This window comes from Eschscholzia californica, unplaced genomic scaffold (assembly GCF_041429995.1).
Source record: "Eschscholzia californica isolate CP2 unplaced genomic scaffold, dmEscCali1.0.p SCAF_3, whole genome shotgun sequence".
Classification (NCBI taxonomy): domain Eukaryota; kingdom Viridiplantae; phylum Streptophyta; class Magnoliopsida; order Ranunculales; family Papaveraceae; genus Eschscholzia; species Eschscholzia californica.
Genome location: NW_028238420.1, coordinates 58,008,264 through 58,118,575, shown reverse-complemented (window position 1 = coordinate 58,118,575; position 110,312 = coordinate 58,008,264). Strand labels below are relative to the sequence as shown.

Here is a 110,312-nt window from a genome sequence, read left to right as displayed (position 1 = left end):
TCCGAAACCCGAAGAGGTTTAGCCTGACCGACCTGATGAAATCGTCGGGTCGGTACGGGTTTTATGCTATCCGGCATCCCGTCCGAGCCCGCTCGATAATCTTTACCCGACATAACCCGATTAATAATGTCGTCCATTTATAAGATAATACATATGCACATTATATGTATGCTTGCTTGTATGTATTTATGTATGCCTGTATAACATATGTATATATATATATATATATATATATATATATATATATATATTTTAAAGTATTGACGTGTATAATATAGATATATATAAACATATACTGTTGTCCAAGTGCAGAGTGCACACAACATTGTTAAGAGAAACTTAATTAAATTTTAGTTTCGACCGAGATATTTTGAAACTTTGGTGAAAACCCGATACTCGACCGCCCGATACCCGAGAAACCCGAAAAGTTTGACGGACTTGGACGAGTTTTGGACACTATGATTTTTTAAATAGCCCGCGCCGATTAAACCCTAAAGCCCGAATGGATAGAGAGTACCGATTCGATGAATGACATGAACCCGACCGGCCCGACCCGGACCTATTCCCACCCCTAGGGGGAGGGGGAATAAAATTTGCCCACACAAATAGTCTTCTTTCCCAATAAAAACACCCACCATTTAAAAAAAAAGATAGCTAAGGTAGATTTTTCATTCTGACTAAAGTTAAAGCAACAAAGAAGTCAACAAGATTTCAATTTAATTTAGGAAAATAAACTGAGCATCTGCTAAACTCTTAGTACCTCAAACTCCTAACTCTATTAACTTCTCTTTTGAACCTATGATAGACTCTCAAATATTACTTTCTCGGATCAAGATTAAGATGTATAAAGCTTTGAAAGATCTTCAGAAAAAACCTTCTTAATTACTTCTCTTTTGAGCTTAAGAGCTGCTGTCACCAGACCAGATTCAGGAGTCCATGCTTCTGAAAGCAATTTAATCTTAGCTGGAATCTCAAACTTCTCTAAACGCCCGTTCTTTGCAGCCTTCACGGAACAAAATCAGAGCAAGAGTTATAAACTTATTACTGACTTTCGAAACTAAGTGGACACAAAAAGAAAATTTTTGTCTCGAGTACTCAAACGTTACGTGCAGTGTCGATGATCACAATCTAAACACATATACGTATACAACGAAATACCATGAATATTTGATTAATGGGTTAGTCTTACGAAACACAATTCAAGCCTATTTAACTTTTTTTTTTCCGTGCTGGGCACTCAAAGTGTCTGTAACATAACTTTAGATTTTGCAGGTACATCTCGTGTTCACTTGTAGAAGAATCATGTTAGATCCATGTGTATTGGCATGCCCCATTATCGAAACTCTTTATGATGTCATGTCTTGCACTTGGTACTGGTGACGCATAATGATGACCCGTACTGTTATCAGCTACCAATACCTATACTGGTGTCTTTTCTACGTAGTGGGATCTAGATCTAGTGTTATTTATGAGAAGTTGTGACTTGTGAGTATACGATGGTGTATTTAGCAAACATAATCTTTCTCATCGTCATTGACGCCGAGAAAGTGATGGGCTGGCAGATTTTCAAGCCTTAATTTTAAGATCAAAATTAAGGCCATCGAAAGCTGATACAAGTTACTTTAACTCTCTTTTTACCATCAGGACATGACACTAAAGGCTTAATGAAAGATGGAGAACAAAAATGGAGTGAGTGTATATGCACACCTTCACAAGTGATCCATGCACTTCCTTCACAGTATCTTGTTTCTGACATAAATCAGCAAAACCCGTGAAAATGATTCCGTTCTTTACAGCCCATTCTTCGAGTGCATGTTGTGAAGCCACGACAAGAGCCACACAGTAACTATGAAATGGATCAGCATGCAACATGATATTTTCAACATATGGGCTCACGATGAGAGCCGACTCCACCTACAGGAAAATAGTGAGTTCTGGCCACAAAGGTACCATAACGAATGCAAGAGTACATGAATTTACCTTTCCAAGTGAGACATACTCTCCATGTTGAAGTTTCACTATGTCCTTTTTCCGGTCAATTATTTCAAGGCAGCCATCAGAGTGGAATCGCCCAATATCTCCGGTGTAAAACCATCGCATGCCTCTCTCGTCAACCTTTTGTTGTCAACATAATGCAAGTATTATTCATCTAATAGACCTTTTGAGCATCATCAATTTCGACTAAAATTTGTATTTAGAAATCTTGGGCAAGAATTACCTTGTATACTTCTTTTGTTTTCTCTTCATTTTTGAAATAGCCTAGGGTAACATTAGGACCACCAATAACTATCTCCCCTCGAGGCATTGGTGAGTCATTTGCTAAATACCCACCTTCAGGCCAATCAATTAACTGTATACAGAAGATTTAATATAAGTATGACTAAAGGTACAATATTGGAAGCACTAAAATTGACGAGTAGATAAGAATAAGAAGAAATTAGGGCGAAAAGATGGCGCTTACGAAGTTGAGGTGTAGAACGAGAAAAGTACTATTTTCATCACTACCTGTAATAGACTATCCTCACTATTTTTCTTACCTTAATATATGAGCAAGGAAGTGGAGCACCAACTCGACCAACAGATGTATCGTCGTACTCAGAAAACGTCCCCCCAGCACACGTCTCGGTTAGACCATACCCTTGTCCAATTGGAGCTCTGTAAACAAACCCAATTTTTATTTCAAAGAAAATCCAAGACTACGGGAAAGAAATCTTTTCCAAGAGAAGTAAAAGATTTCTATCCACCGTTGAGGGAAACAAAAAGGACCAAGAAAAACAACTTCAACTGACTCCTTTGGCAAGTACTATAAATTTATCCTTTTCAGCCTTGAAAAAGTAAAATGCCTCCGTCCTTCAGAGTTCGGACTACCGAATAGAGGAGTAATTGCTAGTGACTTGATTTTTGTTGTACTTAAATAAAATCATATAGCCTACTCAAATACATTAATTTCCTAGGTCAAATTCTAAAACATGCCAACATTCCGTGTTAGCACCGTGGTTAATGTATAATGGTGCCACAATCTATAACACTATATGTAATATAACCATTATCTATATGACGTGGGTACCCAGTATGCCCCTTAGTAAACTTGCCTGTTCCCTGTTTAGACCTTTACAGCTATGCTATCAAGAAAGTAGAAACAAGTTAGTCATTTATCAGGTTCCCTGTTCAGTTGTTCCATTCTTCTCCAGATCTTCTCAACTATTTTTCAACTAAAAACATATTAGATGTATGTGATATACTATATATATATATATAAGTTCATAATTAGATTATATATTGAGAGCTCCAGTACACTCAGAAAAAATCAGCTCGCTTGGGCCTCGGATACTGAGTAGGGACCGAGACCAAAGCAACTACTTAGTTTTAGACTCCTCTGCCCAAGCTCATGCTTCACCCCTGACAACCTTCACTCTGGTTAGTAAAGGTAAACGGAAATACAGAATAGAACTAATAAAACTAACCCAAGACATATGTTGATGAATCTTTGTGTATCACCAGATAGAGGAGCCCCTCCAGAAAGCAGGAAGCGAATGTTTCCACCCAGAATTGCTCGAACCTTTTTGAAAACAAGAATGTTCCACAGAATCCTCTCGAGTCCCCATGCCCCAAACCAATTTCCGTTCATAGCTAACAGTCTACGACTATACGCAATATCAAAAAGTTTCTTGGAGATACCACCTTTTGTATCTACCTGAAATGTCATAAGAAATCAGTAGTCATTGGAGTAATCTTAAACTTTTCTGTCTCATTTCGACAACCGAGCTGGCTGAGAGAGAAGAACCAAATATGCATTGCTAAACAGACCTTTTTCCTCACACCATCTCGAACACGATCAAGAATGGCAGGCACTGCAGTCATCAAAGTTGGTCCTAGCATAGAAGCATCCCCCTTTGTTCCCCTTTTTATCTTGTTTGATGTATCAGTAAGAGTCAAAGGTGATCCATATCCAATTGAACTACCAACAGCAACCATTACATTCTACACTACAATATCCAAATTAGTTGCAAGCCATAATAGTCTTAACTAAGTCTAAGATACTAAAAAATGGGCATCAAATTCTTTCACTTCGCAAGCTCGGGTGATTACACAATCAATTGTACCTCAGCAGCTAGTTCAAGAATATGAGCTAATGGTAGGTATGCCAAGTACACGTCTTTGCTTCCGAGGCCAGGAACAATAGTCATGACCGCAGAAATTGTAGCTAGCACGTTTCCATGGGTCATCATTACTCCCTATATGTAGTGAAAAAATAATTAGAACCACATCTGATATTGGATACTTATGCAACTTTATCATGTAAACAAAAAAGATTGTCAAAGGAAGACGAAACTATACTGGGTACCAATTTTCAATTTCCGCCACATAAATATACATAAATTTTAAACGAACACACATAATCGACCAAAAACCTTCGCCAATTTTTTTTATCAAATATAAGAAAAATTGTGGAACATCTAGAAAAAGGATCCATAACATAAAGCTGTACACCAACCTTTGGAAGTCCAGTACTCCCACTGGTATACATAATAACTGCAATATCAGCTGACACGGGCAAATCGGCATCAACAGGGTTTTCTCGGCCAATTTTCTCCACTTCAGTAAATGAAGTAATTGTCCAGTTAGTGCTTTGCAACGAGAATTCCGATGGGATCCCATACTCATCAATGTATATTACACGTTTTACTGTGTCAAGCTGTCCACTTATTTCTGCAAGTTTTTTCAGTTCTTTTTTTCCACATATGACAGTTGAAACTTCTGTCTGCAAACCAAGAAGGAAACATGAAAAAAGTTAGATTCACATCACAATTTAAACTCAAAAGTATTAGATGGGTATGAATTTCGATGACGTAATAACAAACTTTATGGTCATGAACCTCTCTCATGTCATTTCCTTAAAATAAAGTGACCCGGCTAACTGGCTATCCACTGTAAAGACAACCTATTGACATCATGTTGGAATTTGATAAATTTTGATGTAACAATAGTTAGCTCTACATCTGTATCCTTTGTGTAACCTGACTAACTTTTTTTTTTCTTTTAGAAGTTTGAACTTTTGAATGAATATACATAAAAGGGAGCTGTAACATAAGTATGTGAGTTCCCCGGAGTAACAAATAGAACAAATTCCACAACTTCTTATCCTCATTGCCCATTTAGCTTCCTCTGCTATCAAACACAACACTCCCACTTTTCAGGATCACTCTCTCTCTACAAATGATACAATAATCAGATCTATATACTGGGAGTGCCTTATAGGCTTATACAGCTCGTTGATACTTGCATGAATTGTGAATGTGCATGCGAAGCTTTAACTTTGTTCACAAAAATTTAGAAATTATTTAGAGAGAACAAGCGAAACATGAAACCTCATTTAAAGAGTGACAAAGTGCCTCCTCTCCCAGAGATGAATATATGGTGACAACTGTGATGTTTCGCCTGAAGCACCCCTGACCAGAATGTGACATAAAAGATGATAAGCATTTGTGAAATGGGATTAGCGAAAGATGAAGTAGCTCCAAAATATAAAATGAAATAAGTGCATCACGTAAAACATATTATTGTCTTTCTAAATTGAAATTCAGGAGTATACTGCAACTTGAGACAGCTAAAGAATAACCGCGAACCCATTTGGTGGCTGACAAGAAGAGTATTGATATTTATCAGAAGTTCTAATATGTGAAACACGAAAATAAGATAATAACCTGCAATGCAATAAACCATTCCGCTTGCGTATCAGCAAAGATTGCAGCACGTTCTTCCCTTTTATGACCTAGTTGTGCTAAACCAGACGAGAAATTGCAGATGGCTGCAAAAGTTTCTCCATAACTTAGCCACTCATAGCTCCCCAAATGAAGCTTCTCAAAAGATCTTCCACCCTCAGCTAGTTCTGTCTCCCTCGAAATTAACTTTCTAGTTCCAAGTAGATACCTATCGCTGTGCAATTTGCAAGCATGCTCAAAAAGATCCGCAAGTGTCAAAATACCTTCCCACGCTGTTTCCACAGGGGATTCAAAGCGGTAGTTCCGGATCGCATAGCCAGATTCACCACCAACATCAATAGGTAACCCCCTTCTTTTTTCTTTCTTTGCATTACGAAGAACAAGAGAAACCACGAAGGGAACAAGAACTCCTACAAGATACGGATTCATCTTCAGGAATTTGCTATAGTTTCTGATTATAGTCTTCTGCTTCAAATCTTCATGAAGAGGAAAAGAGCTAGTGTTAGTTCCACACATTACACATAGCTACTAAATAATCTCTATCAGAAAAAGTAAGAAAGTGACATTACTAATTTACTATAACACTGCGATGAGATCAATCAACATAACGCATAAGTAATGAACTGATTTAATTAAATATTCTGTCAATCAAGGAGAACTGAAATGTGTCTTCATATGATCCACCTTCGGACAATTCTTAGCTATGAATTATTGAGTAATAATTCAACTGCAACCTTCCAGCAAAAAAAATAACATACTCCAGTTTCAGATATTACCATCAAAGCAAATTATGTAGGGATCGTGGAAGTCGCTTAAGATCAGAGAAAGCACCAAGGCATGGACAAATGATGTAGTGGAGACACGGTGGGAAAAGAGTTTGCTAGTTTATTTAGCTCGACTAAACTAGTTATGGATGCATTAATCAACAATTTCGTTTCACTGCTTCTCATCAACCAAATTGCATTTACATTTACCGAAACCACGAAAAATGGAGAACTGAGAAACTCCAAAGAAGACTATAACTAAGAATTGTAGGACTTCTCTAAACCCAACTCAAGACAGAAATAGCTAATGCCATGTTTGGGATTGCTCGAAATAAGCTTAAGCTAATAAAAAAACTTAATGTGTTTTGGCAAAAAAGCTAAAATTTATTTAAGCTAGAAAAGCCTTCTCTCTGAAAATCAGAAATCACGGATTGTGGCTTCTGCATTTTGCTTTTTTCGAGAAAATCTTATTTATTTTTCTTTTCAACTACCACAGTACCACCAATGCGCCTCCATCGCCACCACCACACCTCCATCACCACCACCACCACCATTATTGCTCCACCACGACTACGACCAAGGGCCCCCTAATGTATGACTGATCTTTGGTGATAAATTTCGACCATCAAAAACATGAATATGATGTTAAATTTCCTCCTTCCACATTAAGAACTAGTAATGAAAATAATAACTCAAGTTACAACTACAAATGTGGACCAAGATATATCCATGCATCAACATTAGCATGTTTGTGGCAGAGAAAAAAATTCTGATTGACAATGAATTATGAACAAATCAGAACAGAAAGACTGAAACTAAAATATAACCTATAAAAAAAAAAGAGAGCAAAATTAAATCAATGAAAAAGATATCAATAAGTTATAGCAGAATCAATAAGAATTAACCTGAGAAGGAAATCCTTCGGTTGAAGAGAAATGTTGTATCTAGGATATGATTGATTGATTTTCAAATTGAGATTCAAACTTCTCCAGAAGCAAAACCCTAATTGTTTGTTGTTTGACTAGAGTGATGATTTATATCTTTTATTTTCTTTTTTTAATAGGAGGGAGAGAAGGAAGGCGGAGATATCAATCAACCACTCGGAACTACTTTCTTGCTGCTAGTACTGTTCCGTTTTGTTTTTTATGGGTGGGACTTGGGAGTTGAGAGTTCATTCAGTACTCCACGTTACACTTTGTTTATCCCTAAGTTTCATCTGATTTGAGGTCTGAATTGAATGAATGAAACGAATCCGATTTTAAAATACAGTATTCATTTTTGTCTGACTCACTATATATGATCGTCTGAATAACTAATATGGATTGGTTTTTAATCTGTTTCAGTATGATGACTTAGATCTAACAACCAGTCAATTTCTTTTGACAATATTAGTGTGGTGGTGAGGAAAAAAACTGTGGAAAGACCAATGATGATGTTGGAAAGTGGTTTTTTCGAATACGAACCCGATGATCAAATCTTTGTGACCAGTTGAAGGAAGAAATTCAAAGAATCTAATTGTATAAGATGACCTTCTATTCGTCTTCGAGCAAACCTGGTATGCTTATTTAGGTTTGGATGGTCGTGACAGAACCCATGGCCATATGTGATGATGCAGTGGTAAGACATCTGTAATTGATGATAGCACATGTATATGGTTGTTTGGATAATAGAATCTGATGAGTATATATATTCTAACACTTATAAATTTTCTGACAGATAACTGTTCGTGTATGAAAAGTGGATATTTGACTCGGTCTGACTTTCTATGTCACTGTTGTTCTCTTCAGGTCGCGCGGAGCTCGAGGAGACTGACTGACTGGTCTCCCAACTTTGTGTCTCCGACAAAGTAGGGCTTAGGCTGGGAAGCTGACTCAAATTCACCTTCCTTTTTAGCATCAAGGCAGCGGGACTTCAATGTGCCGAGTTGACTTATAAAAAATTTCTTCTACTTTTCGGAGTCCAAAATAAAGCTCTTAACAGAGTTGGTTCAGATTTAACTTTTTTGCTTGTCTTCGGGGCAGTACAGTGTTCAAGATGCCTGGGACGCTTGTGCTGACCTCCAATATTAGGGCCTAGGTGGCAAAGTTTTGTCGAGTCCACCTCCCTATGGCTTGGCGATGGGTTGCCTTTGCATTATTGGTTAACTTGTTGACTTGGTCAAAAGTGGGCAATTTTTGGCTCGACAACCGTAATTAGGGTTGGGAAAAAATACAACAGACTGGAAATCCGAAGCGGTACCTGCGGTCGAAGGGCTAATCGGTGCATGTTGCCCGCTACAAGCCCACTCGTACCGGACGGAGTAAGTGGGTGGAACGGGGTTGCAACCTCAATTCGCATGATCGCCCTGAGGCCGGACCTATTGTTACATAACTTAGCTGCCCGTGAGGCCGGACCGTATTGTTACATAACTTAGCTGCCCGTAACAGTTAACACCTGCCCAGCCCCTACAGCTTTTTAACCTAAACGGTGGAACGTTTTAATCTCATTCGTTCCATCTAGGGTGTCCAACTCCAACCAAGTCCCTTATAAACTCTCATTTTCTTTTGCCTCACCCTCTGCCTCCTCTTTGAGCACTGTCAATTGTAAAAAGAGAGAAAAATGAGTTTCACCCAGATTATTTTTGGAACACAGAGATACAATATGACCTAAAAAATAATAGGCAAATTATTTCAAACGTGAGTTACAAAATATAATTGTAATGAGGTCTTAATTATTTTGCAAATACAAATATAGTTTACAAACTTGTTGCAAATCGAATTTGCAAGATTTACAAAGTCCAGCTCGATCACAAACCAAATTTGCAAGCCCTGTTTGTGAAAAAATATTAAAATAAATATTTTTTTTTATATCTCTCAAGAAAAATATATTAAAAGTGAATATTATTAGAAAGATAATGAAAAATTCTTCCTAAATATGTAAGTTGTGAAGGTCAACATCAAATAAAAAATTGATATATCTACCTGAATGTAGACTGATAGTAAAAAGTCAATCGAATAACGATTTGACATAAGTTAAGAGGCCCAAATGCCTGATTATAGATTTCAGGCCCATTAGGTTCAACAGATTCAGAAAAAAAAAAATTCAACCTTAGTTCGTTTACAGTTTACATTCTCTACAAAATCCTAAACTAGTAACGACAACGAACTTGAACGGTGGTGTATTACTTCACAAACATCATTCTTCACATTCGGGCTGAACGGATGGAAAATAAAAATACAAAAAGGAAAAATCAATCACTGCTAAATAATCTTCTAGCTGTACCATATATAGTGAATCCTTGCGAAAACTATTGGCGTGAAATACAGAATACAGGGTTGGAACACATCCTTTATCATACCCCCTCTTCTAGTCTTTGTACGCAAGTTCCAACAGAGTGTGAATAGTTGTGAAACTACAACCACAAAAAATATCAACTTCATCTAATACTCATCCTTTATCAACAGTTCCAGGATAAAATGAATAAAAATATGGATTTCTGTATAATATGATAAACCACTTTTACAAATTGCACGCGTTAAACTTTCCTAAGAAGATGCACATGACTTCTCTTTTGGTCGGAAGGTAATGTAGTCAGAAGAAAAGGGTTTTTATTTGGAGAAGTACCCAAGTCACTAGTCAGATTGACGAATTACGTCATTGAATGATTGAATCAATGTTCTAAATGACCACAAGGATGTTCATGTATTTGCAAAATGCCACTCATCAGATCATCAATTTTATATAACGTTGTTTTGTGATTGGTTCGAGTACATTAGTGAAACTAATAAACATCTGAGTATATAAGAAAACAAAGATGGAGAAATATCAGTGCGTTTGAAAACAAACCTCATTGACGATCTCTTCACATTTTAGACTCAGTTGTTGCTCCACAGCTGCTTGAGATTCTCTTACTGAATTAATTCTCATATTTATATTATCCGCCTGAAACATCAGGAGTGAATTAGGCTTACAACCTTTAAATCCGAAAACAATTTTGGATTTGGTATTAAAATCAGCGAGAAATTTTGTGTACCTCTGCAACTATAGCTTCCACCTTCTTCTCAAATGCTACTAGATCGTGCTTCTTTGATTCCACTTCTAAATTGACATGATCCATTGCGGTTGTTACTTCCTTATGCTTCATATCTCTCTCTTTCTCATAAGCTTTAATTGACTCGTGTACTTGTTCCACTAAATGGACGAAGCATATTAATTTACTATGCAGTATTAAATATTGGAGAAAACAAATTATATCAACTTCAGCATAAATCACCTTTTCCTTGCCGTTCGACTAATTTTGCTTCGAGAGACATGTCTAATACTCCCTCATCGCTTAGCTTAGACTTCAGAACCTTAACATCTTTATCAACTGTTTTTGCGGAGTTAGCCTGAAGAAAAATCAGAGTTGTCAATTTCCTTAAAGCGATGCTTGTGTTTTGGGAACTTTGCATATCTCAAAAAAGCTCTTGCCATGAGAGAGAAATACATTTTCGAATTGAGAAGAAAATAAATTAAGTTTTGGAGTTTTCTGTTAATTTAAAATGAAGTCCCAAATTCTAAACCAATCCGTAGTATCAAACGTTGTGCCACTTAAGTAATGTGGTAAAGGTAAACAAAAAGGTATGAAGAAAACCTGTTCCTGTATTGATTGCATTTGGGCGAAGTGCTTGGACATTTTCTTCAGCGCCTGAAAAGAATCAAGTCAAACTATTAGTTCAATATGTTGCTTTAATCCGAACAATCTAAATTAGATTATGATCAGCGGTCTTTGCGTTATCATTTTAAGGCTTCTCCTTCAATCCAAAAAGATGGTGGAATCTAGACTTGGGTTGCCAAACAAGAAATTGCTAATACTTCGTAGGCGCAAGTGAAAAACTCTACCATAGGAGCCACGACCAAGTCAAGAATAAAAACACTAATTTTTTCAACTAGAATCATGTGCAGCAGATTTATGAGCATGTCAATCAAGCCTCTACCACTTATTTCAAGAATATGCATTTGTACTGCTTTTTCTTCATATAGAAGGGAATAAGGGACTCTATCATGTTTAAAATGGTGAACTTTCAGATTGACATTCCGTAGTTTTCATTCTATATCTAACTGCACTCCAGAGTCCAGACTTCGAGAGACTCATATGTAGACTTTACATACTTCAGAATTGCAGTTTACAACTTTCTGCAGTTTACAACTTTGTTTTAGAAAACTTTCTCTAACTGTTCTTATCTATGCCATTAAGAGTGTGCAGAATCTGGATTGTGGACATGCAACTAGAACTTTCTGCCGTTCAAGGCAGCAAAAGGTCAATGTAGTCTACACATTTCCAAGTAAGCCATATTTCTGGACCAGGGGGCGAGACCGTGAGAGAACCATTTTCTGAGCAAGACAATCATGAGTGGTCTTTACTTGGGAAATCTTAGTCATGCAATATAACCTCTCAGTTTTCCTATTCATCGAGCAAAAGAAATACCACACATTTTTCTTTTTTGAAAGTATATATCAAACATATGTTGAACATAGCTGTTCCAACTTTTAAATGTGCAGAAGGATTAGTTCAGACACTTTATATTAGTTACCAATGAAATGACTGATAACATATATTAAAAAATTGAAGTACTTCATTAGCTTGAATGAACGTGCACAGACTCCATGTAGTAAGGAAAACTAGTGATAGTTGTATTACCTTGGAATAAACCTCCAGAATGGCACTCTTCTCCTGAAATGCTTGCATTGCTGATCTGTCGGAATTCTTCACTTCATCCCTCACTAATTTTTTCTCCTCTAGAGTTCCCTTTAAAATACAAAGCAGGATGCATTAGTGGAGGGTTCAAAATGAGGCTAGATCGGTGAAATATATGTGGCACAATGTTTTAAAAAGAAGTTGAGGCACGTTGAAGCATACACCTTTCTGACTGAGAAATTGACGCCCCTTTACTACGTGTCCTTGAAGCTTAAGCCTCTTCCAAACAGGGTTTTTGCCATCAGAATGATAAGCTTTTTGGTATAGAAAAAATTTGCCTAAGACAATCCCCATGGTCAATTTAATATTTCTAACAAGGGCATGTTATGTGAAAAATCAGAATCGAGAAGAAATAGGGACAAGAAGAAGAGATTTTCTGCATAATTTGCTCTCCTCTTCTCGTTGTTCAATAACACTATTTCTAAATTACATCAAGCGTAGTTATAATAACTTACAAACATGCCTACTAACTTAATGCACTCACTAACATAATGTAACTAACTTAAACATGCATCCTAACAAATAACTTCATGCATCGGTGACCTTTTTACGTATTTTTCATCACAGTAGAAGCACAAGCCTTTCTTTCGACGTTCACGTGCTTCTTGACTGGTAATTCTTTCGAAGGTAGGTGAAATTGGAGATGTGGTAGCATAAACAGATCTGATGTGGAGGACAGGTGATGAACCAAGGATGCTTGTTGGTTTTGGTGGAGGTGGTGGCGACGAGATTCGAGATAAAGGAGTTGATTTTATATGTGCAGGGGAGAAGGTGATTTTAGGAAGAAGCTTATAAGAAAAGCAAGAACCTATTAATTGCAAAATTACAACAATATAAAACCTATCAATTGGAAGTAAAAACCACTATATTTAATAGTTCATGTCATACATTTACTATTTACTATAAAGACTTTACTACCAATCTGGAAGCTCTCATTACAACTTTGTAGTGTTAGTCTTAGTAGGCGTTCCTTATTTATTTAAGCTTTTGTTGAGTTGTCTTTGTAAATCCTATTCTTCGTTTCAATATAATTTGCTTTCGTAAAACAAAATGGTTGGAGCATTATCAAATTGGAGATTAATCACGATATATCAGATAAGTCTTGCAAGAAGGAAAAAATAATATGATGATACAATACCTGTAGCTTATCTGGCGACTGAACAATTTTAGACCGTAACTTTGCATTTTCTTGTGCACTCTGAACTAATTGAAACTCTGCACTAGAAATCTGTGATTAAAAGGTACATTTAGTAACTACAGAAACTAGAAGTTTAGAACAATGAAGTATGAAAGATATCACGAAGGATATATATTGCATTAATTTGGCCTTGTAAAAATTCGACCAAAATAACTTTTTGCCATACAAAACACCAAACTGTTGGTATATAGAAAAAAATGTGCTGTGAGAGAGCACATAAAAAATGTCTTGCTTTTTTATTTTACCACTTATAACATGGCAAAAAACCTAGCTGATTTGTTATATAGATTTAAAGTAGAGTTATTTTGGTGTTTGCGCTACAATATCATTACAATAAATTACTTTAGCAATATTTTCATTTCTAGTAGAAAGCATTTAGCATGTTAACTTTTGCAATCGGAATATAGGGAGGTACTTCTGATGTTAATATATAATAAGAAGGATTGAGGAGCACACCTTCTCATCAATTGCAATTGCCTTCTCCCTCAATGACATAAGGGAAGCTTTTAACGACATTTGGTGTTTGTTGAGACCATGAATAGTCTGTCGTAATTCCTTAATTTTACCATCTATTTCTTGAATAAAGGGCTGCTCCCTGTCTCTTGCTTCTTTTAGGTTAGATATTTCCATATTCAACTGTCACACCAACATAACTATCGTCAGTAAAAACATTTGAATCAGGTAAAGCTTTCCTGCTACACAAATATTTACACTAGTTATACCTCTGAAATCCTTGATTCTAACTCTGCACGCCTCCCTTCGTGGTCATTCACTTCATCAACATAAGGTTGTAGCAACTCTAATTTAGTATCCCTGATTATTAAGAAAGTGTATTAGGACAAATCCTGAAGTATAAGCATATAGAGATATTATTATATAAAGACAAAAAGACCCTTCAGATATAATCTCGGAAAATCTTCAAGATAATAGTAGTGTATCTACCACTTCTATTTGGTACCTCTAACCTTCTAATCTTAAAGAGTAACATCATGCTAAGTCAACAAGCTATATCTAACACGAAAGCAAACATATAGGCATAATAGCATGTTAGTATGTCAAGAGTGTCTCCAGTTTTTCATTTCTTTCTTTTAAACAAGTAGAATGTCTATATATAAATCACATTTTGATAGAGAATTGCTAACAGGGACGGAACCACATATGAAAGTATATACACCTAAGACAGTTTTTAAACAAATAGAGTCATACAACAAAAGGTCTCCGAATTTCATTAGTACCACATAAATTGTATACGAGTATGTGCCTCTGACACTTTTGCTGTCTTAACTTCATTCATTCAACATTTATCAACACAATTCACATTCATCAAAAGACTAACTTTGAAATTCAAAAAGTGCTTGTCATTTCTCAAAATGCCAAAAGTCCTTAGGATGTAGAGAATTTATGAAGCCCTTCCAAGTTATAGCATGTAACAAGCCCTACATTCATGGTTGAGAAACGAAGGTCAAAAAGACGAGGTACAAAATTCTGAAACATAATAAAGGACCAAATTTTGGCATGTCCTTTGAGACCTGACGTTTTAAGTGAAAATTATTTCAAATGCTCATAGCTCATGAATCCGGAATCAGACTCCAATTTAACATTAGAACATTAGAACATTCTCCAGACCTAATTTACAGAGAAAACAGTTCGTCGTATCCTAGTTTCGAAACTAATTATTTCATTGCACACCGATTGATAACTGACCTAAGTAACTCTAAAATTAAGAACAAGCAAGAAAACCTAATTTGATTAGAAATAGTTATGCCCACCTATGAAGGCAGAAATTGAGAATGGCACTAAAGAAAACCGGAGTCCGACTAGTATCAGGCTTTATAAGATCTTTCAGAGTAAAACCAATTGGACAACCGACACAAGCCACTACTTCCTTAATCTTTTTGCACAAATTCATAATCCTAACCGCATCAACATGAAGATCAGGGTTCTCAAGTAACCCTAAAGCAGTGAAATCAGCTTGATCGTGATCTTCCCTACAAAAAACAATGAAATGATCATCAGTAAACCCTAACTAAATCAAAAGACTTAGAAGAAACAAGAAAGAACAAAACAAGTAAAGAGGTAGGGTTAGGATGAGGTAAGTAATTAACTGGAGAGGATCGAGACATATTAAAATGTTGGTGTAAACAGCAAAGAGGAAATCAGAATTTGGATTGATGAGATCTTCTTCTCTGATGTTTGCGATTTCAGCTTCCTTGAGAATTGAAACGATATCTTTACTAGGTAGTACTGGGAAGGAGAAGGTCGACGTCATCTTCTTCTTCTTCTTACTTTTTTCTTCCACAGACTCCCGCGTAGAACAATCCCCCTTCTGTTTATTTGAATTCTTACACTAGAACTAATGTTGGTTTCTTGAGCTTATTACCCCTCCGGCCCTCAGTCACTACTCAGTACTCACTAATAAGTAATTGAGTTTAGCCCCCTTAGTGATGGGTAATGGAGCTCACCCCCACCCTTTTTTTTTTCGAGAATTCGACTAGGATCTACGTTAGTCGTTACAAGTCTCGCCATCGAGACTCGATCTCACGACCTCACGGACTTAAGAGAGGTGTACAACCACTGTACCAAAGGCTTGTGGACATGGAGCTTACCCCCCTTAGACTTACTATTATTGACAAAAATACAAGGCTGTGTTTGGTGTACATGAAATAATTGTGACTACCAAGAACAATTATTTTTCATTATGATTCCTAGTAGAGCTTCCACCTTACTTTATTGTTTGATTTGGTCGGAAATATGATTAGTAAAGATTGATTTTGTTTATATATTATCTAATTTATGATTTCGTTATCACAGGCTAAACATGTCCTTTATAATTTTGATAAAATTCTAAATTCAAGGGGTTAAGCTCAATTACTAATTACTGAAGAGGTAAACTCAATTACCAATTAGTTTTGAAGGGATCAAAAACTCATTAATGTTTGACCGAACAACACAATTGATGTCGTTAGATCGTTACAGACCAAAGATTGCGGATGGCGACCTTAATAAAAAAAACATTTCTTCTTCCTCCTTCATTTTTCTTCTTCTTCTTCTCTCTTTACTCTCTTTATAACTCCAGCGAAGGGAATCCCTCTCGTCGAAGGTTTGAGAACCAGACTTTCTTCTGGATTTGGATCGTCGACAAAGATCACCGATCGACAAAAAATTGTCGGAAGACGAAAAGAAAACGAGGTGGGTGATAAACAATCTCAAATTTGGAAATTGCCTTAAACCATACTTGACCAACTTCTTTTAACCAAGTTATAGGTGAAAAATACATTGTCTATAACAAGTTTGGACATTGTCTTTAACATTTGAACATTGTCTATAAAATTGTTGTCTAGATAAGACATTTGATTGTCCATATATTGTTCACCAAAATATATCATAAAAATACGCCTAATTGTTACTCATATTTGAAATAATATGTTCGATTATATTTTAAGTTATTTTAGTTATTTTGTTATCTTTTTGTTCCAAAAGTAACCTTAACCTTGGTGTGTTTCTATTACTGAGTTTCATCTTCACTTGTTCATAACTCCATCTCTAATTCTGAATTTTTGATACCTTTCTTTTGTAAATCTCCATAAGTTATGGTCAATGATTCCTAAAGATGTTTAGGAAAAAAGTACTCCTAAAAGTGTTCATCTTATTCATGTGACTGCCTAATCTTTTTTTGGTGTCGTCTTGACGTCACTTGGTTTGGTTATTTCAAAGTTTTTAGTGACTAATCTTGGGCTTTAATTGGTTGTATGAAACAAACGATTCCGATTTCGAATTTCCAACCGCTTTATGAAGACAAAGGATCAGTTCAAACTTTTTATATCTTCGTTTTCTATGGGTTCAATTTTTCTATTCAACTTTGATTAATTTAGATGTTTGCTCAAAATATTCGGCTTGATCTTGTTTGTTAGTGTAGAATCGGATTTTTTTTGTTTACTCAATTTTTCATGCTGATTTTATGTGCTCCTATTTATCTTGTTTATAGATATAGTTTTAGAAAGAGATGGAGATTGAAGTTTTAATTATTTTTCATTTGTAAGTTCACAAGATTTGCAAACTGAGTTTGCAACATTTACAAAATCCAGTTTGCAATGGATAACCAAATCTGCACCGAGCATCTTTTGCAAAAATTAGTAAAAGTGAATTTTGTTATAATGATGAGGAACATATTTTTTATTTTGGGCCCGTACGTGGAATTTGAGTCAAAGGTCCAAATTCCTGATTCAACATAATTCCAGGTTATCACATTAAAAAAAAACATAATTCCAGGTCCATTAGATTCATTTGCATTTTCTCTACCACATCCTAAACTTAGCAATAAAAAAAAAATATCACATACTAAACTAATAATGATATCAGACTTGTACGATGATGCATTAATTTACAAAAATCATTCTCCACATTGGGGATGAATGAATGAAAAATAAAAATAAATAAAGAACAATCAAACACTACTAAATTATCCTATCCTATAGGCTATAGCTGTACAATATATATTGAATCCTCCTGAAAACGATTGGCACGAACGTATGTACTTTTTAGCTCCTTCCGAAAGTCTGGGGTGTGGAACACAACCTTTATCATACCCCCTCTTCTAGTCTTCTTTTTTTTGTAGCAATCCCCTCTTCTAGTCTTTGTGTGCAAGTTCCAACAGAGTGTGAATAGTTGTGAAACTACAACCACAAAAAAAAAAAAAAAATCAACGTCGTATACAACACTACCAGGATAATAAACCAAAGGAGACAGGATGAAAATACGGATTTCTGTATAATGTGGTAGAAGACTTTTTAAAAATTACCCACGTTAAACTTTTCCAAAAACGTGTACTCCCTTCTCTTCTGGTCGGAAGGAAATATAGTCAGAAGAAAAGGGTTTCTATTTGGAAAAGTACCTAGGTCGCTGGTCAGATTGACGAAGTACGTCATGGAATCAATGTTCTAAATGATCACAAGGATGTTCTAGATTTGCAAAATGCCACTCATCAGATCATCAATCTTATATAACGTTGTTTTGTGACTGGTTCAAGTAAAATAGCGAAACTAATATAACAAATGACTATCGAACAAGAAAAATGGAGATGGAGAAATATCAGTAATGAGTTTCAAAACGAACCTCCTTCATGATCTCTTCAGATTTTAGACTCAGTTGTTGCTCTAAAGCTGCTTGAGATTCTCTTGCTGAATTAATTCTCATATTTATATTATCCGCCTGAAACATCAGGAGTTAATTAGCCTCACAACCTTTAAATCCAAACACAATTTTGGATTTAGTATTAAAATCAGCGAGAAATTGTGTACCTCTGCAACTATAGCTTCCACCTTCTTCTCAAATGCTACTAGATTGTGCTTCTTTGATTCCACTTCCAACTTGACATGATCCATTGCTGTATTTACTTCCTTACGCTTCATATCTCTCTCTTTGTCATAAGCTTTAATTGACTCGTGAACTTGTTCCACTAAATGGATAAAGCATATAATTTACTTTTAGTGCAGTATTAAATATCGGAGAAAACAAATTATATCAATTTCAGCATAAATCACCTTTTCCTTGCCGTTCGACTAATTTTGCTTCAAGAGACATGTCTAGTACTCCCTCATCGCTTAGCTTAGACTTCAGAACCTTAACATCTTTATCAACTGTTTTTGCGGAGTTAGCCTGAAGAAAAATCGGAGTTGTCAATATGTGTGTTTGGGAACTTTGCATATCTCAAAACATCTCTGGCCATGAAAAATAAATGAATTTTCGAATGGAGAAAGATTAAATTAAGTTTAGACTTTTTGATTAACTTAAAATGAAGTTCCATGTTCTAAACCAATCCTTCATATTAAACAGTGCCACTTAAGTGATGTAGTAAAGGTAAAAAAGCAAACCTGTTCCTGTATTGCTTGCATTTGGGCGAAGTGCTTGGACATTTTCTTCAGCGCCTGCGAAAGAATCAAGTCAACTATTTCTTCAATATAATGCTTTAATCTGAGCAATCTAAATTAGACTATGAATCAGCGTTTTTGCATTATCGATTTAAGCTTCTCTTTCAATCAAAAAAGATGGTGGAACCTAGACTCGAGTTGCCAAAGAAGAAATGGCTACTACTTCGTAGGCATCAGTGAAAAACTCTACCATAAGAACCACGACCATATCAAGAATAAAAACAAATTCTTTTTTCAACTAGAATCATGTGCACCAGATTTATGAGCATGACAATCAAGCCTCTACCACTCATGTATCAAGAATATGCATTTGTACTATTTTTCTTTATAAACAAGGTAATAAGGGACTGTATCATGTTTAAAATGGTGAACTTTGAGATTGACATTTCGTAGTTTTCAATCTAAATCTAACTAAATTCCAGACTCATATGTAGACTTTACATACTTCAGAACTGCTTTTTACAACTTTATGCTTATTGACCATAGAGAATTCCAAAGCTTCTCAAAAACATTGTTTTAGAAAACTTTCTCTAACTGTTTTCATCTATTCCAAGAGTGTGCAGAATCTGAATGTGGATCCATGCAACTAGAACTCTGGCGTTCAAGGCAGCACAAGGTCAATTTAGTCTACAAATTTCCAAATAAACCATATTTTTGGACCAGGGGGGTGAGAGTACCATTTTCTTAGCGAGACAATGATGCGTGATCTTTACTTAGGAAGTCTTAGTCATGCAATATAACCTCTCAGTTTCTGCTCATTGATGAGAGATGTTCCAACTTTTAAATTTGCAGAAGGATTAGTTCAGACACTTCATATTAGTTACCAATGAAATGACTTATTACATATTTTAATAAGTTGAAGTACTTCATTACCTTTGAATATATCTCCAGAATTGCAGTCTTCTCATGGAATGCTTGCGTTGCTGATCTGTCGGAGTTCTTCACTTCATCCCTCACTAATTTTTTCTCCTCTAGGGTCCCCTTTAAAATACGAAGCAGGGTGCATTAGTGGAGGATTTAAAATGAGGCTAGATCAGTTAAATACATGTTGCACAAAGTTTTAAAAGGAAGTTAAGGCACGTTGAAGCAAACACCTTTTCGACAAAGAAGGCGCCCACTTACCATGACAATGTGTGCCTTGAGGCGTAAGCCTCTTACAAACAGGGGTTTTCTCATTAGAGAAATAAACTTTTTGGATTAGAGAATAATTGACTAAGAGGATCCTCATGGTGAACTTAATCTTTCTAACAAGGGTCACAGTCACAAGCATTACCGCCATGCAGTTTTCTCTTTGGAAACTGCGAGTGAGATTGCCTTTTTCATTAAAACTCAAGCTTATACCTAGTCCAACGGTGGAATTCATAGTTTGGTCGTAAATTCAGAGATATGGACACACACTCGCTCGGGGAAAGGGCAAACGTTGCGGGTGCGGAATGGTACACTGTACAGTGGTACCCGACTTGCGTCCCAGCAGGATTCAAGCTTGGCAGATGGCTGATCATGACAGATACATTCAATGAAATTCTCCAAAAAAAAAAATCTGAAATCTAAAGGAATCAAAACTCCCACTGTAGACCGCTCTAACTTCTCTGAACTTACCACTTTCTTACTTAACCTATTTTAGCATTTGGGTCTCTTTTTCAGACTTGTTTTGAAATCTGAAATATGTGGGCTCTTTTTCAGCCCATTCAGACCACAACCTAATTCAGCCACATTTTCAGATTTTCTTAAATTAAAAAACAAACTTCTGTGTTTCAATTCAGATTTCAGATCTGAAAAAAACAAAAAACAAACAGCACCTTAGTCAACCATTTTGGGAGACTTCCAACCTGCTGATTTCTTCCAACCTTGGACCCTCAAGCCTTCAACAGGTAGACAACTCATCCTTATCTAGCCTCTGAAGTCTCATACGCGTCAATGGACGATCTATCCATGACCTCAACCTTAACCCTTTAACACTTATAAGCCCCAACCACTTTCAACTGTTAGCTCATTCCATTCTGCCCACACATACCCAACTATACCCATTTTCAAACCCCTTGAAGCATTTAGTCCAACCTTTTCAATCTCATATCTCATATTACTGTTCAGATACAATACTATAGTGTGGAGTCCGGGGTAAGAAGAATTATTCTGCCCCAACCTATGTTGTATTAACTATTAAGTGAGAGGCGAGGTGACAAGGCTGCGAACTCGCCACAGGTCGCCAATCAGATCAGCAGCCTCCCTTTTAATTTTCTTCCTACCCCAAATAATATAACATGTACTAGCTGTATGAATACCTATTCCTTGTATATTCTATCTATACAGCTTGGTTCATCACTTGCACTACCTAAAACTCCCCCCATTTAAGCAACGCAACAATACAGCATGCATCAAGAAGAAGAGTGGAAAGAAGAAAAAAAGCTTACTGCTGTCTGCTACAGTGACCAGTGAGTTACTACTAGAGAGAGAAACAAACTTCTGTTTGTTTCTTAAGCCTAGTTGATGTTGGGTTGGACTTGAATTTCAATTGGGCTCAATTTTTATACGTAAATTGTTGGTTTGGGAACCTCATTGATGTTAAATTGTGCTACGTAAGTCGGACTTGAGTTCTTCTTTAAAGGAAAAAATCATTTTGGGTACGCCCATCGTCTCAGATCACCTAGGACTTCCCCTAGTCGACCTGAGGCACTCACGTAGGCGAGGCATGGGGAAACAAGGGTAACTCGCAGCCAAGAGAGTCAAGCATACCAAGCCACACCCATGGATCTTTCCATCCAGTCCTCAGGTTCCGGCACATACACATCTCGGCTTACCATCTGGACATTGGGCATAGGAGCATCCATCTCGCATAAGCCTTGCTCACCCCGCGCCTTGCTCCTGTAGACGCACCTTTGACAACATAGGTCTCAACCCATCACCATCTGATATCTAAGGTTTCAGGAATACCATCCATTAGGGGCGGATGCAAGCGAGACTTAAACTGGTGGAAACCAATACCATCCCCACATATATGTGCTAGTGAGAAGGTGATTTTACGAAGAAGCTTATGAGAAAAGCAAGAACCTACTATTTACAAAATTCAACAATATAAAATCTACTAATTGGGAAGTAAGAAAACTAATATTTTTAATTTAAGAGTTGGCGTCATACATTTATTATAAAGACTTTACTACCAATCTGGAAGCTCTCATTACGACTTTGTAATGTTATTCTTAGTAGGCGTTTCTTGTTTATTTAGGCTTTTCGTGATTTGCCTTTGTAAATCCTATTCTTTGTTTCAATAAAATTTCCTTTTATCAAAAGAAGATGGTTGGAGCATTACCAAATGGGAGATTAATCACAATATATCAGCTAAGTCTTGCAAAAAGGGAAGAATAATATGATGACATCAAGAACAATACCTGTAGCTTATCTGGCGACTGAACAATCTTAGACCGTAACTTCACATTTTCTTGTGCACTCTGAACTAATTGAAACTCTGCACTAGAAATCTGCAATTAAAAGGTAAATACAATAAATACGGAAACTGGAAGTTTTGAACAAATTTGGGCCTACAAAATATTGGGCCTTTATTTTTTAGCATGCTCAACAACAAACTGTTGGTACATAGTTAAACAAATATTGAACCACAAGCACATAAGAAATATTATCTCATTTTTCAGCAAGTGTTCTTACAAAATCACTAAATTGTATCATTTAATGTGATTAAGGGCGGCTATAATTCCCGAGGGGTGGAGGTCCTCGTGGGACTCAACAGTGGACCTAGTTAGTGTTAAATTCACGATAATGTGATAATCAGAGAAATAAATTGAAATAGTGACAAGATAATTTAACGTTGTTCAGTCGAAGTTCTTCCCTTATAATTTGGACATACATCCACGGGAAAACCAATAATGGATATATTAATAGTCACCACAACCCTGGGTTTGATTCGCTATATTGGTCAAGACATAACAAAAAAAAAAAGTTTAAGACCCAACTCATATTTATAAAGTAAAATAGGCTTTCCTAGTTTTCTAATTAATCTAAGAAAGTAAAAAATATCTATCCGATTAATATTACATAACTACAAGACATATTCTAAATACATGAAACTCAATCTTTTGGATCTTCAAATATCTTGAAATATCTAAATTAAGACTTTTCAAATTGAAATTTGGATTTTTTTGTAATAAAAAGATTTCAACAAATGAAATTAGAAAATTTTTCAATGCTAATAGAAAGCATTTAACATGCAAACTTTTACAATCGGAACATTGGGAGGTATTTTTTATGCAAATATATAATAAGGATTAAGGACCACACCTTCTCATCAATTGCAATTGCCTTATCCCTCAATGATATAACGGAAGCTTTCAACGACATTTGGTGTTTGTTGAGACCATGAATCGTCTGCCGCAACTCCTTAATTTTACCATCTATTTCTTGAATAAAGGGTTGTTCCCTGTCTCTTGCTTCTTTTAGGTTAGATATTTCCATATTCAACTAGAACACCAACATAAGTATCTTTAATAAAACATTTAAACCAGGTAAAGTTTTCCGACAGAAACACTTACACTAGTTATACCTCTGAAATCCTTGAGTTTAACGCTGCACGCCTCACATCGTGGTCATTCAATTCAATAATAAATGGTTGTAGTAACGCAAGTTTATTTTCTCTGATTATTAAAAAAGTGTATTAGGACAAACCCTGAAGTATAAGCATATTTTTATATAAAAAAGAAAAGTAAAGACAAGAAGACCCTTAAGATATAATCTCGAAAAAGTTTCAAGACAATAGTAGTGCATCTACCACTTCTACTCTTGTACCTTTATCCTTTTAATCTTAGAGAGTTACATCTTAGCAACAAAGGTAACTTCTTTGAAGTTGCTTCATACATATTCTAACAAAATGATTAAACAGTTCACGTCAAAGCTAGTAAAAGGTGTTTTAATATGACTATTTTGCTAAGTCAACAAGCTATATCTAACACGAAAGCGAACATATAGGCATAATAGCATGTTAGTATATCAAGAGTGTCTATATTTTTTTCTTTTCTTTCTCTTAAACAAGAAGAGTGTCTCTAACATATCTCACATTTTGATAGAGGATTTGCTAACTAGGACAGAGCTACATATAAAAATTTATAAATAGTTTTTAAACTGTATAAGAGTATGTGCCTCTTACACTTATGCTCTGTCTTAAACTTCATGCATTCAACACTTACCATCTATATAACAAATCAGCTAGGTTTTTGGCCACGTCATAACTTCCAATTATGATTCTCATCCGTTAAGTACTCATCACGAGAATTTCACCACCGGATATCCTTCCACTAATTTAAACTTCTCAAAATCACCCCACACTCATGTAGTATCCAATTTTGAATTCAAATATTATTCTTTTCTCCTCTTTTTTTGTTCATTTTGTCTCCAATTTAACATTAGAAAGTTCACCAGACCTAATATACAGAGAAAACAGTTTGCCCGTATCCTAGTTTTGGAACTAATGATTTCATTGCAAACCAAATGTGAGCACTGACTGACCTAACTAACTTTAGAATTAAGAACAAGCAAGAAAACCCTAATTTGATAAGAAATAGTTATCCTCACCTATGAAGGCAGAAATTGAGAATGGCACTAAAAAAAACTGTAGTACGATTAGCATCAGGCCTTATAAGATCTTTCAGGGTAAAACCAATTGGACAACTGATAAGAGCAAAAACTTCCTTAATTTTTTTGCACAAATTCATTATCTTAACCGCATCAACATGAAGATCAGGGTTCTCGAGTAACCCTAAAGCAGTGAAATCAGCTTGATCATGATCTTCCCTACAAAAAAATAATGAAATGATCAGTAAACCCTAACTATATCAAAAGACTTAGAAGAAACAAGTAAAAAGCTAGGGTTTAGATGAGGCAAGTAATTAACTGGAGAAGATCGAGAAATATTAAAATGTTGGTGTAAATAGCAATGACGAAACCGGAATTGAGATTGACGAGATCTTCTTCTCTGACATTTGTGATTTGTGTTTCTTTAAGAATCGAAACGATTTCTTTACTATATAGTAATGGGAAGGAGAAGGTCGACGTCATCTTTTTCTTCTCCCGCGCAGAACAATCCGTTCTGTTATTTGTTTTTAGGGTATATACCGTGCCCTCTATCAACCAAATGTTACAAAATTTATTGTTAATTATATTTTTAGAGAGTAGTTATTATTTTCTTTTAAATTAGTTATAATTTTATTGAGAAAGAGAGAGAGATTTTAATTTCCTTTTTTATTTTATTGAAAGAGAGATTTTTATTAATTATTACTTTTTTGTTTCTTTTCTCTTAAATTAGTTATTATTTTATTGGGAGGCACTTAAATTAGTTATTTTAGTGTCTGTGTCCTAGCGCACGGAAACTTGTACCAATCAAATGTTACGAAATTTATTGTTATATTTTAGGTGGACAATATATGGACAACATATTTCTTCTTTGGACAAATATATTGGGTTGAAATATAACTAATTTTAAAGAGGACAATTTATTTCTTGTAAATTTCTTCCACATAATTCACAAATGCTTTCTCCACCCAACAACCATCTCCTTGATGGTATTTCTCTTGATGAATCAAGACTGCCCAACAACAGAAACCCTAATTATCTTATATATTTGTTCCTATAATTTGATGAATCAAAAATCTAATAAAACCTTAGTAAGAATAATAACTCATTCTTCATCCGTTCATCTTATTGTTTTGCTTCTTTTATAGTTTTCTGCTTAGTAAACCAGTGGAGGAACAAATCATGATATAATGTAGAGAGACAAACTACACTTCCACAAATTAATCTGTTTTTCTATCGTAAGCAAATATGTTTGATTTGATTTTCAAACCCCATATACCAAGTAAATAGGAAGAAGACATCCCAAAATATCTAAATTCTTATATCCCCACCAAGTTGTTTCACATAAACAGAGAGGAGAAGGAATAGGTAATCTAATAGACATGAATGATGTTCTACAAAGGGTTTTTGTTCCTCACTCTCATGGTGATGATGGCGGTAAACGCTAGGAAGTATAGAGAGAGAAAGAAATTTGGTTGTCCACTTAAATTAATATATTATATTTACACCCGCCAAAAGGTTTTGTCCACATAACAAATTTGGTGTCCACGTATTGACAACCATATTTTATTGAGAGATAGATTTTTATTAGTTATTATTTTTTTGTTTCTTTTCTCTTAAATTAGTTATTATTTTATTGAGAGAGAGAGAGAGATTTTAATTTCTTTTTTTAACCTTTGAATTTTATTTTGTTTCTTTTTTTTCTTAAATTAGTTATTTTATTTTTAAGAAGGAAAAGATTATTGTTTTTTAAATAGGTAACTGTATTTCTACGAAGGACTATATTTTAAATTTTGAGGACTTCTAGACAATATCCTTTATTAAAAAAGGATGTTTGTCCCAGTCATCGTTTTCCCTTCTGTTTTATATAATAGATTTTTTATCCTTGGGAACTCATTACATTTGGCATTGACACATCAAATATAATAAGTTCGATGATCGTCCCATCTTCAAACTCTAACAAGATCGGGCTTATAGCTCAACTAAACTATGACCTAAAGTCCAACTACATTATTTATACTCTAATAACCTCAATATTAAACTATAAGAACTCTAGAGTTTTCTGGAGTTTATGTCAACACATCAAAATCATTTTTTTTGAAAGACCTTGGAACCACTTGGGTTACCAACTGTTGACTCTCATTCCGTTATTTGAATTCTTACATTAGAATTAGGAAATATTGAATTAGTTATTCAGACATTAAACCCAGTTATTTAGCAGGATTATCCCCTAAAATGAAAATAAATATAGCGTTAACGTCGTTCTCAATTTTTCGTGAAATATCAGTTAAGTGGTTAACGTGCCAATCACGTACTTGACTTATAGCAAAAATATATTCAAATTTGAAACCCCTCTGTGAAGACGAAAGATCAGTTCGAACTTTTTATATCTTCGTTCTTTATGTGCTCGTTTTTTTCTATTTGATTTGATTACTTTAGATGTTGTTTGCCCAAATATTCGTGTTGATCTTGTTTGCTCATTTTGATCTTGTTTGTTGGTGTAGCATCAAATATTTTGCTTACTCCAATCGTCATGATCTTATATGCTCGTTTTTTTATCTTGTTTATACATAAATAGTTCTAAAAAGAGTAGGATTGAAGTCTTAACTATTTTTCACTTATAAGTTTACAAAATTTGCAACCGGCTTTGTAAGATTTACAAAATTCAGTTTGCAATCGAAAATCAAATTTGCACGATTTGCAAATTCAATGTGCAAAAATGAATAGATAGAACTGAGTATCTCTTGAAAAAAATTATTAAAAGTGAATTTCGTTATAATGACGATGAAGAATCCTATTTAAATATATAAATTTTCTTCAGGTCGACATCGAATGAAAAAGTTAGATAATATGAAGTTAAAAGAGAAAACTAAATACACTAATTAATAACACAAAATAATACTCTAGTCTTTATTTTTACTTTTGAGCTATCACATTTAGGTAGAGTTTGTTATTTGAATTTATTGAGGAAAGTTCCAAAATATGGACCTAATACACCATAAGTCTAATATAATAGGTCAAAAGTCCAAAAAATATACAACTTTTGATATCTACAAAACAAATCAATTTTGGATACACTATATTTGAAATTCACAAAACAAATTATTTTTGCATGACAACATTATCGAATTGCATTGACAAAACATAAATAACCCTATACAATTTACTAGGGTGAGCAAAAATAAAACCAGATCGTTGAGCCAAGTTAAGTCGAATCAGACCGATCAATTTTTAGACCGAATAGATTACTGTTCGACCTGAAAACCGAACAACTCAAACCGGTTTGGTTTGAATTTCTAGAAACCGACCAAGCAGAACCGACTTAACCGTAAAGGATTTATTCTAATAAGATATTATATACAAGGGTAATGAGGAAGAAATACTAAACTCCAGTACTAAGTTCCAAATTATCATCATCATCTTATGTTAATAATAATTTTAATTAAATTTAAAAGTGTTAAAGTGAAATGGAGTTTAGAAAACAAAAAAAAACTCATTCAAGAATAAGAAATTTAATCCTTGTGCAATAAAAAACATTACTTCACCATTTTTTCTAAAACTTTCTCTAAATTGTGCTCAGTTAAACCGATTAACCAAATTCAACCGAGCCAAACCATGTCGGCTGCCCAAATGATTAACTTGACTTCGGCCGATGATGTAATCAAGCTGCCACTTATTGCTTTAGTTTCGGCTCGAGCTAAAACCGAGAAAAATCGATCACTGCTCACCCCTACATCTTACTGTTTAACTTTCTGCAATTTAATTGTGTGCGTATAATGATACATTTGCGTATTTGCCAAAGAGAAAACAAATATTGAAAAAAATATTGACTTTTTACCTATTCAATATATAGGAAGTTTGGACCTTAAATTTAATATATTTTTTATTTTGGGTCTACCGTCTACAGACGTGGAATCTGAGTCAGGGGTCCAAAATCCTGATTCTAGTTAATTTCAGGTCCATCAAATTCAGATGATTCAGAAAATAAGAGAAAAAAACAACCTTAGTTATTTGCATTTGAGGTTCTCTACCAAGCCCTAAACTAGTAATGACATCAAACTTGTTCCGTGATGTGTTAATTTACGAATCTCATTATCCACATTCGAGCTAAACCGACAGAAAATAAATACAAAATACGAACAATCAGAAACTACTAAATTATCTTATCTTATAGCTGTACACGATATATATTGAATCCTCGCTTAGACAATTGGCATGAAAAACGGGTATTTTTAGCTCCTTCTGGAAAAGCTGGGTTGGAACACAACCTTTATCATACCCCCTCTTCTAGTCTTCTTTTTTTTGTAGCAATCCCCTCTTCGAGTCTTTGTATGCAAGTTCCAACAGAATGTGAACAGTTGCGAAACTACAACCACCAAAAAAATATTAACGTCGTCTACAACATTTCCAGGTTAATAAACCAAAGTCGACGAATAAAAATATGGATTTCAGTATTATATGGTAAATCACTTATTAGAAATTAACCATGTTTAACTTTTCCAAGAAAGTGTAGGACTTCTCTTTTGGTAGAAGGAAATGTAGTCAGAAGAAAAGGGTTTCTCTATTTGGAGAAGTACCTAGGTCAAAGGTCAGATTGTCGAGTTACGTCATTGAATCAATGTTCTAAATGATCACAAGGATGTTCATACATTTGCAAAATGCCACTCATCGTCGGATCATCGATCTTATATAACGTTGTTTTGCGACTGGTTCAAGTAAAATAGTTAAACTAATATAACACCTGATTATTGAACAAGAAAATGGAAGTGGAGAAATATCAGTTATGAGTTTGAAAACGAACCTCCTTCACGATCTCTTCACATTTTAAACGCAGTTGTTGCTCTAAAGCTGATTGAGATTCTCTTGCTGAATTAATTCTCATATTTAGATCGTGCTTATTTGATTTCACTGCCAACTTGAAATGATCCATTGCTGTATTTACTTCCTTACGATTCATATCTCTCTCTTTCTCATAAGCTTTAATTGACTCCTGTACTTGTTCCACTAAATGGACAAAGCATATAATTTACTTTTTGCAGTATTAAATATTGGAGAAAACAAATTATATCAATTTCAGCATATATCACCTTTTCCTTGCCATTCGACTAATTTTGCTTCGAGAGACATGTATAGTACACCCTCATCGCTTAGCTTGGACTTCAGAACCTTAACATCTTTATTAACTGTTTTTGCGGAGTTAGCCTGAAGAAAAATCAGATTTGTCAATTGCCTTAAAGCCATGCGTGTGTTTTGGGAACTTCGCATATCTCAAAAGATCGCTTGCCATGAAAGAGATATACATTTTCAATTGAGAAGGATTAAATTAAGTTTAGACTTTTCGATTAACTTAAAATGAAGTTCCAAGTTCTAAACCAATCCTTAATATCAAACAATGCCACGTAGGTGATGTAGTAAAGGTAAAGAAAAAGGTACAAAGTAAACCTGTTCCTGTATTGCTTGCATTTTGGCGAAGTGCTTGGACATGCTCTTCAGCGCCTGCAAAGAATCAACTTCAATATAATGCTTTAATCTGAACAATCTAAATTAGACTATGAATCAGCCTCTTTGCGTTATCATTTTAAGGCTTCTCTTTCAATCATGGTGGAACCTAGACTTGGGTTGCCAAACAAGAAATGGCTAATACTTCGTACGTATAAGTGCAAAACTCTACCATAGGAGCCACGTGAAGAACAAAAACAACTCTCTTTTTTCAACTACCAGCATGTGCAGCAGATTTATGAGCATGTTCGATCAAGCCTCTACCACTCATATCAAGAATATGCATTTCTACTGTTTTTTCTTCATATACAAAGTAATAAGGGACTGTATCATGTCTAAAATGGTGAACTTTCATATTGGCATTTCGTAGTTTTCATTCTAAATCTGCTTATTGACCATAGGGAATTCTAGAGCTTCTCGAAAACATTGTTCTAAAGAACTTTTTTTTTTTTCAATTCCTTAGAGTGTGCAGAATCTGGGTTGTGGGTCCATGCAACAAGAACTTTCTGCAGTTCAAGGCAGCCGCAGCACAAGGTCAACTTAGTCTACACATTTCCAAATAAACCATATATATGGACCAGGGGCTGATGATTGGTCTTTACTTAGGAAGTCTTGGTCATGCAATATAACCTCTGAGTCTTCCTGTTCATTGAGCAAAAGAATACCACACATTTTTCTTTTTCAGTTTTTTGAAAGTATATATCAAACATATGTTGAAGATAGCTGTTCCAACTTTTAAATTTGCAGAAAGATTAGTTCAGAGTTCAGACACTTTATATTAGTTACCAATGATATGACGGATAACATATTTTTAAAAATCGAAGTACTTCATTAGCTTGAATGAACGTGCACAGACTCCATATAGTAAGGAAAACTAGTGACAGTTGTAGTACCTTTGAATAAACCTCCAGAATGGCAGTCTTCTCCTGAAATGCTTGCATTGCTGATCTGTCGGAGTTCTTCATTTCATCCCTTACTAATTTTTTCTCCTCTAGAGTTCCCTTTAAAACACAAAGAAGGATGCGTTAGTGGAGTGTTCAAAATGAGGCTAGATCGGTTAAACAATTAAATACATGTTGTTGTACAATGTCTAAAAAGAAGTTGAGGCATGTTGAACCATACACCTTTCTGACTGAGAAATAGGTGTCCCTTTACCATGACAATGTGTGCCTTGAGGCTTAAGCCTCTTACAAACAAGGTGTTTGCCATAAGTAATAAACTTTTTCGGATTAGAAAACATTTGACTAAGATGATCCTCATGGTCAATTTATCTTTCTGACAAGGGTCACACTCACAAGCATAACCGGCATGCAGTTTTCTCTTTGGACACAGTCTCATAATTTGTAGTTTTATCCTCATGGTGAGATAGCCTTTCTCATCAAAAATTTGAGCTTATACTAAGTCCAGCCGCATAATTTATAGTTGCGTTGTAAATTCAGAGATATGGGCACAGTCTCTCTTGGGGAAAGGGCAAATATTGTGGGTGTAGAGTGGTACACTTTACAGTGGTGCTCGTTTCGCTTTCGGGCAGGATTCAAGCTCGGAAGATGGCTGGTCGCGACAGATACATTCAATGAAGTTCTCCCGAAAACTCTAAAATCTAAAGGAACAAAAAGATCCTACTCTAGTTGTGTTTACCCTCTCTAACTTCTCTGAACTTGCCACTTTCTTACTTAGGCAACCATTTTGCCAGACTTCCAACCTGCTGATTTCCTCCAACTTGGACCCTGAAGCCTTCAACCAGCGGACAGATAGACAACTCAAATGCTAGCTCATTCTATTCAGCCCACTCATAAGTCCCAACCACTTTCAAATGCTAGCTCATTCTATTCAGCCCACTCATATGCATTTAAACCCATTTTCAAACCCCTTAAAGCATTTAGTCCAACCTTTTCAATCTCAAATTATTGTTCAGACTTTTAACAACTGGTACTATCATTCGGAATCAAAATGTTTGTAAAAGAATGTAAAAGATAAAAATATCTTCTTTTTTATTTTAGTTGGCGTCATACCTTTATTATAAAAGACTTTACTACCAATCCAAGCTCTTATTACGACTCTATAATGTCATTCTTAGTAGGCATTTCTTGTTTATTTAGGTTTTTCTTGATTTGTCTTTGTAAATCCTATTCTTTGTTTCAATATACTATCCTTTCGTTAAAGAAAGAAGGTTGGAGCATTACCAAATTGGAGATTAATCACGATAGATCAGTTAAGTCTTGCAAGAAGGGACGAATAATTTGATGACATCAAGAACAATACCTGTAGCTTATCTGGCGACTGAACAATTTTAGACCGTAAGTTTGCATTTTCTTGTGCACTCCGAACTAATTGAGAGTCTGCACTGGAAATCTGCATTTAAAAGGTACATTCAGTACATAATCTAGAAGTTTAGAACAATTAAGTATGAAAGATCTTATGAAGGATATGTATTGTATTAGTTTGGGCCTACAAAAAATTGGGTCAATATAATTTTTTACCATACACAACACCAAATTGTTGGTATATAGGAAAACAAATGCTGAACCAGGAGCCACATAAAAAATCTTGTTTTTTTTCGTTCTCTTTGTAACGAAGTCGATTTTTTCAACGTGCATAAACCAACCTCTTAAGGAGAACCAAGTTTGTTTCTTACTATATCTGAAATGAGGGTTGATATGCAGAGAAATTCGAGACCAAGTTTGTCTTTTAGTATTTTGTGTGTCGAGTGATGCATTATTACATATTTAATTAATTTTTTGTTATCATTTTATGATATATATAAACTGAATAATGATCTCTGCCCAAGTAGTTCCAATGACAAAAAATTTGTAGTTAGCCATTTCCGCTACAAGATCATTACAATAAATTTACTGTTGAAAGTTCGAAAGTTTACGTACTAGTACTACTATAGCTAACAACTCTTTTCAAACACGAATTAAGAATTTTCAAATCAAAATTAGAAAATCTCCAATCTAAATTAAGACTTTTCAAATTAAAATTTGAATTTTTCTATAATAGAAGGATATCAACAAATAAAATTAGATTTTTTTTTTTTCAATACTAATAGAAAGCGTTGAGCATGTTAACTTTTGCAATCGGAATATTGGGAGATACTTCTGATATTAATATATAATAAGAAGGATTGAGGACCACACCTTTTCATCAATTGCAATTGCCTTCTCCCTCAATGACATAAGGGAAGCTTTCGACGACATTTGGTGTTTGTGGAGACCATGAATAGTCTGCCATAACTCCTTAACTTTACCATCTATTTCTTGAATAAAGGGCTGTTGATGCTCCCTCTCTCTTGCTTCTTTTAGGATTGATATTTCCATGTTCAACTAGAACACCAGCATAAGTATCTTTAATAAAACATTTGAACCAGGTAAAGCTTTCATGCGACACAAATATTTACACTTCTTATACCTCTGAAATCCTTGATTCTAACTCTGCACGCCTCCCTTCGCGGTCAATCACTTCAGCAACATATGGTTGTAGCGACTCTAATATAGTGTCCCTGATTATTAAGAAAGTGTATTAGGACAAACCCTGAAATATAAGCATATAGATACATTATTGTATAAAAAAAGTAAGTAAACCCTTGAGATATAAGCTCGGAAAAGTTTCAAGAAAGTAGTAGTGCATCTACCACTTCTACTCATATACCTTTAACCTTCTAATCTTAGAGAGATACATCATGCAACAAAGGAAATCCCTTCTTTGACGTTACGTCATACATTTTAACATGACTATTCTGCTAAGTCAACAAGCTATATCAAACAGAAAACGAACATATAGTCATAAAAGCATGTTAGTATATGAAAAGTGTCTCCATTTTTCTTTTCTTTATTTTAAACAAGAAGAGTGTATATATATCACATTTTATAGAGGATTGCTAACATGAACAAAGTTACATACAAAGGTATATACACCTAAGATAGTTTTTAATACAAATAGAAATTGTATACGAGTATGTGTCTCTTACACTTTCGCTGTCTTAAAACTTCAGTCGTTTAACACTTACCATCATAATTCACATCAATATAACAAATTAGCTAGGTATTTTGCCATGTCATAAATTGCAATTATAAATCTCATCCGTCAAGTACTCATTGATAAATTTTCATCATCGGATTTCCTTCCACTAATTTAAACTTCTCAAGATAACTCCCCACTTAAATGGTTAACCGAGTTCTTAAGATAACTACCCACAATTCTTTCCTTATCTCTCTATATTGGGTGTTTTCAGCGTTAAGGAGAATTGAGTCTCCAATTTCAGATTCAAATATTGGTCATGTTAATTTGATGAGAAATAGCAATTCTCACTTATGAAGGCAGAAATTGAGAATGCAGCTCAAGAAAACAGCAGTCCGATTAGTATCAGGCCTTATAAGATCTTTCAGGGTAAAAACAATTGGACAAGTGACACAAGCCACAAATTCCTTGATTTTATTGCACAAATTCATAATCCGAATTGCATCAACATGAAGATCAGGATTCTCGAGTAACCCTAAAGCAGTGAAATCAGCTTGATCGTGATCTTCCCTACAAAAAATAATGAAATGATTATCAGTAAACCCTAACTAAATCAAAAGACTTAGAATAAACAAGTAAAAATCTAGGGTTAGAATGATGTAAGTAATTAACTGGAGAGGATCGAGACATATTAAAATGTTGGTGTAAATAGCAATGATGAAAGCGGATTTTGGATTGATGAGATCTTCTTCTCTGATGATTGCGATTTCTGCTTCCTCGAGAATCGAAACGATATCATTACTAGGTAGTACTGGGAAGGAAAAGGTCGCCGTCATTTTCTTCTTCTTTCTTTTTTACTCCACCGGCTCCCGCGCAGAACAATCACCTTCTGTTATTTGAATAGATTCTTAATAGATCTCAATCTTCTCCACTTATGGGAGTTATATAGTAGGGGAGAGGGAGTTGAGATGGGAATTATACATGTGGGCCCGGGCCCGACCCCGACCCCGCCGAGAGGCACCCAAGTCCAACAAAGGCCGTGTAAGACTGCTAGTCTGTCAATGGATATCCGAATATTCGACATCCGATCGGCATCCGTATTCGAATTTTAAAAGAATATCCGAAGTTTTCGGATCTCGGATATGGATTCGGATATTCCTTATCGGATATTCCTTATCGGATATCTGCTTATCGGATCCGGAATGGATACACTAATATTTGATCCGATAAATATCCGTATCCGATAAGTAATATAAAAAAATAATCAAATTTAAATTTATTCATAGTAATATATAAAATGTAAGGTTGAAATATATTATTTAGATCTAATGGTTAAAAATATTAAGAAAAAATTTAAAATTTTGTTAAAGGTTCGGATATTATCCGATATCCATTAATATTATCGGATTCAGAATTGATTTATAATATCCGTCGGATAATTATCGGATATCGAGTAGCTTATCGAATTCGGATACGGATATACTTATATCTGATCCGATAAACTACCGTTTACAGGCCTAGCTATGTCTCAGGCACAACCCGCTCTCCCCGCTACGTTTTAGTGGGCGGACTCAGGTTAAAACCTCTATCCGAACACTTGCCCGCACCCGAGCTTGTTTTTAGCATCGGGTTTATACCCAATAAATGTACATTGAGTTTTCAGGTTTATTCTAACATTCAATGTTATCTAAACCCCAAGATTTTAGGGTTTAGACTGGGCATGCACATTAAATGAATGAATGCTCGACTGAGTGAAATACAACTGGGTTCTTAGATTTCTAAGAATAAATCCAATGTAGGGGTTCAGACTCCAATGTCGCGCTCTCAACAGGAGCTCCCAAACTCAAATTACGTACTTGTGTGATGCATGTGCGTGGAGTTTTGATTTCAAATTTTAACTATTTAATGGAGTTGGGAGTCCGGACTGAGGTGCACCCAACCCCCCAGCTCTCAGGTGGAGCGCCCAATGGATGGGTTGGGATTCCCAAATTTGAATTTAGGAGTAAGTCTGTCAATGGATATCCAAATATTCGACATCCGATCTGCATCCGTATTCGAATTTTAAAAAAATATATGAAATTTCAGATATCGGATATCTGCTTATCGGATATCAGATACGGATACACTAGTAATCGATCTGATAAATATCCGTATCCGATAAGTAATATAAAAAATAATAAAAAAATTTTAAATTTATTCATAATAATATATAAAATGTATGGTTAAGATTTATTATTTAGATCTAATGGTTAAAAATTTGAAATTTTGTTAAAGTTTCGGATATCGGATATTATTCGATATCCGTTAATATTATCGGATTCGGATATTGATTTATAATATCCGTCGGATAATGATCAGATACGGATATTCAGATAGCTTATCAGATTTGGATACGGATATGCCTATATCCGATCCGATAAGCTACCGTTTACATGCCTATTTAGGAGCCCCAACTCATACGCATTGGACTTGCTTTAACTGGGGTGTCTTCATACTTTTATCCTAAGTTCAAAAGGAACAACATGCGGCTAAAGATTTCAAAAGGAACATAGTTAGAGAGCTATCCCACATTGCCCATCTATAGGAGAAAATTATGTTGAGTTCTCTTATTAAGTAGTCAAAGGGAGAAACCAATGTAGTTCTTCTGGTCCTGCTTTAGCTATCACTTCGAAGTCGTAAATAAACTACCTAATTGGTTATTGTAGAGATTTGCTCGACCGGTCCGAGTTCAAGTGAAGGTTACTTGTGGATGTCCACACCCACCCGATTCTCACCCCTAGCTGAGGTCCAAAATAAAATGGAAAGACCATTGCAAAATACAACTATATTTTTCGTAAACAAAACTATTTATTGGACAACATTTTTCTATCAAAGGGTTATTTAGAAATTGAAGTTATTTAGCGATATTAGGACTTCACCCTTAAAATGAAAATATGTATGGGCGTATGGCATTGACCCCCATTCTCGATTTTTCCGCTAAATATCAGTTAAGTGGTTCACGTGCCAACCACATGTGTGTGACTTATGACGAAAATACCTTTTAACGAAGTGTTTAGGTTTATTTAGATATTAACCCCCCAATTATTTAGGAATTTTAAGGGTACACCTCCAAAATTAAAATATGTTAGGGATTGACTCTCATTCTCTCCAAAATGATAATATTTTTGGGATTGACTCTCATTATTGATGTTTTTCAAAAATCAGTAAAGTGAGTCGTATGCCAACCACATGCATAAGTTTTTATATTATCAGTAACAAGTCTAGAACTAACTAAGGACTAAACTTTGTAAATCGAACTATTATATATCCGAGACTAGTTCTAATCAACCAGACTCAGTACGTGGAAGGTCAGATACTAGGGTAAGCCTTTTTTTTATATATTTTCCATCGGTGCCATCTAATATATCTAGTCTGATGGGTCGAATTCGTCTCAGACTTCGGGTAGCCTATTTTTCTTGATGTTTCTTGCTTATTTGGATCGGGCTCTCGGACTAACTTTGAGTTCATGGACCAACCACTTTTTGTCGATTATGCAATTTGAGATCTTAGATTCTTATGCTGTCAGAGTAGGATGAATTTTTCATCATAAAAACCATCTTCGAAAACCTATAGAAATAAGAGGAATAAGAAACTGCACGTAAACTACTTAATTGATATTTGACAAAGAAATCGAGAATAAGAATTAACCCTAAATATTTTTGTTTTGAGGGTGTATTCCTAATATCAGTAAATAGTTGGGAGTAAATGTCTAAATAACCTAAATATTTAACGGAAAAATCGAAAATGAGAATTAACGTCATACATATTTTTATTTTGGGAGTGTAATCTTAATATAGCTTAATTACTGGGGTTAATGTCTAAATAACCCTTTATCAAATTGCTATACAACACTAGAGATTTGCATTATCCAACATATTTCCCTTCCCGAACGGCGTACTCTTTTTTTTTTTTTTGTTGAAAGAACGGCGTACTTTTCAACTGAATATCCGTATAGTTTCCTAGAGATTTTTGGATGTCCATCCTAGTAGAAAATCCAACGGTTTAAATAAGCTCTGAGGGATCTCTTCTCTCTCTTCATGAGAGAAGGATTCATTTTTTCCCCCATCAGGACTAAACCACGCCCATCATCATCACTGCCGTTACAACTCTGTCTCTCTATCAATTCCCCCCCACCCATTCAAATTAGGGTTTACTGATTTCATGATTCAGTTTTAAAAGGCATTTTAATTGCTTTCCTTAATTTCCTTTCTTTCTGTTAAATATCAGTTGGCAAGAGAAGTATTTTTCATGTACGTTTCTTCTCTCTCACTACTTTTGCGTTACTGATCTCTTGTTTTCTCTCTCATCGTCGTGTGTCTTGAGAGAGACAGAGAGAGATCCATGGAGGAGGGTCGTTTGTGTCAGTGGACTGTGTTCCGATCTCTTCTCGCTATTCTTCAATGGTGGGGATTCAATGTTACTGTTATCATCATGAACAAATGGATCTTTCAGGTCTGTCTATTCATCTTCTTTTTCTAACTATTCTGATTGATCTGTGTTCAACCCCGGTTCCCCTTTGATTTCCTCGTGTTCTGATTTAGGTCTTGTCTGAGTTTGGATCTTAATGCTTGTTTAATTTCTATTCATTGTTTTTATAATAGTGAAGGTAATTTATCTTCATTGAACAAGGTTATAGAGGAGTCAATTCAAAGAACTTGTGTCATATGTTGTAGATGTTATTATCTGCTTCTTGATTTGCTACTAGTAGGTTCTCACTCTTTCCGTAATCAGCTATCACATAATGTAAAGGTTAACCCTTGTCGATCTTGAAATTGATCGGGGATGGAGTATAAGTGAAGGAACTGCTTTTTGGCCAGGGTGCCAAATGTTTCTACTAATAATTCTGTGTTTCTCTGTCACTAAACGTTTGAGGCGGGATTGGCTCGGGATTAGACAGGGGCAGATTGCTAATCCCATAGATCTGAGCCAAATGACATAACCGAGTTTATACTAACTCTTAATATATACACATATTTACTTATCACAATGTGTAATTTGTGTACATTATAAATTTTGAGCATTGGGGACAGTTGATGAACAGACAAACTTTACTTTAATAGTTCAAATTAAACTCTGAAAGTTTGATACATGATGACTAACTTAGGGCTCGACATGGAATTTGCTTGGCCTACTTGTGATCCCGAATGGAACCACGAGTTACTTGGGTGTATCAGCTCAGGGCAACTACTTAGCTTTGTTATTCAACTACTGGATTTTCATTTGTAGTTTCTTTCTGAACCTCAGTTGAAATGTGAAGTCTATTCTTTGAGTTTGAAAGGGTAACAACAACAATAACAATACAATTGTTGTTTCATGGTACCCATTATTGACACAACTTCTGGGCAATTGTTGTGATTTGAAGTCATTTATCTTGTCTGAAGGTGTAACCTCATTCGACTTTTGACCATATTTGCTTCATATGTTACCAATATTTCATTTTTTTTCCAATGCCCGAATTTGTCTATCGTTTTAGATCTATTGAAGGAAACTACTATTTTATTTGTTTTTATGTAACTTAGGCTTATTCGACTGTATTTTGTGAGACAGAAACTGGATTTTAAATTCCCACTGTCAGTATCTTGTGTTCACTTCATATGCTCTGCCATTGGAGCCTACATGGTAATCAAGGTCTTGAAGCTTAAACCTCTGATAGCAGTAGAGTCTGAAGACTTATGGAGGAGGATATTTCCGATGTCATTTGTGTTCTGTACCAACATAGTATTGGGGAATGTCAGCTTAAGATACATTCCCGTGTCATTTATGCAAACAATAAAGTCTTTTACTCCTGCAACAACAGGTTAGACTCATATACATTCTTCGTGTGCTAAATTTAACCACCCATCACATCAGTACTGTTCAAGTTAGTGCACAATTAACGATTCAACTCGTTTTGTAACAGTTGTCTTGCAGTGGCTAATTTGGCAAAAATACTTCGATTGGCGGATTTGGTCATCTTTAATCCCCATTGTAGGAGGAATTGTCCTAACGTCCATTACTGAACTAAACTTCAATGTATTTGGGTTTTGCGCTGCCCTATTCGGTTGTCTGGCTACCTCTACAAAGACTATATTGGCGGAATCTCTGCTGCATGGATATAAATTTGACAGGTATCTATTTGCTCTTGATCTGTATTCTATTACAATTGATTCATTTATTGTCAGGCCATTAGTTTGAAATTGCTACTTTGAAATTTCGGAAGCACTTAGTTTCATGTTTAAGCTTTAAGTGTATTACTAGCCACTTTAAAAATGTTGATATTTCATGTGAAGTTTTATATCATGGTACTGACTCTCGAAAGCTAGACATATTTCCTTCGAAGGACCAAGTTCTCATTTTGGATGCAACTGACAAGATATGTCACCTACACTTCCCCTTCGTTAACATTTGCGCTGGATTTTGGAGAAAAGAATAAAAAAAGTTTAGTGTGCGGGTGATTATAATTCCAGTTCCACCCGAAGTTTAAAGGAGAAGAACAAAATAAAAGTTGATGGTGCCAATGAATAATCAAACTCTGGAATACATGAATAGAAAAATGGATGGTAATCAAACATTAAATAGATTTGTAAGGAGATAATCATGCTTTTGAAATACTCTCACTGAATGACCGTTCTTATCCATCTATAAGGGCACATTATGAATTGACTTGATAGTATTCTAGTGAAGGATATTTTTTTGGCTTTGGTAGATATCGTGTGAGATATCTACTATTTAGTCTTTCTCATTTTTGGATAACCATTGCTTTATGACTATGATGCTCATGTTGAATTGTGTTCGATACTGCAGCATAAATACGGTGTATTACATGGCACCATTTGCAACTATGATCTTGGCAGTACCAGCCTTGCTACTGGAAGGGGCTGGAGTCCTGGAGTGGTTTCAAACACATGATTCTATTTACTCAGCACTAATTATAATTATCAGCTCCGGTGTTTTGGCCTTCTGTCTCAATTTCTCTATCTTTTATGTTATCCATTCCACAACTGCCGTCACTTTTAATGTTGCTGGTAATCTCAAGGTAAGAAATTGAATAAGATTGATACGAGCTCCTTAGCACTTTAACCACAGTTGTAGCCGACTAGCCGTGTGACGTAGTGGCTGGTGTAGCTAGATAATTTGCCTATCATCAACTTCCACATCACGTGGTTTAGAGAAATGGTCCGCCCAACCTTACCCATTTCTAAATACTGCTAAGTCGCGTCAGTTAGTTGAAAAGTGTCTGTTTTTCTTTCAAATTTCAATCGACTTGTAATAGGGCTTATTTCGTTCACTAAGACCTGATATCAAGTATCAGGATCTTATGATTTTATTACCATGTGTATATGATTTCACAGTCCAGTAACTACTTGACCTTATTATCTTTATTATTTGTTATGTTGTTTCAATTTACAGGTTGCCGTTGCTGTCATGGTGTCATGGCTGGTGTTTAAAAACCCGATTCCAGCTATGAATGCAGTCGGGTGTGGGATAACGCTGATCGGATGTACATTTTACGGGTATGTAAGGCATAAACTGTCACAGGTGCCGCCACCACCAGGAACACCTAGGACACCACGGACGCCTCGAACACCTCGAAGCCGGATGGAGATGATCCCTCTTGTAAATGATAAGTTAGATGACAAAGTCTAATTATGTTTGTTATAAACTAATCTTTCACTAATCATCATGCTTCCTTACCACGAACCCATTTGAGCCAGTAGTCGCAGCTAAGGGGTTAGAAAAAAAAAACACTAGAAGAAAACTTTAACTACGTTCAAAACTCGACCATAATTTATTTTTGTTTTCAGATTTTTCTTTTCAGTTTTGATCCATAATTCTCGAAAAACAGATTTCTTAATTAAGTCGGGATTCACTTTTACTTAGTTTTATTTCTCTATCTTTTATTTGTATTTTCTTGCTCATCTATATCATATTTGCTAAAAGATTAGGTGCACCAACGAATGAGTGTTCATTTTTAGATCCTTGTTAGCCTCCTGAATTTTGAAGACAAGACACGACAAAGGTACAGAGACAATGCTTATTTTCTTATTTAGTAATATACAGTGAATCAGGGTGGTTCGGTGGCTAATAGGCATATCAGGGCCATATGTCAATGGGCCCATTAGACCTGACCTGGCTGCTAGGTGCACTTGAAAACCCAAGTCAGGGCTATGAAATTCAGCAGGTGGTGATCGTGTCTCACGTTTTTTGTTAAACTTGGGCCGATGTAGACTTGAATATGGGTGGTTAGTGTTCCTGTCACAGGTTTTCGGTACCCATGGGCTCACGTAGACTTGGACGTGGCCCGTGGGTGGGTAGTTTTCCCTACTCAGGTCTCATTACCCATAGGCTCACGCAGACTTGGACGTGGCCCATGGGTGGGTAGTTTTCCCTTCTCAGTTTTCTGTCACGCGACTTGAATGTTGGTCCCAAGTAATGGCAGTTCATTGAAGACCAAAGAGATCAATTGATTGATACATTTTTATACATAAAATCTGTTGATAAAATTAGGTTTTCTCTAAGAAGATAATTAGATCTTTCAACAAAAAAAAAAAAAGATAATTAGATAAAAGCAGCACTTTGATGTCATTGTTAGGATATTAATTGATTGATACATTTTACAGATGAACAGACAGGAGGAGAAAGAACATTAAATAAGACCCTAAATATTAAACAAGTTATTTTCTTTGAAACTCCCTCCACTGAAGTTATTCTTGTTGAAAATCAAGCCAAAAGCCAGAAATTCTTTTGCCATCTACTACTAATTAGGTATCCACCCATTCCTCTACTTTGCTTTCTCACCCCCAAAGTCAAACATTCTGCATTGTTGATACAATACTCCACAAAATCTTCATCACTTGTGATCCCACAGAAGCTTCAAAACCATCAAGATCAAACAATGTATATCATTAGTGTGTTTAGAGAGAGAGAGAGAGAGAGAGAGTAGTTATTCATTAAGACACAAACTCACCAGCTAATGAGAGGAGAGGAAGGCTTTTTCTGGGGCAAAACAAGAACAGACACATCAAGCTTCTTGACTTGGTTTAGGACTGTGGCTAACTTTGGTCCTTGTATTACTAATGCTTCTACTTCCACCTAAACCCAAACAAACCCTAAAGTAATTAAATCACCATAACCCAAACAAAAGAAAAAAAGTCAAGTAATAAAACAAGAATAAAAAAAATTTACCTCAGGTTTACAAGCTTTGCAAAGGGTGCCAAGAGAGTTAGCAAGGTAAGATGATGAAGATGAATGAGAAGAGATTAACCTCTCAGGAGGAAGATTGGTATCATCACTAGTAGGTTGAGGGATAATGTGAAGTAGTGTGAGTAGATCACCCTTGTTTGTCACATGTGTGAGTGCCCAAATCATAGCATGTTTGGCACGTGCTGACTGATCCACCACCACCATCACTCTCTTCCTACTCATAACCACCCCTCCACAACCATCACCATACACATTCTTAAAACCTTCCATCTGTTTCAAACTCTTCTCACCACCACCATTACTCATCTTCTTGTTCCATCTCTTTGATGTTGATGAATTCCAATCTTCCTTACCACTTAATTGCCTCATAATTGAACCTGATGGACTCCCCATCTCTCACTCTTTCTCTCTCTCTCTCTCTCTATAGATCTAATCCACTCTCTAACCACTTAAAAAAGACTTGATTTGATTCCTTAGAATTTTCCTTTGAGGTTCATATTAGTAGTAGTAGTAGTAGAATTGGTTCTTTCTTATAGTGAGTGTGAGAATATCAATAGGGAGTATATTTTGGGTGAACCAATATTTTGATGGTCTCAACAATACTCACCAATAAAATACTACCATTTGTGCATTTGAAGTGGACCCACATAATCATGTGGAGTTGGCAAAACCTGATTGGACATTCTTGGTCCCCGATTCTGTATTTGGGTGTAGCATGGAAGAAAGAGGAGAGAGAGAATGAAGTGGTGAGAGTAGGAGAGAGAATCAAATATTAATAAATTATTGTTCAGATCTGCTTTTATTGGGGTTTTAATGTTATTTAATTTTGTTTGTAAGTGAGTCTGTGAAAGGGCCAAAAAGGTCACGGGGTGATATTTTCTTTGGCAATATTATTAGGACAAGTAGTTAGGTCATGGACTCATGGTGTATGGTGTAGGAGAGGGCTTATTCATTTGCTAAACAAAAATCCCAAATGACTCCAATTTTGGGATGGACTGCCCGTCAAAAGATAATGTGGCCGGCCTGAATTAGTCTGGCCATGAGGAGAGAAAACTGACCAATTAGAATCATATACATCTCTTTTCCACAAACATCTCCTTTCAGCATGTGATCAACCGATCAAAAGTCAGAGACTATTTAGTATTTCTCTCTCCATGTGTTCAATAAATAATCACTTCAACCGGTACCATAGTTAGACACGGTGGGTTTAGATTAAGATAGTCAGAAACTAACCGTAACGACCGAGTCAAAGTTAGTTTATACTCAAGATTGAGGGGGGGGGGGGGGGGGTAGTGGAGCGGGACTTTCACAGACTTTCATAGACAAAATGTCCCGTAGACATTTCAAGACATTTCGGATGAGTTATTATAGACAACATGTGTTCATAGACATTTTCAAGACATTGAGAGTTTGTAGACAAAATGTCTTTATAGACATTTCAAGACATTTGATCCATAGACAAAATGTCCTGGGGACATTTTAAGATCTTGAGTCCATTGACAAAATGTGTAATGCATATTATATTTGTGCTAATCAAAAATATATTTTTCGACTTTTGTAGACATCTGTGAATATTTGTGGACATTGATGGACATTTGGTAGATATTTATTATTTTAATATTATTATTATTTTTTAATTACATGAAATAATATATTTATACTAACATTTCAAAAATATATTTTTCGACTTTCGTAGACATCTGTAAATATTGTGGACATTGATGGACATTTGGTAGACATTTACTATTTTAATATTATTATTATTGTTTAATCACATGAAATAATATGTTTATACTAACATTTCAAAAATATATTTTTCGAATTTCGTAGACATCTGTGAATATTTGTGGACATTGATGGACATTTGGTAGACATTTATTATTTTAATATTATTATTATTGTTTAATCACATGAAATAATATATTTATACTAACATTTCAAATATATATTTTTCGACTTTCGTAAACATCTGTGAATATTTGTGGACATTGATGGACATTTGGTAGACATTTACTATTTTAATATTATTATTGTTGTTTGATCACATGATGGACTTCAAATGTCTCTTGTTTTTTGAAAGACATTTTGGCTTCCAAATTTGTCCCAAATCCTTCACAAATTCATCAAACTATGAAGTCCACCAAAGTCTGGGACATATTTTGTCTACAATCGAATGCCTCGGACTTTCATAGACTCTCAAATGTCTGGATTTGAATGCCTCAGACTTTCGTGGACTCTCAAATGTCTGGATTTGAATGCCTCAGACTTTCGCGGACTCTCAAGAGTCCGCGAAAGTCTTGCTCCACTACCCCCCTGAGTCTAGAAACACAAAAAGTTAAAGTTGTGACCCAAACTTATAAGTGATCATCCTTTTTGGAGGTGGCTTTTACAAAATAATTAATTTTATTAGGACCAGTCGGAGACTCAGAGTGGGTACGAAGAGTGGGTAGGGAAGGGGTAAAAGGGGTTCATGTAATGAATGTGTGTTGAGTAAACAGGCACTGTACATTGTCCGTGCTGGTTTTGATGATGAAAGTTAGGAACTGTGATTTTTGATGATGAAAGTGAGGATGGGATTCAGGATTCTCTTTAACTTTCTCACTTTACCCTTATTTCTTTCTCTCTCTCTCTTTTTGTCATATTGATGGTGATTGATCAAGACAACCCTTGAATGATGAGTTATGATAACCCCACAAGCCATATGATCTTTACACGCAACATAAAACACCATACATATAAGACATTATTGATTCATCTATTTAGGTGATCTTAGATATTTCACTTTTGTTAACTACTTTCTTTTTTTCTTTCTTAAGTGGGATTTGGAGGAGTTAGTCCTTGTGAGAGTGGACAAATATATGAGACAAGATATGAGATCTCAAGAGTTTACAAGTATGTAAAATAATACTAGTAGATTAGAGTAATTTGAGAGCAGCAAAAGATATGTGGAGCCAGCATGTGTGAAAAAAGGCATACATTGTTTTGGCAACATATTTCCAGAGATCTAAAATCGATGATCTCCGCAAACCTCTAAAAAAAGATTGAACATGTAGGAGGGGTCTGAACTCATTCAGCTTTTATTTCCCTCACATGGAGCACTAAGACCGAGTTAGTTACGATCTTTAACACGCACTGCACTCTAGGTGGCTAAGAAGGAAAACACTTCCAGCAGCTAGGCCAACCATGAATGTGTAATGATGGTGGTTCTATATCAAACATCTGAGGTGAGTATCCATGTTTAGAAAAGGAAATATATTTTTTTTTGTGTTTGAATAGCAAAAAGGGATATATGATGTATTGTATTTGTATATCATTTGTGCCTACGAGGTACTTGACGAAATAAAACCGTCTCAATTTGAAGAGATAGAACGATCTCAATTTTAGAAGTGATATAATGAAATTCGTTGATTCTACGGGCATGAATTAGCCTTTGGTGTTAGTTACAAAAGATTTGTGTTTGTGATACAATACTGTTTTTGAGTGGAGTCAAGACAAAAAAGCATGCCTTATTTCCAATAAGGATTTATACAGGTGCCGTATCTTACCCGTAAAAGGAGAAAAGGACGGGTAGACGAATTGAGCGGGAGCTATTATTAGACGTACGACTCTCTGCCTCTGGGTCCAAACCTTGCAACAGCAGGACACAAACAAAAATAAGGGCATTCACGAGGCCCCCTAAGCCCCAAGTCCTAAGAGCAGCTCCAACGTGCATGGGGCTGGGGCTCCCAATTTGAATTTGGGAGCCCCAGCCCCAAGCCTCACCACTCCAACCCGGGAGCCCCAAGCTCCCGGGCTCCCAAATGGGAGCCCGGGCTGGGGGGCTCCCAGCCCCAAATATAGCCGTTGGGGGTCTCCCAACGGCTATTTTGGGGTGGATCCCCTAAAAAGGGGATCCACCCCACCTTATTTTATTTTTTTAAAATTTTTTTAATTTTTTTTTTAATATTCTTATTATTTTAAATACTACTTTTTTAAGTATTTTTCTCTAATTTTTATTTTTGTGTTTTTTTTTGTGTTTATCTTTTTGAAATTATCTCTCTCGAATAATATCACATTTTAATTCATAGTCGAAATCTAATAATTTATAGTCGAAATTTAAAACCAAAATTTCGCACACATACTTCGCACACGTATAATATATTGATTTGGGAGCCCCGGTTGGGAGCCCAACGTTGGAATTGAGGAAAGCCCCGGGGCTCCCAAAATTCAGGGGCTCCCAAAATTGGGAGCCCGAGCCCCACGTTGGAGTTGCTCTAACTATTTGTATCTTATTCATTTGATCTAATATCTGTTTTTTGATTATTTTTATCAAAGATTTATGCTGTTTAAGGCAATATTCTCTACATCTGAGTTGATTGCAATTGCTTACAATTTCACAAATTTTATTTTCGGTTTTTTCTTGAATTACATTCAATCCCTTAATTAGAGGGTTATTTCCCAAATAACCCTAACTTTACGATCAACTTCCTATCTAGCACCTTACTTTATAAAAAATACCCAGATGACTCACTTTTTCAATTACCGTTATAAGTCCGTTAACTAGTCATCACCTCTCTCTCCTCCTTCTCGTCATCTCTCTCTGCCACCTCATCTTCTCGCCACTTTATCGACTTCAGCGGCGAAGGTCGCCGATCGACCAATTATATGGCCGGCGACCTTCAAACATAATTTGTTTTCTTCTTCTTCTCTCTCTTACTTCTTCTTTCTCTCTCTTTCCCTCCCTTCTCTTTGTTCTCTCTCTAGACCTCCGACTAAGTGGAGTCTTCGCCGGAGGTCTAGTTCACCAGACCTCCAGCAAAGACTCCACTTCGCCGGAGGTCTAGAGAGAGAGAGAGGAGAGATGAAATATTTTTTTTTAGAGAGAGAGAGGAGATGATTAGTTAACGGACTTATAACGGTAACTGAAAGAGGGGGTCATCTGAGATATTTTTGATAAAAGTAAGTGGTTAGGCATGAAGCTGGTCATCAAATTGGGGGCTATTTGGAAAATAACCTTTCACTAAAAATTTTTCAAGAGCACCATTATCCTTTTCTCTTTCACAGAACTTGATCTGTTTTGCTGAGAGTTCGTATTAGCAATTAAATTAAGGTGTTCCACGATAAGTTATTTAAGTCTTTTGTGTGACATAACAGAAGTGTTTTTATATCCTACAAAACTATGATGTAACGCTCGGTGAAAATCATTAATAATGATCTGTTGAGATGAAAGAGTCAAGGACTCCACAAAAGTTTTGACATGTGAATCCAAAATGGTTTCATGTAGTCATTTTGCAAGAAAAACTAAATTATACCATTTCACGTGTTAACATATCATATATTATTCTTTCATTAAAAAAAGAAAACATTTCATATATTATTGAAGTAAATATATGAATGAAGAAAAGTAGAAATGAACTAGATAGCTAAAAAGATAAAATATCATAAAATTCATTGTGTCACAAAATGTGCGATTAGTTCCGACTCAAAGAGAAAGAGGTTATTAGTCTAAATATGTTTGGACTAATCTTAGATTTAGGCAAAAATTATTGGAAAAAAACTATAACTAACGGAAGGTCCAAAATTAACTTTTTCGGACCAAATATACCACTCCGCTTGCGAAGTCCCGTGAATATTTGCAAATTTCCGTAATGCATTATAATTTTTTTGTTACGAGTTGTCTTATTTGATGAGGACTTGTTTTTATGAGCACTCGTGAGGTATTATGAACGATTGTAATGCATTATGACAATATCATATTTTGTTCTTCAACTCGAATACATGATCATTTTTCTTTCTTAACTAATTTTTTGTTTCTTGTCATAATCCCTTATGAACAAGCACAAAACAATATTGTTTTTCATTATGTGATATGAACAAAAAATAATTCCGGACAAGTGCATCGAAACCATTCCTTATGTTTCTCACCCATTAGAGATAAAATTTTATGGTTAGGTCATCATTTATGACTTTTCCTATAGAGAGACTGATCGAATCGATCATATCTTCGTCGGGTTAAGTTTCATTTGTAGGATCTCTCTAATAGTATTTACATGTATCAAAAGTATTCTTCGTTTTTGTATGACGAATTCGCTTGTCATGATAGTTCTACACGAGACAATATTTGGATAGCTCTTTTGATGACAGGTTCACAAACTTTTGTGACTATCCATATCAAAATGATCATATTCATTTAAGGGAGTCATTTAGAATTTTTTTTTTTGATAACATGTTATGAATATCATACTACCTAAATAATTGTTCATAATATTTTATTTCTTCGTACACAATTTTTTCTCCGCATCACCTAAAATAGGCGGAACGGTATCTCCATCATTTTTGCTATTATGAACTTCCAACCTATTTTTTCCCGAGTCAGGATGTCCCACACATTTTCTAAGTCTGGGTGGATTTACAGCTCAAACTTAGTAATTATATAAACAAAAGGAAAATTTGATCAAAACTCCATATAAAGTTTTTGTTTTGGTTAAAAAAGATCAATCTATTTTTTTAGTCTTCAGCTCCTACTTTTTTATTTAACATGTAACAACTTTGCAACACTTTGTGATAGCTTTGCAACACCTTGCGATAATTTTACAATACCTTACAACATTTTTGTAAAAAATATTAGATTTTCGAAAAAATCTTGTGACAATTTTACAATACCTTACAACAATTTTGCAGAAAACATTAGATTTTCGAAAAAAATATAATTTTTAATCAAAAGAATATAAAGTGCCATTTTAACTTAAAAAAAAGTTTTAAACTATGTCTTCAACAAAATTAGTTTTTTTTTTTTTGGAAGTCGACTACGATCTACGTATGTCGTTACATTTGGCATTGATACATCAAAGATGTGATAACGCTCAATAACTGCCCAATCAAACAGAAACAAGACCGGGCCTATAGCCCAACAAGACAATGGCCTAAAGCCCAACTACATTATTTGCACCCTGATAATCCCAACCAAATCAAATAACCAAAAATTTCACCTTCTCTGGGATTTGTACCTGAGACCTCAAAGGGTTTCTGGAGTTTATGTCAACACCTTGGAACCACTTGGGCTACCAACTATTGACTTCAACAAAATTAGTTACGTTGATAGTACTATATAAAACTCTACTTTTACTCAAAAACCAATTGAACAAAAGTTACTAAATAAAACTAATTTAAATGGCGTCTTAAATTACTAACCAACACCCAAAAAGAAAAAGTCAAAAGTCGAAGAATTAAAATATTTTCGCACCCCAAAACAAAATTTTGTCTCATCTTTCTCTTTCTTCATTTACAAATTCCATTTCCTCGATCTCTCCTGTCTATCTATATCTATTTTCTCTCATCGTTTTGTTTTTTGTTAGATCTCATAAATCTCCCTCTTCCCCACCGAATTGAGAGGGGCGACAAGATCCTAATACGCTTCTTCAACCCCAGAGTCGACAACGTCATTTAAAGAAGTGTTTTTGCCTTTTGCACGACCTTTTACAACAACATGATGCTAGAGAAAACTCTCAAGATTTGTTGATCTTGGTCCACTGAAAAAGGAGAAACTTTAAAAGAATACAGACACCGATTCAGGGGGAAATGATGCAAGTCTCTTTTCTCGCCTGAACGACGACAACGTAGCCAGGGTTTCACTAACAGAAGGAGTTCGGGATCACCTCCTCATATTGGAAATAGATAAAGGAAAATCCAACACCTAAAGTAGGAATGGTCATAATAGTTGAGGACAAGCTAGTAAGCCACATAAGCTAGGAGATGACTACATGCCTCACACAGTCCCAGACATCAATCTTCCATGAGAAAGAAAAAAGAAGACGAGAAGCACCCAACAATGGACAAGAGAAACATGTATAAGAAGACCAGACCAGAGTACAACGAGTACACTCACTCCCTTAACTACCAAAAGAGAAGAGATTTCAGAGATTATGGTTAAGCAAAATGCATTTACATTTCTCCAAACAAAACTCCATTAGGTCAATAAGGGAACCCCAAGACAAACTAAGCATGCACCCGTAAACTATCGGTCACCTCACTGGAATTTTCATTGCAGTTGTACCATGAAGTATAATTATTGTTGGCTAGATATTTAAAAAGTAATTGCATCTTCGAAACATGTCTCCTCTCAATTAATCTATTCCTCAAGTACCCGTTTATAAACTGTCTTTATTCACAGACAATTCGATGGTTTTTTTTTCATTATATGAGTAAGTAGATCACTTGACTTGCACCTGCTTATGGACATTAGATGAACTAATTCTTTCTCATTATCTACTAGTCAACCTGTACAAAGATGCCTTATAACTCTGGTATTATTTAGCATTACATGAGCTCCTTAACTTTTCCATAACCTTGACTAACCAAACATAACCTTGACTAGCCATTTTGGCGAACTTAGAAAAGAAGTGCTTATTTAACAAAATTTTGGTGCGCCTATAGACTTGTCCCGAAGTAACGACGTTTCTTTCCTCCACCACCAAGCTGAGAACAGACCCTAGCTACCAGACTGTGAACTGCATTTGATGCACGCCACTATAAAACCTTTAATTTTTGAGAGGTTTTCAGAGTCTTCACTTCCTCCCTTCACCTAAACCCTCGCTGAATTTTCATTTTTCTATCCTGTAAGGATTCATAAACCCTAACTTTTATATCTTCAAAGTTATAAAATCATTAATCAATTAGGTTTTAATTCTATTGTTCTAGATTACTGTTATTCTGAAACTATCTTTGTTTGAAGGTTTCTAAAGGAGATTAAGGTTTGCTTAAATTTAATTCAATGGAAGGATCGGGCTTGTCTTGTGCTCGATGTGGCAAACCTGCTAATCTTCAGTATGTTTTATTTATTAGTTCATATTCTTTTTAATGGTACTTGAGATTCTATATCAAAGATTAGACATAGGAATATTTTGAAGTTGTATCTGATTTTTAAGCTTGTTTATACAGATTTCTGTAATGGGTATGCATGAATATCTTGTATTATCAATCCTATCCCGCCAACTTTTGCTAATGCTATCAATCTCAGTATACTAGTTTTAAGTTTATTAAATCTTATTCACCTATGTTTCCTTATAGATATGTACTCTTTTAGTTCTTAGGTTCATAGGAGAGAGATTTCTAGACATATTCTTGTACCTTCAGGACATACACTATCTCATATCTGATAAAGTCCATTAGGGTTGAGGACAGAGGACTTCAACATGTGATTGGCGGGAGTTTGAATAGCGTTACATGGTGAAAAGGGTGCTCGGGGAAAAACTTCCGCCAGGCGCCAGTCACTTGTGGAGGTCGTCTGTCCGTGGTCACTCAGATAGTTAAATTATTGAGTATTGAGGGTGGACAAAATCCCAATTGTATTCAATTTTGTACACATTATTATTATTATTATTATTATAGATGAGTTAATAGTTTCCAATCACATAGTATCCTTTTAGTGATTTGGGTGTTCTCCGTTTGTCTGCATATATTAATTCATTCTCCAATGAGAATTGTAATACCTTTATCTTTTGGTTCCATGTTTGACTTCACAAGTTCCGTAATCCAAATTTCTTGCATGCAGGTGCCCGAAATGTATGGAGTTGAAGCTTCCTCGTGAAGCTGCTGCATTTTGGTTCGTGAACATTTCCTTGTCTTGTTCGTTTTCTTGAATTTTTGATATTTTTACTAATATTATATAGTTTCTTTGATAGTTACTTGTTTCAGTTTTCTCTTCCTAGTATAGAGCTATGGTAGTGAAGTTAGTGAAATATATGATCCATCATTTGGTTCTTCTAAATTAGTTTATTGATCTGCAGCTCTCAGGATTGTTTCAAGGCGTCATGGAGCTCTCATAAGTCGGTGCACTTGAAGGCAAAGTTGTCCACAACTGGGACAGGTACTCCAGATGTGACAAATTCAGGCTCACTTAATGATGGTTGGCTTTATTGCTTAAAGAAAGGCCAGGCTCGGACACCAACACTTCCTCGTTTTGATTGGACAGGGTATTAAATATGTATTTTTGTCTCTTCATCACGAATATGTTACATATCTAATACAGTTGCACCGCAAGCTTGGTTTTAATGAGTCAGATATCTACACAATTTACCAGAGAAAATTTGGAAACCAGAATGAGTTATTGCCTTATTGATCACCAGCCCTAGAGCAATTTCTTTTAACGGACTTGGGCCCACATCAAAGTCCTAATTTCAATCTTCTCATAATTAAGCTTTCTTACCCCTCTACCTCATGCGGGTCAGTATGGTTCTATGTGAAGTACCTCATTGTTTCAATTGACAAGTTATTCTTTCCTTGAGATTTGAGAAAATGATAAAGACGTCCTCTTGAACTCTTTACTCTATGATACAATAACTTTTTCGCTAATTATGAAGAAAAGAAGTACAAAAAATTGCTGGAAAAAGAACTAGATAATAATTTACTTCTGTATATAATCGGTTTACATTTTTGCTTATGTAGCTTTGACGATACCTATTTTATATGCTCGTATGCAGGACATTAAGGCCATATCCCATATCAAACATGCGTACTATACCTGCACATATTGAGAAACCTGACTGGGCGATTGATGTGAGTCCATTTTTGTTGTTTGAGTGCTGAATTGTTGGCTTCTGTATTTCTGCAACTGTAATAGAACATTGGTGAAATGCTAGCTTCTATATGGGGTGATGTGCGGTCTATGCTTGTATCTGAACTTGCAGTCTGATGTTTAGACTTTTATATCTACATATTGTTGTTGAAATTATATATAGGATTACTTATTAGAAAGTGGCACGGTGTTTTCCATGGACCATTATTTGGGATTTGACTCCATTTCTTCAATTGGCAGGGAATACCAAAAATTGAGCCCTACAGCGATTTGCAGAATATTGTTGAGGTAAGCTCTGAATCACGAATCTTCAAACATGATGTCTCTACTAAATCAATTTGTAACTTTTGACTGGTTCTAAAGTATATCTTCTTATTGTTTGTTTGTCAATCTTCGAAGATCAAAACTCCAGAGCAGATAGAGAGGATGAGGGAAGTTTGCCGAGTAAGTTCCTAATGAATAAGATTGTTCTTATTTACAAGTTTTCCTTTTCTATAGTAGCATAAAGAATGTAGATGAAGCTCTTTCTGATATGGTGCACTGTCTCTATATTCAATGCTATCATCACGCCTTTAGACTCTTTTTGGGTTCGCTTAATGTTGTATAATTGTTGATTGTCGAGTCATTCACTTATCTGTATCATGTTCTTGTTTAGCCCCGCTGTCTCTTATACGTTAGTATGTTTTGTGTCTGTAATCTGGCTCTGCCGCAGTATTGAGTCCATTATGTGCATAATCTCAGTCCCTAAGCTATCATTCTACTATTGGACGGCCTGAAATAATCATGGGTCCATCAGTTATAGAGGTTACACTAAAGGTTTGAAGTTTTAACTATCAACTGATACATTTCAATGCTTCAATTGTAGGAGATGTGCAAAATAATCTCAAAGAGGTTGTAATGTGAAACATTTGAAGGGAAAAAGATCAAACGTAGACACTCTTAAATCTTAATAAGGAACACCCCTTTCCCTTGTGAACTTTTCTTTGCAATTTACACACTTCTATTAAAGGACCACCAACCACATCGAAGTGTAAAACACGAAAAGCTCCAGTTCTTTGCACTTGATAGCTCTTATTTGGGATTGCAGGGTATGATAGAGGACTAGGCCCTTTTCTCTTGATGACATACTCTTTTTATTTATCAAGCTTCCTTCAGCTGGATTTCATATTCAGCTGACAAGCTTAGCTGATGGTACAAGTTAATTTGATATGAATCTCGAATTGATCCTTCATCCTCGTGTGCAAGAAGCTAGTAGGCATTTTTTTGGCATATCTTGTTGAAGTTGTGTTACTGGATTCCAAACCTCCAGAAGCTGTTGAACATCTGGTATTTTTTGGAGGGAAAGACCAGTTAAAATCACATGACTGTCTTTTGAGATATTTTGACATATCTTGTTGCCAGTGTAAGAGAGGAAGACTGATACTAATGCAGTAAACATTCTCTTAGCTCATAGTATGCCACCATGATGTCGGTCATCCATTGATCAACACATTGTGCGTTTGCAACCAACACAACAATGCTATCCGTTGCGGATAGATACCTATTTTAAATGGAATAAGGTCTTCACTTTTCATTAACCTGTCCATTAGGAATTCACTAAGCTAGGGAAAATATTCCTTGACAAATCTCTCTAAGCTGTTCTTCTATAGCAAGGCAGTTCCCAAATCATTTTGTGTGCACTACAGGTGAACCACACTTGAGGTCGTCAAATGTAGTAGTATTTCGTGAAAAAAGTTGTCATATGTGAAATATTGTATTTGACATGATGATCAGTTGCCTACTTTCAAATAATGAATGATTTGAAGTGTATGTAAACATTATTCTTCAGATTGGAAGAGAGGTCCTTGATGCTGCTGCTCGTGTAATTCAACCAGGTGTAACGACGGATGAAATTGATAGAGTAGTTCATGAGGCAACAATTGCTGCTGGTATGCTGAAGTCGACTGATTTGTGAATTCTGATTTCCTTATGTATTTGCTATGAATTTATGTTTATATTAATCCCGCTATCCCCAAAGACGTTTCAACCATTACTAAGCTTACTTTTTGAATTTACACATTTCAGGAGCATATCCATCTCCACTAAATTATCACTTCTTCCCCAAGTCTTGCTGCACGTAGGAACTTCTTCCATGAATGTCGTCTTCAACTCTGTTTAATGTCAAGATAAGATTGTGATTAAAAGCTTTTTTCTTTTATCACAGGTCGGTCAACGAAGTTATTTGCCACGGAATTCCAGATGCCAGGTTATATTATCTAGCTGTGCAAACTTTGCTTTTCTAGAAGTTGCGTTGCTACTGTATGAATGCCAATTATTCTCTTCATTTGATTTATAAGATACCCTATATACTTTACCAAATTAATTTATATTTTGCAAAAGTAGTAGTTCTAGACTGGAACTGTGGACATACAAAATGCAGTTTTAGCATCTATTTCCAAATATCCAATCTTTTTCAGCATAGCCAGCACCCTTTAGAGTATACAATTTCCAGTAGATCTTAAACTAGAGGCCCTATCACTTTTGTGTGCAAGTGTACATAACTTTTTAATAGAAGATCTTGCATTGCAGTCACCGATGTCAGTGAAGTGATATCGAGCATCTTACATGGTAAAATAGTCTAAAAAGGCCTGTTCTGTTACATATAGGGTAATGGTGTTTGGTGACACTAAGTTATCCTAAACAGGTAATGAGACATGAGCTGTTTTGAAAAAGTTGTCAGCCAGTAATAGTGTGAGAGCTTGCTATCGGTTGGAGTGGAATCAGGATTGGGGGATGCCAATACTTGACTCTGATATCATTCTGTACAACCAGAAGCTGGATAATCGAGGGGGCATGGCACCTTCTTCTTTCGCTTTAAAGTACGGTTTACGAAAAAAAAACTGTCTAATAATGTAAACTAAAGTACTCAACTGAACACTGAAGCCTCTACACCATTTGGCGTAGAAAGAAATGTCAATGGTTAGCTTCAAAGTAAAAAACGTTGAAAGGCAATAGAATCCCTACAAAATCAACTAATTTGTTATCTGTATCATGTTAAAAATAACAAACAAATATTTTTGCAAGAGTTCTTTCCAGTACTGAACTGACAAACCTACAATCGGAGTATTAAGCTACAGGGTCTTATAAAGAAATGTTGTTTCTGATGCATGCATTATCTAGATATTGCAGTTACATTTTCCACTAACTTAAAAAGGTCTTCAACTTGAATTTGCCTCTTCAATTCGACAAACAAAGTTTCAAAGTCTTTATAATACGTAGTTTTGTAGCATAGGTATTTGTTCAATTTAAATGGACGCCTCTCAAAGGCTACGATGTCATTATCATAATTTGTGGTGTTAGTTAGGTGCATCCATCTCTATGTTATCGTGCTACATGCTCATCTACTTAGTTTTCTTATTTTTCTCAAAGACCTCCTTATTTATTGCAGGAAGTTAGAGGACGGCGACATAATAAATATAGATATCAGTGTTTACTATAAAGGTGTCCATGGTAAGTAGTGATTTTCTCTGCATTATCATGTGGGTTTTTCTTGAGATATCGAATTTTGATAATGGTTGAACATTTGGGCAGGTGATCTTAATGATACTTATTTTGTTGGAAATGTTGACGAAGCATCTCAACAGCTAGTCCGCAGTACTTATGAGTGCTTGGAGAAAGCTATTTCTATAGGTACTTGTTTGTCTTATTTTACTTTTAAGAACTGCACTTATTTTTGTAAATATATAGCAAGAAGTTGTGATGTTTTCTTCCCTTCTGCTATTGGTTGTGGTTGTTTAGCATGCATTTTTTTACTACTTCCTCGAGCTTTTTAGTTCTTTGTGGACGGTAGAAAATCACACAATTAGTAGATCGTCGATTGATGGGCCACCGACAACTTGGGCTTTAGACCTCGAGATGGACGAAGTTCCGGTTGGACCTGTAGACAGACAAAAACAAGTAAAACCGTGAAGTCTTGGGGACACCGGGATGGTGTCTTGCCAAGGGCACTCCGACGGTCAAGTCAGCAAACTATAAAAATAAGTATTTAAACGATTGAATGCCGAGGGTGTCACCGTGTTGTATCGTCGGAGGGTGGCTAGACTCGTAGAGTGGCCGGAGCTTCGACTCTACGGGATAGTTGGTCGGATTGATCTCCTGGAGCAGGTCGAGAGGTCGTCTCGATCGGAGATTCTGGATAAGGAAGAAGTGGGATGTAACTGGGACTTGAGAAGGACTTCGAGAGTGATGGAGCTTGAAGATGTAATATCGCCGTCTAGAGTGATCCCCTAGAAGATTATCCTTCAAGTCTTCTGGAATTCGAAGGTCGATTACCGTCGTCTAGAGCACTGAAGATACTAAAGATGAGAGAGAGAAGAGTGTTCAGTCGTTTTCTAGCTGGTATTCGATGCCTTTGGAGTCTGAGTCTCCTTCTATTTATAGGCGACTGATGGACTCGTGGAGTCTGTTAGATCCGAGATAATTGAGGTCGAGGGTGACCCCAAACCCTAAGGGAGACTCGTTTTTGGCTGTCGATCTGTCACCTGGAGTAACTCGATCGTACGATTACGCCGCCTCAACTTTAGGCTCTTCGTAGTCTGAGATCGCCTAACGGTACTTAAGGCGACGTGGGGTTTTAGAGGGACTTCGTCAAATGAATACGTGGCGAGGTCTCCGGAGTTGAGGTTGACTCGGTAACCGGCAGACTCGGTTGAGGGCGACCAAGGGGTGCTTGGAGTATTGTTGCTTTTAATAGGTTATTGTTCGTCTAGATGGACGTTCACAAGGGCTTAGAGCCGTTTGGACCTTTAGTTGGCCGAATTCCACGTTGGAGAGTGTCCAACTAGTAGGCAAGTGGGTCGGGCCCAAGTGATATTTGTTCGAAGTAGGCTCGGTATAGGCGACCTTTAGACGAAGTGGGCCCAATACGATTTTTGACCACTACATTCTTGAATCACTAACATCTGATCCGAGGCTCAAAACTTTCCAAACAAATTCCTGATCACATAATGTAGCTGCATATAAGAGATTAAAACATATGATCTCGCCCTTAGGTGTGAATCAGGAGCTTCTCCGTGGGCTTGTGAGTGGTTATTGCTCACTAGAATTAACGTGTCGCTTCACTAGCCAACAACCCTTGGTTGGAGTTGTAAGAGGTTTAGTCTTCCACCCTAGAGGTCAAGGGTTCGAGGTACGCTGACAATTCAAAAAAAAAACTCGTCGCTTCACTAACATATAAACTGAAGACTAAGGGGGGGGGGGGGGGGGGGGGGGGTAGTGGAGCGGGACTTTCACAGACTTTCATAGACAAAATGTCCCGTAGACATTTCAAGACATTTCAGATGAGTTATTATAGACAACATGTGTTCATAGACATTTTCAAGACATTGAGAGTTTGTAGACAAAATGTCTTTATAGACATTTCAAGACATTTGATCCATAGACAAAATGTCCAGGGGACATTTTAAGATCTTGAGTCCATTGACAAAATGTGTAATGCATATTATATTTGTGCTAATCAAAAATATATTTTTCGACTTTTGTAGACATCTGTGAATATTTGTGGACATTGATGGACATTTGGTAGACATTTATTATTTTAATATTATTATTATTATTTAATCACATGAAATAATATATTAATACTAACATTTCAAAAATATATTTTTCGACTTTCGTAAACATCTGAGAATATTTGTGGACATTGATGGACATTTGGTAGATATTTATTATTTTAATATTATTATTATTTTTTAATTACATGAAATAATATATTTATACTAACATTTCAAAAATATATTTTTCGACTTTCGTAGACATCTGTAAATATTGTGGACATTGATGGACATTTGGTAGACATTTACTATTTTAATATTATTATTATTGTTTAATCAAATGAAATAATATGTTTATACTAACATTTCAAAAATATATTTTTCGACTTTCGTAGACATCTGTGAATATTTGTGGACATTGATGGACATTTGGTAGACATTTATTATTTTAATATTATTATTATTGTTTAATCACATGAAATAATATATTTATACTAACATTTCAAAAATATATTTTTCGACTTTCGTAAACATCTGTGAATATTTGTGGACATTGATAGACATTTGGTAGACATTTATTATTTTAATATTATTATTGTTTTTTGATCACATGATGGACTTCAAATGTCTCTTGTTTTTTGAAAGACATTTTGGCTTCCAAATTTGTCCCAAATCCTTCACAAATTCATCAAACTATGAAGTCCACCAAAGTCTGGGACATATTTTGTCTACAATCGAATGCCTTAGATTTTCATAGACTCTCAAATGTCTGGATTTGAATGCCTCAGACTTTCGTGGACTCTCAAATGTCTGGATTTGAATGCCTCAGACTTTCGTGGACTCTCAAATGTCTGGATTTGAATGCCTCAGACTTTCGCGGACTCTCAAGAGTCCGCGAAAGTCTTGCTCCACTACCCCCCCCTAAAGAGGACTGATCAACAACCAATTGATAGCACGGCGCCCCTTCTTATGAGTTCACCTTAGTTACTCTTCTCTTCTCTAAAGGACAAAAAAGCCTAAACAAATATTTATGTCATGAAACTCCAACAATTTATGGAGTGGTATATTTGGCATTGTCATTTCAAGTTTTCATCAAATAGAGATATCTGTCGTATTATCATCTCAAAAACAGTACGGAGTATTATTTTCAATGATAAGCAGAGCTCAACGGAGATAGTAATTGAGAGTACCAATGCAACATTATACCATCATTGGAGTAAGAAACGGATTGGGCAAAACTTTTCACCTTTAATGACTTTGTTTCAACAGGGAGGCACTAATAGACACAATGTAATCTGTTTCCCATTTTGTTATTTCGGCAAGTTCCCCTTCCTTGGGGAATTTAACTCTTGCATATATTTTCTTTTTAATATTGATTCAACGCGTAGCTCATCTTCTTTTCTTATGGATAAGCAATGATGGTGTTGGAACTACGAAAAGTTGGACAATGTTATATATTCGTTTCTTTTTAGAACTTACCACTAGCAATCCAATTTCGTCCCCGATTTGTACAGTTAAGCCTGGAGTACGATTTCGTGAAGTTGGGGAGGTCATCAATCGACATGCTTCAATGGCAGGGCTCTCCGTGGTAATGTAGTTATCGATTTCGGTAAAGTAAATATACTATAATAACTTCCGTTTAAGAAATTAATGTTCCATACTGTTTTTACCTTCTATCTCGTAAACATAGGTCAAATCATACTGTGGTCATGGTATTGGTGAGCTGTTCCACTGTGCTCCTAACATTCCCCATTATGCAAGTATCCTTACTTTTACTAGTTCTTTTGGTGTTATTCACTCTAATCAGTAGTTCTTCTAAAAATTGTTAACTTCCACTTTTACTAGAATAACTTTGTGCTCAATTCAATACTGAACTTAAAGTTGGTACTTGGTAGTGTTATTCTTCTGTTATTATTTCGTGGCGACCTTAACGAAAGCAGGGAATAAAGCTGTTGGAGTGATGAAAGCAGGGCAGACTTTCACAATTGAACCAATGATTAATGCAGGTTATATTTTGAACCTTTGGAAGATTTAACACTCTCAATTAAATGTAATTGGGTCTAATTGATAAGAACAAACCTTTCTTCTTGTAGGAGTTTGGCGTGACCGGTTGTGGCCTGATGGATGGACAGCTGTTACTGCAGATGGAAAACGTAGTGCTCAGTTTGAACACACACTACTGGTAATCTGATATTAGTATAATTTTATATTGTTCCTTTTTAACACCTATATTAGTTGCATATTGTTAAACTAGTGAAGCAAAATGAAAAAGTCCTACAAACGAGTTCGCATTTGAAAGATAGAAGTAATCATTGTGCCTTGGTTACCATGTTCAATTGTCAATAGATCATAATTTGGTAGGTTACTCGTGATTTTACGCTGTGGTTTGCGAAACATAAAGAACTAGTTAGGGCTGAGGTTCCCGCTGCAATACCAAGTCTTTTCGCATATTAAAAAAAAATAACATTGAGACTTCACTATTTTAGTTCATGAACGAGGTTGGGTCCTTTTTAGCTGAATTCTTAACTCAGACAACCCTTGTAGTTGCCAGGCTGTGTCCTGTTTTTAAGTTTTTTTTATGGTCAGTTATCTCGTATTTCTCGTTCTTATATTGGCGTAAAAACTGAAGATAATCGAGACATTTTCTCTTCATTTTAACCAGCATAAGAGGGTCATAGTGTCATTACTCTACCCAGACATAGGAACCCCTTCTTATGGTATGCCAGGTCTCCTTCCTCTAGATGGTTGAAGGGGATTTTCCATTAATCCCACGAACTAAAATTGCCCATGGCCGTGGGGAATTATGTTATTCACAGAGCAAGACTGATAGTCTGATACACTTTCAGGTCATTCAAATTCTTGTACCATGGAGAGGGTTGTTCAGAGACGACCGTCTTACAGAATGGATTGCTTACCATGAACTACATAATTGATTACCTATAGATACTTAATGATTACATACTTGGGCAAATTGAAATGTCTGTTTTTTTTTTAAAACAACAGGATTACATGAGTATAATAGACAATCATACTCATACATCATACATAAATTGACTTCGATACATCGTGAAGATGAAATGTGCTCATAACTGCCATGAACCGTCCTAAACACACTCATACACCCTAAAGGCTCCTTAAAAACTATTATTTGTGTCTTAATAACACATCAATAAATGATAGACTCCCACCTCCCAGCTCCACCGATTCTCAATCCTGTGCCCTCCAGGTTTTCGTATTGGAAGCGCGACCATTAAGCAAGAAGTTTGCGAAATGTCTGTTATTACCGAATTGGTGCAGTTATTCAAATTATATTTTGGTGCTGATAGACGTTAAACAAAAGCAGTCATTACATCATCTATTAATCCATTTGCGCTTTGCATAACAATATTCTTTTACGTTATAGGTGACGGAGACAGGAGTAGAGGTTCTCACAGCAAGGTTACCGAGTTCACCCAAAATGTACCCTTGGTTGAACTAAAAACGTTAACTCTACCAATTCAGTGTATGCTCCGCAAGTACTTACTGATCGTTGATGTCTAAATCTGTCAATTGAAGTTGTGTTTGATAGTTATTCACTTCCATGATGAAATGGGTGTTTTAGAAAAATAATGTAGTTTCTATTGTTTGATTCCGATTTTGCTTTCTATAAAATGTGGCCTTTTAACTTGAGAATGTGAACTAAAATGTGTTGTTTCAATAGAATATGGTCTTAAAACAATTTCATTTTTGAAATTCAGACATGTTGTAGCTGAAGAGTTGTGCATTTGAAATGATGATACAGATGGGTTTTATGATTTTAACTCAATTAGATAAATGAACATTATTGAAGTGTGTCTTTCTTATAGTACCCATGAAGAATAGGGTGTGAAAATTTGTAAACTTTGTTTTCTGTTCAATCATTTTTGCTCTCTAATTAGGTTGGTTTTCACACAAAAAATGATGAAAGGATCATTATTCTTTCTCTCCTTTCCCTTTATTTAGATTTTTTTTGGTTATTTAAACATTGAACCCATTCTCGATTATTTTGTTAAATATCTTCGCGTGTTAACGACATACGTGACTGATGACAGAAATACCTTTCACGAAATATTTAGGTTTAGTTATTTAAACATCTCCAGTTATTTCGCAATTTCACGACTACAACTCAAAAATGAGAATATGCCTCGAATTGACTTTTGTTTCTGATTTTTTCGTCAAACATCACTAAAATATGTTTGGAGGTGCCATATCTACCGTTAACTCCCCCACTGTTTTTTATCGATAATTACGACAGAAGGACCTAAATAAGAACATCATCAAAATTATGGAAAATCCTAAATTTCCAGTAGAAGGGTTTGTAAATGATTCAAAAGTGCAAAACTAAGGATAAGAGTAGGGGGTTGCCTCCAAAAAAAATAAGTGATGGGTTAATTTTCTTTTAGCTTCCAGGATGTGATTAATTAACTCTTTTGATCCCCAACGTTTGAAAATTTTGTTAAATTTGAAATTTGTTTGTCTTTTTCCAGCCTGCAAGCCTTAACAATTATCGATATTGTCTCCGCTTTAGACATCTCACATCCAAACCCACATGTACGGGGATTTGTTTGGCAAAGGTTCTACGAGTTCACCCAAAAATCCTCCACAGTGATTAAGCTTAAGTGTTCACTTATAGTCCATACTACGGACATTGAGGGATTATTACAGGCTAACCCTTTAGATTTCGACCAACCAATAAAGAAAGGAATACAGGAAGAGAAACCTGCCTCTGCTTCATTTTTTGGCCGATTTTGGCTTTGCTTTGTCGGGTACACTATCATTTTGTTAAAGGAAAACAACTTCACTAATTTATTTAACCGATAATAACACTTGAAGAGTTCTAAACCACATTTTGGGGTGTAAACATAATTAAGACATGAATTAATGGAAGTGCTAACTTCGAATGAAAGAGAAAGAAAGACATAAAAAGGCAAAGACAACCCCAAATTTCCAAACAAGAAACCCAGCATTCTGGTCTAAATTTTTTTTCTAGTTTCAAGATTATTCCAAAATTCCAACAATGTTTTTCAACTTCTTGGGAAGTGAGTGTGAGGTTTTCACATCTTCTTTTGGCATAAACTAGGAACTCTTTGGAACCCTATTTTCCCCCCTAATTAAAAGCAACAAAATTTATAACAGATGTCAAAATTTTCAAAGTTGGTCTTATTAATTCACCCCAACAGTTTTTTCTTTTTTTTTTCAGTTCAGCTAATAAGTAACTGACATTAGAACTGTAACGCCTAGTCAACATATCTCAAGTAACAAATGCTACTTTCTACTCCCACCATGATTTTTTAGTACTAATTGTTCAATTAGGTTAATTAACTAGTTTTAAGAATGTCTAACTAGTTATCTCTTTTAACTATCCTCTAGGCTAGAATAACTTTGCCCTACATATTGATTGATATTATAACTTGGTATAGTTTCACAAACCATAGCTAATTATGTTTTAGTGAATATGATATATGTATATCAAACCCTAAAAATGACATAATTAACAAAGGAAATATAAACCATACTAAAATTAATGGAAATTAAACCAAACCCTAGAATTGTGGAAGTTACTCATGAAGAAGAGAATCTGTGATTGTTTCATGAATTTGAAGAGTTACTAACCTTGAGAAAAGTCTGTAAATCTATTGCTTCTGTTCATAACTTCATATATATATATATATATATATATATTAGGGTTTAAGATGGGGATCTATTTGTAGAAAGAACACATGATGATATTCATATAATAATCACAGTACTTCTCCACTTCAAAATCTTCATCACCTTCCTCAAACAGTTTTGAAGATCCATTAATTTTGTCTCTCTATACAAGAATCACTCAAAACAAGTCCTATTAGCTGAAAGATTAAAATCAAAACATTTCAAGAACAACTTCAGCCCCACTCATGATCCAAAAGGAGGCCTAGTAGCTGAACCACCACCCCATCCCAAACCCTCACCACCAGGTGGAAACTGATAATTTACTCCCAAATTATATGTAGAAGCTCCACCACCACCACCACCACCAGTAATATCCGATGACTGAGACGCGGTTGGGTTAACCTGTTGCACAGCAGGTGATTCCTCATCTTCCTCCTCCAACGGTAACCGGTCGAAAACTGCGTTTGCAAATGAAGCTGCCATCAACACTACAGGCCCTGCCGCCACTAGTGGTGGTACTACACTTCCTCCTACAACTTGCCCTTGTCCACCAGCCAAAAATATAGTTAATCCACCTGAACCTGGTGGTGCTGGAGGAGGAAGTACAGTGCCAGTAAGTTGAAGTATCTCAAACCTTCCATGTAATGTAACAACACTTCCGGCCGGTGTCGTTGGCTGTCGTAACGTTACATTTACGACCGTCCCTCCACCGCTTAGAACACAAACACCTCTACCCCTCCGTCTCGCATAATTTGATATACTTTCTATGATATCAGAACCAGAAGCAACTTCAAGAACATGAGAATGAAGAGAGTTAGGGCTATCCCTAGTGACAAATATGGGTGGTTTAGGTTTGTTTTTGGAACCAGCAGGTCGTCCTCTAGGTCGTCGACCGGAGTTAGGGGTTCCATCGCCAGAGCTTGTTGTTACAACTACAGCTAGGTCATGTTGCTTTTCTTCTTCTTGATCAGGTGAAGATGATTCTTTAGAAAATGGGTTTTGGGTTGTTTGATTTTGCTGTTGTTGTTGGTGGTGGTGGTGATGAGATTCAGCTGATGGTCTGAAGATGTGGTGGACATAGTGAGAACCTTGGTTTGATCCTGAACCTGCCATTAATTAACACATTGATGATCTCTCTCTCTCTCTCTCTCTCTCCCCACAACTTGACTTTGATCTAATTTCCTCTCTCCCTGACCTATTTCCTATGTCTCTCAAAATGGGTTCTTCTTCTTCTTCTTGATCAATGGTAGAAATTAATCCGACCTCAAGAACTACCTAATCTAACAAAATAGTCTAGCTCTTTCAATTCTGTGAAGGAATTAAGTTATGATGAAGACTTTTTTTTTGGTCAAAGACAAAATAGATAGTTACTTACATGTATATGACAGCAATAAGGGAAGCAGATTTTTAATAGAAGTACTGATTCTTCTGTGGAGGGAGAAGCACACTTTTTAAGATGGCTTCTTTTTGACAGTCCATTAAGGAGCCCTAGCTAGCTCTGAGAAAGAAATGACGGTTGAAGACGGCTTGCTCATACAGACAGAGATAGAGATAGAGAGTGATGAGAAAGAGAAAGAAAGAAAGAGAGACTGTCCAAAAGCTAATGAAGAAGTTATTATAGTGGAAGCTCTTGGCAAAAGGGACTCAAGTAAAAAAAAGAAAGAGAAACAACTTAATTTGTGATATATCTCACTCAGGTAAAACAAAGATAATAGTCAAACTCAAACTGTTTTGCATTTAGTGAAAATGAGTCATCAAATCACAAATTTTGTAAACGTAGAGGGAAAATTGGTGAGTGATTTGGGGAAAAAAGAAAACTATCCAGGTACGAAGTTTTGGTTGAAAACAAAATTTTTTTGAAACATTTTGTTTCCTCCAAACACTTCAACCTCTCAACTTCTTCTTCCTCAACCAAAATTCCGGCGACTCCCACGATTATTCCGGCGACATCCACCATTAATGCCGACCACCGCCAAATTCATTTCTTCTTCTCTCCTTTCTTCCCTCTTTCTTTTCTCTTCTCTCTCTCTTTTCTGTTCGTGTTTTATAAATCCCGACGAAGGGACTCTCACCTTCGTCCGAAACTCGTCTGGAGCTGATTCTTCCAGATCCAGACGAAGCAACCTCCGTCTATATCTGGAAGAACCAGACGACCTTCGTCTAGTTTTCAGATGAAGGATTCCGGCGAAGGGCCTCTCCCCTTCACCAGAACTTAGAGAAAGAAAGAGAGAAAAGCAAGGAGATAGATGGAGAGAGAGGAAAAGAGTTGTTGCCGACCATCGTCGATCAAGAGCCGACCGACAACTCTCTGCAGGCAACAAGGGAGGGTGTGTTTGAGTAATCTTTTTTTATTTTTCACCCTTTAAAATTTTGCAACCTGAATAATTTTCTTATTTTCTCCAAATCCCCCACCAAACAAAAATAAAGATAAGTAAGAAAACTACAAAGTTACTTAAAATAAAAATTCCAAATGGCAAATAAGTATGGGTTAGTGATCCTCTTTCAGGAAAGAGTAAGTTTAAATACTAACGATTAATCTTCATGGACTCGCTAAAGGTTGTTAATTGCCATCTAATAGTGTTATAACAACCGTGATGCTCAATACCTGGTCAGTATTCCGGCGGGGGTATGTGGTCAGACATAATTTAGAGATAGAAAGTAAAACACTTTCTTTCTCTAAGGTTGTGTTTGATAGCAATTTGGGGTAAGGAAAGAAAACAGAGAAAAAAATTTCTCGGAGTAATTTTTTCTCTAAGAATTTTTTTCTCCGTAAACACTTTCCAGATTTTCTATTGTTTGGTTCATTAAGGGAAAAATTTGTAGTTCTCAATTTTCTTAATTTTCCAATGTTTGGTTCGCTAGGGAAAAAAAATATTTTTCTTACTTTTTTTACTTTTATCTATGTTTGGTTTACCAAGAAAAATATTTTGTTAAACATCAAAATAAAACCATATTATCCATAAATGTATACTTTCAAAATGTTTAACAACTACCAAACCGAGTCAAACGAATACGCGAATAAGTGCATAAAATTATTAAAATGCAATCTCCTAAATCACTAATACTAATGCTAAGTTGAGTCATACTAAAGTATATCGATTTGCGAAAAGGTGCAGCTAATTGACCCTCGATTAACCGTTGGTTAACTTTCTCTTTAACCATGATGCTCTTCTCGATTGAGGAAAGTCAAGGAATATACGTGTAAGTTCGGGTTTATCTCCGAACATATACATAACATCTTCAATATCTTGTTCGCTTAAGTTTGGAATGGCCATCAACGCATCTTCCACACCACGAACTGAAGAAATTTGAACTGCTTCGGCAAGTTTGTTTGCAGCTTGCGCAAGTAAAATAGATGTTTCATCTGATTCTGACCGTCGTCTACGTTTTGGAGCTATAAATTGATCTCGATTAACGGAAGTTGGAGAGCATAGCCCTTCATCTTCATCCGGATTGATGGACGTCATATTAGCATTTTCACCTATAACAAAAATATGATTAGTGTGTTATTAAAATGATTAAAACTTTTAGAAGTTGATAATTTTCAATGATTGACTAACCAGGTAGTTCGTTAGAAATATCATCAGCCTCCACTTGTCTATTGCCAGTGGCTTGTTCTGTTCCAACGATGACTCCTAATTTTTCTTGATACGGAAAACTCTTTGTACGCAAATTTTTTGCATTAGGTTGTGCCTGACAATAAGCAATGTGAAGGACAAAATCAAAATTTATTTGTAAATTTTTTAAGACAGTATAAATAAAATAAATACCTCTACGTATTCTCTCCATGCATCGTCATCTGCCTCAATTCGAAAAGTTACATTGTTAAAGGCAAACCCACTAGCGTCGATTGCATGTTTCGCGGTAATATAATGATTTCTGAATGTCTTCACACGAGCTTTGATATTTTCAACAGTAATACGGATTCTCGTCTTCTTATATATTTCATCAATTTGCCAACCAAACACAAGGAAAATTTATATTTTAGAGAAAAAAATTCTACTTTCTCTGGGAAAGTCTCCTATCAAACAGACCCTAAATTTCCTTTGACCCCAAACATCTATTGGTGCCCGACTATAAAATGTTCCGGATCGACCCTTTTGAAATCCAAAGCAAAGCTTCGGCTTGGACCAATCTGAAAGATATCAAGCCAGTACCAGAGTATTTTTAATTATGTTTTTAGGGGTTTGGAACCAAGGTTCTTTCTCTCTCTAACTCTTCATCATAGATCAAGATTGGTATGGAATCAAAGTTCTTTCCATAATGGTTTTACTCTCTTTCTCTATCTAAAACAAAGTTCTTTCTCTCTCTAATTCCTCACCACAAATTGATTGGATTGTGTCCCACAATAACATGACGATGATGATACGAAAGAGAATAAGAGACGACCAAGATAAAGAAGATGAAAGAGAAAAAGAAGAGAAGAAAAAAAGATTAGTAGGGGGAGGATTGTATGACTACCATACTACTAATGCTCCATGGAATTTTACAACTCTACGAATTTGACAGTATGATTGCATGGATTACAACTGTAGGGGGGCCAGATCACTAAAATATTTACTTCGACTTTGGCGGAAATCATTTTCTCTCTCCATCTAAACTACATTCACAGAGAGTTTCACACGGAATTATCGTTTTTCGGCGGAAGGACCGGAATCTCCTTCACAATTGAAGGAGAGTTCCCTATTTTAGTATTATTATAGGTTTTCTTTTATTTTTTCTTCATCTTTTAGGGGAAGGTGAAAAGAGGCAGTTGTTATGATGATGGTTATTCGTTCTTCACGGGTTTCTTCTTCTTCAATTCCATCAAATCGAAGATGTCATACAAAAAGGAACATAGAGGGAAATCATAAAACAAAATCGATTTGACTTTTAAATGAAGATGAAAAGAAAAGAAAGACGGATTTATCTTCGCTCAAGAAGATAAATTTATAATTTCTTCTTATGTTTTAGTTCGATTATATTTTGTGGTATAAATCTTTTCATTCGTGATCTTGATGATCTTCTTATTTTATGACCTTCAGGGTCTTTTCTTTTAGTTTATGTCTTGCAACTTCTTTCTCTTCGTAAGGTAGTTTACATTTGAAGCTTTGTACTTCACTTATGTATGAAGAGATGAGTTAATCTCTCAAGTCAACCATGTAATGTCCTGGATTGAGTTATGAAGGGAATTTTGATTTAATCAAAATAAAAAATAAAAAAATAAAGTTCAAAATTATAAAATGTCATTTTCTTTTTTGTTGCAATAAAATATCATTCCTTAGAACCTATTATATTACATACTAATTTTATGCATGGGTTCCACATGGAGTATGGATGAAACATTAAAGAAATGTTTTGGTTTTCCAAAAAAAAAAAAAACAAAAAAAAAAAGAAATTTTTTGGGGTCAAAGGAGGGTAATATAGGGAATATGAAATTGGGGTGTATAAAACAATAGGTGGGGGTGCACGTGCAAATGCTTGAATTATGTCGAGGGAATAGGGAGGAGTGGGTCAACAAGTCAAAGTGGGCGTGGAATGGGGTGTGGGAGGGTGAGAAGTTTAGGAAATATGTCAGATGGGATTATGTCGGAAGAGGAAGGTCGGCATCGGTACTTGCTCTCCTCTTAACCTTACCTTCTTATCTTATTAATATACCACTTCACCACCTAACTCTCCATTTTGTTCACCGTTTAAGGTACATGGGTGAATCTAACGCGGTGAGAATCTGCCGGTTGCCGATCATTTTGATTTCACTCAAGGCGCACCAACTAAGGTCTCGATCAGATTTAGCTTAGTTTGGTTTGGCTCAAGTAGTCGTCGAGTTAATTTTTTTTGAAGTCGTGTTGATGTATATGTAAATTAAACTAAATCGAGTAAGTTTAATTCAGACAGAATAACATTTGGTTTAGTGGTTCAGTTCCGTTAGACCAATTTAACTCATATTTGCCTACCCCTAGATGTAAATAACTGAAATCTTCAATTATTCCGTTGGGATATAGACCAAAAAAAAAATCAAAAAAGGTTTAGGGTCCAATCTTGGTGAAACATGGAAATTTAGTCCTTTTACTCTATGGACAAAAAGACCTTATAAATTCTATAGGATTTACTTTTGTGTCCCCTAATCAGGTAAAGACGGAAATCTTATTGTTGCCAAAAAAACGCGATTTTGTAACGGAAAGAATCCGTAATTTATGGGTTATTAATAGGTATTTTCGTTTTTACCTACCCACTTTCTCTCTCTTCTTTTAACATTTTAGGTAAATCAGGGTTTTTACCTAAAACGAAACGGTGAAAAACCCTAAATCAACCACTGAATCGCCATCATCGAAAGCCAAAAAGCTTGCTGTTTCATCTTCCTTCTTAATCTTTAAACATTTCGGTTGAGATTTTCCGTTTCAGGTGAAAAGGTACTGATGAAATCCCTCGTCGTTTAGATCCGTCGTTTGTTTTTTGAACCATCGTTACTGTCAGGTGAAAACCATTATAAATCCGGTTTTGCATGTTAGATTTTCATCATAAAGAAGTTAGTTGCATCGTTATGGTAAGATTTAGGGTTCGATTATTAGGGTTTTTTTACGTTCTGATCCTAATTTTGATGTTGTAAGCTTAGTAATACAACTTAAAATTTGTGTTGAGTGTTATAAATTACCCATACTGTTATGTCATAATGAAGAATCGTTTTCATATCTGCCATTAAATTTTTGATTCTTTGATTTTTGGGGCTAGGGTTAGTTATCTGTTTTGACCAATTTAGGTGAGTTTTTTAGGGTTTTTGATTTGAAATCAAGTTGTTTGCTTTCATGATGTTACTAATTTTCATCTTATCATGTATAAATTTCATGAAATTTACTGTAAATTGATCTTCTAGGGTTCTATACTAATGATAACATTTTAATTTCGGATGCAGGATAATTCAATGGCACCGAAGACAAAAGTAACACCTAAAGCTACCAAGGATTCAACACCTCTCAGAAGAAGTCCATTAAAAAGGAAAGCAGCAGAGGAAGAGGTAGTTCCTGCAAAAAAATCCAAAAACAAAGAACTCTCAGCCAATTTAGAAGGTGAAGCTGTTAAAAAGACAAAAAATAAAACACTTTCTGTTAAAGAGGTATGATTTATGAGAAATTCTTAATAATTTCAATTACATTAAGTTAATTTATAGTAAAGTATAGATAATTTACATGAAATTTTTGGATTTACATGTAAATGTTTCAAATTTATGTAAAAGGTTGGAGCAAGCTCAACTACAAAGAAAGGGAAGGAAAAAGAGAACAATTGTCGTACTGTTGACATAGTGGGTGAAAAGAAGATAATATCACAGGGTAAGACTGTCAATCCTTTCAGATACAGCTTGAGTAAACCAATCGAATTGATTACAAGCCACCGTCAGTACATGACGGAAGAGATGAAGGAAGAGATTGGAAAAACACCTTTCTCAAAGCTTTTTGATTCCATGGCAGAGGGTTTCATCCTTAGGGAAAACTATAATACTCGTCCCATAAATGCAATTCTAGATATTCTGTGTCGATACAAAAAATCGACCAAGAAATTCGTTATTGGTGGGGTTGAGTTAGAGTTTAAACCAGAAGATGTATCCCTATTGCTTGGTATGCCAATGGAGGGTGCAGAATACGATGCTTTCCCAAAGTTTCATGAACAAGATCCCTTCAAGTGTTCCTTTCTAATGAAATATTTTGAAGAACCTATAAGAAAGTCAAGTAACAAGAACAAAGGGATTTCAAGTGCTTATGTTGCAATGGCACTACAAAGATGCATTAGAAACCAGGAACCAGCTATCGAATTTGTGAGTCTTCTAATCATGTTGTTAGCAGCCAACTTCCTCTTTGCAACTTTGGCTGGTTTCACTGTTCTTCCAAGCATTTATAAGAACATAATGTCGAGAAGGGCTATCAATAGGGTGTCGTGGCCAAGAGCCATACACTCTTACATGATGGAAACCATTGACAAACATGCTGAAGAACCAACAAAAGCATCTGGTTGTCTGTTACTTTTACCTGTAAGTATGCATTATTTACATGATATATGTTATAATTTATCCAGAAGATAACATACTTTATATATAATTATGTTTATAATAGTTTAATGATGTGGAATTTTTAATTTTTCTTTTATAGTTCTGGGTATGCATGCACACATCACTTTATCCTAAGAATACTTTGAATGCAAAAAAATATCCAAGGTTCTTGAGGTGGTCAGTTGATGATTTTAGTAATGGAATGGAGAGCGATATTGCCGGTCTTGAAGAAGATCAGGTATGATTTCTGTAACAATTTTTCATATTTATCATAAAGTATACATAATTTATAATAAACATTGATACATGATACTACCTGATTATGAATAAATCATGAAATAAATATTATTTATTTTAATTTTTGAATAAATTATGCTAAAATGCAGGTAATTGTTAGTGTTGAAGAAGAAAATAGTGAAGAAGAGCATGGTTTGCTCAATTTTACTGAAAAGGTTGATATTGAATTAACCTATGATCAGAAAATTGATATGCTAGAGATGATTGAATCTCTAAAAAGTTTGATCAACTCTAAAGATGTTGAAATAGAGATGTTGAAAAAAGAAAATGCTGAGTTGAAGGGTCAACTTAAAATGAAAGAAAAAGTAAATGTGGAGGAATTTGAAGATCAAGGTAATGATGAAAATGATGAAGATGTAGGAAAAGAAGATGGAATGGAAGGTGGGAATGAATGTAGTGAGAAAGAAGAAGATAGAGAAGTCGAGCAAACTGTTGTTGATGATGGTGGTAATCAACATGATAGTGATGATAACAATGATGGTGGCAATAACTTTGGTGAGACTTTCTAACTTTTGATTTTATAAGAAATTTGGTTATTACAATGCATAAAGTATGCATAATTGCAATATCTATTTATATATACAACTTAAATTATAGATACTTTAAACAACAATATGATTTGTTTAGATCACTTGTTACAATACAACACAAAAAATATGCATTATTTATCTTAACTGTTTTGTTTTTTATTGTACAGCATTTGATGAAAATGTACCATGCACAGCAATAGTCAAGTATCAAGCTGTGGAAGAAAGAGTTTATAGTAGCACACCAACATTTGACCTTGGTATTGATGATAATGAGCCAAGTGACTTTGCTGGTGTGGCAGAAATTGCAAAATCTTACAAAGGAAAAGATGTACAAATTGATGAAGATGATGATTTTGTAGAGCCTTCACCAAAGTCAGTAAAGAAGGCAAGGACAAAGTCAAAAGCATCAAAAGGTGTAGGATCGAAACAAGATGATGTTGTTAAAACACCTAAGCAAAATTCTCTTATCAAAAGAGTGAAGGAAGCCCCCAGGACAAGAAAGCATACTGAAAAGGCAGATCCAAAATTAATTGCAGGTAAGGTTACTAAGAAGCAAGCTACAATGTCGAAAAAGGAGGTGGTGAATGTCGAAACTGAAGAAGATACTAAAGGGAAGAAAGCAGCATCAGATGATAATGAGCCACTGTGCAACTGGAAGAAGAGCAAAGTATGGAAACAAGTTAAAGATGATGAAAAGGGGCTGTTGGAAGAGTTTAGCAAAGAAGGAAAAAACACGTAATCTGTTTAATATATATTTTATATGTTATATGTTGTTGAACAATGTTAATGTTGTTGGATCATAAGTACTGTGTTTGTAATTGACATTTTGTGAGCTTTATCAAATATTATATTAAGAGTTTTATTAATATTTCTATATTGACTAACAATAACACTAATGCAGAACACTTGTTTGGACAAATCAAATCATGAGTGAGATCAGAGGGAGACAGTTGGACCTACTAATGATGAATTGCGAGACAGATGCTCAGATCATAAATTGGTGGGCAAAACATTTATTTGATGAAGTAATGGTTGGAGCTGGACAAGTATTCATTCTTGGAGCAGAGTTATGGGTAAGTGTTCAGATAATTTATAATAACGTATTCATTATATTTATAAAGTATGAATAGTTTACAAGATAATGCTTGTTCTGTTATATTATGAAATGAATAATTTCGGTTAAATCATGGATAATTTATGAAACAACATCAGTACTCACTATTACATTACACATCTTGTTACAACTTTATGTATAAAGTTGTGTTCAGGCACAAACTTTTAGATTGTAGTCTGTAAATTATATAGGATTTACATGAAAATTATCGTATTGTTTAATGTTTTATTTAATATTTATATGATAAAATGCAAACTTGGTATGCAAATTTTGAATGGTTATTGTACAGACAATGATAAAATGCAAGGCAACCAAAGCAAACATAAACGCAGTATTCAAAGATCGGATTTTAAATGAGGCTGATAGAGGGCTGCTGTCGTTTTTAGTTGCACCCATGTGTCATGCAATGATTACAGATGTAAGTAGGGGTATCCATTGGACGTTGCTTGTTTTTGATTATTATGATCAAACTTGGACACACTACAACTCCTTGTACTTCGACATCAAAATGCGTAAAGTTTGCGAAGAAAATGCTAAGAAGTATGCGCAGGAGATACTTGATGTGCTTCATGAAATACAATATGTTAGCCCTGAATATAAAAAGAAATGTAAGGAGTTAAAATCGCCGTATGATCATCAACAAGGAGAGTAGTAAGTACCAACCTTGCTAGATTATTTTACATATTACTATTATACATATTGATTAACAGATATATATTCCATGGCTGGCAATTTTTAATTTATTTGTGTATGATGTACAGTGCGGATTGTGGACCATTTATTATGCTACATATGGAGATGTTGTTCATGAAAAATTACAAATGGGATGTACCTAAAGATTTTCTTAGTGATGATTGGACGGTTTTAGCACAACGAAAGAGGGCGCAAGTGACGTACGAGATTCTGAATGAAACGAAAGAACAGTGGAGAAAGAATTTATAATAGTTAAAATTTCAATTTTTTTGGAAGGTCTTGAAATTCTTGGTCAAATGTAATATCTAGTAGGATTTGAACGCAAAATCAATCTATTGACAGATTCTCTATCTGGTTTTTTTTGTAAGTTTTTGGATTGTGATTTAAATTACAGTAATTTATGTTAGTTATAATCCAGATTCAGAAACTTATATGGTGTTCTGATACAAATTCAGAAAGATTACCACGGAATAATTTATCATGTATACTAAATTATTATAATTTATGGGATAAATTCTAGTATCCATAAAAAATTCTAACAACTTTATCCTAAATTACTTATAATTTAAAGTAAATTGTGCACACATTTGAAAACAAAGTAAGTCATTTATCATAAACATTCAAATTTTCAAAATTGTTTCGCATTAATAAGAACCGGAGATACATTGTTTATGCTGTAAGTGAAGAAATAACATCAAATATTAACCCTACATGTGGAGCGATTGTGGTAGGAAGGTTGCTTACACCTACCACATATCCTCAATTTCCTTGGAATGTTTCCTGAGCTCTCAATACGTACTGTTCTTGGCCTACCCGGTCTACGACGAATCAACGGTGGGAGTGTTTTTGTGTCTTCATCAAATGAACGAGGCTCATCATAATTTGGAATTGGCATTATATGTTCCTGGTAAGTCTTAACATAAGACTCAGTTGTCCATATAGGATCATAAAAACAATCTTGTTGATCTTCATCCAAAGTTTTTATGCACAACATAGCGTGCTCACAAGGAACCATATCTACCTGCCACCTTCTACATGTACAAGTGAGATTTAGAAGATCAACACTATGTGATGGATCAGAATAAACCTCAAATATGAGTGGAGCAGCCTGTGCATAATTCCAAGTAGCTGCACTATCATGTTTAGATTTCAGAAGATCAGTGATGGTAGGACACAAGAACGTAGTCCATTTGTTGGACAATTCACGTGCTACATTCATCTTGTTCATTATATGTGTACGTATTGCATCCAACATTGCTGTAATTGGTAGTACACGGGCATATTTGATTTGATTATTGAAGGACTCCGATAGTTGAGAAGTTATTGCTGTGTACCTGTTTGAACAAAACAAAATAATATAGTTATATCATGATTTAAAAAACTCAAAAAGGTGTTTACATTACAGCTACTGTATCCAAAGTAGCAATGATGTTTGTAAAAGTATACTAAATGTATGAAACATTATGATTTCAACGTCATAAATTATGAAAGATTTATTACGAATCATAAGTGATTTTCACCAACATATTTTGTATAATTATACTGATCAAACCTTGGGCCGGGGAAGAATGCATCTGCCCATGATGAGGGGTCTAAGGATTGAAAAAATGCAGCAACTTTGGAACCACCCATTTGTATCATCTGGTTAATAGTATTATTATACTCAGACTCGGGAATAGCTCTGGCTGCCTTGAAAATCAATGTTTGAAAGAACTTAGATTTTCGAGCACCATTAGCGAGTCTTAAATTGAGGTTGTTCCTCAGATGCCAAACACAAAAAGAATGGTTTGCTGTTGGGAATATTTTCTTAACACCGTTGATAATACCGTTGTGACGGTCTGAAATAAAAGTATATGTCTTCTCCATATCCACAGCATTGCGTAAATGACCCAAAAACCATTCCCAATTAATGTCATTCTCTGCGTCAACAACAGCATAAGCAAAGGGAAACAGACCTGGAATTACGAAATATGTTAGATAAATTCATAATACTGTAATCAAATATTACAGTATTACAACTAAAGCATAATTAATGTATATTGTTTCTAAAAAGTTAGTTCTAAATTACGAAGGGAATTTCGAAATTATAAATAATGACATTAAAAGTATAATAACTGAAGACATAATATATAATAATTTGTAAAAGTATTGGTAACTAACCATTGTTTCCATCCTTAGCAACAGCAGATAGAATGCAACCGTTGAAACGAGTTTTGCAAAAGGTTCCATCAACGTATATAACAGGTCTACAATATTTGAATCCAGCCATACAAGCATGTGGTGCTATAAAAATTCTTTGAAATCGACGAGTAGCATCGTCGATTTCTAATTGCACTATGCTGTTTGGATTTGTCCGTGAAAAGGCATCAGCATACCATTTAAGTTTTGCATATGAATCTCCTTCCTGGCCAAATGCTTCGTTCATTGCAACTTTCTTCCCCTCATATGTGTAGTAATATGGAAGTTGAACGCCGTAGTCCTTCAAGAAATCATTCTTCAAACTTTTAGTGGAACGATCTGGACTTCTCGAAACATCATCAAGAATCAGTTTACCAACAAAAGAACTGTTGATTTTGGGTTTTTTGGCCTTCTTAATGAAATCAGCACAGTCATGTTTCATTTCCAAATCTTTCAAAATGAACATCGAATCGCAATTTAATGGTGCCAAACCATGTACTCTCCATTTGCAATCTTCCACAGGACACACAGCAGTAACACGCTTTGTATCATTTTTTAAGAATTTGAAATCATGTCCTGTGTTGATACTATATTGCCTAAGAGCATATCGAAACGATTTGGCACCACCGGGGAAGAGCTGTCCTACTTCTGTAAATATCTTATCCCAACCATCTGATTTCAATTTAATTTGCTTAAGTTGATGTGTTGATTGTGCCTGGGAATCCATCTGTGACAAGACAGAGTAAAAATTTTAAATACACATAAATTTTGCATAAAAATATACTGATGTATAATAAAGCATGCATACATTATAGTAAAGTATGCATAATTGATAATAAAGAATCGTTATGAATAAAAGGTTTGCGAATATTTTTTGTTTAAAAAACGAACTCTGATTTAAGTTAAAGTATACATAATTTGTATTTCAAACATGTAATTTCTTATACAAAAAACATATCATTGATTAATATTCTAGAAAATTATATATAATTTAGTAGGACATTATGAAATGTATATTACAAGTTCAAAATAATTGAGATTCTGTTGTTAGCATTATTTACAATAAATTATGATACTTTATGATAAAGTGTAGGAGCTTATAATTCTGTTATGATGAACCGTACGGAAAACACACGATTCAATTATCCAGTAGGATTGAAACCAGATCTGAACAAAAAGTAACAAATCTCATTGAGCTTAATCTACTTATATTTAGATGATTGAATCTTTCTGTATTAAAAAGTTAAGTTAGATTCAGTAATGAAGAGTTAATTCATCAAACCAGCTACCATTGAATAGATCCTTAGAGAGAGAAAGAAAATCCTAGATTCATATCCATAAGAAACAGAAACATTAAATAGAAGATTGTTTACCTGAGATTGGTTAGCTCTAATGAAGTTTGTTCAATATAATTGAATTAATGGAAGTTGAAGATTGTAAATCAACATATTCGTAATCTAAAAAAAGATAAAAAGAAAGTTGTAATCAGATGAATGTTATACCTGATTAAGAATGGTGATTATGATTCCTGCAACTCAAATGATTCTGTTTTAATGAAGGTAATACGTTAGAAACAGATGAAGGGAGAGAGTGAGAGAGATGATACGATTTCAGTTACAAAACTTCCTTATTATGATAAGATCACGATTGCTTAATATAAAACGTGATTGGAGAGAGAAACATTGAGATAAAAATGGAAAATATATTAACCGATTTTGTTTTTTAAACTGTAAAGATATTTGAATAAGGTTAGACTGGGTATTATGAAATTATAATTGTTCTAGGGATTAGTGATTACTCTCTAGATTGAACCAAAAGGATTAGATATCTATTTCTATTAATATTTTGGTTTTTAAACCCTTTATGGGATTAGAGGGGACTAAATCTCCTATTAGGGCCAGTTTTTTGGACTATAGACCCAAAAATTCATTATAATACAGGACATCTTCAACGAAAAGACCTAGTTTTGGCATGGGGTATAAGACTAACCAAATCTGACTCAATATTTTAGTTGTGAAAAATAAAAAAAATTCTTCCACTTCAACTAGTTTGTATTACACTTTGTAATAAGTTTGTTTCCTGCTTTTAGTCTGCTATATTTTATTGTTAATAATTTTCATTTGTTAGTTTTCTCTTTACTGAAATACCCCAACACAAAATTAAGTACAAAGAAGTTAGGTAACAGAGCAAGTAAATACGACATTTTTTATGTTGCAAAAGTAAATATGGCGTTGGTCGATAAACTTCAATGCAAAATCATTTATAGCTTTTTAATGTAGTATATAATATGAATCATGAATGACATTGAACTAGGAATAATATTTTTTTTGAACTACATAATAGTTTAAATAAAAATTACAATATCCTTACATGATGAGTTCATGACTTCACATTTGCATTTCAAACATTACAACTAATCAAAGCTGATTATGTTATCTTGTTTATCAATTTGAAACAAATAAAAAAAAAAGTAAAGTGATTAAATACTTACTAATGTCTTTATTCTCCATTATAAATATGTTTGAGAACCCACTTTTTAATATCCATTTATTTTGAAAGATAAAGTTGGTACATCTTTACACTAACCTTAATTATTTAACTAATTAAGTCATGATGTGAGGTTAATGAGTGTTCTACATGTGGAGTGTGGACCACTATCCCAACCAAGGGTTTTAGTATCGGGCCCGTAATTCTAAGGCCCAAAATATGTGGGATAATAGGGAGGAGGCCCAATCTTAAATATTAGGGTTATTTCCCTAATGGCCCCCTACTTTGTGACCAGCTTCCCGCGTGGCCCCCTACTTTACAAGAAATACCCATATGGCCCCCTAAAACCGTTAACTTTAACTTTCCGTCACTCTCTCTCCTCCATCTCTTTTTCTCTCTCTGCCATGTCACGCCACCTCATCTGTTAGGCCACCTATCACCATCTCCGGCAGAGGTCGCCGGCCGGCCAAATTTCCGGCCGGCGACCTTCAAACTAAAAAAAAAAAAAATTTTTTTTTTTTTTTTTCTCTCTCTTCCTCTCTCTCTCTAAAATTACTCCGGCGAAGGGAGACCTTCGCCGGAGTGGTCTGTTCTTCAATGAACAGACCGAGGTCTGTTCTTGAAGAACAGATCTCGGTCTGTTCATTGAAGAACAGACCGAGATCTGTTCTTCACGAACAGATCTCGGTCTGTTCGTGAAGAACAGACCGAGGTCTGTTCTTGAAGAACAGATCTCGGTCTGTTCATTGAAGAACAGACCGAGATCTGTTCTTCACGAACAGATCTCGGTCTGTTCGTGAAGAACAGACCCAGGTCTGTTCTTCACTGAACAGACCAGGTCTGTTCTTCAATGAACAGACCAGGTCTGTTCTTCAATGAACAGACCAGGTCTGTTCTTGAAGAACAGACCGAGATCTGTTCTTCAAGAACAGACCTTGGTCTGTTCATTGAAGAACAGACCACTCCGGCGAAGGTCTCCCTTCGCCGGAGTAATTTTAGAGAGAGAGAGGAAGAGAGAGAAAAAAAAAAAAAAAAATTTTTTTTTTTTAGTTTGAAGGTCGCCGGCCGGAAATTTGGCCGGCCGGCGACCTCTGCCGGAGATGGTGATGAGGTGGCCTAACAGATGAGGTGGCGTGACATGGCAGAGAGAGAAAAAGAGATGGAGGAGAGAGAGTGACGGAAAGTTAAAGTTAACGGTTTTAGGGGGCCATATGGGTATTTCTTGTAAAGTAGGGGGCCACGCGGGAAGCTGGTCACAAAGTAGGGGGCCATTAGGGAAATAACCCTATAAAAACCCACTTTGTAAAAGTACCACATTGCCCTCATTTACACAAATAAGAGACAATCCTATCCTCCCAAATTTTTCTTCCCAAATTTCCCGCCCAAAACTTTGGCATCCCATTAAGTCAGATTGGGGTTATTAATAACCCAAGACTCAAAACCCATTTACTCTTAGTAAGCTGAAAAAAGACATTTCATATTCTTATTCTCTCTCTCTACAAAAACCATCTTCTATCTCTCTCTACAAAAACCATCTTCTCTCTCTCTGCAAATCGTTTTTTAACTTAAATCTCCATCTTCTTTCTCGACCAATTTCGACTGAAATCCAGAGAAACTCAGGCTAAGATCTTCTATTTTTGGTTTCAGGTGAGAGGGGAAATATTAGGGTTTTGATTGTTGAAAGGTCTGTTGAAGATTATTAGGATTTTGTTTAGGAAAAACTATAGGTTTTGATGTTGTCTCTTAATGTTAAAGAGATTTTACATAAAGAAGGGGATTATATCATAACAGATTTCTCTGTGTTTGAAACATTTTTTTTATATTAAAATGGATTATTTATCTTATGAGGTTTTAGAGAGATAAACATTTGAGTTTTAGATCTAGTTATTTGAAGCTCCATTAATGAAGTTGTTTTTGGAGTTTCTTTATCTTATTTCTTTTTTTACATCACTTCCTTATGTGCGATTGACATATCTGGTTTATTTAAAACATATTTTCGTACACATTTTGATATTCTCTTTCTTGCTTCTCTCTTATTTGTTTCTGTTTTTTACGTTTTCATCCAAACCCAGAACATAAATCAATGTTGTGGAAAGATAACATTACGTGCTTGCAACATAAATTGTTATTTTCGAACACAAGTGGTTATGTTTTGAGCACACATGTAAATGCTCAATGTAACTATTAAACACTATCTTCATGTTTAACAGACAAATTGTCAGGTGTTTTAAGCATTTTAGAATATGTTGTTCGTTAAGGGGTTCTGTTTCACACATTTAGGGGTTTGTTGATGATTTTGGGAGTTTTACTTGGTAAAAAAAACTATTGTTCTTCGTTAAGCATTTTGGGAGTTTTTGAGACATTTACAGCTATGTTGAAGACATTGGGGATTCTGTTTCAAACATTTAGGGTTTTGTTGTTGATTTTTGGGTGTTTACTTGGTAAAAAAAACTTTTGTTCTTTGTTAAGCATTTTAGGAGTTTTGGAAAAAATTAAAGTTATGTTGAAGACATTTTGGGTCATGTTTCAAACATTTATGAGTTTGTTGATGATTTTTTGGTGTTTTACTTGGTAAAAAAGTTATTGTTCTTTGTTAAACATTTTTTATGGGTTTTTGGAGCCATTTACAATTATGTTGAAGATATTTCGGATTCTGTTTCAAACATTTAGGGTTTTGTTGGTGATTTTGGGGTGTTGTACTTGGTAAAAAAAACTTTTGTTCTCCGCTAAGCATTTTGGGGGTTTTGGAAAAAATTTAAAGTTATGTTGAAAACATTTTGGGTTTTGTTTCAAACATTTAGGGGTTTGTTGATGATTATTGGGTGTTTTACTTGGTAAAAAACTATTGTTCTCCTTTAAGCATTTTGGGGGTTTTGGAGTCATTTACAGTTATGCTGAAGACATTTCGGATTCTGTTTCAAACATTTAGGGTTTTGTCTGTTGATTTTGGGTAGTTGTACTTGGTAAAAAAAACTTTTGTTTACCGTTAAGCATTTTGGGGGTTTTGGGAAAAATTTAAAGTTATGTTGAAGACATTTTGGGTTTTGTTTCAAACATTTAGGGGTCTGTTGATGATTTTTGGGGGTTCTACTTGGTAAAAAAATTTATTGTTCTTCGTTAAGAATTTTGGGAGTTTTTGGAGACATTTACAATTATGTTGAAGACATTTGAGATTCTGTTTCAAACATTTAGGGTTTTGTTGTTGATTTTTTAGTGTTTTACTTGGTAAAAAAAACTTTTGTTCTTCGTTAAGCATTTTAGGGGTTTTGGGAAAAATTTAAAGTTATGTTGAAGACATTTTGGATTTTGTTTCAAACATTCAGGGGTTTGTTGATGATTTTTTGTTGTTTTACTTGGTAAAAAAACTATTGTTCTTCGTTAAGCATTCTTTGTTGTTCAAAATACCGATACTTCTTCAATAATGAGAACACCTTCTCTTTTGTTAGAAACATATTTATCAATTGTTTAATGTATATTTTTGCTCTTCATATTCGGGATTCATTCTGAATGAGTATGTCTTTGAAATTTTCCACTACTTTTAAACATTTTTAGAAATGCTGATAACATTCGCTTTAATGTCTCGAACATTTTCCTATATTCCTACTGAATATAATCATTTGTTCATTCCGCTTGCAGAATTTTCATCTATGGAACCGGATAGAGCACCTGCTACTTCTCAAAATAATGATAAGAAAAGCTAGTTTGTGAATCGTGTCGCGCCCAATTGTAGTTGTCATTCTTCCGTATGTCTCCAACATGAATTAGAATGTTTGCATATGTTGCTTATTTGTCTTAGATTTTCTTCTTTTTGTCTATGAATTTTATATATTGTTCCAAACATTCTAACTCATGTTGTTTAGTGAATGGATCCTTACATGGCTAACTCTTATTTTGTAAATTTCTTATTCATCCAAAAGAGTGTCAAACAATGTAAAAATGCACCTGAAGAATGTTCATAACATTATTGATTGTTTCTTCATATTTTGTTTAATTCCTGAGACAAACTGTTTATTGTCTCTGCATCTCATATATTTTGAAGAACAAATTTTTTGTTATCTTAATCATAAAATGCTATGAACATGTCCAACATTGTAGTTGACATTCTTCAAAATGTCCGGAACAAAATCGCAAATGTTTAAATCAGAACCCAACATGTTTTCAACATAACTTTAAATGTTTCAAAAAACCCCCAAAATGTTAAACGAATAACAAAAGTTTTTTTTTACCAAGTAAAACCCTAAACAATCATCAACGTTCCCCTGAATGTCTGAAACATAACCCAAAATGTCTTCAACATATTTAAAAATGTTTCCAAAAACCCCCCAAAATGCTAAACTAAGAACAAAGACTTATTTACTCAGTAAAACACCCAAAATTCATCAACAAACCCATGAATGTCTGGGACAAAGCCCAAAATAACTATAACAAAATCGTAAATATTTGAAACAGAACCCAAAATGTCTTTAACATAACTGTAAATGTTTTCAAAACCACCCGAAATGCTAAACGAAGAAAAAAGCTTTTTACCAAGTTTACACTTAAAAATCATCAACATTTCCCTGAATGTCTGAAACAGAACTCAAAATGTTGTCAACAAATCCATAAATGTTTGAAACAGAACCCAAAATGTTTAAAACAAAACCCCATATGTCTTCAACATAACTGTAAATGTCTCCAAAAACTCTCAAAATGCTTAACGAAGAACAAAAGATTTTTTACCAAGTAAAACACCCAAAAATTACCAACAATACCCAAAATGTTTGAAACAGAATCCTAAATGTCTTCAACATAAATGTAAATGTCTCCAAAATCTACCAAAATACTTAACGAATAACAATACCTTTTTCACCAAGTAAAACACCCAAAACTCATCAACAAACCCCTAAATGTTTGAAACAAAACCCCTTAACAAACAACATATTCTAAAATGCTTAAAACACCTGACAATTTGTCTGTTAAACATCAACATATGCTAAAACGTAATTTCTAAAGAGAGAAACCGAAAAGTAGATCTAAGTTTGTACTTTTTTGGTTTATTAGAACAAGAAACTGTGTAATGGGTTTTCACCTTGTTAAAGCTAAAAGATTATGTTGCTTAGAACTTTGAAATTATGTTGCTCCATTAATGAAGATCTTCTTATCTATTTTTCTCTTTTCAAACTTTGTTCTTCAAACCATAATCCTCTTCACCATTTATGTTCATATGTTAGATCCACTTTTCATCTAGTTAGGTTTTAGATAGATAATGATTTAAATTTTAGATGTAGTTATTTGAAGCTCAACTTTTCAAGAATTTTCAAGAATTTTTCTACTAACCTGTTTTTCGCGTCGCATTTCATTTAATGTTTTGAGCAAGTACGGTAGTGTTGAAACCATAAATGAGTTAAATAAACAACATAAATTGAAGTATTTATAACAAAATCTTTTGTGTCAGTTACAAAAGCTAAAATGTCTCCATACAAAAAATCATCATCGAGACCAAGCTAAAAATTTACAAATAAATCTGGATATTGGTTCAAAAGCTTTCACTCGTCCTGAACATATTTGACCTATGTGAGTTAAATTGGGACTTCATGATTCCGATACAAATTTTTTGTTCCCGTCGCGTGAATCATCAGTTGTTTTATCTACTTCCTTTCTAAATGAGACTGCAAGTGGTTAACAATCAGTAACAAAAAAGAATGTGGTTTCGATAACAAATAATAATATGCACAAAATAGCAAAAAAAATGCAATAAACATATGCATGCTTGTCCAGGCTAGTATCGGAAATGCTATAAAGTATAGTAGTTGGTCTCAGAACAATCATATATGGTTTCTCATATAAAAAAGTATTGAATGAACAGAGAATAGTAGCGCAATAAAATGTCAAAAACTTTTAGAACAAACTGGAATATGTCCAGAAATTATAAAAAAAAAATGCAAAATATATAGTATTTGTTATCTTTGAAGATAAGTTGCAAACATAAAAAAAGAAAGAGAAAGATAGTGTTTAATGGTTACGTTGAGCATTTACATGTGTGCTCAAAACATAACCACTTGTGCTCAAAACAAACGTATAAGTGCGTGAAACAAACACGTGAATGTTCCTAGAACGCAATTCTTCCAAAAAACGGAGGTTATGTTTGAAGAAAATAAAAAATGTCAATAAAATTGACGAAATAAATAAAGCATTTTTGAGTTTGCTCGCTGAACCAACATCGTTTCTATATCAAAATTAAGATGATTAAAACACTAATCAATTTCCGTAAGTGAAAAAAATCTGAGTTTTGGTGGTAACATTTATAAAAATTAATAAAACATTTTTAAGTTTGCTCGTTGTATTAGAATCATTCTAAAGACATATATTAAAATGCTTAACAAATCAGTAAATTTGTTTGTTAAATATCAAAATATGCTAAAAACGTAATTTCTAGAGAGAGAAACTAAAAAAGCAGATCTAAAGTTGTACTTTTGTTTTCTTTGAAAAATTTTATATCAAAGTTGGAAGAACATATCTAAAAACATATGTCAAAAATAGATCTAAAATGATTATATCAAAGTTCGAAGAATCTAGTTTGAAAAGAGATAAATAAGATGGATGATGAATAATACATTTGTTGCAACAAAAGATTAAAGAAGAAGATGAAGAAGATCATACCTTGGTTGTTGTTGCAGATGAGTTAAAGATTAAGGGAGAAGAAGATGATCAAAATATGATAAAGATGATAACGAAGTTGTTGATCATGATGATAGGTGTATTGAAGAAGATGTCCAAAACCTTTCCCAAACCGAACAACAACTCCGACTAAGATTTCGCCAAACCGGACAGCAGCTTCGGTGGGGAGAGGGAAGGTATTTGTGTTTTTAGAAAAGATGGAAGGATATAATGGAAGGAAAGAAATTTTTTTGAGAAAGAAAGAAATTCTCTGACTTAAAAGGGAAATAATGAGGGAAATTTGGGTTATATATATAAAGGGTAGATTAGGGATTATCTAAAGTAATGGGTTTCTAGAGATGGGAAAATGCACCTAGGGATCCGAAATTGGGTTTGATATTGGTTTATTTTCAAAAAAATGGGGTTTGTATGAATTATTAATCTATGGTGGGCCTAATTTGGTATTTGACCCAATTTTTTGGGCTTTTAAATAAAAAATTCTTTAGTATCTACCTTACTTTTGATTCTGTATATAATTGTTTTCTTTTACATTTAGACACGGAATATATGTTTCAAACTAGTATATCAAAATTATTTTGGGTTATTTCCCTAATGGCCCCCTACTTTGTGACCAGCTTCCCGCGTGGCCCCCTACTTTACGAAAAATACCCATATGGCCCCCTTCCGTTATAACACCGTTACTCTCTCTCTTCACAATCTTTTCTCTCTCCTCCACATGTTTTCTCTCTCTGCCACCTCGTTAAAACAAGCCACATCATCGTCTTCTCCGACGGGTCGCCGGCCGGCCAAATTCCGGCCGGCGACCTTCAAACTTTTTTTTTTTTTCTCTCTCTCTCTAAAAAAAAAAATTTTTTTTTTTTTTAGATTCTCTCCCTCTCTCTAAACTCCGGCGAAGGGGGTTTCCCTTCGCCGGAGTAGGTCGAAATCGACCTTGAACAGATCTGTTCAAGGTCGAAGTGACCTTGAACAGATCTGTTCAAGGTCGTCGTGACCTTGAACAGATCTGTTCAAGGTCGTCTGTTCAAGGTCGTCGTGACCTTGAACAGATCTGTTCAAGGTCGCGAAATGACCTTGAACAGATATGTTCAAGGTCACGAACTGACCTTGAACAGATCTGTTCAAGGTCGATTTCGACCTACTCCGGCGAAGGGAAACCCCCTTCGCCGGAGTTTAGAGAGAGGGAGAGGAGAGAATCTAAAAAAAAAAATTTTTTTTTTTTTTTTAGAGAGAGAGAGAAGAGAGAGAAAAAAAAAAAAGTTTGAAGGTCGCCGGCCGGAATTTGGCCGGCCGGCGACCCGTCGGAGAAGACGATGATGTGGCTTGTTTTAACGAGGTGGCAGAGAGAGAAAACATGTGGAGGAGAGAGAAAAGATTGTGAAGAGAGAGAGTAACGGTGTTATAACGGAAGGGGGCCATATGGGTATTTTTCGTAAAGTAGGGGGCCACGCGGGAAGCTGGTTACAAAGTAGGGGGCCATTAGGGAAATAACCCAATTATTTTTTGTTGTAAGGGTTAATGTTGTTGTAAGGGAGTGATACTCCCTCACGACCAATGTTAATGGGGCACTCCAACAAACACTCTAATAGCATCTCTAATGGGGCATTCTAACAAACAAACACTCTAAAAGTTGTTAAGTTTCAAATAAAGATTCTCTTTTCCTAAAGTGTCAATGCAGACACTCTAAATTTTCATGTCTCCAATGGAGATCTCTAAAATCTCTCTACTTAATACACATGTCACTCTTAAATTGAATAGGAAAAACTAGTTGAAAAGAAAAGGTTTTTATTGGTTTAAATTTTAAAGTGACACGTAGAGAGTCTCAAAGAGACACTTTCATTTTAGAGTTCTCTCTCTAGACACTCTATAATAAATATGTCCACCTCATAATAGAGTGCCTAACAAAGTGTCCCATTGGAGATGATTTTTTAACAAAAACTTCAAAAAGTCATATGCGGCACTCTAACAGTCGTAAGTGTTAGAGATTGAGTGTCCCATTGGAGATGCTCCAACAGTCTAGTTGTCAAGTGTCAATGAAGACTCTTTCCTAACAGCATCCCCAACGGGACACTCTAACAAACACTTTAAAAGTCCTAGTTGTCAAGGGCCAATAGAAATTCTCTTTCCTAAATGTCAATATAGAGACACTCTAATTTTTGTTGCTCTCCAATGGTAATCTCTAAAGTGTCTATACTTAATACACATGTCCTTCAATTCAATAGATAAAAAGTAGTTGAAAAGTAAGATTTTCTATTGGTTGAAACTTAAAAGTAACACTTAGAGAGTCTCAAGTAGACACTCTCATTTTAGAGTTTCTCTCTCTAGACACTCTATAATAAATGTGTCCACCTCATATTAAAGTGTCTAATAAAGTGTTCCATTGGAGTTGATTTTTTAACAAAAACTCCAAAAAGTCTATGGCACGCTAAGTGTTAGAGATTGAGTGTCCCATTGGAGATGCTCTAAGTGTCAATATAGAGACACTCTAAACAATTTTTTTGTCTCTAATGGAGATCTCTAAAATACCTCTACTTAAATCACATGTCACTCTTCAATTAGATAAGATAAAAAGCAGTTAAAAAGCAAAGATTTCTAATAGTTAGAATTTTAAAATGACACTTAGAGAGTCTCAAAGAGACACTCTAATTTTAGAGTGTCTCTCTTGTGAGTCCTATTAATAAATGTTCCACATCATTATAGAGTGCCCACTAGAGTGTCCCGTTAGAGAATTTATTTTTTAACAAAATCTTTATAAATCCTAAGTGACACTCTAAGTTTTAGAGTTTGAGTGTCCCATTGGAGATGCTTTAAGGATTATAATTTGTAGGTTAATAAGGTGTTTTGACAACTACACGTTAAAGTAAAACTAGACGCAATTTGGAGGGACCCAAAAGAAAGGCCAGTGTTTTGGGGAAAGAAGCAAAGTTTCTGAGGCAATAAGTTTTCGGTGGAAACAAATTTTTTTTGTTTCTTCCAAACACTACCCACTTCTTATGTCTTCTTCCACCATCTTCCTTCTTACCAACATCAACTCCGGCGACCATTATTTCCGGCGACAACAACTCCGGTCATCCTTCTCCCTCTCTTTCTCTTCATCCCTCTCTTTTATCTTCTCTCTCTTTTTTTTTCTCAAAATTCCGACGAAGGGGACTCCCCTTCGTCGGAACCCTCGTATGTAAAACCAGGCGAAGCTCGCCTGGATCTGGGCTCCAGATCCATGCGAGACTCGTTTGGAGTTGGAGTCCAGATGCAAAGAAGTAAGAGATAAGGGAGAGAGAAGAAAGAGAAGAAAGAGAGGAGAGAGAGAAGAGAGAGGAGAGAGAGAGGAGAGAGAGAGAGGAGAGAGAGAGGAGAGAGAGGAGAGAGAGAGGAGAGAGAGACCGTCGGCCGACCGCCAGAGAGAAAGTTGGCCGGAGAAGAGAGAGTTGAGAGATAAGGTGCGTCTGGATCGTGTTTTTTTGGTTTTCCACCGTCTTTCCCGAATTTTTTTTGCTTTCCCCAAAGCGGTGGCCAAAAGAAACTCTACTTCCAGAAAGGGTCCTTAATGCACTCAAGCCAGATTACGCACTTGACCTACGGAGAACTAGTCGTTGCCTCGTAGGCTACGGGCATAGCCAGTGAATTCATAAAGAACCACAAAGCACAACATTAACTATCTATTCAGAAAAGAAAGGTTGGAAATAGTACAAACTGAACTGTAAATTACTTAGTATATTATTCAAAATTCAATGACTACCATCTTCTTGCATTGTTCGTACTTCAGTTATAGTACTTATTTGCATTGAGTTCCAATCTCTCATTTGGATCAGAAATTAATTTACACTCACTAAACAAAACTCATCTCAGACTTGCTTGCAGAAAGTGCAGGAATTTCACTTCAGTAAATAAGCTACAAAATCTAAGTACCCATTGATCGAAAATAGAACTAGAAAAATGGTATTTAGTGATTCGCAACGGGAGAACTAGATATTCTAGGGTTGGGTACGGATTCCATTCCAGTAACGTCGACCCCTTCTGGTGTGATTCGTTGCGTAAGTGATCGATAATATAAACCTGCAAGTAAAACAAAATTTGTGTTAACAAAGTATCGTCAAATTACATAAAGTGAAAGATATCCATAGCAGAGTGATATCTGTAAATGCACGAGCAACGAATCCTGGCTAAAAACCACATAACTTTGTTTATTTAGCAATTTCGATTGCTCAACAAGGAAATTTTTCATGCCGCCTAAACTACCCATTAATGTGAAGTCCCCGCATGGATAAGCAATAATACTTTGTTATCACTCACTGTAAGAAGATCATAAGACATCATTAACTCATTTCAGTTCCTGCAAAATCACTGGGTATGACTAGACTGTACAAGGTGTTCATCAGTTGGGCAACCTCAGTGGGCGCTATGCAGCCGCTGGAATAACATAAGAGTAGGTAGGTCTTGGCTAATTACGTGAGGATTAAGGTCGTACTTCTATAACATGAACTCTACTGAGATTGTTTACGCTTGGGTTGATACCTCGAGGTACTGAGGCCGTCTGACAGCTAATTTTGCTTCAATTGTTTGGCGGCATATTCATTGAAGAGGTGATAGTGGATACATATCCTTCGACTACCATATAAAGGAGTAGCGAAATAGATAGGAAGTGAAACCGTAACTACTTGAGTATTTATGTTCTTAGGTAGTCCGTACATCCTTATACTGCTATCATCCATGTTCAAAATGCTTCCTCTCTTCCAATAACTTCTTGTGCTAGATTTGAACTGGATTCAGCAAGTTTCATGGTTCCATCATCCATGTACGTAGATTTTAAAATTTCTGTACTCAATATCATTACTTTCTCATCTTTAAGTGAGTTTTAAGTGATAATTCTTGGAATTGTTTATTAACTTACCTATTCATCTCGAGCATTTTGATTTTTGACATACAACTTATCACGATTCTGAGAGCGTTTTAGTGTCTGACTGCGTAGAAAAGAGCAAGTGGGTAAATGTGTAGAGAGTAAAAGTTGCATGTCTTTCGACGGGTTTTCTAGTTACCCACATAGCAAAAAATATCAGGGAAGTAGAGTGGGTCGGTAAAACTCGATAGTTGTAATTAGCATGTTTATGTGCGTGTGGAAGCCATTCGAGATGGAATGGTTGCTCAAGTTTAGTATTTACCATGTAGGATTTATAACTCCTAGTGCATGCTGAAGCTAAGTTTTGCATCCGGAAACTGAGCCCAAGGTTCTACTTTCGCTCGGTAGGTTGCTTGACCCAACCTAGTGCGGCCCCTAAGTTTCACTTCACAATTTATGACCTAGTTGACTATGAACTTAGTTTAGAAATTAGCTCATGTCTTATCCAATCAAATTGTCTTCCAACACATTTCTTGTACTTGACTAACACTTTGGGTTTCTAATCCTCGTTTCGTGGAGGATAAAGATCGTGTTCAAGAATCCAAATCATTACAACTAATAGAACCTTTCCAAGCAATAAAACTTATAAACTCAAACACAAAATTTTACGATAACTAAAAAGACTACAAGTAATGAGCTATGAGTTATGTCTATCACAAGTATAACAATTAACAAACGAAAGTCAAATTTACGATTAGAGTGGAATGAACATTATAAATCACAATTGAACTTAAACTAACCAAAAGCAGTATACCAAAGGACATGTGCAAGACCAATGGAGTTAGACTAATACAAATACATTCGTCGAACATATTGGATGTGCCCCAAAATCCAGTAACCCACAGAGTAACAAGTTTGCCCTAAAATTAGAGAGTTGTATTTAGAATTATGTATAAGATTGTCTATAAAGATAAAAGAAAACCCAACTTACATTTTTTTTTTATCTAAATAAGTTATTCCTCTGGTTTCTTGATTTTGTTTCCCTTCCCATATATCAATCCATTATCCTGTTAACAATTGGGGGTTTTACCCAAATAACTTCAATTGTTAAAAACTAGAATCATAATTTAGAGAGGGATCAGGTTAAAATTGTTAAAGTAAAAGTGAAATTACTTGTGGATCAGGGATGGGCTTTCTTTTTTCAATATAACGATGAGGATCTGAAACAGCAGCAAGAGCAGCTCTTTCCTGAAATCAAATAAATCCCCAGAAATTAAATTACAGTGAGACCCAAGAAATAGAAAACCTCCTAAATGAGAAGAATTGAGATAGTAGTGGGAAATGAGTGAAAAGTGGTGAGAATTAAGAATTGGAAGGGAGACCTACTTGTTGTTCTCTTTTGAGATCTTGAGAAGGTTTAACCCAAAGGTAATAAGCTAAAGTTCCAGCAACAACCCAAGAAGCAAGATTTGATCCTCCTCTTAGACCTCCCATTGAGTTCCCAATGAAAGATCGAACATTCCCCATTGTTCTTCTCAAACCGCTCCCCATCTTCCTCTCTCTCTCTCTCTTGTCTGGAACAAAGAAAAGTGGCCGGTTGTGTGAACAGAGTGACCTTCTAAGTTTGTGTAAATGTCAAGATGGTTTCCTCCCGAGTACCGGCCAAGAGTCAATTTCTATCTTCCTAAAAGTTATTTTTTCTTGTCAACCAAGCCTTTGGTTGCCCAATTATTTTTTCTCGTCAACCAAGCCTTTGGTTGCCCAAGTGGTTGATAGTGTAACTGCTACTTAAATTGCAAAATTCTCGAGATGGGAGGCCGGATTATGAGAAGAGCTGGAATCAATGGTTATTGAGTTTGGATTATTAAAGGTATAAATAATATACTGGGAATAATTATTGAAGGCCGCCTTACTGAAACCCCCGACTTTTGATAATGCGTTTACTGAAACCCCCGACTTTTATTAGTAATTACTGAAACCCCCGACTTCCGTCCTACTTCTGTTAGATTTAACGGTGTGATGCTGTTAGAGAGAGAGAAATAACCAAAAGGCCATTTACTAAAACCGGACCTGTTGGGGATCAGAAAATGCGGGCGTCTTAAACACAATATCGGGGCGCTTATATCAAAAGTCTTTCTTCTCCAACCAGTAATGACACAAAAGTTTATAAGCTTTATGTATTGAGAGAGAAAAAAAATTATGAAGTGGAGTGGTGGAAAGTGGAGATTGACATTCACTAAAAATCCAAGTTTCCAACTCCAAACTGCCAAATATAATTCTGATTTTTCTAATATCTTGATTTTATGTTACTACAATGGTGATGAAAAGTAAGAACCTAATTGTTGACAGAGAAAAATATTTAGGGGTGTTTGGAAACATGGATTGGGATTGGGTTGCACCGTTCATTTCAAAAGTCGGGGGTTTCAGTAATCTCAATTAGTAAAGGTCAGAAAAGTCGGGGGTTTCAGTAATCTCAATTAGTAAAGGTCAGAAAAGTCGGGGGTTTCAGTAATCTGATTATCAAAAGGTGGGGGGTTTTAGTTAGAGGGCAAGAAAGTAATATTGAAAATATGAAAGTTAAATCTAACAGAAGTCGGGGGTTTCAGTAATTACTAATAAAAGTCGGGGATTTCAGTAAACGCATTATCAAAAGTCGGGGGTTTCAGTATCCCTAATATACTGTAATAAGTTTGTCGGACTTTAGGTCTCTTTCATGTTGTTGGGCTTTAAGCCTCTTTCATTATTAGTTTAACTTAGGCGGTTATCGTGCTTATCACATCTTCATGATGTAACAATGCCTTATAACGAATAACGTATAGATTGTGAGTCAACAAATTTACCAAAAATATATACGGAACGACTTTCGTCAAAGCAATCAGGAAGGTGAATCCAAGGAGCTGGTCCGCCAGAGAATATGGGTGGGATTTTGGCTCGAAAAGCGAAACCCGTCCACGATCGTCCGAGTCCGAAGGGTCTGTGACTGTCTGATGTCGGAGTCGGTCCGTACCCGCCCGACCGAAAGAGCTTAAGAGGATAGACGCAGGCATAGGTCCTTTACCTGGTGATCCGACCGAGTCTGCCTACTTATACAGTCTGCCCGACCGAACCCATCCATACACGTCCGTTTATCCTACCCGTTATACCCGCCCACCTATATGATTGATTTTAAGCCTTTAAATTTGTAGAGTTAGCTACAACTGTTAGACTTCAAGAGTAAAAATATATAACCCTACAAATCACTTTTCTTAATTTTGTCTTCGTACTCTCTACTTCTCTAGTCTATCTCTCTTCCAAAATCTCATTAGTAACTCAAGAATCCACAATACACCGATTGCAATTCATGAGAAGGAGAATAGAATCTATCGGTAATCCATGAGAAATCTCAATGATTATCTTTTGATTTTGTATTCATTTACTTTTTGAATTGTAAAGTGGAAGTTTAAAAATTTGTATTTAGCTAGTATACAGTTTTAATTTCTAATAAAAATTCCTTTATTTGTTCATTAGTGATCGGTCCCCCACCTATCGATACCCGATTTGCCCGACTATCAAAATGGTCACGGACGGACACTTTGTTGGAGAAAAATTCGAAATATCCGCTCGTTTCGTCCAGATGTCCGAGTGGACACTTAGGACTTGTGCCCGTTCCGCCGGCACCGGTTGAGTTAGTGTCCATTTTCTGCCTGTCCGGACCGATCCCCACCCCTATCAGAGAAGGCATGGCGCCACAGATAAATCTAGCAACGAAGACGTTTGCGAGTTAGGTGGGGGAGAAAGTCATGTGGTAAAATTATGGCATATGAATTTGTGTGAAATATATGCCCATGTGACCCTCTCCTACGTGGAGGATTCTAGAGTATTCTAGAGGACGGGATGGTCTGGAAATTTCTAGAATCTTATAAAGAACTATGGAATATGACAGAACATTTTGGAAGATCCAAGAACATGTTAGAAGATCCTGAAGAGCTTTAGAGTAAGCCGGAAGGTTCTAGAGTACTCTGGTTATGTCTAGCGTGTGGAGTAGTTTAGAATTGTCCTTGTATATGTGAGCACCTTTTGAAAAGTGTCTCATGGCCTATGAAAGGAGGAGGGATCCTCATTTGTGAGCAACCAAGTTGAGAATCAAGTAACCAAGTGTAAGGTGAACTTGAGAGGGGAGAGATTTGGGATGCGTGCCAAGGTGCGGACACCTCACAAGTTTTGTACTTGAGAGTTCATTTCTACCAAGCGTGAGTATGGACTAGAGTAGTGTTCTCTTGCAAGTTCTTAGGTACTTTGAGATAGTGTTCCTTGCGTGATTCTGCCAACAAGAAACTTGAGTAGGTCGCCCGAGTCAGCGTGTAGTATTTGGACAACTTAAGGTAAAGGCTGTCTTGTGCTCTACTTAGGCCTGTCTTGAGCACAAGTGCCGCACAGGTAATAGGCAACATTGTCGAATCGAACTTTCCTCTGCATCAACCCTCTCTCGGACGGTCATTTCACACCACTGTCATCATCTTCTTTATGAATGTCACGTCCCAATTAAGTCCACTTGTTATTTGGAAGAAAATTAAAGTTTCAATTTTCGTGCATATTTGCATCAAACTAGATTCTAATCCCAAGCTTAGGCAACTAATTTTGTGACCATGTTGTAATGAAAAGAAATTGAGGCCCCCCGTGGGAATATTGCGAGAATTAGGACAAGTCATTAACCTTCCTAGGGACGCATACATCTCTTGCCGTGAAGTGGTCGGTTGTGTTCCTTCGCCATCTGAATCTGAATAATCTGACTCAAATGAACCCAAAAATTGGCCAAGTTTTAGATCACACTCAGAGAAAAGATAATTATGAAACTAAAGCTCATATTGAGCATCACACGAACAAACAAGCTCACTATATAACCAAGTCATGTCAACAGATAACAATTTCAAAGTAGTTCAATACTAAATAATATTATTTACTCCCAAATTATTACTTTTAGATTAAAACAGTGACAAAATTGAGGCGGCATTATAATTCATTTCTAACTTATAAGTCTGCGAAGAAATTGCTCGAAGTGTGGTTGTTCTGCTGTCCTCTCCTCTGGGTTCCTACAGAAAAATAAACATAGAGATACATAACTTTAATGTATCGGATATAAGACCGATGGATGGACAAGGCTAAATGGTGATAAGCTTGACACAGCAGGGATACATTGCCGACATGTCTCAATTGAATGTGATTAAAGTTCAGAGGTTGACACATTTAATTCTTGTATCTAGTGTTCCAAGGAAAGAAGTGTCTAGGTATTTCCTTCAAAAAAGGAGAAGAATTGAACATACCTGAAGATGGGGGTTTCATGTCGTCCAAATCCATTTCCTCATCAGTATCATCACTGTCTGCTGTTGCCCCTGCTTGATTATTTGTGACATTTCCAACACCATCCAATAGTTCATCCAAGTCCCATAACTACACAGAAAGGACATGACAATTGAACCATCCATACCTTCAAAAGAGATGTCTAGCCGAAGCATGTATCCAATGTGTGGGTTCATTGTGCATTAGATTATACCTTCAAAAGAAACAATCTCTAGATTCTTTTACGGTATTGTTTAAATTTTGGCACTCTTATAATTTTTATAATCTGAATCAACCGTCGTAGAGGACGACGTGTTGAAAAGCCTCAAGAAGTACATACAAATATTAAAGTTCCGAAGGTTTTAAATATTAAAGATATGGTACCTTCAATGTTTGATCATGGGAAATACTGCCCAAATATTTTCTATCATGAGAAAAAGCTACATGTAAAGAAAAAGTCAGTATTAGTAACGCTTATTTTGAAACACAACTAACACTGATATAATTGGATGAAGGTTTAGACTTTGGATAGCACAAAAATCAGTCATTACTCAGAGCAGAGATAATGTAAATAATAGACAAAAATGGAACTCAAACCATACCAAGTCGCTCAACGGGATATTCTGAATGTTCAGCAATTGGCTGGATGACTCTGTTGGGTAAAATCCCTACCAAGCTGTACATTTATTACAATGACATTAGAGGAGAAAAGGAGACTGATTAGTAAAATTCATATAGAAGCATGTTTATTGTTTGAATCACAAGTTCTTTCTGCGTGCAGTATATTCGGGTAATTTTAAAATTTGACCTAGCAAAAGAACTCTTCTTACCTGATGAGACCATTTTCTGACCCAGTAATAACTCTATCTTCGTCAAGCTGGTATAATGAAGACAAATGTTAGCTATATATTTTGGCCTATCATAATTATTGGATTCTAAACCCACAGAAATAAATTATACATAAAGTTATCCACCTTGAGTAACGCATCAACGGAGTTCGATTGAAGACCAGTAAAACGGTCACTGGAGGATGTTCAAGCAAAGAGAATGACAGAATGTTACTAAAAAAATTACAATAACTTTAGAAGGATTCTTAAAATGATGTTAAAGAAACAGAAGCAACCTAGTAATATTGTCATCCCTATAAATAAAATACTTAAATAACCTGAGATATTTTCCGACTATTAACAGTAACAGCAACGTACCTACAATCCTTAAAATGGCCCCAAGAGTATAATAGTAAGACTCCACTCTGTGTTCCACAGACAACCTTTCTACCGTTCTGATTCACAAGAAAACTAGTCAGTGGAGATAGATTGGCGCGAAATGGATTAACCAAGAGAATCTTAATCTGACATCTCCCTCCTAGAAGTCCAAGAATAGCAACATATTCAAGAAAGTTTGGGCTACTTACTACTTCAATCAGGGTATTAGTAATTATATTTCACGGTCAAAATCTCTTATGCCCCATGGTTGAGTAAACGTTTTCAAAGAAGAAGAATGTTTCATGGTGGGTGGGCAAATGCGAAGTTGATGTTGTTGTAGAACAGACTCCAAACACAACGGGTCTCGTATTACACTAATTTATAATGACATAAGCAGCATAAATGAAAAAGAATTAAAGCTTGTAAGAGTTGAGGGAGAAGTCACCTTCATTATGACACAAGACAGTGGTTCATCTTCAGAAAACTCAGACTGTGTTAAGACCTATCATAACAGAACAAATTGATTTAGAATCTAAATTCTGCCAAAAAGGAATAAGAAGATAAACAGATGATCCTGTCTGAATTGCTTCAGAGCAATAACAAACTTGCCTTATTTCTTCGGAGACTGCAAACAGAAAGAGTCCCGTCTCCACTTAACAATGAAAAAGAAACATATTAGAGTTGTATCTTAAGCATTTAACAACAACGGGGAGAGAAAATTCGTCAAAACTAAAAGCAACAGATAAAATGATTATTTTCGATCTTCAAATATAACACGGCATGGACCTAAGAATATTTCCTCCCAAGCTACTTCCCGTTTACAAGAACAGCAAGAATGTTCAACTGAAAAGGAGCTACAACTGGCCCTTTAATTCGGGGGTTCAGTAGCTATTTAAGAGAAATTAAAGTATCGAACAAATTTTTTCCTGATTGTGTGATGAAATAAAAGCAGAGAGAAGAACAATATCATGGAACAAATTTTTTATTACTTATCAGAGTAGATATTACTAAGTTTACATTATTAGATTAACAACAAGGATCATATTTTCATTCTCTTTTGATTTCCCTATGAGATACTAAATGTTGATATAACAAACGCCAATTCATCTTTAGGCGAATGAGCATGATGTACCTTGTCGCCAAGAGTTTCATATCATCAGCCGCAAAAGTCATATCTGTAATATACTCTTCAGGACCAGTGAAGGTGTTGCAGCAAGATTGTTGCCGTGTATCCCAAACCTGTAAAAAGTATCTTAACACTGTCAAAACTCAAAATACAAAGATTGGCAAAAAACAAACTACTACCCAAATTCTGCATCAAAGCATTCCAAACAAACTGAATTTTCTTTATGATTGATTCCCGTAAAAAAATGTTCAAGTTTGATAATGAAACGGGGAAAATTGAGGCAAGAGACCTTAATACAGCCATCATCATCTCCTGAAGCAATGGTTGTTTCTGTCAAATTGACCAACCGATTCACAGCAGCCCTACATTATTATAACAATGGATATATCGGTTCCGATTTCAAATAACATGAATACACAATTAATGAACGGAAACTTACTCATGAGCATCATTAAAACGAACAATGCTATTCCCTGTCTCCACATCCGTGGCAAGAATTGAACAATCAGGAGAACCCGTCAAAATTGCTACAAACAAAAAGAAAAAAAGTTCTTAAATTAAAATAGCTCTAATGTTTATCGACAGAATTAAACATAACCATCTTAAACAAGATGTTAAATGGCATTACCACGACCCTCATTGATGAATCGAGTTGCTCGACATGATTCTCCATTGTGGGCATTGATTTCGAACAACCTAGATCATATAAATATAAACCCAATTAGGTAAACAAAGTTAACACTTCAAACTTGGAATTTTACAAGCAGACGTTTTGCTATTTTGATTAAAACCTGGGGCTAATCACACCAAGTTTCCAAATTAGAAGTAAATCAATGGATGCTAGGAGAAAAAGGTTCTACCTTTGAGGTTGCGTATCCACAGCATATCGATATCTGTTTCATAGTAAACCACAATGTTCACTGAAATTTCAAAAAAAAAAACAGAAAAATTTACAGTAAGGAGAAGAAGAAATGGTGATTGAAACTTACAGGTGAAGGTGTCCAGTTATAAGGCCGACAGTAACAAGAGGATCAGAAGGGTGGAAAGCAAGATCAAAAGGAAGTTTCCCCAAAAGTACCTCCATTAGAAGTTCTTGCTCTAAAACCCTAGCCGAGTAGCAAAAGGAGGAGGAAGATTTAAGGTTGAAGAGGAATTTAGGGTCCGTTTGATACACAGGAAAACAGACTACGAAAATCGATTTTCCTGCGGAAAACGATTTTCCACTGTTTGGTAGGATGGTAGGACTAGGGGTGTGCAAAAATAGACCGAACCAATCAAACCAAACCGATCCAAACCGGTCCAGTGGAAATTTGGTAGGAGTAGTAGGACCATGGGAAATTCGTTTTTTCACCCTCTTACTGTTACGCTCTCGATTGCCAAGAATCGTCACTAATCCATGAAAGAGAGAGAGAGAGAGAGAAACAACATCCATGAACTCAACTTCAAATCCAAATTTACTCATACAGTCAAGTGGAAAACAGTCTCTCTTTGGCCCCCCACCCCCTATAGGTTTCTCTGGCAAAACCTCTCATGAAAAATGTAACTATGAGGTTTCTCTCGCAAAATCACAAGATTCTTCTAATGTAGGATCTACCTCTTTAACATGCCTCATATTAGTCAGTACAGAAAATTTATGGTCTATTTTAGACGAAGGAATCATGAATCTAAAGAATTATGAACCCTTGGGAATCATAAACTGAGGACGAAAACAGGGCAAGAAGCCAAGAACTACTAACAAAAAATCCACAATTTTTACAAGGAAAGAGAGTTTACTTGGCCAAAAACAAATTAATTACAACACACTAGTACACCAAGACCTCAATACCCTTCAAAGATTTGATGCCATTATTTGCTCCAAAACTGGCTGAATTTACTTTTCTTCATTCTTTCTCATAGGTGAAATGAAAAGTTTTTTCTTACTTCTATATCTGACTAAGAAAAAAAATGCTAAACTTATTACAGTGATTCTGGACTTGTTGAAGGTCTGATTCTTGCTGGCATTCTTGGCATTTTTAAATTACCCCCCTCCATATATTTCAAAGAAAACTTTGGTGTAATGGACATTTTGTTCAACGTGTTTTCAAATTCGTCAAGATCAATATGATCGTCAAAGCTCCTTCCCATGGTTTCATCATCTGAAAATCCAGTGTTAGACCCATTCTCAAATGGCTCATCGGCATCTTCATCGCTGCTGTCATTATCGTAAGTAGTTCTCACCATTGCCCAGTAAATAAAGTTTGGTCGAATGTATCTACAAAGACAGGAAAGAAATGATCAGAAAATCGAGCACACTACCTACATTTATGTTCATCGAAAAGAACAGAACATAGACAAGATTTTAGAATAGGTAAGTTCTTCAAAGTTGGGCGTCTGGGTAAAAGAGCAAACCTGTCCGATTTTTTCAACATTAGTGGGTCAAAAGGGAAGAACATATCGAGTCTTTCAATTCCACCGTAGGCCTTTGACAATTCCGTTTCGAGCAAATTGTTGAAAATAAAATGGTCTGCCGCAGAAAATAGAGAAGCAGCTTCAGCCTGCCTAAGGAATTCATCCACAATGGAAGGCAAACAAACCTGTTTTGAATATAGAAAAAGCAGTATACATCAAGAATTGCAACAAGAAAGATGATTCCGATATTAAGAGCACAAATACCACGAAAAAAATAATAAATAATATCAATCATAATGAAAAAGAAAACCGTTTATAATAAACTTTTATCTGACAGAATACTGGTATAATAATAATCAGGATATTGGTATTTCACCTTCAACGGATCGAGAGAGTGCTGGAAGATTTTCTGGAGGGAAAATTGGAGAATTTGAGATTTAAGCTGAGGAACCTCCAACATTGCTTTCATACGGAAGCAGAGAACGTACATTATGGCCTGTTACATCAAATATGAAAAATTAATAGACGGGTTAATATTATGATATCTCCACGATAACATTATCGATTGTAGAGTCGCGCAACAATTTACCTGACACGCAGAATAAAAAATCCTATGGGCACGAGGATTTATTGTTCTCTCTTCACCATCATGTAATTGACAGTACTCAAGACACCAATCTACCAGTCTAAGGGAGAGGACATAAAAGAAACACAAGAAAAAAGAACAACAAATTCAGGAAATTCAGTTTATTCCAACGATACATAAAAATAAAATTGGATCTCGAAGCTCAAAATTAAGCAAGAGAAATAACCTTTTCAATGTGATAGCAATGACAGAAGTCTGCAAGAATTTTGCTCGAGACAAATAACTAGCTAGATAAGAAACCGCACTCATTCTGCAACTCGGAAACATGAACAGAAATACGGAGAACAATTTATGTACTCCGCACTTTGACCATTAGGAAATTAAGGCAATGAGTTAACAAACAAGTTTATAACCTTCATGGGTTTACCTATCAATTGGTGGGCTGGACGTAGAAAGAAATATATCTGCAAGCATAATTGCGAACCTTACGCCGCAATTTTCAGGATCCAAAGAGCAGGCGTAGAAAACCACAAACTGCGACAAAGAAGATAACGAATTTATTATTAAAGAAGATGGACATACAGTATAATATTCTCATTCCAAACATCGCAAAAAATAATTAAAAAGACACATCAACATTAAACCTAAGAAGATAAAAAATAGAAAAGAGTTACCTGGGCAAACTTGGACTTGTATGAATTTAAAACAGACACCCGGAAGGATTGGACAAGCGTTTCAAACACCTAATTGTAGGAGAAAACGAGGGATTAGAAAGAGGGAAACATCATTTAGGGTCAGAAAGAGTAGACCATAATTAATGCATTATGCTGAATATGTTGGTGAACAAAATAAGGTTTTTCTCAGGTGTTTAGGCTAGTTCAATGCATTGAAGAAATGAATGGAACACCATATACCTTAATCAGACGACCACTATCAGCACATGATTTAAGATGCTCGCATAAGAGTACCATCAAGCTATCCAATTTCTGAGCAACAACATTTCCCTGTCCACGATGAAGACAACAGTTTGCCTTAGTTTAAAATAACAAATTGACAATCCTAAAGAATTACCCGTATAAGCACATGATATTTTGGACGAGTCCATTAAATGAATAGCTTCCCCATCCACTCTTCCTGTTAACTCAAAAAGACAACGTAACATACTCCTTAACCCTCACAAGACTCAAGAGTACCAAATTACCGAAGTGGCAAATACAATAATTGAGGTTGATGTCAGGTTAAAAGTTCGATCAGAATCAATTGATTAAAGTCTGAAGTGAAGATAAAATGCACCTCAGCACTACCATCTCTCTCTGTGTAGTCGTCAAATTCCTCCACATCTTCTAGTTCCATATCAAAAATTCCCTTCGTAGACGTCTGCTGCAATATATCATCCCATGATATCTCAACCTAGAAGATGTAAAAGTAAATTTTCAAATAACTATAAGGGTTTGTCATTTATATTATATAATGATAGTACCAAAGTAATTACATCTAATTGTATAAGCCTATCCATCACTGCAAGTAGCATTGTGCTTCCAACAAATTCGCCAAATGGACTACTCTCAAGCTTTAACATGTTCTCCACGTATACCACGTTCGCCTGGAACAAAAAAGAAGATCCTCGATATAGTTTTCATCATTGAATATACAGAAGTTTTTGTAGTATTTTCCTTCATGTTTTAGAATTTAGACCAATGACATCACTACACTAAAAAGTTTACACGAAACCCAATTAAAAAGTTTAAATTGGGTACTTCTTGTATAATACACTAACAGTTTACAGAATCAAGAAATAATGTATGGTAAGGACCAAGGGGTTGGCAATCGTCTCTCACATATATCAACTAGTCTAGCCAACCGTATAATAATTATAATAACAATTACAACATGAATACTAATGATAATAAGAACACTGAATATAAAGAATCAAACTGCAAACGCGTCAGGTAAAATGTAATCGCCGACTGCGGACTGGTGGCTTTGCTATCATAAAATTGAGTTGATTGACATACTACTTGTTGAAAACATTGAAGGATGACTAAGAGAGATTTATCTAGTTGACGTTTGTGTCGTGTTTGCATGTGCCTCAACAGTCTACATAGCAACTCCTATATCACTCCTAAGTAACTGTGCAAATATTTACATGCAGAAATGAACCAGATGGGCGGACAAAAACCCCATAAAAAGACTGATAGATACAAAAACTCACAGCTTCTTTATGAGTAATGCGAGGCATCATTTGAAGTATTATTGGTGATAACCTCAAGGGTGTGAGAGGCACTAACTCGGCAATACTTTTCAGCGCTGCATGCACCCGATCAAGCACTTGTTCCTTTCTTGTAATGCCACGAGGTCGATTTAACAGAGGTAGGAAAGATACGGGAGGAATGAAATTACTGATGAGCATTTCCAAAGACAAGTCAACAAGTTTTGCATTTGAAGCAGCCTACATGATATAGAAAACCAGTCATGCTCGATCCAAACAACTCAACTAATCAAATAAAAAAATAGAACAAGAGTGTGCCGCTATTAAAATTAATACCAAGCGTATTATTAGGTTCACCAACGCTTCCATGACATCTGGGGTGTAGTTCCACATACTCATCCTGAAAATCTGAAATTCACTTGTTAATTAGAATAATTCCCAAAGTGAACTCCTACCAAGTTATATGTTCATGAATCAGGATATATTGCTCGTAAACTTACAGAAGATATAAGAGCCGAGTGTTGAGAACTATCAATATAGGCAACGGCACCAGTCAATGCCTTCAAGCTCGTCTAGCCGAACAAATACAAACGTGAAAATTAATGAGATTGAAAATATAATTAATTACAAAAGTTGAAGCAATGGTCAAAATGTACCACAAGCAATCCCACATCGTCCGGAGAAAGGCGGTCATTACGGGTTACAACCATTATCAGCTGATCATAACTTTCCGTATCACCCTAAATCACAGAATTCAGTAAGATTTTAGCTGTATCTCTAAAATGTAGTCCAAATAGAATACCACAATGAACATGATTTTTACCTCATAAACAGCTTTTAGGGCATCACGAACATGAGATACCAATTCAGAATCACTCAAATCAACCTCAGACATTTCTAGATTATCATCCATATTGTTTGCTAGTTCCATTCACATACTGGTTCTAATTTCCACGTTGGGTAAGCAATAAACCCTAGAATCAATAACCTCTTATAAGAAAGGATGAGTCTTGTTAGCGGTGAGAATTCAAAACCTTGGAAGCTTCAAGTTAATTGGGGTTTTATAGAGTTTCAACTGAAGAGGTCGCGATGATTTTATTTGAGCGAATATATATCCCTCCGAATCTCCGATCTTGATAAATCGTTAAGAGAGCGGCTAAAGGTGCCTTTAAATTTTGCTCTTAGCTCGTGGATCTATAGGCGCCTCGGTACGATTTCAAAAATATATATTCGCGCCCCGAGAAGTCTCTTTTCACTTCGATTGCTTCTCAGAGCCCACTAACATATTAAAGAGGTCTAAAGCCCGACAAACTTATTATTTATACCTGTAATAATCCAAATTCGATAACTATAAATTCATAGGAGGTGGACCTAGGACATCCAGGATTTAAGATTTATGTCAACAGTTTCAATCACTTGGGCAACCAAGTGTTGATGTTAGAATGTTGAAGTTTAGTTTAACCTTCATTTCTCTAGACATGTGAGAATTACAACTTCTAATTTATTTCTTGATTTTGAGTTTAAATTTGATTCTGTATGTTTTTTTAAATGTATCGTTCATGATATAACCATCATTTATGTTGGTCTCTAAATCCTAAATTCATAATCTTTACCGTTTGTATGGCCTGGAGCGTCAATAGAAATCCAATGAATGAACCTGCGAGCTAACCAAACCCATAAACTAAAGTTGTGTCTGATAGCAACTTAGGGAAAGGAAGAACCATAGAGAAATATTTACTCCGCGAAACTTTTTCTTTGAATTTTTTTTTATTCATAAACATTTTTTATTTATTTACTGATTGGTTCAATTGGAAAAAAACTTATTTTTGTGCTTGCTTCAAACATTTGTACTTCATTATCATATGCTCCCGGACACAAACAATTAAAATCATTAAAGAAATTGATAAAATTCGCATCAGAGACGAGGTATGATCCATTGTCTACTCAAATGATTTTATATAAAGAAAAAAAGTGTTGTTTTAGAGAGTTAGAGAGTTTTAGATGGAGATGAATAGAGATGTTTACCTAAATAACCATCAAAGAAATAGAGTAAGAAAAGAAAAAAAAGTAAATTGAATACTTTGAATTGGATTCCAAGAATTTTTATCCCATAAATGAGGTTCAAATCTTTCTGTCCACCTATGCAGTGATTATAATCATAACAACATTACCAATCAACATTATCATAACTCTGATTGGTAGCATCTTATAAACGAGTGTGTGTGAACCTACTAGACGGGTTCAGTCCAATATGCGGCCCTTAATTACGATAGAGAGAGAAAAAAAAATACGCAAACCACCACCACTACCATCATTTGCCCTAATCACCACTACCGACACAACCACTACAACCAATTAGGCTAATCACCACCAATTAGGACACCTATAGAATATAGATTTTCCCCTCAGGAGGCAGAATAGACCTTCCTCTCGGAAGGCCAAAGGAGATGAGATTTTGTCTAAAAACCCAACCATACTGGGTTCCTAAAATCAATCTCATTCAACAACAACTCACACGAGTCCAACAAAAAAAAAAAAATTTAATTTTTACTTGAGTCAATGCAGACCTCGAGTTAGATTCTGAATATGACCTAAAAAAAAGAGAACCACTACATATTAGCTTCAATGGACAAATTGCCATCTAAAGTCAAAATCGGAGGACGTCGGTTCAAATCATTTCCTCCATAAAACCTTTCCAAAATCAGAATATGAAAAGATATACTAGTATATGTTTTGTAGTGAAATCATATACAGTACAATGGATCTCTCAACTTGGCATGTAATAAGGATAAATCTATTCCTGTCACTTCCAATTTCAAATATCCAACATTTCTGCTTGAATAATTGTACACCACTTGTGTCACTGTAGTTTATTAACTAATAAAACAAGCTAACATTATGACAACTTGGGGAGAAATAAAGTCATACTTTTCACACTAGGGTTTGATCTTGTTACATGCAAAAAATCTTGACTTATCCACATTAGCTGCACAAGTTGCATGGCGATTTTTTTCCAATCAAAGCGTTATCTTGTCCGTTATCTAACGTCTCTCTCATGTTATCGAGAGAGAACATGGAAATTTGATAAAGGTTACAAGTATCTGGCTTCTTTTTTTCCTCCATTTGAAGACGTTTCCTTACGACAACGTAACTAATGACAGTTGTCTATAATCACTCTTTTTTGTCGAACCATGCATTATAATAAAACTGCGTACAGTCACGTCTGTAGGTAGGAGAACCTAGCTACTAGATTGGTACCACTCTCTGGTTGTACCAAGTTATTTTTGTGTAACGAAATAAAAGTTGATGATGTTATAGATTTTGCGGTTAATAGATAACAACAACTAAATAGAACTTGGATGGTGAATACACAAAAATTTATAGCTAGGCTAAGTTGGTTAAATATCAAATAGATATTATTCTTCTTCAAATTAGGCTATGAATCTTTGCCTAAAGCCATTGATAGAAAGCATATCCAAACTTTATTTCATACATTAAACTATGTACACACATTATAAGATACACACACACCCTTTGTTATGAAGTATTCGTAACCTCTCTTTTACTTGATGCTCAGAGGTATCCGATCTGTCGATGTTTCAGCTCCTAATTGGCATTACATCATACAAAATGATTTAGATGCATTATAAAAACAGAATTACATACATATGTTGACGTTCATCTTTAAAAGAAAAATCTAACTGTGTGAATGGCCGACAACTGAGCAAATAGAGTATTAGAATTTAGAGTGACAGTTTATTGCATGTTAAAATTTATTAGGGAAAATATGTAAAATTGTAGATGAATTTTTTTAGACCAAGAACAAATATCTCTTCTCAACAAAAAAAAAAACAAAAAAAGGACAAATATCTCAATCCATTTGCATGGAGTGTTCCAAACTAGTGGGGCTATTAGCGGGCAGGACTATTAGTGGGCGGTCCAAAATAGTAGGGGTGAACATCGGTTGGATAACCGACTTTTTCAGCCAATCCAAAGTCCAAACCGAAGGGTTCGGTTTTTTCAAATCTAAATCCGAACCAATCCGCTCATGGTTTGGTTCGGTTACCGATCCGAACTATGCATGAACGGTTTGGATCGGTTGGATAACCGAACCACCTGTGATATTTTACCATATATAAAATTTCGCACTTTCGACTTAAAAACGCGGAACTAACTTAACTATTGAATTAAGCTACAACTCTCCACGCCATTTACTTCTGTTACACATGCATCAAGTTACGATATTAACAAACATGGAACTAACTTAACTATTAAATCTCAACCGTTCATCATTCCTATCATTTATATTTATACTAGGTTTCCTCCCCGTCCTACGGACGGGGAAGATCCCTCTTGGCTAACGCCTTCGAGGAGAAGAAAAATAAATTTAAATTACAATATAAATTACAATATAAATCAGATAGAATTGCAGGGGAGAAAGATAACTGTGTTTTTGAAGATGAGAGAGGGAGTATTTATAGAGAGAAATATTAGAGACAGAATTTTGAATCGTGAGAGAAAGTCGTGGGGGAGAGAATTACGTGGGTAGTTATTGTAGGGATATCCTAACCGATTTTGGTTGATTTACACTATTGCCCTTCTATTTTGATTGGATTTACACGAAAAGAGATTTTATAACAGCCTTCAGATGTGATCTTTATGAAAATCCCAATAAAAATGGACGGTCAGACTTATCCCCATGATAACCGACTGATCTGTTTTAATATAATAGATATATAATAACAATACATGGTTTGGTTCGGTTTGTTCGGTTATCCGTCAACCAAATCCATAAACCGATCCAAACCACTCGGTTTTGCCATTTTAACATCCGAACCAATCCGGAATACTATTGGATCGGTATCCAAACCGTTGAAATCTGTTTGGATCGGTCGGTTTGGATACTAAATGAACACCCCTACAAATTAGTGGTTCCGGATCTGCCAAGAAAAAGAAAACAGACTTTTGTACAAAATGCACTGGACAGTCTAAGACCTGGGCATAGACTGACAAGTCAATCCATTTGCTTGTTAGGTACAGGATCAGACCAGTCCGAATACGTACCCCATTTTCATTTTCATTTTTTTTTGGTGTACCACCCTGTACATTACAATTTAAACATCAAATAATGGGTTGGAGAATGTTTATATACCTCACTGCAAACTTCTCTGTTCCCTGAAATCAGTTGAGAAGTGTCACTCCATGTAAAATCCCATGTTTTACATAGAGTTCTTTTTTATCAAATCAAGGTCATTAAGGATTTGATGACCTTTAATTAAAGATTTGATCAAGATTCTGTTAAGTTCTTATTGAACAAGCGAAAATGGGGGTGAACATTCACACTT

General features: G+C 35.4%; 12 protein-coding genes and 1 pseudogene across 19 annotated transcripts; 3 read left to right on the top strand and 10 right to left on the bottom strand.

Annotated features, from left to right (window-relative positions):
* Positions 1-651: 651 nt before the first annotated feature.
* Positions 652-7,792, bottom strand: LOC147552427 (long chain acyl-CoA synthetase 9, chloroplastic-like). The gene is made up of 12 exons (XM_086672490.1): positions 7,393-7,792; positions 5,706-6,199; positions 5,370-5,450; positions 4,496-4,762; positions 4,104-4,235; positions 3,808-3,981; positions 3,465-3,694; positions 2,538-2,655; positions 2,219-2,350; positions 1,981-2,115; positions 1,708-1,914; positions 652-1,003 (listed from the first exon to the last, which is right to left on the bottom strand). The coding sequence occupies exons 2-12, from the start codon at positions 6,150-6,152 to the stop codon at positions 836-838; spliced, it is 2,091 nt and encodes a 696-aa protein (XP_086528616.1). The 5' UTR covers positions 6,153-6,199; positions 7,393-7,792; the 3' UTR covers positions 652-835.
* A 1,686-nt stretch (positions 7,793-9,478) lies between these two features.
* On the bottom strand, positions 9,479-15,847 carry LOC147552426 (kinetochore protein NUF2 homolog). Its single transcript, XM_086672485.1, has 11 exons — positions 15,507-15,847; positions 15,171-15,389; positions 14,124-14,214; positions 13,858-14,037; positions 13,342-13,431; positions 12,147-12,254; positions 11,100-11,153; positions 10,740-10,854; positions 10,500-10,657; positions 10,313-10,408; positions 9,479-9,878 (listed from the first exon to the last, which is right to left on the bottom strand). The coding sequence occupies exons 1-11, from the start codon at positions 15,668-15,670 to the stop codon at positions 9,819-9,821; spliced, it is 1,335 nt and encodes a 444-aa protein (XP_086528611.1). The 5' UTR covers positions 15,671-15,847; the 3' UTR covers positions 9,479-9,818.
* A 1,817-nt stretch (positions 15,848-17,664) lies between these two features.
* Positions 17,665-25,465, bottom strand: LOC147552425 (kinetochore protein NUF2 homolog). Its single transcript, XM_086672484.1, has 11 exons — positions 25,225-25,465; positions 24,906-25,124; positions 23,881-23,971; positions 23,619-23,798; positions 22,715-22,804; positions 20,202-20,309; positions 19,272-19,325; positions 18,942-19,056; positions 18,699-18,856; positions 18,514-18,609; positions 17,665-18,074 (listed from the first exon to the last, which is right to left on the bottom strand). Exons 1-11 carry the CDS (start codon positions 25,386-25,388, stop codon positions 17,982-17,984), a joined length of 1,368 nt encoding a protein of 455 aa, XP_086528610.1. The 5' UTR covers positions 25,389-25,465; the 3' UTR covers positions 17,665-17,981.
* A 3,422-nt stretch (positions 25,466-28,887) lies between these two features.
* LOC147552424 (kinetochore protein NUF2 homolog) lies at positions 28,888-35,301 on the bottom strand. Of its 4 annotated transcripts, none has more exons than XM_086672487.1 (10): positions 35,031-35,301; positions 34,710-34,928; positions 33,810-33,900; positions 33,539-33,724; positions 32,664-32,753; positions 31,295-31,402; positions 30,345-30,398; positions 29,990-30,104; positions 29,704-29,906; positions 28,888-29,268 (listed from the first exon to the last, which is right to left on the bottom strand). In XM_086672487.1, exons 1-10 carry the CDS (start codon positions 35,192-35,194, stop codon positions 29,176-29,178), a joined length of 1,323 nt encoding a protein of 440 aa, XP_086528613.1. In that variant the 5' UTR covers positions 35,195-35,301; the 3' UTR covers positions 28,888-29,175. The 4 variants fall into 4 exon arrangements, with proteins under 4 accessions (XP_086528613.1, XP_086528612.1, XP_086528614.1 ...); XM_086672486.1 differs by having other exon boundaries at positions 30,336-30,398; positions 35,031-35,293; XM_086672488.1 differs by having other exon boundaries at positions 30,336-30,398; positions 35,047-35,293.
* A 3,133-nt stretch (positions 35,302-38,434) lies between these two features.
* On the top strand, positions 38,435-42,256 carry LOC147552423 (UDP-galactose transporter 1-like). Its single transcript, XM_086667875.1, has 6 exons — positions 38,435-38,647; positions 38,729-38,849; positions 39,945-40,194; positions 40,297-40,504; positions 41,181-41,412; positions 41,787-42,256. Exons 2-6 carry the CDS (start codon positions 38,739-38,741, stop codon positions 42,021-42,023), a joined length of 1,038 nt encoding a protein of 345 aa, XP_086524001.1. The 5' UTR covers positions 38,435-38,647; positions 38,729-38,738; the 3' UTR covers positions 42,024-42,256.
* Positions 42,257-42,935: 679 nt separating this feature from the next.
* On the bottom strand, positions 42,936-44,375 carry LOC147552422 (Adenine nucleotide alpha hydrolases-like superfamily protein). Its single transcript, XM_086667876.1, has 3 exons — positions 43,563-44,375; positions 43,345-43,469; positions 42,936-43,248 (listed from the first exon to the last, which is right to left on the bottom strand). The coding sequence occupies exons 1-3, from the start codon at positions 43,971-43,973 to the stop codon at positions 43,098-43,100; spliced, it is 687 nt and encodes a 228-aa protein (XP_086524002.1). The 5' UTR covers positions 43,974-44,375; the 3' UTR covers positions 42,936-43,097.
* Positions 44,376-51,957: 7,582 nt separating this feature from the next.
* Positions 51,958-63,491, top strand: MAP1A (methionine aminopeptidase 1A). 4 transcript variants are annotated; one of them, XM_086666854.1, is made up of 17 exons: positions 51,958-52,174; positions 52,301-52,382; positions 53,110-53,160; positions 53,345-53,530; positions 54,038-54,113; positions 54,373-54,420; positions 54,532-54,576; positions 55,961-56,060; positions 56,197-56,248; positions 56,336-56,377; positions 57,560-57,621; positions 57,703-57,801; positions 61,178-61,251; positions 61,354-61,423; positions 61,604-61,669; positions 61,757-61,845; positions 63,067-63,491. In XM_086666854.1, exons 2-17 carry the CDS (start codon positions 52,330-52,332, stop codon positions 63,139-63,141), a joined length of 1,188 nt encoding a protein of 395 aa, XP_086522980.1. In that variant the 5' UTR covers positions 51,958-52,174; positions 52,301-52,329; the 3' UTR covers positions 63,142-63,491. The 4 variants fall into 4 exon arrangements, with proteins under 4 accessions (XP_086522980.1, XP_086522982.1, XP_086522981.1 ...); XM_086666856.1 differs by having other exon boundaries at positions 51,980-52,174; positions 53,345-53,424; XM_086666855.1 differs by having other exon boundaries at positions 51,997-52,174; positions 52,291-52,382.
* Positions 63,492-65,385: 1,894 nt separating this feature from the next.
* On the bottom strand, positions 65,386-66,890 carry LOC147552420 (AT-hook motif nuclear-localized protein 16 pseudogene; annotated as a pseudogene). The gene has a single exon (XR_015237578.1). The product of XR_015237578.1 is annotated as an AT-hook motif nuclear-localized protein 16 pseudogene (transcript).
* A 5,336-nt stretch (positions 66,891-72,226) lies between these two features.
* Positions 72,227-75,040, top strand: LOC147552419 (uncharacterized). The gene is made up of 5 exons (XM_086672395.1): positions 72,227-72,423; positions 72,544-73,332; positions 73,451-73,588; positions 73,737-74,142; positions 74,345-75,040. The coding sequence occupies exons 1-5, from the start codon at positions 72,232-72,234 to the stop codon at positions 74,914-74,916; spliced, it is 2,097 nt and encodes a 698-aa protein (XP_086528521.1). The 5' UTR covers positions 72,227-72,231; the 3' UTR covers positions 74,917-75,040.
* A 1,638-nt stretch (positions 75,041-76,678) lies between these two features.
* On the bottom strand, positions 76,679-78,889 carry LOC147552418 (uncharacterized). Its single transcript, XM_086668632.1, has 4 exons — positions 78,809-78,889; positions 78,145-78,571; positions 77,537-77,939; positions 76,679-77,318 (listed from the first exon to the last, which is right to left on the bottom strand). Exons 1-4 carry the CDS (start codon positions 78,887-78,889, stop codon positions 76,679-76,681), a joined length of 1,551 nt encoding a protein of 516 aa, XP_086524758.1.
* A 12,105-nt stretch (positions 78,890-90,994) lies between these two features.
* Positions 90,995-93,897, bottom strand: LOC147552417 (subtilisin-like protease). Its single transcript, XM_086671113.1, has 4 exons — positions 93,524-93,897; positions 93,311-93,385; positions 93,129-93,204; positions 90,995-91,356 (listed from the first exon to the last, which is right to left on the bottom strand). The coding sequence occupies exons 1-3, from the start codon at positions 93,686-93,688 to the stop codon at positions 93,151-93,153; spliced, it is 294 nt and encodes a 97-aa protein (XP_086527239.1). The 5' UTR covers positions 93,689-93,897; the 3' UTR covers positions 90,995-91,356; positions 93,129-93,150.
* A 3,084-nt stretch (positions 93,898-96,981) lies between these two features.
* Positions 96,982-101,232, bottom strand: LOC147552416 (WD repeat-containing protein 55-like). Its single transcript, XM_086672354.1, has 15 exons — positions 100,774-101,232; positions 100,645-100,677; positions 100,413-100,480; positions 100,224-100,311; positions 100,074-100,146; positions 99,791-99,897; positions 99,268-99,310; positions 99,104-99,160; positions 98,659-98,735; positions 98,428-98,476; positions 98,284-98,330; positions 98,056-98,129; positions 97,838-97,893; positions 97,438-97,564; positions 96,982-97,206 (listed from the first exon to the last, which is right to left on the bottom strand). The coding sequence occupies exons 1-15, from the start codon at positions 101,214-101,216 to the stop codon at positions 97,145-97,147; spliced, it is 1,404 nt and encodes a 467-aa protein (XP_086528480.1). The 5' UTR covers positions 101,217-101,232; the 3' UTR covers positions 96,982-97,144.
* Positions 101,233-101,481: 249 nt separating this feature from the next.
* Positions 101,482-107,399, bottom strand: LOC147552415 (uncharacterized). The gene is made up of 15 exons (XM_086672353.1): positions 105,791-107,399; positions 105,624-105,707; positions 105,468-105,539; positions 105,304-105,375; positions 104,971-105,207; positions 104,251-104,361; positions 104,052-104,168; positions 103,673-103,762; positions 103,433-103,501; positions 103,186-103,292; positions 102,985-103,068; positions 102,762-102,858; positions 102,549-102,668; positions 102,173-102,357; positions 101,482-102,035 (listed from the first exon to the last, which is right to left on the bottom strand). Exons 1-15 carry the CDS (start codon positions 105,896-105,898, stop codon positions 101,741-101,743), a joined length of 1,848 nt encoding a protein of 615 aa, XP_086528479.1. The 5' UTR covers positions 105,899-107,399; the 3' UTR covers positions 101,482-101,740.
* Positions 107,400-110,312: the final 2,913 nt, after the last annotated feature.

Excerpts from the sequence above, each read along its gene's own strand:
- LOC147552427 (XM_086672490.1), bottom strand. The coding sequence starts at position 6,152 with ATGAATCCGTATCTTGTAGGAGTTCTTGTTCCCTTCGTGGTTTCTCTT. Across the intron at positions 3,982-4,103 it reads TTCTTGAACTAGCTGCTGAG|AATGTAATGGTTGCTGTTGG; the intron begins GTACAATTGATT and ends ATTGTAGTGTAG. Across the intron at positions 2,656-3,464 it reads TTCATCAACATATGTCTTGG|AGCTCCAATTGGACAAGGGT; the intron begins GTTAGTTTTATT and ends GTTTGTTTACAG.
- LOC147552426 (XM_086672485.1), bottom strand. The coding sequence starts at position 15,670 with ATGACGTCGACCTTCTCCTTCCCAGTACTACCTAGTAAAGATATCGTT. Across the intron at positions 10,409-10,499 it reads TGGAAGCTATAGTTGCAGAG|GCGGATAATATAAATATGAG; the intron begins GTACACAAAATT and ends CTGATGTTTCAG. Across the intron at positions 9,879-10,312 it reads GTGAAGAGATCGTCAATGAG|TTTCACAACTATTCACACTC; the intron begins GTTTGTTTTCAA and ends TTGTGGTTGTAG.
- LOC147552425 (XM_086672484.1), bottom strand. The coding sequence starts at position 25,388 with ATGACGTCGACCTTCTCCTTCCCATTACTATATAGTAAAGAAATCGTT. Across the intron at positions 25,125-25,224 it reads ATATTTCTCGATCTTCTCCA|GGAAGATCATGATCAAGCTG; the intron begins GTTAATTACTTG and ends ATTTTTTTGTAG. Across the intron at positions 19,326-20,201 it reads TTCTGGAGATATATTCAAAG|GCGCTGAAGAAAATGTCCAA; the intron begins GTAATGAAGTAC and ends ATTCTTTCGCAG.
- LOC147552424 (XM_086672486.1), bottom strand. The coding sequence starts at position 35,194 with ATGACGGCGACCTTTTCCTTCCCAGTACTACCTAGTAATGATATCGTT. Across the intron at positions 32,754-33,538 it reads CAATTGCAATTGATGAAAAG|ATTTCCAGTGCAGACTCTCA; the intron begins GTGTGGTCCTCA and ends TTTTAAATGCAG. Across the intron at positions 31,403-32,663 it reads AGTCGCCAGATAAGCTACAG|GGAACTCTAGAGGAGAAAAA; the intron begins GTATTGTTCTTG and ends TGTGTTTTAAAG.
- LOC147552423 (XM_086667875.1), top strand. The coding sequence starts at position 38,739 with ATGGAGGAGGGTCGTTTGTGTCAGTGGACTGTGTTCCGATCTCTTCTC. Across the intron at positions 40,195-40,296 it reads TTTTACTCCTGCAACAACAG|TTGTCTTGCAGTGGCTAATT; the intron begins GTTAGACTCATA and ends GTTTTGTAACAG. Across the intron at positions 40,505-41,180 it reads CATGGATATAAATTTGACAG|CATAAATACGGTGTATTACA; the intron begins GTATCTATTTGC and ends TCGATACTGCAG.
- LOC147552422 (XM_086667876.1), bottom strand. The coding sequence starts at position 43,973 with ATGGGGAGTCCATCAGGTTCAATTATGAGGCAATTAAGTGGTAAGGAA. Across the intron at positions 43,470-43,562 it reads GCAAAGCTTGTAAACCTGAG|GTGGAAGTAGAAGCATTAGT; the intron begins GTAAATTTTTTT and ends GTTTGGGTTTAG. Across the intron at positions 43,249-43,344 it reads TCCTCTCCTCTCATTAGCTG|CTTCTGTGGGATCACAAGTG; the intron begins GTGAGTTTGTGT and ends ATGGTTTTGAAG.
- MAP1A (XM_086666854.1), top strand. The coding sequence starts at position 52,330 with ATGGAAGGATCGGGCTTGTCTTGTGCTCGATGTGGCAAACCTGCTAAT. Across the intron at positions 53,161-53,344 it reads CGTGAAGCTGCTGCATTTTG|CTCTCAGGATTGTTTCAAGG; the intron begins GTTCGTGAACAT and ends ATTGATCTGCAG. Across the intron at positions 54,114-54,372 it reads AACCTGACTGGGCGATTGAT|GGAATACCAAAAATTGAGCC; the intron begins GTGAGTCCATTT and ends TTCAATTGGCAG.
- LOC147552419 (XM_086672395.1), top strand. The coding sequence starts at position 72,232 with ATGGCACCGAAGACAAAAGTAACACCTAAAGCTACCAAGGATTCAACA. Across the intron at positions 73,333-73,450 it reads GTTGTCTGTTACTTTTACCT|TTCTGGGTATGCATGCACAC; the intron begins GTAAGTATGCAT and ends TTTCTTTTATAG. Across the intron at positions 73,589-73,736 it reads CCGGTCTTGAAGAAGATCAG|GTAATTGTTAGTGTTGAAGA; the intron begins GTATGATTTCTG and ends GCTAAAATGCAG.
- LOC147552418 (XM_086668632.1), bottom strand. The coding sequence starts at position 78,889 with ATGGATTCCCAGGCACAATCAACACATCAACTTAAGCAAATTAAATTG. Across the intron at positions 78,572-78,808 it reads GGGATAAGATATTTACAGAA|GCCAAAAAACCCAAAATCAA; the intron begins GTAGGACAGCTC and ends TTCATTAAGAAG. Across the intron at positions 77,319-77,536 it reads GCATTCTTCCCCGGCCCAAG|GTACACAGCAATAACTTCTC; the intron begins GTTTGATCAGTA and ends TTGTTCAAACAG.
- LOC147552417 (XM_086671113.1), bottom strand. The coding sequence starts at position 93,688 with ATGGGGAGCGGTTTGAGAAGAACAATGGGGAATGTTCGATCTTTCATT. Across the intron at positions 93,386-93,523 it reads ATCTCAAAAGAGAACAACAA|GAAAGAGCTGCTCTTGCTGC; the intron begins GTAGGTCTCCCT and ends ATTTGATTTCAG. Across the intron at positions 93,205-93,310 it reads AGCCCATCCCTGATCCACAA|GATAATGGATTGATATATGG; the intron begins GTAATTTCACTT and ends AATTGTTAACAG.
- LOC147552416 (XM_086672354.1), bottom strand. The coding sequence starts at position 101,216 with ATGGATGTTGTTTCTCTCTCTCTCTCTCTCTTTCATGGATTAGTGACG. Across the intron at positions 100,678-100,773 it reads ATAACTGGACACCTTCACCT|ATATCGATATGCTGTGGATA; the intron begins GTAAGTTTCAAT and ends ACTATGAAACAG. Across the intron at positions 98,736-99,103 it reads TGTCTTGTGTCATAATGAAG|AACGGTAGAAAGGTTGTCTG; the intron begins GTGACTTCTCCC and ends CTTGTGAATCAG.
- LOC147552415 (XM_086672353.1), bottom strand. The coding sequence starts at position 105,898 with ATGGAACTAGCAAACAATATGGATGATAATCTAGAAATGTCTGAGGTT. Across the intron at positions 105,208-105,303 it reads TGAACCTAATAATACGCTTG|GCTGCTTCAAATGCAAAACT; the intron begins GTATTAATTTTA and ends TATATCATGTAG. Across the intron at positions 102,859-102,984 it reads ATTGCTATCACATTGAAAAG|ACTGGTAGATTGGTGTCTTG; the intron begins GTTATTTCTCTT and ends CCTCTCCCTTAG.